Source organism: Rhinolophus sinicus, chromosome 14, assembly GCF_057876585.1.
Source record: "Rhinolophus sinicus isolate RSI-liver-muscle chromosome 14, RSI-T2T, whole genome shotgun sequence".
NCBI lineage: Eukaryota > Metazoa > Chordata > Mammalia > Chiroptera > Rhinolophidae > Rhinolophus > Rhinolophus sinicus.
Window position 1 is genome coordinate 34154768 of NC_142514.1, and position 103696 is coordinate 34258463.

Genomic DNA, 103696 nt, shown 5'->3' on the forward strand with positions numbered 1-103696 from the left:
AGGAATTTGAAGCCAATGGTTCTCTGAAATTAACTATAGTAACAATAAAACCCAAAGCTGGATCAGCACCTTAAGGTATTGATTCAAAACAGCTCATTAAAGGCTTTGCAGAAGAAGCTGGCCCATCTCTAGGCATAAATACTATTTACCTCAGTAACTACTATTCTACACACCACATCCCACTTTAACCAAAAATTGAGATACACAGAAAAATAACCCAATGTCAAGAGACAAAACAATAAACAAAGCAAGACTCAGAGAAGGCCCAGATATTGGAATTATCAGACAGGGAATTTAAATAACAGTGATTAATAAAAGGTATACAGCATACATGGATAGATGGGAAATTTCAGCAGAGATATGAAAACCCAGATTGAGAGACCTTCTGAAAAGAACTGTTCTGTATTCCTCAAATACATAAAGGTCAGTGATTGTTAGGCTATATTTAGGCCAGGAACAGGAATCTTCTTATCTAAACGCCATCTTGTCTTGCTTTATACCTTGTACCTGCTGGCTTGTATTTGCCTTAGGCCTGGAGAAGCTGCCTGGAATGTAAAAACCATCTTGTCCTGTCTGACTTTGTACTTTGTCTCTTAGGGGCTTGTGATCAGTGGGCCTAGGCAGGCCTGGGAAGTCCAGATGGAGGCCTGGGGGCCAGGGTGTGGAGCCGGAGGGCTTGGTCATGCCCTGAAACCCTTTGTTGCTAGAGACAGTGCAATGAAAACCCCCCAAAGCACTGACGGGGGAACAACCTCGTTTACCCCCTCCTATAAAAGTCCATACTCCTTTTTGCTCAGGGAGGTTATGGTCTTTTCTAGCCTACCCCTCGCAGCTCAAACACGCCAAATAAATTTTAATAGACCAATTCTGGTCTCCTGCGACTCACTCCTCCAGCCACGCCTAACAATAATAACAAAGAATGCTAAGATGATTGTCATGAGGGGTCTCTGGTCCAGCTCCCCGTATAAGAACGCAGGATATGGTGAGGCCAAAAAGGAACACCAACAGAGCCATGGGATGGGGGGTTCATACCACTATATTCTCACTGGTGGCTGGGTTGGAGACACAGGAAGCAGGAGCCACACAATCTGTTATCTGCTATCCGCTTCTCTACCAACCTGCCAACCAACCAAACAACCCCCTAGCGTAGCTAGCAGTTATATTAGTGGCTAATGGCTAACTGGTAACAGCTGATGGCCACCCAGCCACAGCAGATGGCCATCTTTTTATGGATACCAGGACCGGAAAGAACCCAAGCAACACTCAGAGAGTTAGGAAGGTCAACTTTATTACACCGGTGAGCTCAGTGGGATCTTTCCCAAATAGTGAGCACCTAGCAAGGTTTTGAGCAGGTTTTTATGGGTTGGGGACTTCCCTGAGTCAGGGAAGGGGTAGGTGTCATATGGTGATTGGTTCGGGGTGTGGCTTGGAGGGGGTTATGCGGAAGTGGGCTGGGGCTTAGGCTGGAGATTTCTCTCTTCGCTCGGGCCACCATTTTAGGTCAGTTTCTCCCATCACGTCCCCCCTGTTGACGATCGTAAGTGGTAACAACTTAGAGATCATCATATTGGCTAAGAGGATGATAACCCCACGGGGCAAGGATCCCGGCTGTAGCCCGACGGGTGACGGAGGTCTCTATGAAACATAAGTACGAGAAGGTTGGGTGGCCAGTGAATTTTCCCCGGCAGCCTGAGGGACAGGAAGGGGAGGTCGTGACTACTTTCTGGGGAAGAGATAGTATGAGAAAAAGCCAAATCATGGTTGCTGCTTAAGACAGGTTAGGGAGAGTAGGCAAGCAGCCCAGAACAGGAAGTAGAACTCTAACAGTCCCTTTTCCAGTGGTGACCAGCTTGGTGGGGAGGATGCAATGAGACCAGCAAAGGCTAGGAACAATAGGAGTCCAATAACAGTGAAAATGGAGGCCGGGCAGACGACAGTGAGGCTCATCCGGGCTGTTTCTCGATGGTCAGGCGGGGCAGTCCAGGCATTGGTCTCTGGTTGGGCTCCTTTAATCCAGGTGTGATGGATCCATGGGACAATGCCTGAAACATTAAGAGCAGTGGGAGTAACAAGTATTACAGTATGAGGGTCTGTCCACCGGAGCAGGAGGAGCTCCCGCTTCCAATCTTTGACCCAGACTTGATCTCCTGGGGTAAAGGGGTGTACCGGGGCCCCGAGAGAAATGGGGGCCCTTTCCAGAATGTAAGCACGTACATCTGTGGGCACCTTGCCTAGCGCGGCCATCTGGTTTTGGAGGCTGGATAACCCCAGCTGGCAAATGTCGCCAGGGAGGCTGGTTAGTAGGGGAGGGGGCCTCCCGAACATAATTTCGAAGGGAGAGAATCCAGATTTGCCAGGGGTGCCGCGCGCCCAAAGGACAGCTAATGGTAGGAGGTCCACCCACTCTAGGGAGGTCACCTGGTGGAGATTAGCTAATGTCTCCTTGAGGGTACGGTTCATGCGTTCAACTTTCCCTGAGCTTTGGGGTCATTATGTTGTATGGAGTCTCCAGTTGATGCCCATGGCTCTGGTTACTGTCTAGAGGAGTTCTGCTGTGAAAGCCGGCCCGTTGTCACTGTGAATAGAAAGTGGAATCCCGTAGCGGGGGATAACCTCCCTAAGGAGGGCCTTGGCTACTTCGCAGCTCTTCTCAGTCTGAGTGGGGAAAGCTTCAACTCACCCGGAGTAGGTGCAGACCAGGACCAGCAAGTACTTAGTACCGTGGCAGTTTGTCATGTCAGTGAAGTTGACTTCGAGGTCCTCAAAATGTGTGGTACCACTTCTCTGAATCCCAGGGATGGGGCTAGGGCCGGACTTTGGATTGTTCTTTGCACAAGTGAGGCAGCATTCTCCGATGGACTTGCAAAGAGCTGACAGCCGGCTAATGTGGAAGTTTTTGGTTAGGAGGCCCTTGAGAGCAATTTTTCCTAAGTGGGTTAACTTGTGATATTCAACGGTTACTTGAGGACCTAGCAGGGCTGGGATGAAGAATCTTCCATCGGGCAGTCGCCACCACCTTGTGGCAATCTGGTGGCCCCTTCTGACTTTGCCCATCTGAGTTCTTTTTTTGTGTACCGCGGGAGGAACGTGGTGGTAGTGTCAGTGACCAAGAGTAGCTCACTAGGGCTTCCCATCACCGCTGATTTGGCCATGGTGTTGGCGAGCCTGTTCCCGACTGCTGAGGGCTCGTTGACCCTCTGGTGGCCCCGACAATGGATAACTGCAACCTTCTAGGGAAGCCAAATGGCTTGTAGGAGCTTAAGGATTCCTCGTTTATTTTTAATAGTTTTACCCTCCGTGGTCAGAAGGCCTCTTTCTTGTGTATAGCCCCGTGGATATGGACTGTTGCAAAGGCATACCAAGAGTCGGTGTAGATGTTGACTTTCCGGCCCTCAGAGAGAGTAAGGGCTCTTATTAGTGCCCATAGTTCTGCCCGTTGGGCCGACCATCCCAATGAAAGTGCCCCTGCCTCGAGTACCTCATCTGTGGTAGTTACCACATACCTCGCATAACGTTTTCCATCCCTCAGGAAGCTGCTGCTGTCAGGATACAGAGTAAGGTCCGGGTTAGGATGTGGGCTGTCCCGGAGGTCTGGTCTGGTGGCATAGACCTCGTTGATAACTTCTGCACAGTCATGTTCTGGAACTCCTTCCTCGGTTGGCAGGAAAGTGGCTGGGTTCAGGGTGCGCACAGTTTCTAATGAGATCCGAGGGTTTTCCAGGGGTAGCCCCTGATACTGAGTCAGCCATGCATTTGACAGTCATCGGGTCCTTGACTATTCTTTAAGGTGGTGACCGAGTGGGGTACTTTAACTATGAGTCTCTGGCCTAAGGTGAGCTTGTCTGCCTCTTTGATGAGAATCACAGTGGCTGCTAGGGCCCACAGGCATGGTGGCCCACCCGCTGCTACCAGGTCTAGTTTCTTTGAGAGGTAGGCGATGGGACAGAGCCACGGTCCAACTGTTTGGGCCAGCAGTCCTAAGGCTACTTTGTCTCTTTCATGGACGAATAAGTGAAATGGCCTCTCAACATCAGGTAACCCGAGGGCTGGGGCCTGTCCAAGTGAGCTTTTGAGCATCTGGAAGGCGTGTTCTTGATCTTCTGTCCATAGCATGGGGTCCTTTTCTTGACCAATCAGAGCCTCATATAAGGGCCGGGCTATTGCCGAAAAGCCAGGAATCCAGATTTGGCAGAAGCCAGCGGCCCTGAGGAACTTACGGAGTGCTCTCCGGTTGGTGGGCCAAGGGAAGGAGGTGATGATTTTTTTCTGTTCGGTGCTGAGGGCCCGCTGTCCTTTGGAGATGACAAAGCCCAATATTATACTTGTTCTCTGCAGAGCTGGGCTTTCTTCCAGGAGACTCTATACCCCGTCTCGGCTAAGTGGGACAGGAGTGCCCATGTCGCGGTTTGGCACTCAGTCTCGGTGGCACAGGCTAAGAGCAGATCATCCACATATTGTAATAGAGTGCAGTGGTATTCTTCTCGAGGGAAGGTGGCTAAATCTGAGGTTAGCGCTTCCCCAAAGAGGGTTGGGGAGTTTTTGAAGCCCTGTGGGAGCCGAGTCCATGTCAGCTGGAGCTGCCGGCCGGTATCAGGATTGGTCCATTCGAAGTGATTGGCTCTGGGGCGCCAACCGAATGCAGAAGAATGCATCTTTCAGGTCCAGGCAGGTGAACCATCTGGCTTCTGGGGGCAGCTGACTGAGGAGAGTATACGGATTTGGGACTACGGGGTGTAGGGGTGTAGGGAGACTGTGGCTTGGTTTACCGCTCTTAAATCTTGTACTGGCTGGTATTCTCCATTAGACTTTCTTACCTGCAGGAGGGGCGTATTCCATGGCGACTGGCTCTCTACGAGTATCCCTGCTGCTCTGAGATGGGTGAGGTGTTTTTGAATCCCTGCCTGATCTTCCCTGGAGATGGGGTATTGGCGTAGCCATTGGGGTTGAGCTCCGGGCCTCAGTTCCACCAAAACTGGGGCCTTATGTTTTGCTAGCCCAGGCGGGTTATCTTCAGCCCAAACCTCCGGGAAATCGGCCCTGTAGGCTTCTGGGTTCTGTTCTACACTGCCGGTCCTGTAGAGCCTCCATTCTTCTTCCCTCATGTAGTGATAGACAGAATAAGTCCCTCTGACTGGGGCTGCAGTGACATGGTGGCTTGGCCTGATGGTTCGAAGGAGATTTGCGCCCCTAACTTGGTAAGAAGGTCGCATCCCAGGAGCAGGATTGGGCAGTCTGGTAAGTAGAGGAACTCGTGCGACATGGTATGTCCTCCTAATTTACAAGTCCGAGCCTGGCAGAATGGTTGGCTCTTAGCTTGATCCCCGGTGGCTCCCATTATGGTGCCTCTGCGGTCCCCAAGCAGTGCCACCGGCGTGGTAACTACCGAGTGTTCTGCTAGGGTATCTACCATAAAAGTCACTGTTTAGCCCCTTACATCTAAGTCAACTATGGGCTCGTGGGGCTGAGTTTGAACGAGCCTGGTCCTCTTCAGTCTGACTCAATTCCTGCTAATCCTATGAAGTCGGGCTCCGGGCTGGTTGGGTTGGAACCACGGGGAGGCTGAGGCTTTCCTTTCCGACGGTTGGGGCACTCATTCTTCCGATGGCCCAGTTCTTTACAGTACGCGCATTGGTCTTCTTTTAGCGGGGCACGAAGATGGGGGTCTGTCTGCCAGCAGGTAGGCCCTTTTCTTCTGGGCCCATCCCCTCCTTGTTGGAGAGCAGCCGTGAGGAAGGTTACTTTCTTTCTCATCCTTCTATCGGCCTCTCGTTTAGCCACAACCTCACGATTCCAATAGACCTTGTTAGCCACCTCCAAGAATTGGGTGATATTCATTCCTGTGAACCCCTCGAGTTTCTGGAGTTTTCGGTGGATATCAGGAGCTGCCTGAGCGATGAAGGCCACGTCTATCATCCTCTGATTCTCTGGGGCTTTTGGATCAAACGGGGTGTAGACTCGGAACGCCTCACAGAGACGTTCATAGAAGTCGACAGGAGTTTCCTCCCCATTTTGGGTTACATCAGCTGTTTTGAACATATTGGTTGGTTTTCGGGCTCCTGCCTGCAACCCTCTTAGGAGAGCATCTTGGTATCTGTGGATTGCGCCTCTCCCCACTTCAGTATTAAAGTCCCAATCAGGGCGTGCATCCGGAGCAGCCTCGGTCACCCAGGTGGCAGCATCCAGGACTCCTCTGGGGGCCACTTCTTCTAGCCACTGCCTTGCCCCCTGTATGATAAGCTGGGGTATGGTGTTTCCAATTCAATAGGTCAATGGTGGAGAAGGGCTGGTAGTAGATGATGGGGCATCCTGGCTGGAGGGTCACGTCATTTCCAACTTGGTCTGGCCCTCTGGTCTCTTGGAGGGGCAGCTGAAGCAGAGGCGGGTCCTTGACCAAAGTCGACTAGCAGGCCCCAGTGAGGCTTGGTGTGTAGGATCAGGGGCTCCCTGGGGAGGGCTTTGGAGGTTGGGTGTTGGCCTGGGGGGTCAGACGGAGGTGGAGTGTCTGGAAGCGGCGAGGCTGCGCCAGCCATTGGCCGTGGTGTGTTGGGAGGTGGTGGTGGCTCTTCGTTGGGGTCTCCCTGGTAAACGGTCTTTTTTTTTTTAAAGATTTTATTGGGGAAGGGGAACAGGACTTTATTGGGGAACAGTGTGTACTTCCAGGCCTTTTTTCCAAGTCAAGCTATTGTCCTTTCAATCTTAGTTCAGCTTCGAGTTGTTGTTCTTTCAGTCTTAGTTGTGGAGGGCGCAGCTCAGCTCCAGGTCCAGTTGCCGTTGCTAGTTGCAGGGGGCACAGCCCACCATCCGTTGTGGGAGTCGAACCGGCAACCTTGTGGTTAAGAGTCCACTGGCCCATGTGGGAATCAAACCAGCAGCCTTCGGAGTTAGGAGCATGGAGCTCTAACCACCTGAGTCACCAGGCAGGCCCTGGTAAACGGTCTTAGTCATCTCTTTCTGGGTGCGGCCTCATGGGTTCTGTGCAATGAGGACCCTGGACTGTCCCTTACTATTAGAGCAGAACCATACCCAAAAAGGAAGGTTTCGGGCTATTTCCAACCATGAGTCAATGTAGGGGAACTGGTCTGGATGTCCTGGGGTCCCGGTGACAACTATGTAGACTCAGCGAATCATGGGGAGGTCAAGAGTGCCTTCTGAGGGCCATCCCACATCAAAACTTGGCCACTCCAGTTCACATAAAGTGCAGAGACGTCCGGGGGTCATTTTGACCCCATAGTTGCCTCCGAAACCTTTCCTGAAATTCTTTAACGTGCAGTCTAGAACCGTGGGCTTCCCGTGACTCCCTCCCATGATGTTCTGTGTCACGCAGACAAGGGAAGTGTCTCAATCAGGCACCCGCCTGGCCATGTTCCTCGTGGGAACTTTGGGTACGTCTTGGCTAAGATGTGCCCGTATAAGCCACGGGCCTGGTCGCACTCCGAGAGTGTGAATCACCGTTATGCCATACGATGCTACCCCGGAACACAGGTTGGGGCTCACTCGAGCTCTGTAGCCGACAGGCCATGGATCCACACAGAATCCCTTTCGGGACCAAGCACACACACATTGATTCAGGGAGGAAAGACGCCCTCCCCTGGAACGGCCCTAACTGGAGTCCGAAGTGGGACTCAGCGGGAGGTGATCAGGCTCCCCTCCTGCCCTTAGGCAGGCCTAACGGGGTCCGGGCCCTGGGGTCTTACTGTGACCGATGTCCTGGTTGACTGTCTGTCCTTTCTCTCTACTGGGGTCCAGCAGGGAGTCACGGGATGGAGCCGGCAGGAGGTCGCTGGTCCCAGGCCTGCGAAAATCAGCAGGGTGTGCCTAGCCCCGTCTTGGCTCTCCTGCCACCCTCTGTCCCACTCTCGCCCAAACTGGTGGCTCAAGGGGCCAGTGCAGTTGGGTTTCCCGGTCAGGGAACCAAGAATGTTACAGATACCAGGACCAGAAAGAACCCAAGGGGCACTCAGAGAGCTAGGAAAGTCAGCTTTATTATGCCGGTGGGCTCAGTGGGATCTTTCCCAAATACTGAGCCCCTAACAAGGTTTTGAGCAGGTTTTTATGGGTTGGGGACTTCCCTGAGTCAGGGAAGTGGTAGGTGTCATCTGGTGATTGGCTCAGGGTGTGGATTGGAGGGGGTTATGCGGAAGTGGGCTGAGGCTTAGGCTGGGAATTTCTCTCTTCGCTCGGGCCATCATTTTAGGTCAGTTTCTCCCATCAATCTGATTACAGCTGATGGCCATCTAATAACCGAACCAGCACTTTTCCACGTGAGGCCGAGAGCCAGGAAACTGCTCTTTGGGACGCTGTCCCCACAATGATATATCATCGACATATCATATACATATACAGGCATACTTTCGAGATATTGTGGGTTTGGTTCTAGACCACTGAAATAAAGAGAATATCGCAATAAAGCAAGTCATGAATTTTTTTGTTTCCCAGTGCATACAAAAATTATGTTTATATTATACTATTGTCCATTAAATGTGCAGTAGAAGTATGTGTTAAAAAACAATATACATACCTTAATTAATACTTTATTGCTAAAAATGCTATCTGTCACCTGAACCTTCAGGGAGTCATAACCTTTTTGCTGGTGGAGGGTCTTGCCTTGATGCAATGGTTGCTGACTGATCAGCGTGGTGGTTGCTGAAGGTGTGTGGCTGTGGTGATTTCTTAAAATAAGACAACAATGAAGTTTGATGCATCAATTGTCTTCCATTCAAAACTGATTTCTCTGTAGCATGTGATGCTGTTTCATAGCATTTTACCCACAGTAGAACTTCTTTCAAAATTGGAGTCAGTCTTCTCAAACCCTGCCTCTGCTTTATCAACTAAACTTATGTAATATTCTAAATCCTCTGTTGTCACTTCAACAATCTTCACAGCATCTTTACCCAGAGTAGATTCCGTCTCAAGAAACTATTTTCTTTGCTCGTCTATTAGCAAAGAAAGCTACTCCTCATCTGCTAAAGTTTTCTCATGAGATTGCAGCAATTCAGTCAGACATGGTAAATGGCTGGTCAGTGGAGCAGTTAGAACACACACAACATTTATTGACTAAGTTCACCATCTTATATGGGCGGGGTTCATGGTACCCCCCCACCCCAAAATACGAAAGTAACATCAAGGATCACTGATCACAGATTATCATAACAAATATAATAATAATGAAAAAGCTTGAAATACTGTGAGAATTCCCAAAACGTGACAGAGACATGAAGTGAGCATATGTTGGAAAAAATGGTACTGATAGACTTGCTCGAAGGGTTGCAACAATTTTCAATTTGGAAAAACTTAATATTGGCAAAGCTCAAAAAGGTGAAGTGTAATAACATGAGGTATGTCTGTAGATGACACATATCATACATATGATACATAGCTGGCATATATAAAGCTGCTATGAGAGTTTCTGTACAACTCTTTTGGACAAAAGTACTAATATCTGTTAGATACCTATAAATGGATTACTGGCACATGTGATATACATATGCTTACTTTTAATATTGCCAGTTTTCCAAGTTTTAGCAATTTACACAATCTTACAAGCAAAATTCTGCAATTTGTGACAACATGGATAAACCTGAAGGATGTTGTGCTAAGTGAAATAAGCTGGACATAGAAAGACAAATACTGTACGATCTCACTTGTGTGTGGAATCTAAAAAAGTCAAAGTCATAAACGTAAAGAGTGGAATGGGTGTTGCCAGGGGCTGTCAGTATGGGGGAATATAGAGATGCTAGTCAAAGAGTACAAAGGTTTAGTTATGCAGGATTAGTACATTTTGGACTTCTGTATAGTATGGTGAGTATAGTTAATAATACTGTGTTCTATACTTGAAATTTGCAGAGTTGATCTTAAGTGTTCTGACTACACACACGCACACACACACACACAGAATGTAACTATGTGAGGTGATAGATATGTTAATTAGCTTGATTGTGGTAATCATTTCACAATGTGTGCATATAGCAAAACATCATTTGTACAACTTAAATGTAAACCATTTTTACTTGTCAAGTATACCTCAATAAAGCTGGAATCCATCAATCAAAATTGTGGAAATGGGATAGCCTTTCAATCCTAATGTCCTTCAATGGGAGAACGGATAGCTAGATGGTGGTACATCTATACAATGGAATACTACTCAGCACTAAAAAAAATGCACTACTGATACAACAATATGGATGACTCTCCAAAGATTTATATCAAGTGAAAGAAGTTAATCTCAAAAGGTTACATATTTCATGATTCCATTACATGACTTTCTCAAAAAGACAAAACTATCATGACAGAGAACTATTCAGTTGTTGCTTGGAGTTAGGGGTGTGTGTGTGTGTGTGTGTGTGTGTGTGTGTGTGTGTGTAGACAACTTATGGACATTTTGGGGGTTGATGGAACTCTTTGGTATTCTGATTGTGGTGGTGATTACACAATCTATACATGTGTTCAATTTAATATAACTGTATACCAAAATAGAAAAAAGGAAATTTCACTGGATAACAACAAAATCCCAGATAATCTGAAAAAGATAAAATTATTGGTTGCCAGGTTTTCTTTCTTCAGTACTTTAACAATTTTGCTCCTCTGTCTTCTCGCATCCTTTGTTTCTGAGAACAAATCACTAATCATTTGAGTTGTTTTTTCATTTGAAATGTGTTACTTCCCCTTTGGCTGTTTTCAATGTTCCCTTTGTACTTCAGCAGTTTGATTATCATGTTCCTAGACATGATTTTCTACATATTTATACTGCTTGATATTTATGAGATTCTGAAATTTGTAAATAATCTTAAACTTTGAGATTATTTTACAATTAAAAGTAATTCTACCCCATTGTCTCTCTTCTTCTTTCAAGACTCCAATTTCATGCATGTTAGACCATATTGTCATATAGATTCTTGACACTATGTTCATTTCTATTCAATTTTTGTTCCTGTGTTCTATGATTGGATAATTTCTTTAATTTCACTGCTGCTTCCCTCTCTTATGTTTGTCCTACCACTAATTAAAACCTACAGATAAGAAAGTACAGATAGCCAAATGCCCCTTCAAACCTTGCCCTGGAGTCCCCAGTTATTAACATTTTGTATTAGTGTGGTACATTAGTTACAATTAAAGAGTTAAAATTGATATCTGATAATTAACTAAGTCCATAGTTTAAATTAATTCCTTCTTTCTGTTATACATTCTGTAGACTTTGACAAATGTATAATAATATGTATTCACCATTACAATATCATACAGAATAGTTTCACTGCACTAAAAATTTTCTGTCCTCCATCTGTTTATCCCTCACCTTCTTCTCCTGAGCCACTTACAACAACAGCTATTTCTTCTGTCTCCATGATTTTGCTGTTTTGAGAATATTATATAATTGAAATCAAATTGTATGCAACTTTTTAATTTGGCTTCTTTCACTTAGCAACATGCATGAAATGTCTTCCATGACTTTCTGTGGTTTGGTACTGCATTTCTGTTTTTTTTAGATTTTCTTTTTCAATTATAGTTGATATACAATATTATATCAGTTTCAGGTGTACAGCATAGTAATTAGACATTTATATAACTTACAAAGTAATCATCCCAATAAATCTAGTACCCATCTGACGCAATACATAGTTATTATAATATTAACTATATTCCTTGTGGTGTAATTTACAGCCCCATGACTATTTTGTAACTACCAATTTGTACTTCTTAATCCCTTTACCTTTTTCACCCAGCCCCCCCAACACTCCTCCCATCTGGCAATCATCAAAATGTTCTCTGTGTCTATAAGCCTGTTTCTGTTTTGTTTGTTTATTCATTTTGTTCTTTAGATTCCACATGTAAGTGAAATCATGTGTCATGTGTCTTTCTCTGTATGACTTACTCCACTCAGCACAATACTTTGTAGGCCCATCCATGCTGCCACAGATGGCAAGATTTCATCTTTTTCATGGCTAAGTAATATTCCATCGTATATATGTACCACCTCTTCTTTATCCATTCATACATCTATGGACACCCAGCTTGCCTCCATATTCTAGTTATTGTAAATAATGCTGCAATGAACATATAGATGCACATGTCCCTTCAAAGTAGTGTTTTGGGTTTCTTCAGATAAATGCCCAAAAGTGGGATTACTGTGTCCTTTTTTGTTTTAAATCTAGTTTGTCTGGTATAAGTATGGTTACTCCAGCTTTTTTTTTTTCCATTTGCATGAAATATCTTTTTCCATCCCTTTACCTTCAGTCTGTGTGCGTCTTCCAATCTGTGAGTCTCTTCCAGGCAACATGTGTAACGGTTTTGTTTTCTCCATTCAGCCATCCTAGGTCTCATTTAACTTATTAGTTTTTTGTGGTATATTTAAGGTTTCCTGTGTGTAAGATCATGCAATCTTCCAGCAGGAATGGTTTTACTTCCTCTTTTCCAGTTTGTAATTCTTCTATAACTTTTGTTGCCTAATTGCTCTGGTGAGGACTTTTAGTACTCTGTTAAATGGAAGTGGCAAGAGTGGACATCCTTGCCTTTTTCCTGATCTTAAAGGAAAAGCTTTCAGTTTTTCACTAATGAGAAAGATGTTAGCTGTGGGTTTCTCATGTATGAAAAAAAAGTGAAGACATTACAACTGATGCCACATAAACAAAAAAGATCATAAGAGACTATTATAAACTTTTATACTCCAAAAATGTTGGAAAACTTAGAAGAAATGAATAAGTTTCTTGCAATATACAATATACCAACAATGAATTATGAAGAAATAGAATATCTACACAGACCTGTAATTAGGAAGGAGTTGGATCTGTAGTCAAAAACATCCAAAAGAAAGGGGCAAGTTCACATGGCTTCACTGGTGAAATCTATCGAACATTTTAAGAGGAATTAATGCCAATCTTTCTCAAATTCTTCTGGAAAATGAAGCATAACAAATATTTCCAAATTCATTTTATAAGAGTAGCATTACCCTAATGCCAAAACCAGACAGAGACATAAAAAAAAAACAAAAAAAAAAAACTACAGGACAATCCCTGATAAGCATAGATGCAAATATTAGCTAATAGAATTCAACAGCACATTAAAAGGATCAGACATTATACCTAAGTGAGATGTATGCCTGGGATGTACATCTCAGGGATGGCTTAACATATGAAAATCAATTAATGTGATACATAACATAAACCGAATAAAGGATAAAAAAATCACATGAATGTCTCAATAAATGCAGAAGAATATTTGACAAAATTCAACATGTTTTCATGATGAAAATTCTCAACAAACTAGCAGGTAGAAGACATCTGTGGATCACTTTGAGGCTCATGCTGGGTAGCGCACAGCCTGCTGCTGATGTTGCTAATCTTTTATGACATCAGAGGCATCATTCATTATGAATTTGTACCAACTGGGCAAACAGTTAACCAAGTTTACTGTTTGGAAGTGCTGAAAAGGCTTTGTGAAAAAGTTAGAAGACCTGAACTTTTTGCCAACAATTCATGGCTCTTGCATCACGACCTTGGCATTCGAATTATGATGTGTCTTGGTGTAGGCCCGTTTGGGTTCATCTTGTTTGGGATTCTCTGCACTTCCTGGGCTTGTATGTCCATTTCCTTCACCAGGTTAGGAAAGTTTTCAGTTGTTATTTCTTCAAATAGGTTTCCAATTCCTTGCTCTCTCTCTTCTCCTTCTGGCACCCCTATTATGTGGATGTGTTAAATTTTTCAGAATACGTGTCTTTCACCTCTTTGGTTAAGTTTATTCCTAGGTATTTTATGTTTTTGATGAAATTGTAAATGGAATTGTTTTCTTAATTTCTCCTTCTGATTGTTCATTATTGAGATACAGAAACACAACCAATTTCTGTATTTTGATTTTGTATCTTGCAACTTCACTGAATTCATTTATTAGTTCTAATAGGGTTTTGGTGGAATCCTTAGGGTTTTCTATATATATATAGTATTGTGTCATTTACACATACTGACAATTTTACTTCTTCCTTTCCAATTTGGATATTTTTCACTTCTTTTTCTTGTCTGAATGTTGTGGTTAGAACTTCAAGAACTATGAGATTAGGAGAGGTGATAATGGGCATCCTTATCTTGTTCCTGATCTTAGAGTAAGAGCCTTCAGCTATTCACCATTGTGTAATGATATTAACTGTGGGTTTGTCATATATAGCCTTCATTATGGTGAAATATATTCTCTCTATACCTACTTTGGTGAGAGTTTTTATCATAAAATAATGTTTAATTTTGTAAAATGCTTTTTCTGCATTTATTGAGATGATCATATGATTTGTATCCTTCATTTTTTTTGCTGAGATATACTACATTGATAATTATAGATGTTGAACCATCCTTGCATTCCTGGGATAAGTTCCACTGAGTCGTGGTGTATTATCCATTTGATGTATTGTTGAAAACACATTGCTAATATTTTGTTGAAAATTTTTGCACCCGTGTTCATCAAGGATATTGGCCTTTAATTTTCTGTTTTCGTAATGTTTTTATCTGGTTTTGGTATTAGGGTAATGCTGGCTTCATAGAATGAGCTTGGGAGCATTCCCTCCTCTTCAATTTTTTGGAATAGTTTGAGAAAGATAGGTATTAATTCTTCTTTAAGTATTTGGCAGAATTCACTGGTGAGTCTGTCTGGTCCTAGACTTTTGTTTGTTAGGAGTTTTTTGATTACTGCTTAAATTTCTTTGCTAGCAAAGAGTCTTTTTAAATTTTTTATTTCTTCCTAGTTCAGTCTTGGAAGGTTGTATGCTCCAGAAATTTATCTATTTCTTCTAGGTCCAACTTGTTGGCATGTAATTGTTCATAATATTCTTTAATGATCCTTTGTATTTCTGTGGTGTTAGTTATAACTTCTCCTCTTTCATTTTTGATTTTATTTATTTGGGCTCTCTTTTTTTTTTTTTTTTTTTTTTTTTTGATGAATTTGCTAAAGTTTTGTCATTTTTGTTTAATAGCATATTGGTTTAAATAGACATCCAAATATATGTACAGGTTGTGGTTGGTTGATATGCCTTTTACTTATGAAACTATAAGTTCAGCTTCTATAACATTTTATTTTCTTGCAACATTTATTTAAGAACTTGGATCATTTGTTACATAGTGCTTTCTGTCTCTACATTTTGCTGATTGTATCTCCGTAAACTTCTTTCATATGTGAGTATTCTTCTCTTACTTATATGTCCTACAAATTGGAGAAAAGATAGGTTTAATCAGATTCAGGGTTTCTTCCTTCATTTTTTCCTTCCTTCCCTCCTTCCTTCCTTCCAGAAACATGTCATAGATAGCATTTTCTTATTACTTCTAGAATAATCTCTGGCTGTCTCATTCTCTGTGATATTAGCAGCCACTGATGTTCAATGATTAGGTTTTTAATATTTTCCATATTACATTATTTAAATAGTCATTATATTGACAACCATTATAACACTATGCATTTATTTTTTAATTAACATTTCATTGATTAAAATTATTTTACTTATTTCTTATATATTCATTATTCATCTGATTTTTATACTAATTTCTATTTGAAATTTTTTTCTTAATTTTTATATAGTCTATGATAGTGGTGAATTCTGTAAGTCCTTGACTACTTTTGGTTCTTACTTGTAAGAAATTATTTGGAATAGTTAAAATTGTGGGCCCAAAACACACTTACCCCTTAGAATCCCATATATATATTTCTTGTTTCTCCTAACATCTAGCTATATACACAAGATATTCACTATGTATCTAATACTATGTTCATTTAAGAAAATTCTATCAAGAAAGCAATGGACTCATGATTTTGTAAATTGAAATCTACTTACAAGAAGTTTTTATAGGAAAATTATACGTCTAAGGACTTGTTGGTCCTCATTTATATCAGAAACAAAGTTTTGGCAAAAAGAAAAATCAGAAGAATTTCTAGCTTAATACCTATTACTTGGGATTCCTGGATGAAAAAAAGTGGAGCAATGGTGAAATTCATTAAAGGAGGCAGGGTGAAAAGAGTTAAATGACGTCCAAGTAGAATAAAGTCTTAGTAATTTTCAGTGAATAGAATAATATAAGAGCTAGATAAATTAATCTACGTGGACAACAATGTCACAACATGTACTTGGAAAGACCCACATTGCATTCTTCTTTATGGGTGCTAGAGATACAGATGTGTAAATAAAAATTGACCTACATGCCGCAGGAGGAGAACAACAAATCTGAAATGCATGGCTATGATTCTGTGTTACTACTAGCTGAAGGGCAGACCAGAAGAAGCCTGAAGGCCAGAGCAGAAGCAGAGTCACTATTTGATTGTGTACTTGAGATGCTATAACTTAACCTTAGTATATTAATATATAACTTCACAAAACCAAGTTTGGGATTTATTTTTCTTTCTCTCTGGAAACAGGATGGACCCTGGACTAATAACTAGGAAGAAAGTGGAGCCTTACAGGGAATGTAAGGGAATGAAAATAAATATGTGCTGGAAAAAATGATAGTTAGAATCATGAATAACCATGATCACTTACCTCTTAGTGTCAGGTATAAAACAACGATAAGTGCACAGAAAAATATCATCAGTACAACTACCAATACTGCTATATCGAATATCCAGTCGTTGTACAAGACAAAAAGAGGATCTGAAGTAGAGACTGAGAAAGATATAAAAATTAGGAAATTAGTTGAACTGAGAACTAGGGGGAGAGAATATTCAAGAAGCAACATTTAGTATAACTTTATTGTACTGATAACTTATTCTTTAGAAGTCGTTTTACTACTTAAAGTGGACTAATTCAGTTAACCCTCATAACACCTATATAAAATAGATTGTTTAATATTCTTTTATTTTCTTCTTTATTATCAATTTTGATGTTATAATAGGATGAAATTTAGATGAGTAAAATAGACTTTGTGTTTGGGAGGGCAATGAATCTTTGGGGATGAAACATTGTCATAGGCAGATAGAACCCCCAAAGATATCCATGTCCCAATTTCTGGAATCTATGAATGAGTTACAGCGCATGAAAAATGAGACTTTGCCAATATAATTAAGGTTATGGAGCTTAAACTAGGGAGATAATCCAGGATTATTTAGGTGGGCCAAGTCTAATCATATGAGCCCATAAAAATAGAGACTTTCTCTGGCTGCAGTCAGATATATATGGAAGAAGTCAGAGATTTCAAATGCCGAAAGGGACTTGACCAACCATTGCTGGCAAAGCATAATAGAAAGCATGAGAAGATACCCCAGCAGCCTCTACGAGACCCCCAGCTGATAATCACCTAAGTTTTACAACTACAAGGAACTAACATTTTCCAACAACTTAAATAAATTTGGAAGTAGATGAGTGAAGCTCTGAGTATAATCCATTCTGGGGTAAAATTCCTCTCCATTATGAAAAACTAGATAAAAATTATCTGCTCCTAAAATATAATGGTAAAATAGTTATAGGTATTCCCATTGAAATGTGGAAAAAAGGAGAATAAAAAAAGTAGCCAACACTCCCATGCAAATTCAAAATTCAGCTGGATAAACTCCATTAGATTTCAAGTCCTGAGAACAATCCTCTGTGACTCATGGCTCTGATCTCTGGGGCTCTGGTACCATTCCTGGAATCATTCTTTCATTTTTCATGAAGGCTAGTACACGGTAGTAGGCTGAATAATGGAACCCCAAAATATTCAAGATCTAATCTATGGAAGTAAACGTGGTACCTCATATGGTAAAAGTATTTGTGGATGTTATTAAGTTAAGGATCTTGAGATGGAGAAATTACCCTGGATTATCTCAGTGGGCCTAACGCAATCACAAGTACCTTTATTAGAGGGAGGCAGAAATTTATTTTATATGCAGGGAAAAAAAGTGGATTTGAAGACACATCATCAAATCATGAAGCCCTCTGCAAGACTGAATACTATGGTCATTGATCCTTTCAAGACTTCAGCAAAATTTGTCCAAACACACCCTTGGTTTTCTTTACAGAGCACTTTCCAGGCAGTGAATCTCCTAATTTTAGCACATTTTACAATCTGGATTGCTGAGAACTTCCCACATTATCAGGTCCTGGTCTCTTTTTGTTGTTCCATCAATCTTTTTCCTATCACATTTTACTAAAAGTGGCAAGAAGAAAACAGACCATATCTTCAAACCTTTGATTAGAAATCTCATCTAAATATACAATTTTATCACTTACAAGTTGTGATTTCCACACAACTGTAGGACACAATTCAGCTCACTATTTTGCTATTTTATAACAATGATCTTTTTTTCTTCTAATTTCCAATAATATGCTCCTCATTTCCTTCTGAGACTATACCATAGCACCTTTAATGTCCACATTTCTACCAACAGTATCTTTATAATGATTTAGATATTTTCTAAGGTGATATAGATTTTCTCTACTATGCTCTTCACTTCCTTCTGAGCCCTCACCAGCCGTGCCTTTAAACCCCATATTTCTACTAACTGTCTAGTTAAGGCGATCTAGGCTTTTAAAATTATGCTTCTTGAAATATTTCCAGCCTCTGTCATTACCCAATTCCAAAGCTATTTTCACATTTAAAAATATTTGTTACAAACACACAATGGGATTTATAGATGATGTAATACAGAATTGTACAACTGAAATCTATGTAATTTTGCTAACAATTGTCACCCCAATAAATTTAAAAAATAAATTAAAAAATATATTTGTTACAGTAGCACTCTACTTCCATGTACCGAAATTTGCATTATTTATTATACCTTTTGTTGCTCTAATAAATCACCACAAATTTGTTGGCTTAAAGTAGCATGCATTAATTTTATTAGTTATGAAGATCAGAAGTCCAGAGTCAGTTTCACTAAGCTAAAATTAAGGTTTTGGCAGTCCTGCATTCTTTCTGGAGGCTCTAAGGAATAGACCATTTTCTTGCTTTTTCCAGCTTTTAAAGGCTGCCTACATTCCTTGACTCATAGCCACCTTCTCCGTCTTCAAAGCTCATCACTCCCAACTCCACTTCTTTCCTTACATCTTCACTATCTGACTCTGATTCTCCCATCTCCCACTTATAAGGACATTATGATCGTAGTGACCAACCCACACAATCCAGTATAATCTCTTATTTCAAGATTCTTAACTTAATCTTGTCCATAAATTCCCCTTACCAAGTCCTGGGGACTACAAAGTCCTGGCTCCTCTTCAGGATCCATTATTCCACCTACCAGACATAATTATTGTAATACCCAGGACAAATACTAAGAAAAACTCCCAAAAAATATAAAACTAGTAAACGAAACATGATACAACAGGAAATATCTATTTAACAAAAAGAAGGCAATAATTAAGGAAGAGAAGACCAAAAAAAAAAAAAAAAAAAAAAAAAAAAGACATAGAAAACAAATAAAATCATGGCAGATATAAACACTATCCTATTAGTAATTATATTAAAGGTAAATAGAGTAAATGTTCCAAGGAAAAGGTAGAAGTTTTTCTACCTTCTGCAATATTTGCAGAATTGATAAAAAAAAAAAAAAAGAAAATTCAGTTCAAATATATGCTGTTTATAAGAGACATATTTTAAATTCAAAGACACAAATAGTTTGAAAGTAAAGGATTGGAAAAGATGACATGCCAATAGTACAAAAAGAAAGTTGGAATAGATGTACTAAAAATGAACAAAAGGAATTTTAATGGGAAAGTTACCCAGGCTAATCTTCTCTGTAGGGTTCTAATTTTAGTATATGTGCTGCCAGAGTGAGCACTGAATTAATATATTCTTTTCTAATCCCAACAAAGAAAAGCTCAGGTTCAGATAGCGTCACATGTAAATTCTACTAAAATTTGTAGAATTAATATTAATCTTTCACAAACGCTTCCAAAAAATAGAAAAGGCAGAATCACTTCCCAAATGATTCATTGAGACCACTTTACTGTTATATCAAAACAATACAAAAATATTATATGAAAAGAAAACTGCAAATCCATATACCTTATGAACACAAAATCTTGAACAAGAAAAAACTATTCCTCAATTAACAAAAGTACATTAGCAAGCCGAATCATGATTATATATAAGAGATTATTTACCATGACCACGTGAGATTTGCCCTGGGAAGGAAAGGATAGTTTAACATCTGAAAATCAATGTAATACAATGAATAAAGGACAAAACAACATGATCATATCAACAGATGCCAACAAAGCATCTGAGACAACAGAACACCTTTTCATGATAAAACAATCAGCAAGTCAGGAACTGAACAGAACTTTAAGCCATCTATAAAAATGCCTATAGGTAACATCAAACTATATGGTAAAAAAGTTAATGCTTCCCCCTTATGATCAGGAACAATACAAGGATGTCTGCTTTTACTACTAATATTCAGTGTTGCACTGGATTTCCTAGTCAGGATAATTAGGCAAGAATAAGAGATAATTCTATTCATAATTTTTTGAGGAACCTCCACACTGCCTTCCATAGCGGCTGCACCAATGTGCATTCCTACCAACAGTGTATGAGATAAAAAGCATGAAAATTGTAAAGGAAAAAGTGGGTCTACCTCAATTCAGATATGATATTGTACATAGAAAATCCTAAGGAATACACACACACACACACACACACACACTATTAGAATAAATAAACAGTGAATAAATAAATTTAGCAAGGTTTTAGGATGCAAGATCAATATATAAGATTCAGTTTTACTTCTATGTTTATCAATGATAAAGATGAATGTGAAATTCAGAAAGCAATTTCACTTGCAATAGCATTAAAAAGGGTAGAGTTCCTAGGAATAAAATGAATGACAAACTCCTCAGACTTGTGCACTGTAAATTATAAAACACTGTTGAAAGTAATTAAATAAGATATAAATAAATGGAATAACATTCGTGCTCTTTATACTCAAATATTCATAGTAAAATTATTAATAATAGCCAAAATTGGAAAAACCCAAGGTACAATAACTGAAGAATGAATGAACAAAATGTTCTATATTCATGATATAATATTATTAAACAATAAAAAGGAATGAAGAACTGACACATACTAAAACATGAATAGACCATCAAAATGATATTCTAAGTGAAAGAAGACAGTAAAAAAAAGTAAATATTGTATGATTCTATTTGTATTGAATCCTCAGGAAAAAGAAATGAAAGCCAAGATGAGACATCACTACACACACTAAGCTAAAATGAGAGAGACTAATGGAATCAATCATTGGAAAACATAAGGAATAAGTATTTTCTTATGCATTGCCGGTGATGTGCAAAATGGTACTGACACTTCAGCAGTTTCTTATAAAGGTAAACATACACCTAACATATGTTCCAGCTCAACTCCTGGTATTTATTTTTAAAAATTGCTGACCACAAATTTTCCCATCGAGATGGTGAATGGTGAAGTAGGTAATCTCTGGGCTTGCATCTCTCACAACCATATCAAAATCACAACTAAACTACAGAACAATCATCACTGAGAATCACCTGAAATCTAGCTAGATCCTCTAACTAAGGATATACAGAAGAGGCCATGACAGGACTGGTAGGAGGGGTGGAGATGCAGAACAGGCTGGTCTCTATACCCACATGTGGCAGTTAAAAATAGGATGGATATCTCAGCTGCAGAGCTTCCTCCTGAAAAGTGAGGGGTCCCAACCCTACACCAGAAACCCCAACCCAGGATTTCAGTGCCAGGAAGACATGTCCCCACAACTTCTGGCTGTGAAAATCAGTGAATTGTGGATGAATAAGATTAGGATGGCTGCAGTGCCAGGCATTCTTCTTAAAGAGCCTATGCATGAGCTTACTTGCTAATGAACTCACAGACTCTGACCTCCAGCACTGGGGCAGCAGCTTGAAAGGCACCAGGGACATACAGGGAGGAATTGAATTGTCTGGCTTTAGGGCAAGGGCTAAGGGGCACCTTTCTTCTAGACAAATGTGCAAGCAGAAGCCACTGTTTCTTTATTGAGCCCTCCCCACTCCCAGTGTGCAGAGGCAGGTGGCTACCAAATCTGAGTCTCCATAAACCTGCTAACAGCCTTTGCCCAGCATTGGTGATTCCCTGAGACCATGCCCCATCCAACTTGCCAGTCTACCTAAGCCACTTCCAGTATTTTTTCCATACAAACAGCGTGTCTTAGTTCATGCTTGGCTCATGCTAAAATCTCTCAAAGTTTCACAAACCCCAAACAAGCAGCATCTGACCTCAGTGTGCCCTGTATCTCTTCCTAAGCAGCCCCTAGCCCAACACTAGCAGCAGCCAGCCTTGACTTAGCCTCTTCCAGACACCTGCAAGTCTAGTGTGGTTGGAAGACATCTGTGGATTTCTTTGTGGCTCATGCTAGGTGGCCCTGGGTAGGGCACAGACTGCAGCTGAACTTGGCCTGTGGCAGGTCTCCTCCCAGGAGACCCTGGGGCCAGCAAGCCTATGACCATCTTCAGACCACATCAGAGCACCACCAGGCAACTTCCACAGACAACACACTCAAAGGGCAGACTGGTCAGGCACCAGAGCCCAGCTAAAGTGGATCCTGCTCTGTAGGGTCAGTCCCTGTACAATAGCTCCTCCATTGTAGTCACAGCCAATCCTCACAACCAATCAGCCTGAGGGTCAATCTTTCCTATAGATGTACAAAGAGCAACCAAGGCTCAACTACAACAGGAGGGCAAACACAACCCACACAAGGGACACACCTGGAGTACTGCCTCTGGTGACCAGGGAGACTACACCATTGAGTCCCACAAAACATCTGCTACATAAAACCACTCTACTAAGACCAGGAGAAATAGCAGTTCTACCTAATACATAGAAACTAACAAAGGGAGGCAGCCAACATGGGGATACAAAGAAACATGTCCCAAATGAAAGAACAAAACAAAGCTCCAGAAGATAAACTAAACCAAATGGAGACAAGCAATCTACCAGATGCAGAATTCCAAACACTGGTTATAACGATACTCAATGATCTCAGTGAAAACTTCAACAAAGAGATAGGAAACATAAAACTGGAGATACAAAACATAAAAAAGAACCAGTCAGAAATGAAGCATACAATAACTGAAATAAAGAATACATTAGAGGGAATCAACAGTAGATTAGATGAAGCAGAGGTTCGAATCAGCAATTTGGAAGATATGGTAGCAGAAAGGACCCAATCAGAACAGCAAAAAGAGAAAATAATCCGAAAACGTGAAGAGAGTTTAAGCAGCCTCTGAGACAACATCAAGTGTAACAACATTTGCATCATAGGGGTACCAGAAGGAGAAGAGAGAGAGAGCAAGAAATTGAAAACCTATTTGAAGAAATAATGACTGAAAACTGTCCTAACCTGATGAAGGAAATAGACATACAAGCCCACGAAGTGCAGAGAGTCCCAAACAAGATGAACCCAAAGAGGCCCACACCAAGACTCATCATAATCAAAATGCTAAGGTTTAAAGACAAGGAAAGAACATTAAAAGCAGCAAGGAAAAGGCAGTTAGTTACCTATAAGGAAGCTACCATAAAACTGTCAGATGATTTCTCAACAGAAATTTTTCAGGCCAGAAGGACTTGGCACAAAATATTCAAAGTGATGAAGATTACTCTACCCAGCAAAGCTATCATTGAAAATTGAAGGAGAGATAAAAAGCTTCCCAGACAAGAAAAAGCTAAAGGAGTTCATAACCAGCAAATCAGTATTACAAGAAATGTTAAAGGGACTTCTTTAAGAAGAGGAAAAATATATATATTAATAATAAAATGGCAATAACTACATATCTATCAGCAATTATCTTAAATGTACTTGTAATGGATTAAGTGCTCCAGTCAAAAGACCTAGGGTGGCTGAATGGAGGAGAAAACAAAACCCTTACATATGCTGTCCAGAAGAGATTCGCTTTAAATTGAAAGACACACAGAGACTGAAAGTAAAGGGATAGAAAAAGTCATTTCATGAAAATAGAAATGAAAAGAAAATCTGGAGTAGCAATGCTTATACCAGACAAAACAGACTTTAAAACAAAGGCTATAACAAGAGATAAAGAGCCCAGTAACCTCACTTCTGAGTATTTATCCACGGAAACCAAAACGGTATTTTGAAGGGACATGTGCATCTATATGTTCATTGTAGCATTGTTTACATTAGGCAGGATATGGAGGCAACCTGAGTGTCCATCAATAGATGAATGGATAAAGAAGAGGTGGGAGATATATATATGAATATACTCAGCCACAAAAAAAGAATGAAATCTTGCCATCTGAGTGGAGTCAGACAGAGAAATACAAATGCCACATGATTTAACTTACATGTGGAATCTAAATGAACAAACAAAACAGAAATAGACTCATAGATACAGAGAACATGTTGATGGTTGCCAGGTGGAAGGAGGGTTGAGGGGTTGGGTGAAAAGGTAAAGGGATTAAGAATTAAGAAATTGGTAGTTACAAAATAGTCATGGGGATATAAAGTATGGCATAAGGAATATAGTCAATAATATTATAATAACTATGTATAGTATCAAATGGGTACTTATTGGGATGATGATATTGTAAGTTATATAGATGTCTAATCACTATGTTGTACACCTGCAACTAATATAATATTGTATGTCAACTGTAATTAGAAAATTTTAAAAATGTTAAAATAATCAAAAAAATAATTGCTGACCAAAGCTATGTCATCATCAAACTTGAAAGACCCTTTATAATCAGGAAAAATTTATATTTCCATAAAACAGCTCTTGGAATGACTGAATTGAGCTATATCCTGGTCTCTTCGCTTCTCATATTTGCTACTACAGAATCTTCAGGAGTGAGTATTAAGAGCGCATTGAAACGAAGAAATCCAGGGGAAGTTTGGCTCACCTATACCACTTTCTCCCACATTGTATGCAGGTGCTTGATTTGTTTATACAACATTAATTTTCCTTTGGTACTGGAAATTATGGTCTTTTTTATCAATTGGTTTGATAATTTCTGAGGCAGGGTTTTGCAATTTTCCGTAAAGAGTTCAAAATAAAGGCTTATATATGCATGGTTCAAAGCCTATCTAGAATTAGAATGTGAACTGAAGATACAGGAAAAAGTCTGCTGGTAAATACTACACTTCTCTAAAATTCTCTTTTGTGGTTTGAAAACAATGCTTCAAATAAAAGAAAGCATTTTTTTGCCTTGATTAGATGGTAGTTATTCTGTATATACATGTCCCTTGGAAACCTGTAAATAATGAAGAATTGTCAAATGCCAAAATCATCTTTCTGAATATTATTATATTAATCCATCAATTTCCCCTCTAAATGATAGCCACATTTCAGACAATAGGTCCAAAAAAGGATTTCAGTGTTTCATGAGCCTCCTGAAATTACATGCAAACTTAAGCAGCATATGGAAATACTGCAATCAAATGGAAAACATTTATGTTTGACATTATATATTCAATGTAGACTCTATGCCCTTAAATAGCTAAGAAACGTTGACCTAGAGTTATAGATATACACTATCAGTAGACCCAGTAAAGTAAATTAGTGGCTAGACCCAATAATATTTTCTGAAGCCAGAATGTTTCTTTCTCTTGGAAGCAGAAGGAGCTATGTCCGTAAGTGCATCTGAAACCACTGGCAGCAGTCATAGCAGCTTCGCTCCGTGATACTCACAACAGTCTTAGTGTGGGATTTGGTCCTCTGAGATGTCACCCAAACCACTGATCTCCTGGTCCTAACAACTCCCAGAAGACAGATTTCCAGGAAAAAGAGAGCTGCCAAGGGAGAGTCGATAACTACTGACCCCGCTTACCTCTGATCCGGAATGGCATATAAATACAGATCGCAGACCAAAAAAATCCAAGAAACAGTATTTCAGGAATGTTTACGATCAACCGACAAAAGCGGTAACAATTGAACACTAGAACAGAGAAAGTCAGAATTAATAAATGAGAAATACAGGAATTAGGGACATCACTGGCCCAAGGACAATTATCAGAAAATGCACAGCCATTACCCTATGCCCACTCAACCTAGATAAGGCTCAGGATGTGCCTTTAGTTTGCAGGAGGTGGCAGGGTGTGGTATATATTGCCAAAAAAAGGTACACACATTTTAAGAAAGGAAAAAAACTGTATTAATTGTAATACTATATACCGATAACAAAAGATGAATACAAGTCACATTTGACTTCTGCAATTACAAGAGGTGCTCAAAGTGGTTACCATCAGTATCCAGTTATTTCTGATTATGGCAAACTACTGCTTGAGCATAGATAACATCCCTTAAAATACTTATATATTTTTTGGTACCCCGGTACATATATATAGTGCCCAAAAAATGTATACACATTTTAGGAAAGGAAAACACTATTAAAATTGTTATACTCAATATATACCAATAACAAAAGATGAATACAAGTCATGTGTATACATTTTTTGCACCATATATATATACATATATATATATGGTGCATATATATATGGGGTACATATATATGTTAGGGCTAAGAGGAGTTTCCTTTCCTAGTTCTCACCACCTAACCTAGCACAAGATTAATCTAACTGGGGAAACCGGAGAGAGGCCCTAAGAACCTTTATCAGATTTCTGGGGATTCTGAGGACTGGGAGACGGGATGGTTTAGCTGTAGTGACACTGAGTTGGCTGAAAGAAAAATAATTGTCTTGGATCCACAGACTCTGAGCATTCTTACACCTCTTAGTTTTAATCCCTTGTCAAGTGGGGTTATATCTACAATCCAACAGAGTTCATTAAAATGTTTTCCTATATTTTACTAAAATCTGAGGTCTGACAATTAAGTTCACGAACTTCCCACCATGACCTTACATCGGCAGCACTGTACAAACAGCTCGGTGAGGTTGCATAACCTTGGTATATCAGTGTCTCTCAGCTGTGTTCATGTTCCACATGTGGCGGTGTCTTGCTGAGTGGCGTTCATTATTGTTGTTGTATGTTTTTGTGTGCTGTCACAAGAATGTCTGAGTTTGAATTAGAGCAACAAACAAACATTAAATTTCTTGTTAAACTTGGCAAGAGTGGAAATGAAATCAGGGTCATGTTAGTTCAAGTTTATGGGGATAATGCCATGAAAAAAACAGCAGTGTACAAATGGAATAAATGTTTTTCTGACGGGAGAGAACACATCACTGATGAAGAGAGGTCAGAGAAGCCAGTAATGAGCAGAACTGATTAAAACATTGCAAAAATTCATGGACTTGTGTGTCAAAATTGTTGGCTGACTGAGAAGCACAGCAGACCAAGTAAACATCAACAGAGAAACAGGAAAATCTTAACTGAAAATCTTGGCATGAGAAAGGAATGTGCAAAAATGGTCCTGAAGGAGCTCATGAATGAACAAAAGCAAAGGAGAGTCGAAGTTTGCCAAGACCTTCCAGAGAGGCAAAATGGTATTTTTGGCACTGTTATCAATGGTGATGGAAAATGGGTGTACTAATATGACCCTGAAACAAAGCGTCAAAGTGCACAATGGAAATCAGCCATGTCTCCACGACCAAAAACGTCCCGTCAGTCCAAATCAAGAGTTAAAATGATGTTGCTAACTTTTTTGATATCAAAGGGATTATTCATTATGAATTTGCACCAACTGGACAGTTAACCAAGTTTACTATTTGGAAGTTCTGAAAGGCAGCATGAAAAATTTAGATGAAAATGACCTAAACTTTCACCAACAATTCATGGCTCTTACATCACGACAATGCACCATCTCACGTGGCACTGTTTGTAAGGGAGTTTTTAGCCAGTAAACAAATAACTGTATTGGAACACCCTCCCTACTCACCTGATCTGGCCCCCAATGACTTCTTTCTATACCTGAAAATAAAGCAAATATTGAAAGGAAGACATTTAAATGACGTTCAGGACATCAAGGGTAATATGACGACAGCTCTGATGGTCATTCCAGAAAAAGAGTTCCAAAATTGCTTTGAAGGGTGGACTAGGTGCTGGCATCGGTGCATAGATTCCCAAGGGGAGTACTTCGAAGGTGACCATAGTGATACTCAGCAATGAGGTATGTAGTACTTTTTCTAGGATAGGTTCGTGAACTTAATTGCCAGGCCTTATACATATCAATTTGCTCTTTGATTTATATCACCTTCCACCAGAGTAAAATAACCAGAAACAGTGAGACACTTTTTAATGAAACCCAGTTGGAATAAAAGTATGATCTCAAGTCTTTAAAAGACTTTCCTGCTAAGACAGAGAAAAGCTATTGATTTAGATATAATTATTAGATGTCAGGTGTTAATAGATTTAATTTTCCAAACTATGGAACAGGATGGCTCATGAGTTAATAACCTCCTCAACCATTAATATATACAAGCAGAAACCTGAAACTAAATACCAAAGAGAAGCGTAAGGTTAGAGCATGCGAGTTGGAGCTAAATGGACCTGCACTTTAAATTGGCTTTGCCACTTACAAGCTATGTGAGCCGTGACATCCTCATCTATTACATGGTGACAATAGTAGCACTGCCTTTTAGGGTTGACTCAGATAAGTTCTGTAAAATTATTATCACCAGGTCTAATATAAGGTAGGCACGTAAGTGTAGCACCAGGTTTTATGGATCAGGTAGGAAAATGGGCACCATGGGTTGCAACTTCTCCTGCCTCATCTCCATTAAATTGTCTACTCATCTCCAGATTTACATCCCCCACCTAGAAGTGTACTCAACTATAGATGATCTATTTTGTTTGCTCAGAAGTTGAGAAAAGAGTCATTCTTTAAAATGTTCCATGTCCTTGTACCTGATGGGTCACTGAATCATTCGGTGATACTTTTATTCAGAATTGTGATATAGTTTAGCCATAAAACCAGATGGAATAGTCTGATTGTAAAGGACTCCCTGGTTTACATACCTGTCTCTTTTCACATTAATTTTATTCAAGCCCTTGAATGGAGGTAATGTCTTGAAAATTTATGGCAATCTGTGTATTTCCTACTTCATTTTGCTTGAATAGGCTTGCTCAAGAGAGAAAGCACTCCTTTGGGGGTACAGAAGTAACTGTGGACCTGATCAGCTCAGGCGACATCTGCAGTGATCTCAGACCTCAAACCACATTGGGGAAGCTCATAATTGAGGGGTGTGAAGTTCAATACCTCTAAAGTAAGAAACAAACCCTAAATCTTCTTATGTAAGGCTTGGCATTGGTTGACAAATGTCAAACAGTTTTGTACAAACATCCCATGTGACTTACGCATCGCATTAACAGTGATACCATTAATGATTCCATCCTCGTTGCAGCGGTTACCTCTTTTTTTGAAATACAGCCAGAAAAGGAATAAAATCATCACCAATAGAAGTGAAACTGAAGCTATCGCCCAACCATTGTATGGGTTCAACATGGCATCTGAAAAAAAGCACAGTGCAATTTGAATATCAATAAACCCACAACATGGAGCACCATTGGATTAGGAATTGTACTGCAAGTAAAGCAGGATTCTCCTTCAGGTCCTGCACTTTCTTCACATTTTGTGTTTAGATCAGGGGCTAAAGATGAGTGGAGCTGTTTCAGTGGCTAGTACAGAGTTTGGGATTGAAGTCGTTTGGGGGATAGAACTTACATTGAGGCTACAGTGGATTGTAAGAAATTTCTCTTTTGTCTCTTATTAATATTCCAGTACAAATGCTTCCTGATTATGAAGGAAATAATCAAGCAGAACCCCAGACACCATAACTCATGCTGGTAGTTGAGCAGCTCAATGGCTGTAAGACAGCCTCAGAATGGTCTCTAGTGAGCTCTCAGGGTGTAAAGATAATGGAGACAGATCTTTATTTTCTTTCATGATATGCATTTTTTGATAAGGTCTCTCTAGTATAGTATATTCCTTTTAAAATGTTTGTTTTTTAATTTTTAGCATTTAACTTCCTACCCATATGATATTTATTTCTATATATAGTTCTAGGTATAAGTCTTTTTTTTCCAGACGTATAGTCAATTATCCCAATACCATATAGGAACTTTTTCGTCTTTTTCTTAATGCATTAAAATTCATACTTTACAACTTGATATACATTGCTTCCTTATGATTTAGCTCTCTTCTCTTTCTACCCTTTCTAATTTTTATTATTGATACAATGGCCTAGTCCTGCGACAAAATAATATTCTATGGTCAGGAATTACTAGAAATTATTTAACTCCTCTCATGTTCATAATCATTTTATTATTTAAACACACTCCAGAAAACAATTATTTGAAGGTTTAAAACAAGTTGGATAAAGTAATTTTGAAGTTAGTATGGAAGAATGAATATGTATAAATGGCAGAAAAAAAGTTAAAAAGAAAAATAAGGAGAAAGAATTCCTTTAACAAATAAAAAAACTAACTACAATAAAATGATTATATTGATTTTGGATTATTTTTATCTTCATGGAGGTAAATTCAAAATTTAGTACTCCTCCACAAATATTTATATCCTTGTGAGTTCTTTTAGACAGAGTGCATATTGTTTTTCAGATATGTTCTGTATCTGCCTGTGACTATGTATTTTGTGGCTAATGTTAAGCATACACAATTTTCCCCCAGATTGTCCTTTGGGATTTTACCTCTGATTATTATATCCCTATTCTAGTCCATAATTAAGAATATATCTTAATTATGGTTGCATAATTGACTCTACCATATATTTGGTACTTCTGAATGTTAGCAACATTTTTTTGGATAGGTTTTTTAAAAAAACAAACTTTACCATGCAATGGTTTTGCAGATTTGATGTTTACTTTATGTTATTTTTAAATCTGCATTAATATTTATGAATTGGATAAAACTCTGAGAGCTTTACTTATTACATAGGATGTGAAAAATTATAGCAATATTGCTCATATAGTCCATGAAAACCTTTTTTTCCAAAATGTATTATTACATAATCCAATTTTAAATACTATTCATTTAATTACATCTGATATGGCTCTTTTTCTCAAACATTGTGCTTATAGCCTATTCCAATTTGTATCCTACTTGAAATAATTGAATTTATCTATATAATCCTTATAAACTTGCATAAGAAACAACTATATTTACTGAAACTATAAGAAACATTAGAAAGATTAAAAAGAGTTTCTAATGTAAATTACCTTTTATCATTGATAAAAGAGTGAGATCAAAATAAACACTTCTAAATATTGTTTTTTGCCTGCTGTGTTTGTTTTCTTCCTACCTCTCTCCCTACTCCTTCTCAGATACTTTGCAGGTTTCTCTTAATCATCTAAAGGACATCTAAAAGGTGAATGCTAGAAAATTCAGTTCTAGGATTCTTTGTTGTTGGTTTTTTCCCCTGTTCTTATTCCTTTTGTGATTTTGTCCAGTTTCACAGTTGTAAATATTCTTCTTAGGTTGAAGACATTCACATTATGTCTCAAGCCTAGTCTCCTCCACAAAATTTTAAACTCTTATATCTAAGTCCTAGTCAAAATTTTCACTTGCAAGTCTTATATGTATGGTCCTATCTCTAAGATAGGCTCATCTCACAAACTTACCCATCATCTCAGTAGACGAAAACTTATCTTTCATGACTCAGGCTCTTAACCTTGGAATCATTCTTTATTCCTCCCTTTCTCTTTCATCACATATTCATCCATCAATAAATTCCATCAGCATTACATTTAAAATATACATAGAATCTTACCAATTCTTACCATCTTTTCTGCTATACCTATTTCCCAGATCATCGTTATAAACTCCTATCTAGTCAGGGTAACATTCTTTTTTCCTTTTTTCCTTCTCCAATCCATGTTTGAATACTCCAAGAAAACTGGAGAGAATTTTTACAAGAAAAAGTTATGCCCTCAATCAGGCTAGAAAGAGATTCCCTGAAGTGACATCTGAAGACACAACACTTCTCCTGTAATCAACCTTGATTTCTCTGCAGAGGTGTTAGCTAAATGTATCTTTGTCACACATAGGACATAGCCTTTTTCTGTCTGGCCTTTGATGTCCACCCACCGTGCTTCTGAGGAGTGACATATTGACCAATAATCAGGAAACCTGTGCTTTACTTCCATATTTTACTTACTCTTGGTTTGACTGGCTTTTCTCAATATCTGTCTACCTATAAATGGCCACAATAATCCCTCCATACTAAATTTTCAGGAAGTTTTAAAGACAGTGTTAGTAGTGAATACTACATGATTGTAGGCAAAGATTTTTGCTTCTACTGATACATTTGAGAGTCACAAAAACCCATGAAGCATGGTTATACTCATTTCTAAGATGAGAAAACTTAGTCAGGAAGGTAAATGACATCTTTTAAGTCACTGAGCTAAAAACTTGTTAAGCTTACACATGAATACTGTGAATGAAAAGGGGATCTGTAATAAATCAGTGACCAAAACTAACCTCAAAGGGTGAGCTGATCATAAAGTTCCAACTGGGCAGGTCATGGTGGGGAGTCATGCCTCAGGCCTATAACTAATTTAGTAAAATACTTGTCTTTACCTTAAGCAAGCCCTGCCCATTGCTCTTGTGCATCTAGATTAACACACCTGTGAAATGCCAGAGTAATTCTCTTTTTCAGGCCCCTATTCTGGGAAACCACCCTCAAGGGAGTACATCATTTTGTTAAGTATCCTGTAGTCTAATCACAGAGATTTCCCTGTCTTGTTTTCTCCCTCCTTCATGTAATCTTTCTTATGTTTCCTCCTTAATTTCAAACATATAAAAATAATGGCAAAACTGACATTCTTGGGAGCATTTGAGATATTGCTTCCTGGCATGTCCTCAGTTTGGCTCAAATAAGCTCTTATAAAAATTCTCTACAGGTTTGGACATTCTTGTGTTGACAATATTATGAGGGTCTAATGAGATAATGGCTTCTAAGTACCTTTAAAGCTATAATGTGTATTTCAGTTATGGGTTGTCACTATTCTTCTAAATTTTTATTCTAAAGCCCTCATCTCAGTACCTGACAACATCTGTAGTACCACAATTCATAACAATTATAAAGCTTTTTAATATTAATTATCTCATTAATTTTCTCTTTATGTTGCTTTATTGACAACCAAACCCTGCCAAACACTCACCAGCCATGATGATATTTGTCTGTTTCCCTTCACCTATTAGAGGGTTGAGAATGTAGCAAGTCACATTGCCCTGTGATTTGTTTCTGAGGAGAAGAGTCATCTTCATGTGGAATAATCCAGCTCCATCCTTTGAATAGGATTTGGATGAATGTGGAACTACTTCTCCCTTGTTGTCTCTCCACTCCATCTGGGGCTGTGGGAACCAGCCTCCTGAGTTACATTCCACCATGAATCCAATAGTGACAGAAGGGTAAACATAGATCTGCATCTCTACGCCCAATGCTGGATAAATGAGACAGAAAACAAGACTGTTATTGTATTGAGGTTGAATTGAAAGTTGAAAGGAAAAGAGTCTCATTAATCTTGTATTCTGCAGTATAAGAAGGGGTAATACTCAAGTCAACATCCAAGCAACAAGTTAGACTATCGCTGGTCACTCAGCACTATCTATTCACTGCATAGTATATTTTTCAGTAGATATATGTGGTTTTCTCACTATTTTTAATACTTGAAATACTCTATAAAATATAAAAAAGACAAGAAATAAAAAGAAAAAATGGATACATTTTCCACATATTTAAGCTCATGGAATCACGAGGCCATTGGCATGCAGTGTTCCACCATAAAACTTACCTGCCACACTCAGGTTCATGCCGGCCACATCACTGAAGTCACTATCCTTAAATGAACACTGGTATGGTCCATTATCAGAAACACTGATATTATGCAGTCTGAGAGTCACTTTGCCCTCCCCAATGGCCTCTGCCACAAACTCTGTGCGATCCACATATTCTGGGGCAGCTTCTCCATTCACTTCATGGCCACCTCTGTACAGGTGAACAAGCTTGGACTGGTTACCCTTGAACCAGCCCACCTCCATGTGTTTTGCACTTAGTGGTGGGGATAACTGGCAGCTAAGCTCAGCCTGTCCTCCTACTGTAGCCATGAAGTGTCCAGTGGACGTGGTCACTGTCCACTTTTCTGTAGAGAAAGACAGAAAAATAGGATAAATTTGAGGACAACAACATCTTTGTTGCTACACATTGAAGGACTCACTGTATTCTTCCCATCTGACCTAACCATTCTAAATACCTAGCTCTGACTATATCTATTTAAATCAATATTTTATTTTTTGAAAAGACCAATGTTACTACGTTATTCTCTATAACATATACTTACTTGGGTTCCGGGAACTTGGCAGAGCAGAAAGCGTAAGAATCTGACTCCCTACTTAGACAACAATTTCATTGGCAGAATCTGCCTGACGTAAGCATTTTGTAATTCTGGAATCTATTGAAGGCCTTTAACTTCTAGAGGAAAGCTTGGATGGTAAATTGTATTAATTTTGGTCAGTTTTAGCTCATATCACAGTAGCAGCTACCCATCCCCCACCCTCAGCCCCATGACAGGCAGCTGTGAAACTACACCTGGAGCTATTTTCACATAGCTTTTGGGAGCCAGGTTAGGCAAAAAGGACTCTGTCCTTCAAATATTGTGGCTCTCTGCTGTGACTGCTGTTTGCTGCTTCCAATCACAGAGACTGGAAGGCACAGAAGCAAGTAGACATTTTTCTTGTACCTTCTCCTATTTTCTTTCAAGCCCCTCCCTTCTACCTGAATCCAGGGAATTGAAAGGATCAGTATCCTTTCATTCAACCCTTTATTTTTCTTTTTGCCATTTATGGGAGCCAGACACTAAACATTAGAACATTCAAAAGAAAGTGCATATATGGGGTAAATGAGAAAGTGACCACACATGCCCAGGAAAATATTTGGAATAATGATGGCTGAAAACTTCCCAAATATGATGAAAGATGACTATAAACATCTATGGAGGTCGACAAACTCTAAGTTTGATGAACTCAAAGAGAACCACATCTAGACACTTTATAGCCAAACTTTCAAAAGACAAAGACAAAGAGTCAATCTTGCGAGCAGCAAGAAAGAACCAACTCATCACGTATGAGGGATTATAAACACATTTCTCATCAGAACTTTGGAAGCCAGATGGCAATGGGATGATATATTCAAAATGCTAAAATGAAAAGAAAAAAAAACACCAAACTATATTAACCAAGAACCATATATTAACCAAGAACCAGCAAAGTTATCTAGAAGTGAGGGAGAAATTAAGACATTCCCAGATAAAAAAAATCTGAGGGAGTTTGTAACTCCTGGATCTGCCCTACAAAAAATACTCAAGATTGTTACAGTAACTTGAAGTTGTATGAAGAAATAAAGTACCCAGTAAAAGTAAATACATGAACAATTAAAAAAGCTATTATTACTACAACAATAGTTTCTAACTTCACTTTTTGTCTTCTATGTGATTTAAGAGTCTAATACATTAAAAAAAACACAATTATTAGTCTAACAGCTAGCATTATTGTAACTTTGGTTTATAGGTCCACATTTTATATTGTATAATATAAGAAACTAATGTATTTAAAATAATTATTAGTTTATGTTTTAGGGCACACATGTATAAAAATGTAATTTTTTTTAAGGTTGAATAGTTAAATTATTATTTTTTTTTATTAGTTTCAGGTGCACAAGACAAAGCAAAACTTAGACGTTTATCATTTATATCCCTCACACTGCGTGAACCCCCCTCCCCCATCCACTATCCCTCTGTACGTTCCCCAAATTAATTTTCAAAACCGTGAAATAAGTCAGACAGAGAAAGACAAATACCATATGATCTCACTTATATGCGGAATCTGAAGAAAAGAATAAGTGAATGAACTAATCAGAGACAGTTTTGGAAACATGGAGAAAAACTGAGGGTTGCTAGAGGGGCGGGGGGGTGGGGATAAGGGGAAGGTGAGAGGTTTAGAAGATAGTCAGTAAAAATGTAATTTTGTAACATGAGCAAGTAAAAGGGACAGGTACAGAGAACCTACAGAAACAGAGTTTTTGTATGTTATTCAAGTTAAGTTGTTATATATTCAAATTAGAGCGTTATAATTTTAGGATGTTAAATGCAATCCCCCATGATAACCACAAAGAAAGTAGCTATAGAATATATTTTTTAAAAGGAAAAGAGAAAGGAATTTAAACATTTCAATATAGAAATCAACTAGAAACAACAAAAAAAGTAATGAAGAAAATGAGGAATAATAAAGTTATAAGGCATACAAAAAATAACAAAATGACAAAAGTAAGTCATTACTTTAAATGTAAATGGATAAAATTATCCACTCAACAGACAGAGTAGGCAGAATGGATAAAAACACATCATCCAACCATATGCTACCTCACTTTAGATCCAAACAGTCAAATAAATTGAAAGTGAAAGGATGGAAAAAGATAACCCAGGCAAGAGGAAAAAATGGTGATGATTGCACAACATTATGAATATATTCAATATTACTGAGCTGTATACTTTAAAGATAGTTAATGCTGTTATGTGTATTTTACCACAATAAAAATTTATACTTGATAGAAAATAAAACCACACATAGTAAAATGGATAAAAACAAAGAACAAGGGCAATAAACAGAAAACAGGAATATATATATTAGATATTAATCCAATTATATCAATAATCACTTTACATGTCAGTGGTCTAACTACACCAATTAAAAGACAGATTGTCAGAGTGTTTCCCAAAACAAAACCCAATGATATGTTGTCTACAAGAAACCCACTTTCAATATAAAGAGTTTCAGATTTACAAGAGGAAAAATGTGACATATACAAAACAAGGAATGTTATTCAGTCTTAAGAAGGAATGAAATCATGTCATATGCTACAACATGAATGAATCTGGAAGATAATAAATTAAATACATGAGTCACAGAAGGACAAATACTGCGTAATTCCACTTAAATGATGTATCTAAGGACATAGTCAACTTCTAGGAGCAGAGACTAGAATCATAGTTTCCTATGGTTGAAAGAAGAGAAAAATGGGGAATAGTTTTTCAATAGGTATTTTTAAAAATAGCACTATATTGCTTTATGGGTAATGCAAATACCTTAAAATAACCAAGAATTCCTAGTATCTCTCTCCAATTTCTTGCATCATCGTCATTTACTTCACTTATACATAAACTATAATCATTGATTACATTGTTGCTGTTATTATTTTGAACAAAATATTACCTTTAGATTAATTAAAAATAAAAAAACAAAAGTTTTAATGTTGCCTTCATGTCTTCCTTACCTATTGCTTTTGTTTTTAATGGAGATCTGATTTTCTGACCTCTATCATTTTCCTCCTCTATAAAGAACTTGTTTTAACATTTCTTGAAAGCTCTGTAAGTGAACTGTTTTTTGGGGGTTCTTTTGTCCGGCTTCTTTCAAGATTTTTCCTTTTCTTTAGTTTTCTGCAGTTTTAATATGATGTCTCAATTTAGTTTTTTAGTATTTATTCTGCTTTGTGTTCTCTAAGCTTCCTGGATCTATGGTTTGGTACCTGACACTAATTTACATTACTTCAGGAAAATTCTCAGTCATTATTATTTCACGTATTCTTTTCTATTTTTTTTCTCCTTCTCTTCTCCTCTCCTCTCCTCTCCTCTCCTCTCCTCTCCTCTCCTCTCCTCTCCTCTCCTCTCCTCTCCTCTCCTCTCCTCTCCTCTCCTCTCCTCTCCTCTCCTCTCCTCTCCTCTCCTCTCCTCTCTCTCTCTCTCTCTATATATATATATATATATTTTTTTTTTTTAATTTTTTTTTTAAGAAGGTCGCAGCTCATAGTGGCCCATGTGGGGATCAAACCGGCAATGATGGTGTTATCAGCACCACACTCTAACCAACTGAGCTAATCGGCCACCTGTTCTACTTCTAATATTACCATTATATCCATATCATACTTTTTGTAGTTGTCCCACAGCTCTTGGATTTTTCTTTTCTTTTCTTTTTAAACTTCTTTTCTATTTTCAGTTTTGGAAGTTTTTATTGGTATATCCTTACACTCGGATATTCTTTCCTTATTCATGTCTCATCTGCTAATGAGCCCATGAAAGGTATTCTTCATTGCTATCACAGTGTTTTTGATTTCTATAATTTTTTAATTCTTTCTTAGAATTTACATTCCTCTACTTACATTGCCCATCTGTTCTTGCATGTTGCCTACTTTTTCCATTAGGATATATATATATATATATATATATATATATATATATATTTTTTTTTTTTTTTTTTTTAATTAATGTTTATTGGGGTGACAATTGTTAGTAAAGTTACATAGGTTTCAGGTGTACAATTCTGAATACATCATCTAGTATATATCACATTGTGTGTTCACTACCCAGAGTCAGTACTCTTTCCATCACCATATATTTGATCCCTTTTACCCTCATCTACCATGCCCCTCCCTCCTTTACCTCTGGTATAACCACAAAACTATTGTCTGTGTCTGTGAGTTTTTGTTTCTTCATTTGTTTGTCTTGTTTCTTTGTTGTTTTCAGTTTTATATACCACATATCAGTGAAATCATATGGTTCTCTACTTTTTCTGACTTATTTCGCTTAGCATAATAATCTCAGGATCCATCCGTGTTGTTGCAAATGGCATTATTTCATCATTTTTTATGGCAGAATAGTATTCCATTGTATATATATATCACATCTTCTTTATCCAATCATCTACTGAAGGACATTTTACTTGTTTCCATGTCATGGCCACCATAAATAAAGTTACAATGAACATAGTAGCATATATATCTTTATGGATAAATGTTTTCAGATTTTTTGGGTAGATACCCAAGAGAGGGATTGCTGAGTCAATGGTAATTCTATTCTTAATTTTCTGAGGAATCTTCACAGGGCCTTCCATAGCAGCTGCACCAATCTACATTTCCACCAACAGTGTATGAGGGTTCCTTTTTCTCCACAGCCTCTCCAACACTTGTTATTATTTGTCTTGTTAAGATTGCCATTCTAACTAGTGTGAGCTAATATCTCATTGTGGTTTTTATTTGCATTTCCCTGACAGTTAGTTATGTTGAGCATTTTTTAATATGTCTATTGGCTATCTGTATGTCCTCTTTGGAGAAACGTCTGTTCATGTCCTTTGTCCATTTTTTAATTGTATTGTTTGTTTTTTTGATGTTGAGTTGTATGAGTTCCTTATATATTTTGAATATTAGCCCTTTATCAGAGGCATTGTTTGAAAAAATCTCCTATTCGGTTGGTTGCCTCTTTATTTTGTCAATGGTTTCGTTTGCAGTGCAGAAGCCTTTTAGTTTGATATAGTCCCATTCATTTATTTTAGCTTTTACTTCCCTTGCCTTTGAAGTCAAATTCATAAAATCCTCTTTGAACCCAAGGTCCTTAATTTTAATACCTATGTTTTCTTCTAGGTAGTTTATTGTTTCAGGTCTTATGTAGAGCCCTTATTATATTAATCATAGTTATTTTAAATTCCCAATTTGATCATTCCAAAACTCTTGCCATATCAAAGTCAGGTTTTGATGTTTGCTCTATCCATTTAAACTGTATTTTTCTGCCTTTTAGTATGCCTGACAATTTTTTTTGAAATCCAAACATGATGGATTGAATAGAAGGAACTCTTGTTGGAGGCTTTTTAGTGATGTGCTAGTAGATGTAGGGGGAGGGGAGGTATTCCGTAGTCCTGTGATTAGATATCAGTCTTTTAGTGAGCCTATATCCTTGACTGTGAAGTTCATAAGTGCATCTCAGTTTTTTTTCCCTCTTAGGTGGGCTGGAGTTAAATATTTCCCTATTCCTTCTTCAGTCAATCTGACAAAACATCAATAGGTTAGGTGCTGGTAAAATAGTCTCTCTTGATGGCAGACCTTGTTAAAACAGCATATTTCAAAATGGGTACTCTTCCCCATCTCCTGTCTAAAACATGAGTGGATTCTTTTCTCCAATATTCATATATGACAACCTAGGAAAGATCCTGGAGGCAAAACTGACAAAAGTAAGTTATCCCATGACTGCCCCTCTCGGAGTTTTAACTCTTAGGCTGGTCCACACTGAGCCTCCAGTAATTCAGTAATTACAGTTTCGATCTTCTACCCTGGTATTGGTTCTCATAGAGGTTTCTGGTCTGGGAGGTTGTGAGTCTCTAACTCTCCGCTTGACTAACTCTCCCATATGGAGGGACAGAAGTTTGTCCTATGACCTTACTTCTCTGTTGGAGTTGTTGATTTTCTTTTTTTTTCCAGCTCTTTTACTTGCTGTTAAGATGAACACTAGGAGTCTGTCCTCAGTTTGTTCCATACCTGTGACTCAGTAAGAAAAAGTAGTTGTTCTTACCTGACATGGATGTCATCACTTGTAGGAAAAGAAAGCTCACACAGTACCCAGAAAAAGAAGATGATTTAGGCTTCATCATGCCTGGAAAGAGGACAAGAAGAAAATCATAGACTATGAGGTATTGGGTAGGAATTGTCAAGATACACAAAATTAAATTAAGAACAGGAAAAGGGACAACCTTGAGACTCTCCTTTTAGAATATAAGTCTTCTCTGTGCTCAATAAAATGACCATATTCCCTTAAAGTGTTCTGATGAGAAGAGGCCTTCTCAGTCCCTCTCTCTCACTAATTCCCATTCTGCTATTTCTCTCTCTTTCACTTTGAGACCTAACTTACTAAATGAACATTTCCTCCAGCAGTTTTAACAAATGGAAGAGAAAAATATTCTCAGTGAATGAATTGGGGGAGGAAAGAAAAAATGACAAGCACAAAAGCATGAATGCCTAAATGTGCATGGTAAAGTAAGGAAAGTATATTTTGAATTCATGCCCTTGAAAAATTAAGATGAGAGAGAACAAATTGTGGTGGAACTAAAAAAGCTTGTTAACAATTTCGTATGTTATTTATAACAAAAGAGAAAAGCTGCTGAAATATTAATTGGACATCCTGTGTTTTATCTGGCAGCCATACTCAAACTCATCATAGTCACAAATGGGAGTTGAATCACAGAATCAGTAAGTAATAAATAAATAAAAAATAACAACAAAAAAGTGGTTGAAACACTATATGTCTTAAAGGGAAATGTAGGACTTTATTCAAATCATAGCCATGTACTAAAGCAATGAGTCAAAATCTGAAGGAAGAAATTCCTTTGGTCCTGGACACTAACAAAATCTATCCACTATTAAAGAGAGGGAGAGAGAAAGAGAGAGAGAGGCTTATTTGGCCTATATAAAGCCAATGTGAAAAAAATTTAAAGTAATGGTGCTTTACATTTTATTATTTTACACATCTGACAAATATGACAAACAATTATCAGCATCATTGGCCCATTAAACTATTCATATCCCAGTGTGTGGAGGAGGTAGGTTGGCATACCACCCAGAAAAGCAGATTACAAATTCCAAATAGATGTAGTAATATCGAAATGACTCATAGTGAGTCTGGTGTCTCCCTGCTGGACCGTTCCTATTCATTATCATTAACTTAAACCTTGACTCTATGAAAGAGAAATACTCATTTTTAAAAGCAAGCTATAAGAGAAATAAAAGCATATGTCCATATTAAGACTTACATGCAAGTGTTAATAGTGGCTTTATTTGTAGTAGTCAATAATTGGAAGTCACTCAAAATGTTATCTATGATGAATGGACAAGCAAGTTCTGGTATATCCGTAGATGTAACATACTCAGCAATAAAAAAGAATGATGATATACTCTGGTTTCTTTTCAAATCGTGTGAAAAGAATGAACCATTTTTACACACGTGTGAATCCTAAAAGGATTGTGCTGTGTTAAAGAAGTCAGACAAAAAAAATTGTTTATAGTATGTGATTTCATGAATATAAAATTCTACAAAATGCAAATCATCCCTATAAAAGTAGACCAGTGGTAGCCTGAAGACGGGAAAACGGAGAGAAGGGAACAATTACAAAAGTGCATGACTTTTCCATCACTTTTGGGAATGATGGATATCGTTTATTATAGTTAGTTATAGTTTCACAGGTGTATACATATGTAAAACGTAAATAATCACCTTAAACATATGCAGTTTGCTGTATGTCATTATACCTCAATAAATCTGTTGTTTTGTAAAGTCTACTTTTAAAATTACAATAAAAAATCTTAGTAATAACCTTTTAGGAGCTGTTTATATTTAAGAACTATACCATTTATATCAGGTCTAAAACATTGTATCATTGTAAGTTTTCTTTGCATTCTTTACAAAGAGACTGGGGAAGGGGCACCATTTCTGGGACCCAGGGCAGATAGAACCCGTTTTCAATTATTAGCAATCCAATACTAAAATCTGAAAGCATATCTTCTCCTTTGAAACACCGCACTGCCAGTTAACTTTCCAAATCTCAGATATCACTATTCTGTGATGACAAGATTGGCAAGGCATTACGGAATTAGAACTAAAAGACCCACTAACACCATGTTTTAGGAGGCTGGATATTGCATTGTGTCTAACCATAATTCACAAGTGATCACTTACTTGAGTTCCAGAATCCAGAGAAAATTTTTTTCCAGGTCCTTCAAAGTCACCACAATGTCTGAAGGTGATTCAGCCGTACTCCTCCACCAATTGTTGGTAATAGATACATTCAAAGCAGGTACTCTGTTTAACCTGAGCTTCCACCTATTGCCTGCCAGCAGAACTTTTTTTTGCTGGCAATCTGAAATCGATATCCCCTTACAGGAAAAACAGCGAGGTGTCGGTTTCACATTATAAAATCTCAAATCCGTTTGCAGCTACACCTTGCATTACCCAAGAGAACTCAGTGTTATAGCTGCAAGAGACAGGTCCCAACACGACGTGCCTTAGTCTGAGATGATATCTGAGCTAAGGAGTCTTTATGTATTTTACCCTGGAGTTTTCCTTGACATCATGAGAATGCTGGGATGAACATAAGGGGAATTCTTGCTCATCTTAATAGTTATATACCCTTTAAGTTATCTTTGTAAACACAATTTAGAGTTTCATCTTACTCATCCACACCTACTGAATACTTACTGTGTTTTCTCCTTCCCCTTTCAGTTCTGTTTTCTTCCTGAAAACTATATTATATTCAATTTAGAGAAAAGTATAGAATAAGCACTTGGAAAATAATTTTCAAAGCTTTATTATTATTATTATTAACCAGACACTGGGATTTTTAAATTAAGAGGAACCTGGATGAGGCTTCAGTGGTCTGTGCTGGAAATTATCTGGTCCATAGGGGACTTTCAATGATCGTGTTCTAAAAAGGGGTCTGGACATAGACTACTCATACCACAAAGTAGAAAGTGTATAAAATGAGGTTTAGGGAGTACAAAACTTATAAGCTTATAAGGAGAGGATCATAGGCAAAGTTCTGAATTCTACTTAGCTCATAGAAAGTTGGGCTTAGGCTACATATGGCTGGACTGCTGGTCTCAGGGTCGGTGCTCCCTAGAGAGGAACCCACTCCTGCTGTAATGCTCTACTTTTAAGGGAGAAAAAGTATGTGACTCTAATACAAGTGACTCAGGAGTTAAGGGGGCATGGTAGGAGAGGGTAAAGGGGGTCAAATATATGGTGATGGAAGCAGAACTGACTGGGTGGTGAACACATAATGCGATATACAGATGATGTATTACAGGATTGTACACCTGAAACCTATGTAGTTTTGCTGACTATTGTCACCCCAATAAATTAAAAAGGAAGTGACTAGTCTTAGACTGTTTGGTTGTGCCAACTCAGACCTGCTGGCCCATCTCTGCTGAGCTACTGACTGAAAGGAGAGGGTTGGAAATGAGCCTCCAGGGCCATCTAAATTTCCTCAGTACATCTATGACACTTGAAGGTTCAGTAAATATTTCTTTCCCTTTTAAGTCACTGTCTGGGGAATAGTGGAGGGCTGTTTGGGGGCATTCCTCTATATTTGTAAAAAGAAGAAAAATTCATCCCAAGTCTCAAGAGTACTCATGTATTTCATTCAGGGTAGGACTACTTAAAGTTAACTGAGTTCTATCACCTGTCCAGACCACCCCTCGATTTGGAATTTAGCAGGACCAATCTGTTTCTGAACCAGAGCAAAAAGTTTCACAGGGATCCGAAAGTTGCTATTCTTTCATTCATATAAACTTTAGAATTGTCTAACAATTTATTATTGTAAAAAGACCTGCTGGGATTTTGATTGAAAACAATTGACATATTAAGACTTCTGATCTATAACTATGGGTATCGATCAATTTAATTAGTTCATCTTTAATCTACCTGAATACTAGCAATTATAGTAACTTTTTTTGTTAGACATTAGGGTTTTTTTCTTACTGGAAATCACATAATAAAATGCTGTCTTAGAAGAGGCTTCTGGGAAGTTCCACGGACTCTAAAATATAAAATTGTACACAGGAAATTTATTGGAGTATACACTTGGGATTAACAGCAATGATCAAGTGAAAGAAGTAGGACTTAGCAGGAAGAGTTTTAGAATTGTAATGGAGTGACAACAAAGGTCAGTCCTGCAGGAAACTAGGATGGCTCTTTAGGGTTGCCCCACCATGACACAAAGGGGGTAAGGCCTTTATACCACCACAAAGACAGGCATTGGTACAGGCTGCCCTTGTACCTGAGGAGGATGCATGACCTTTGATGAAGGAGCTGGCCTTGGCTGAGGACAACTCACATAAGGGCACTCAGCGGAAATCCCAACAACTTGGGGAAGATCTGGGTGGCCCACCAAAGTGACAACTGCATACCGACGCATGTACTACTTGGTCCACACACATTATGTAGTGGGTTCATCTAGGAGTCTGGATGCTCTATTTTCCTGCTGACATCACCGCGGATCTTAAGGGTACAACTAATCCTTATCATCCTCTCCCCTTTCTCCTGCCCCTTCTCGATTCCTCTCACTTTCTGCTTTTACTCTCATACCTCACAGCATCTCTGTGAGCCTATGTAGCTCAGCTAGTGTGATGACTGAGATTCTTATCCCTGAAGTGTGTAAGACCTTTATCATCATGACCTTCTCAAGGTATGGCTGTTACATTTTCCCGTTTTCTGTTCATATTTGGCAAGGGGAAAGTCAAAGAGGCAAGAGGGAGCTTTTAGAAGTAACAAAAAAGTTCTATATCTTGAATGTGGCAGGGGTTACATGGTGTACATTTCTAAAATGCTTCAAGCTATGCTTAAAATGGGTGCATTTTACTCTATGTAAATGATATTTCCATAAAGTTAATTTTTTAAATTGAGCAATGAAGTAACACGTGAAGCCCCAATAGGTCATCTGGGTGCCAAACTATGTAAATTATACACTAATAACCTTAAGTGTGTGACTATTGAAATGACTCATAAGACTTAGTTTACACTCACAAAACAGCTTTAGGATATAGTACAGTAATAGCAGATATGGACTGAAAGGGGTTTGGAGTTCTCAGGAACAGGCTTCTTGGTCCACCCACACAGGATATACATTGCCTCCAGATCTTAAACCTCCACGGTGTTTTGTGAAACACCTCAGTGCTAGGAAGTCCCAAGTCTGCCCGGGGTGGGAATCTCATGTTGAACTGTTCACATAAATCTATTCTAGCTAAGTGACCAGACTTAATCTTGGAACCCTAACATCTCTCGATCCCAGTCTCCACCAAAAGTGGGTTCTAATCTTAAATCATTACTAAGCAATAAATACAGGCTGATACTTCTTGACTATAACAACTCAGATCCATGGTTTCATAAAATCGTATATCTTTAGCTAGTAGATTCTATATCATTTACCAAGGGTTAACAACACTGAATGTAAGCAATCAGTCAGTCTCAACCAGCTGAAATTAACCAATGCTATAAACAAACATGTTCTTTCCTACCTCCATTGTGTAATATTAGCTCTACCTCTTCTTGATGTAAGCATAAATTACCCCTACCAACATAATAGCAACTTTCCTCACCTGCTTTTCTCCTGGAATTAGAAACCCAAACACTGGATGAAACTACTGATTTCCAGCTATGATAAAGTAACAAAGACAGGGCCTACCTATCATCAATAAACAATGGTAATCAAGAAAAATATGTGAAATAACTTTTTTTTTTTTTAAGTTTAGAAAACAGACACAAGAAAATCAATGAGGCAAGTCCTACAATCAGCTTTCTGGAGGTAAATTATTTTGAGGTTAGAGGAACAGAGAACACAAATAAAACACAAAAAGGGCTGGCTGAATGGAAAAGACAAAATAGGTTTCAGGGAAGCTAAGGTGGCAGGAAGATGTAAGGCTGAGTTTCAGAAAGAAGAGAACTATAAATAAAAAGAGCTCCAGAAATCTTCAAATAAAGCCCCTTGAAAAAATTCTCACGATTCAATAGCACATATGTAAAGTGAAACTGAAAAACTGGGCAAAGAATGACCAACATTGCCTTAATACCAACACCAGACAAATATACTACAAGAAAAGAAAACTGTAGACCAATATCCACTATGAACATTCAAACAAAAACACTTCACAATATACTAGAAAATAAAATTCAGTAGTACATTAAAAGGATTATAAACCATGATCAAGTGGGAGTTGTTCTTGGATTGCAAGGATGGTTCAACATAAAAAAATAATTGATCAAAGAAACAAAATGAAAGGAAAAAAACAACATGATTGGGCCGGCTTGGTGGCTCAGGCAGTTGGAGCTCCGTGCTCCTAACTCCGAAGGCTGCCAGTTTGATTCCCACATGGGCCAGTGGGCTCTCAACCACAAGGTTGCCAGTTCAATTTCTCGAGTCACGCAAGGGATGGTGGGCTCCGCCCCCTGCAACTAAGATTGAACACGGCACCTTGAGCTGAGCTGCCACTGAGCTCCTGGATGGCTCAGTTGGTTGGAGCGTGACCTCTCAACCACAGGGTTGTTGGTTTGACTCCCGTAGGGGATGGTGGGCTGCACCCCTTGCAACTAACAATGGCAACTGGACCTGGAGCTGAGCTGCACCCTCTACAACTAAGACTGAAAGGACAACAACTTAACTTGGAAAAAAGTCCTGGAAGTACACACTGTTCCCCAATAAAGTCCTGTTTCCCTTCCCCAGTAAAAAACAAACAAACAAAAAACCCTTTCACAAGGAAGGAAACCTCAGCAGTTAGGAAAAACACAGCTCTCACCACCACCACCGTCTCTTCTCCCCCTCTTCCCAGTATTGTTAAGCACTTAAGTCATTTCTGGAGGTCTATTGTTATAACTAGGTTATAATGGATATTAAGAAAGGTCAACTTGTAAATAATAATAGAAATGGAGTCACTTAAAAATGGAGCCGAAGCTGCCATGCCAGAGGGACTGTTTTGGATGCCTTAGGTCTCAGAACTTTGAAATGTTAAAACAGGGCAAAATAACCTTTGGACAAGGCCTAAGCAACCTTGTGCCCAGAAGAGTGTTTGCAAAGATGATAAGAAAGCAGTTATGACTACTGGACCGATGACTATTGGACTGAAGATTTAAAACTTTGTTTAGGATTATCATCAGTGTTATCTGCACCAATAGAAATGCCTTCCTTCTGTTGATGAAGTTGTTCCCCTTTTCTTTCTCATAAATATCCCTCGCCTTGTCTCCTAATGGGAACACTATTTGGGCTTCTGCCTGAATCAATGATTCCCCATTAGCCATTCGTATTGATTTCAAATAAATGATCTTTTTTTTTTTTTCTTTTTTTTTTTTTTTGCCTCTCACTTTGAAAGCTTTTTATTTTTGGGTCAGCAAACTGTTATATCTATATTTATGATTACTTGGCTAGAAATAATTCCTAGAACTGTGAAATCACTGGGCTAGTAATTTAAGGCTTTTCATACATATTGTCCAATTGTCTTCCAGAAAGGATGCAGAGATTTACACTCCCACAACTGCTAATCATGGCAGTGTGAGAAAGAATAAACCTCTACTGTATTAGTGAGAGAAGAGTGGTGTTCAGTGCTTTACAAACCGTTATTTCATTGTAACTCACTGCAGCCCCATGAAATGGAAACTTTTGTTAACACCACTTCACAGAGGCAAAAACAGCCTTAAAATGTGAGTAGAAATGCCTTGGGTGAGCTGTAATAGATACACCATATTTTGCCATGTATAATGTGCACTTTTTTGCCCAAATTTGTGAGGGAAAAATAAGGATGTGCATTCTACATGGGTAGTACTAAATCCATATCTGTATAAATGTTTTTAATTCTTTTATTTATGCATATGAATTAAAAGTGCAACTTTAGAAAAAAATAATGATATCCGTATGCAAAATAATACCCTGGAATAAGATAATCAGTTTTGTTGAACTTACTACGAACTTGCAAGGAGAAAGAGATCTTGGCCTTCTATGATGCGTAAATATGGTAAATTTGTTACCACTATATAAAATTTCCTGTACCTTGTATCTGTTCTTGTGTTTTGTAATTATTTGTTACATAACAGTTCTTGTACCACGATATGTTAAAAACTAAATGCTAAAATTCCTTTATAATTAAAAAAAACAAGTACCTAAATGTAAACAAATAAAAATTTGAATTAAAAATTAAAATGAAATATTTTTTCCCCCGAGACTGTGGGCCAAAAACATGGGTGCGCATTATACAGGGGAGCACATTATACATGGCAAAATAGGACATAACATGAGTGAGAAATAAACTTTGGTTATTTAAAAAAAAAGCTTAAGATATTTGCTTGAAGTCATACAACTGGTTAAGTGTCAAGTACTCAGTTTTAGGGATGTCTGACTTCACTCATGCTTTAGATCACAACTGGTTTGAATAGAGATTTATAGAGATAATATCATGGCTTGAAATCACAAGAAATCTACTAATTAGAGGTAAGTTTGCATGAGAATGCTGCTGGTAAAGCCCCCAGTTCCCTTAGGGCTTTGAGCATATGTATGTTTATCTACTGATGATCCATTCATTAAGATAAAATTCCTGGAACCCACCTGGTTGGCCACCTGGGAAGAGCAGAGAGGGTTCCTAAGGACAGCCTGGAGAAATCCTCCCCCCAGATGCATCACAAAAACCTTCCTACTTCCCCCAACTACTGATTGGCCCTTTGTCAATGCCAATGCCTTCCCAATCATGATTTAAGGTTTCACCCCACCCTACCCTGAGAAATTAAAAGGGCAGGGCAATAAAAGATCAGATCAATATTACATACTTTAGAAGTAATGTCTGATAGCATGAAGATATTTTACTCTAAAAAGAAAACGTGGTCCTTCTTTCCATAATTAGGTTTCGGCTATGTGTTTGGCTGGCATTATGCTGGCAATAGTATGATGAGCAAAATCAAGCCAATCTCTGCTCTGTGGGGCTCATGGGAAGAACATAAATCTTTGACAGCACAAAGCAAGGGGTGGGTACAGCATGCAAAGGCCGTGCAGTGGGAAAGAACACAGTGCACTGGCAGGAAATGAAAGACCACAGCGAATGGAGAGTAGAGAGCAAAAAGGAGAGGTTTGACGCAAAGTGAAGCTGTAGGGCAGACTGCACGGAGATTAGTAATTTTTATTAACATTACTAGAAAAACATTGATAATTTTAAGCAGAGTGTAGGATTTGGTAGTGACATGCTCAGAGTTATGTCTGGAAAGGGCTCTCTGGCTTTAGGATGGAGAATGGATTGGAGGATGGAGGAAAGGCCAGATCAGTGAAGCTGCAAGCACTTAAGTCAATTAACAAATGGTCCCTCTGGCCTGCTCCATGCCATGCCCCGCACTGGACAGAGCAGAGGGGACGACCTCATCCCCATTCTCAGACAGCTCGCTGTCGTTTCCTCAGTCCACACTTTGCCCCTGTCCAGCGCTCCTTTGGGGAAATACCCTTCTCTCCTCTCTTCATACCCCTTAAGGCTGAAGCCCAATCGATAAATCCTGGCTTTCATAGTCCTCTCTTCAATTACTAGCCCAGTAATTTCACACTTCTAGGAATTGCTCCCAGTGAAATAACCAGAGATACAGATATAGCAAGATCTGCACTTAGGGGGAAAGAAAGTAACACAGAATACCACCCCCTTCTCCCCTCCTTTTACCTTTTAATTTTTTTAACTTAAAACTTCTAAACCAATTTTTAAAAGAAACATTGTTTTTTTTCCAGTAGAAAAGCCAGGGTATCACTAGGTTTATTCACAGACAGGGCTCCACTCTTCACACCATAAATCACTATAGTTTTTGTGGTCCCCATGGAAGTAGAGAGTACAAAAGTTATGCTATGAGATTCTAAAGATATTCTGATAAGAGGAACATAAGACCAGAGAGAACAGTTGTTCATTCACTACAGGACCCCATAACAAGTGCTAAAAGAATGACTAAAAGATGACATTACCAAATCAGATGTTCCTTCCCTTGTCAATTTGTTTTTCCAGAGGCTTAAATGCCAAACTTCTTCATTTTTGCAATTAAATATAATCTTGATAGTCGATTCAATTATAGCAGGTAATAAGTTCTCATCTTTTGATTCTTTGAATAACATTAGTTCTCTTTACCAAATGTGATAGTCCTTTAGCTAATGTCTTGTTTAGACCATGCAATACATTTGTTAAGAACATGGCCAAGAATTGAGCTAAAAGACTAAGTCACTAGAGACCTGCCTCCAGGTTGTTATAGTATTAGCATAAACTATTACAAGTCCACCAAACACACATTACTCTATTGTGTCCCACAGAAATTTTGGAAAACGTCGTTTTGAAACCCCAATATGAAAAAAACCGTCTGCAGTTCTCACCACATAATTGGAGCCAAAGAACAACTTAATTGTTTCTTCAATAAGTTCTCTAAGATCTATCAGTCAATTAATTCTAAAAATAGAGGCAAAGCTGCAAGTCTAACATGTCTTGGGCATCATGGCTCCCACCATTGCTCTTATCTCCCTCCCAGTATTCGCAGCTCATCTTTAAGAAGCTGTGAGTCTCCACTGATGTTTAAGTGTATATGGATGTATGTTGACACTTATGCATTTGTCCACCTTGGAAGGAGCTGCCCCCCTCTTTCCTGTCCCTCCTGTCACCCCTCCCTGGGCTCCAGCCCCGGTGGGGCCACTCTATTCTCTCTCCTCCACCAGCGTTTGAGATGATGTTCTTCCATGGACCAGCCCCGCACTATTTCCCCACAAGTCCCTATTCCCCTAGTCAGGAACCAATCCTCTCTTCTTGGACCCAGCCAAACCTGTTACAAAGGAGAGGATTGTTGCTCCCCAAATGTTGATTAATTGCAATGTTAATGTGCTGAACACGCCCACAGCATTTCTTGCCTCATTGGCTCCTGTTATCCTTCTACTTAGACTCTGTATTCTCTCCTTTTCAATAAAACCCTGCTTATTCTTTCTGCCAGCTCAATCCAACTTTCTTTAGAAGGCCTGGAATAATGTCCACACTCATGTGATGTATCCCTCCTTTAACTCCCTCATCAGCATGATATAAACATTTCAGAGTAAGAGACCCACTGTAGACATAAGAAACAGCCAAACCTGTAGAGAATTGTTATGAGTTTATTTGAGCCCAATTGACACCATATGATGAGGAGCAAGAACTCAGATGCTCCTGAGAGTAAGTTTTTCAGCTTCTTTTATACATTAAGAAGAGGACATGAGGAAAATTAGAGACAACAAAGCAGGGATTAAATTACAGGATAGTTAACAAGATTATGTGCTCCTTGAGGGTTAATACCCCTTTTGAGGGGTATTACTTCTGGAATTTCAAAGGTGTGCTAACCTAGATGCTCAAGAACAATGGACCGGGTTGGCTTAAACCTTTTGCTAAAGAAGGTATAGGCATGGGCATGACTACCTACTGTGACCTGCCTGGTTAGGAATTTCTGATCAGGTCACTCTGTGAGGGTACTTTCCACAGAACCCCTTTTTTTTTTCCATCCACACCACCCCGTTTAGAATCTAAATTCTCTACCACAAACAAACCATTTGGTCATTATGAGCTTGGTTTTCTCATCTGCAAAATCTCAAAGGGATGTTGTTGAGGATTAAATCATATTATAAGATGCTTTGCCTCAGGTTAAACACTCAAAAATAAAAGCATCTGTCAATGTGATTTATATTTCTTACTGCATTCTGGTCACTTGCATTTTAGCATTTATGAATTGATCTTTGCTTCCCTCTATACTCCCCACCCTTCTTCTACTGTGAGCTCTTTGGGAGACAGCCTGACTAATTCATCTATAAATGCCCAACCTCAAAAAGGGGCTGAGATGGAGAGTGCTCAGTTATTACTAGCACTAATTCATTACATAAACTAAAGTTGTGTAAAATTCTGTGCTATTCAATCCACAGGCTGCTACCCATACATAGCTGTTTATATTTAAATTAATTAAATTAAATTTAAAATTTTGTTCCTCAATCACACTAGCTACATTTCCATCATAGTGAAAAATTCTATTGGACCACACTGTGTAAGGCTAAATACAGAGACATACTGTCCAACAATAACTCAGATTTCCAGGTGTGGAAGCAATCTCTACTCAATTCTAAAAAGGCTGGAAGTGCCACCAAATGCTTTAACTCATCATTAAATGTGAACACTAGAGGATGATGCTGAAACCTGTTCTATTGCTCCATCTTCTGTCCAACTCTTGATATTGCACATTCAAAGTAAGTAATTCATAGCGATAAAAGCCTACAGTAAGAAAAAAGAAGAGCTCAAATAAATAATTGAACTTTATGCCTCAAGTAACTAGAAAAATGAACAAACTAAGATTGTCTCAATAGATGAAGAAAAGCATTTGACAAAATTCAACATCTTTCAATGATACGTGAAACCTCTCAACAAATTAAATATAGATGGAGTCTACCTCAACAAATTAGGCATAAATGGAATGTATCTCAACAAAATAAAATTCAAGGTATTTATAATACAAAAATCAGTTGCTATACACTAAAAATAAACTACTCAAAAAATTAATGAAACAATCCCATTTACAACTGTATTGAAAAAATAAAATATTTACAATAAATTTAACCAAGGATGACAACTATAAAGCATTGATGAAAGAAACTGAAAAAAACACAGGTAGAAAGATATACCATGTTCATGTTCATGGGTTGGAAAAGTTAATACTGTTAAAATGTCTATGCTACACAAAGCAATCCATAGATTCAATAAAATTGCTATCAAAATTTCAATGGCATTTTTCACAGAAATAGAAAAAAATTCCAAAATTCATATGGAACTACAAAATACCCCAAATAATTAAAGCTCTCTTGGAAAAGAAGAACAAAGCTGGAGGCATCCCACTTAACTGATTTCAAACTATAGTAATCACAGCTATAGTAATTACAAAGCTACAGTAATCAAAACAGTATGGCATTGTCATAAAAATAGACATATCAATGGAACTGAATAGAGAACTCAGAAAATAACTCACACATATACGTCAATTAATTTAGACAAAGGCACCAAGAATACAAAATGGGGGAAAGATAGTCTCTCAATAAATGGTGCTGGGAAAACAGTCACATGCAAAAGAATAAAAGAGAAGAACCACTAAAGACCCCAAATAGCCAAAGCAATCTTGGGAAAGAAGTACAAAGCCATAGAGATCACACTACCCAATATCAAACTATACTATAAGACTATAGTAATCAAAACAAATGGAACTGGCATAAAAACAGACACATAGTTCAATGGAGCAGGATAGAGAGCCCAGAAATAAAACCATGCCCATATAATTAATCTATGACATTTGAGGCAAAAATATACAATGGGATAAAGACAGTGTCTTCAAAAAATAACACAGAAAAAAACTGGACAGACACATGCAAATGAATGAAACTGGATCACTTTCTTATACCATATACAAAAAACTCAAAATTACTTAAAGACTTAAATGTAAGACACAAAACCACAAAACTCCCAGAAGAAAACACAGGCAGTAACCTCTTTGACATTGCTCTTAGTAATATTTTTATTTATATGTCACCTTGGGCAAGGGGAAAAAAGAAAAAAATAAACAAATGTGACTATATCAAACTAAATATGTTGCACAGCAAAGAAAACCTCAATAAAACTAAAACATGACCTACTGAATGGGAGAAGATACTTGCCAATGAGACATCCAATAAGCAGTTAATGTCCAAAATATATGAGAAACTCATACAACTTAACACCAAAACAAAACAAGAAAAAAACAATCTGATTAAAAAATGAGCAGAGGACCTAAATAGACGTTTCTCCAAAGAGGACATATAAAAAGATGCTCAACATAACTGATCATCAGGGAAATGCAAATCAAAACCAGAATGAGATATCATCTCATACCTGTCAGAATGATGACCATCAATAAATCATTAAACATGTGTTGGCGAGGATGTGGAGAAAGAGGAACCCTATTGCATTGTTGGTGGGGTTGTAAATTGGTACAATTGCTATGGAAAGCAGTATGGTGATTCCCCCCAAAATCAAAAGTAGAACTACCATATGACCCACAATTTTATTTTTGGGTCTTTATTTGAAAAAATCCTAAACACTAATTCAAAAAGACATATACATCCCTATGTTCACTGCAGCATTATTTACAATAGCCAAGATATGGAAGCAACCTAATTGTCCATCTATAGATGAACGGAAAAAGATGTGGTATATATACACAATGGAACATTACTCAACTATAAAAAAAAACACAATGAAATCTTGCCATTTGTGAAACATAGATGGACCTAGAGGGAATTATGCTAAGTGAAATAAGTCAGAGAAAGACAAATACCATATGATTTCACTTACATGTGGAATCTAAAAAACAAAATAAACAAGCAAAACAGAAACAGACTCACAGATTCAGAGAACATCTTGATGGTTGCCAGATGGGAAGGAGTTGGAGGGATGGGTGAAAAGGGGGAAGGGATTAAGATGTCAAAATTGCCTGTTATAAAAACAGTCATGGGGATGTAAAGTACAGCACAGGGAATATAGTCAATAATATTGTAACAACTATGTATGATGTCAGATGGGTACTAGATCTATTAGGGTGACCATTTCATAAGTCATGTAAATGTCTAATAACTATGTTGTACACTTGAAACTAATGTAATGTTGCATGTCAACTGTAATTGAAATTAAACTATTGTTAAAAAATTATTATAAAATAAAAAAGAAAACACTGTTCAACTTCAAAAAAAAAAAAAAAAAGAGTGAAATAGACCCTTTCTTACACCACACCCAAAAATCAACTCAAAATGGATGAAAGACTTAAAAGTACAATCTAAAACCATAAAACATACGAGAAAAGTTCCTTGACATTTGGCTTGGCAAAGATTTTTAAAAATCTGACACCAAAATCACAAGCAACAAAATAAAAATAAACAAGTGGAACCACATCAAACTGAAAAGTGTCTGCAGCACAGCAAATATAACATTCAACAATATAAAAAGGCAACGAACCTATGGAATGGAGAAAATATTTGTAAACCATAAGGAATAAGGGGTTAATATCCAAAATGTATAAGGAACTCTTACAATTGAATAGTAAAATAATAATAATATTAATAATAATAACCCAATTAAAAAGTGGACAAAAGAGGAGAGCCAAGATGACAAAGTAGATAAACACTGTTCTTCTTTCCTTCCATGAACACATTAAAATGACAACTAAATTATAGAACAATCAACCTGGAGAACCATCTGAAGTCTAGCTGAACAGAAGTTCTATAAGGATATAAAGAAGAAGCCACATCAATGCCGGTAGGAGAGGCAGAGACACAAAAAGGGCTGGCTCCACACCTGCCTGTGGTGGTTGAGAATCGGGAGGGATATCTCGGCCATGGAGGTTCCCCCCAGAGGAGTAAAGGACCCCGGTCACAAACAAGTTTCTCCAGCCCAGATTACTGGTGTCAGGAAGAGGAGCCCCCACAACATCTGGCTGTGTAAAAACAGTGAAGATTCCGACCATCTGGGTGGGATGGAAGGTGGCAGGAAACCCAAATGCCCACGCACAGACTCACTCACTCGCAGACACTCACCTTGAGCTCCAGCAGAGGGACGGTGACTCAGGAGGCATCAGAGGCATATGGGGGGCAGACTGAGGTGCATGGCTTTGTGGCAAGGGCTGGAGAACGTTCAGCATTTTTTTCTGTGAGGGAGCCTCCTCCAGTGCAGCTGGCAGGCAAGCACCATCTTTCCTATGTTGAGGCCACCCCCTATGTTTATGGCCAAATCTGAATCTGATTGGTCTTGTGAGCTCCACAGCTCTTCTCTGTTGAGTCACTGAGTTCCCATCCCACTCAACTTCCCCAACGCCAGAGGCATTTTCTCGAAAGCAGTCAGCCCTGCTGACATTGCACTTTTCTTGGAAAACTATCAGCCTGGGTGTCCCAGGCGGGCAACAACTGGCCTTGGTATGCTCTGAGACTTTTGCTGTGTTGCTCCAGGCTCAGCATTGGCACAAAACCAGAGTTTTCATTAAATTCCTGACCACAACTCTTCCCATTCTAGTAACTCCCTGAGACTATCCCTCACCCAACTCGAGTACCACACGAGGCTTTATCAGTGGTTGAAACTTAAGGGACCTGGCAGGTGGCAGCAGGCCTCAGGGTGTCCTGGCTTTTTGCAGAGCTACCCAAGGTCTGGTACTGGTGGCAGCCATGGTTTGCAGCATGGCCTTTCCCACCTGCCTCCAGGTTTAGCACAGGCAGCAAAGAATCATAGATCTTTTTTTAGCTCCTACCTGGTATAGTCCCCGGCTGGTCACAGGCTGTGGGTGACCTGGTCCTGTACTGGAGCCCCTCCCAAAAGGCCCCAGAACCAAAATACCTGGAGGATGGCTTCAGACCACAGCAGAGCACCACCCAATTAGCCTCACAAGTGGCACACACAAAGCGTGGTCTCAAAAGGCACCAGAGCCTGCTGGGGCAAATCCCACTCAGTAGGGTAAGCCTCCTGCACCGCAGCCCATAAGCTGTGGCCAAAGCCTACAGCCAGTCAGCCTGAGGGCCAATCCTGCCCATTGTTGTGCCAATAGCAATCAAGGCTCAAATATAACAGGAGAGCACACACACCGCACACAAAGGACACTCCTGGAGCACCCAGAGTAAGTGACCAGAGAGACTATGCCAGGACCCCAAGGGCACGTACTATGTAAGGCCACCCAGCCAAGACTGGGAGACATAGCAGATCTACCTAATACATAGAAACTAACACAGAGAGGCAGCCAAAATGAGGAAACAAAGAAATGTATCCCAAATGAAATACATCCCAAAATGAAAGAACAGGAGAAAACTCCAGAAACAGAACTAAATGAAATGGAGGCAAGCAACCTAACAGATACAGAGTTCAAAACAATGGTTATAAGGATGCTTAAGGAACTTAATGAGAACTTCAACAGAGAGATAGCAAGCATAAAGAAGGACATAGAAACCATAAAAAAGAACGATCAGAAGTTAAGAATACAGTAACTGAAATGAAGAGAGCACTAGAAGGAATCACCAGCAGACTAAATGGAGCAGAGGACTGAGTCAATGACTTGGAAGTCCAGGTAGGAGAAAACACCCAATCAGAAAAGCGAAAAGAGAAAGAATCCAAAATAATGAGGATAGTTTAAGAGACCTCTGGGATAACATCAAAAGTAACAACATTTACATCACAGGGGTACCAGAAGGAGAAGAGAGAGAGAGCAAGGGATTGAAAACCTATTTGAAGAAATAATGACTGAAAACTTTCCTAACCTGGTGAAGGAAATAAACATACAAGTCCAGGAAGTGCAGGGAGTCCCAAACAAGATGAACGAAACAGGACCACAGCAAGACACGTCATAATTAAAATGGCAAAGGTTAAAGACAAAGAGAGAATCCTAAAAGCAGCAAGAGAAAGACAACTAATAACTTATAAGGGAGCCCCCAAAAGATTGTCAGCTGATGTCTCAACAGAAACTTTGCAGGCAGAAGGGATTGGTATAAAATATTCAAAGTGATGAAAAGCAAGGATCTACAACCAAGACTACTCTACCCAGCAAGGCTATCATTTAAAATCGAAGGACAGATGAAGAGCTTCCCAGACAAGTAAAAGCTAAAGGAGTTCATCACCACCAAAACAGTATTACAAGGAATCTTAGAGGGACTGCTTTAAGATGGAAAAAAAAATCAAAATTACGAATAATAAAATGGCAATAGCTACATATCTGTCAAGAATTACTTTCAATGTAAATGGATTAAATGCTCCAATTAAAAGACATAGGAAGGCTAAATGGATAAGGAAACAAAACCCTTACATATGCCATGTACAAGAGACTCACTTCAGATTGAAAAACACACATAGACAGAAAGTAAAGAGATGGGAAAGGATATTTCATGATGGAAGCAGACAAACAAACAAAAAGCTGGAATAGCAAAACTTATACCAGACAAAACAGACCTTAAAACAAAGGCTATCACAATAGATAAAGAAGGACCCAGTAATCCCACTTCTTGGTATTTATCCTAAGAAACCCAAATGCTACTATGTTAATTGCAGCATTGTTTACAATGGCCAGGATGCAGAGGCAGCCTGGGTATTAGTCAATGGAAGAATGGATAAAGAGGAGTCAGTACATGCTTGTATATACAATGGAATATTGCTTAGTCATGGAAGGGAATGGGTTTTTTCCATCTGCAGTGGCATGGATGGACCTGGAGGGTATTGTGCTGAGTGGAATGTAAGTAAGTGAAAGACAGATGCAATGTGATTTCACTTATATGTGGAATCTAAAGAATAAAATAAGCAAACAAAACAGAAACAGGTTCATAGATACAGAAAACATTTTGATGGTTGCCAGATAAGAGGGGCGTTGGGGGTGTGGGTAAAAAAAGAAGGGATTAAGAAGTACAAATTGGCTGTTACAAAGTAGTCATGGGGATGTATGATATACATAAGGAATATAGTCAATAATATTCTAATTACTATGTATGGTGTCAGATGGATACTAGATTTGTTAGGGTGATAAATGGGAGGAGGTTGTGGGGTAGGGTGAAAAAGGTGAAGGGATTAAGAAGTACAAACTATTAGTTACAAAATAGTCATGGGGATGTAAGTAAAGCATAGGGAATATAGTCGATGATATGGTAATAACTATGTATACTGCCAGGTGGGTACTAGACTAGTCAGGGGGATCATTTCTTAAACTATATAAATCACTGTGTCTAATCACTGTGTTGCACACCTGAAATTAATATAAAATAATCTTGAATGTCAACTGTAATTGAAAAATTGTTTAAGGGGAAAAAGTTGAAGGGGACTAAGAAGTCCAAATTTCCAGGTATAAAACAATTAAGTCACGGGGATGTCATGTACAGCATGGGGAATATAGTCAACAATATTGTGATAGCATGGTACCGTGTCAGATGGCTGCTGGACTTATCATGGTGATCACTTCTTTAGGTGTATAAATGTTGAATAACTATAGTGTACACCTGAAACTAATGTAATACTGTATATTAGCTATATTTTTAATAAAAATCTTTTTAAAAATTGGGCAAAAAAACCTTAATACACATTTTTTCCAAAGAAGACAGGTACATAAAAAGATGTTCAGCATCACTAATCATCAGGGAAATGCAAATCAAAATCCCAATGAGCTATCATCTCACACCTATTAGAATGTCTATTATCAAAAAGAGAAGATAACAAGTGTGGGTGAGAATGTGGAGAAACGGAACACTTGTACACTCTTGCTGGGAAAGTAAGTTGATACAGCCATTATGGAAAACAGGATAGAGGCTCTCAAAAACTGAAAAACATGACGTACCAATTATATGTGGAACAAGAACAACAAAAAAGTCAAACTCCTACAACAGAGAGCAGAATGGTTTCTGCCAGGGGATGGGGGATGGAGAAAATGGAGGGAGGTCTGTCCCAGGGTACACACTGTGAATGATAAGAGAAATGAGTGTTGAGTGTATAATACACAGCATGGTGACTATAGTTAAAAATACTGTAGTGTATACTTGAAATTTACGAAGAGTAGATATCAAACATTCTCACCAAAAGAAGGGTCACTGTGAGGTGACAGATGTGTTAATTACTTGACTGTGGGAATCACTTCACAATGTATATGTATATGAAATGATTATGTTGTGCAATGTAAATATGTTACAATTTTATTTGTCAATTATACCACAATTAAGCTGGGTGGGGCTTAAGACTAATTCTTGAGGGTCCATAGTCCCACAGAATCTGCAGAGGAGGCACTACTGTGGGCTCATACAACACAATTTCTTAAGTGTAATGGACTCTCTAAATTACTTTTACTCCATACCAAGGGCTCGTGAAACACACACAGTAAATCCCATCATCCTCTGAGCTCCTACATCACTTAAAGTTATGATAATCCCGGGCATTCACCAGGCTTTTTACACTTGCCTCTTATAGTTGTGCACATGAACTGTTTCCTCTAATCCTCACAGATCTGTCGTCTGCACTATTATTTTCACTAGGTTAGAAATGAGAGACATGGAGGGGGAGAAGAATTTGCCCAATGTCACCCGAATAGTAAGGTGAAGAACAGGAAATCACACCTGGGTTTCACTGACTCCAAATGGCGGGCTCTCTTCTCTCGCTGAACTTCCCTTGTGGGAAGGGATCTGATCGCTACGTGTTTCTGAAGAAAGGAAGGTGTAGCTCAGTGCTAGGAGGTGAGTAAAATCTGGAAGCTAGTGAATGGGGAGGGAGGGTGTCTCATAAACAGCACCTGTCTCTGCCCAACACCCGTTGGTGAAATGATAATGAGCTGTGATAGATGGACTGTGAGTCTCTGAGATTCAGGAAGAATGTGTGGTTTTTCAAAAAGTAGATGAATTCAGAAAAAGCCATCCACATAGAGATTTAGAATTTCAGAGATTTATAGAAAGTCATTTCAAGGAGTTTCAGAATATTTCAGAGAGTCGCAGTGTTCCAGAGACAGGTTTTGAAAGTTTCAGAGAGATACAGAAAACTATAGATACTTGCTTATATTTAGATTTTTCTGACACACTGACTCCTACATACCAGGAAAGTCTGAGAGAACTTTTAACATTTTGCTTCAAAATGAAAAGCCCATTTATCTACAGTTATTGTATGTGGACGTTTGGCTTCAAATACAACATGAAATGGGGTGGGAGAGAGTGAAGAAAGGACAGCCACCTAGTGGGCTTTCCCAGAGGGACCGTGGGATGAAAGATGCTAAAATTTGTCCTTTTCCTCCCCCTGCGGCCATCCGTGCCTTGTACTGCACATTCTGAAAAGTGCAGCCTTTCCATGGCCTCAGACCCAGGGGTCTGAACTACCTGCAATCCAAGCCAAGGCCTTATAAGATAATTCACATATGAATGTCTCCCTTCTTTGAATTACTATCTCACTTTTAATAGTTACAGATGTGGGCATTCATCCAGCATTTGCCTGTTATTACCAAGAGAGCACGTCTCCTGGACCCAGTAGTGGGCAACGGGTTTTATAGTCTCTCCTTTAATATTCACAACCATCAAGCCAGATGTCCTGACACACGGAGCCTAAAAGAGGTGAGGTGTCCTGCCTAAGGTCACACAGTTAGCAGGCCAAAGTTTTGTTCAGAGCTATGTCTGTCTTACTTCGAATCCCTCAGTCTTTTCTCTGTTCTTAACACTGAGATCTCCAGCTAAATTTCCTTAAAGGAAGGGATCTAGTCATTTTTTTTGCAAATCACATTTGCCTCATCAGAATGCAGGGGAGTCAGGAGCCCTACAAAAGTGAGTGAACTTCCGGAGATAATTCCTAATGCCTCAATCTAACTGGAGTTTCAGAGTCTTAGCTTCATGCAATGGAGCCTAATAGAGCAAGCATTACAAATCTCACAAGGGCCCATCTCTCGCTCAGCGAGATCGCCTCTTTCCAGGTGATAGGACATGTTTCCAACAGCTCCTCACAGGCAATAGACTTCTAGCTACCGAATAAAACCCAGGTGGTGGGCCAGGTCTGGCCTGGCAGACCGTGAGCATGAGCCAGGGGTCAGAGCAGAGAGGCTCTGGAGAGCTACCCACGCAAAGCAAGGTGAGTGGGAGACCTGCCCTGACGCTGGGAAGCCTGTGCTCCAGCCTTGCTCTGCTACTTGCTGGCCTGCTGATCTTGGCAAGTGACTAAACTCAGCCTCAGTTTTCTCACATGAAAAACGGAGACCGTGACTTGCCTTCCTTGAGAAGAGAACTAATGCTTTCTGATCTCAAAGCCCATATAATCTTAGCCGTGCTACTACACATCAAATATAAACATTACTGTTCTTTGTCTAAGGTTTGAACTCAGCCCTAATTCTCCAACCCCATCTCCCATTCCAGATGGAATACTGGAGTTTGGAAGGAATCTAAAAACTATATTCTAAGTCTGTGTAAGGACCAGCCCCCTCCCCAATCAGACCAGGAGGTCCTTGAGAGGGGCTGGGTCTGGTTTCTCCCCGAGCCCCCAGCACCTCCTGCAAACACAGGTGTCCGTTGGGTGCTTCTTGAGGGAATTGTGAGGAAGGAGCCGACCTCCACCATTTCCACGAAGCCCTGGTACAGGATGATGACGATGAAAGAGCACTAACCTTGGAGCCGGCAGCCTCGGGTGGCCATCTCAGTCCTGCCACAAACTCATTCTGTGGTCTTGGCAAATTTGCTGACATCTCAGAGCCTCAGTTCCTTGAACTGTGAAGTGGAGATAATTCCCCTTATTCCTAAGCACCTTTCAATAAGTTGGCATGGAGATCTGGTAAAATCTGAAAGTAACATTTCAGAATAAAGGAATTTAACTAGGAAGAACTGCTTAGGCTTTGCTCTGAGTGTCTCCTTCTGATGTGGATTGTTTCTGGACCAGTATATCTAAGCCCTGGGTCTTATCAGTTCACATGAAATAATGTGATCATTAGTTCTTTGTATAATATGCATAAACTAGAAAATGAAAAATGTGAATACAACTGGATGAAATTAAAAATAAAAAGCCAATCATTTTGAATGTATAGCTTTTTAGCTTGAGGTATAAATTTTAAATCAGGGCTCATGGGTGACAATAAGAGAATGATCTGGCATTTGGACTCTAAAGTGTGGTATGTCTGGCATCCCCCCTGCATCCATTCTTTTCTGTTAATGAATAAAAAAAGAAATTCAGATTCATAACAGGGTACAAGCCACCCAAAATAACGACAATATTTCCCATCTCTCCTTGCAGGTAGAAGTGACCGTGTGAGTAAGTGCTGGGTAACAAGACATTAGTGGAAGTGCTGTGTGCAATTTCTGGGAAATGTACACTGGAATATAGAGGCAATGGCTGGAGTTTGAGCAGCAATTTTAAACTATGAGATGGAAGATAGCAGAGCAGCGAGAGAAAAGGAGTTGAAGTGTCTTTAAAAAATTGTGGGGGTGGTTGCTTAGCTCGGTGGGTTGGAGCGTGGTGCTGATAACACCAAGGTTGGTAACAAACTGTGAACTACCTCGCTAGTCCTGTTCTATTGGTCTTCAGACTTTTACGTGAAAAAAGATCGTTCTTGTTTCAGCTACTTTTAACTTGGGTATGTATTACAAACGATCTCAGCTGGGATATGGGTTTTTGCTAATGAAACTTTGCATGGATTTGGTATTTTATAGTTCACAAAGAGCTCTCGGAGGAAACGAATGTAATACGCAAAATTCACTTATTTGATGAAAATGTAGTGAGGATCTACTGGGTGCCAGGCCCTGTGCCAGGTACTGGGGACAGAAATGAACCCAGCAAAGCAATGAAACGAACAAGCAATTCTAAGACAAGGGATAGGAGTCATAACGGGGAGCACAGGAAAGCGTGGGGTGCCATAGACCCCAGAGCCCAGGAAAGGACATGACATAGGGTAGGACAGCATGGTGGATAGGACCACGAATCCAGGTTCCAGGCTCTGCCTCCAGTTGCTAATCCCAGGCTCTTCTGAATCTCTTCACCCGATTTCGTGTGAAAGGCAGCAGAGAAATTGTGGCCTGTTTATTTTCTTCCCAATGAGGGTCAGATGCTCATTGAACAGCTTTCTAGAGCCTGATTGGGGAAGCCACCAGCTCTGCTTTCTGAAGAGGATGTGACAAGTGAGGTGGTATTAACTCAGGTGTGAAGCCAATACCCACCACCCATGGCCAAGCCCTCTCAGGGCCTGTCTGATCCTGAAATTTGTCAGAACCAAGGACGTCTCCAAGCGGCTTGACTGTTTAGGACCAGCCCCCTCTCAATCAGTGTGGAGCTACACAATGCCTTCTGTCCCCCAGAGATGATAACAGCACAAGAACCCCTCATGACAGAGCATTAGCATGCCAGGCCAAGTGCTCCGTGCTTTACACACACTCACCTTATGCCTCAAGATGACCCTTTGTTATCCCAGTTTCACATACAAGGAAACTGAGGCAGAGAGAGGGAACGTATGCAGGCCAACCTCACATGACGGATGAGTGCCAGGGCGGGCGTGGATCCCAGGGGCGCTGTAAAGCCTGTGGATTTGAGCCCTCACTCTTCTTCCACTTTTCCATCACAGCTCCTGCTTCCTCCCCGACCCTTAGAACCCAAAGGCTGGAGGGGACCTGGGGCATAATTTAGTTAACACCATGTTAGATCTCCAAGGTCATTAGAAACAATCCCAGACAGCTCGCTTCACAGATGAGGAAACGGGCCCACAGTGACACGGGGACACATGGATCCACTTTCAAGGATCACCAATGTGCTAGTGGCAGGAGCACAGCTCTTCTTGGCCAGACCTACCTCCTTTGTGACTTGCTGCCATGGGGCTCAGCTGTTCACTCTTGGATTGAGCTCTGGTTCCTCATAAAAGTGACTTCTGCAGAGAAGCCATTGGATGTCAGGCACTATGAAACGCTGGCGAGCCGAGGAGACTAAATGAGCCTGAGCTCATCTGACTCGGAGCTCTGTGTAGTCGTCACTGCTCCACAGCACTTCCTAGAAAAGCTGCTACCGTGCTTCCCTGAAAATAAGACCTAGCAGGACCATCAGCTCTAATGCGTCTTTTGGAGCAAAAATTAATATAAGACTGGGTATAATATACAATACAATACAATACAATACAATACAATACAATACAATACAATACAATACAATACAATACAATACAATACAATATAAAATACCGGGTCTTATATTAATTTTTGCTCCAAAAGACGCATTAGAGCTGATGGTCCTGCTAGGTCTTATTTTCAGGGAAACACGGTAGTCACATGTGTCCACGTGTGTGTGTGCACATGTGCCAGTCACCCTGTGCATGAGCTGTGGCCCAACACCAAACCCTTCCTCTAAGCTCCAAACAATGGCTAAGTTTCTAGTGTCAGCCCCGCCCTTCCTCCTGTCTTGACAAACCTGTTTGCCCAGGTATGCGGGGGCAAGGGCTGCCACTGCAGCCACCACAGCTAACTCTGAGTAGTGGTCTTCCATCTGAGCCCTCCAGGGGTCCTGGAGAACCTGAGCCCAGAACAAGTTCTCTTTTCTCCAGAAGCATCGGTAGCAGGGACAGGCACTGTCCCTCAGAACCCAAGGCTGAGTGGGCTGGTGGGGGAGTTCAGGGCTGGGGGAGGAGCCAGGGCGCATCCATGCCTTGACTTGAGCTGTCAGAAGCCGGCCACACCGGACTGGGGAGCTGCTGCCCAGAGTCTGAGGCTGAGACTCTGGGACCAGGAGGTTTTTGTCCAGGCCGGGCTGCACAGGTAGGGGTCAGCTGGGTCTGGCAGGGATACGCTTTTAGTGATGAGAGCGTATAATGCTCTTCCTTTTCTTTCTTCTCTTTTCTCCATCCCTGAGTTTCTGTCTTAATCGTTCTCAACTTTATTCTCCTATATAATAATCCTTTCCTCTTGGAATTAAGCATCCAACCTGCCCTCATGGGGTCCCCATCCTTGCTCACTGTGTGATGTGGACCTGGGAGCACTCCGAATGCCTTGGCCCTTCGGTGGCTGGCAGAGAAGAAGTGATCACCTGTCCTGGCCTCCAGGGACAGTGTGGCTTTCTCCTCTGGCAGACCTCCTCCTCCAGGACTGGGTCTTGTTACCGCTCTCTCTCCTCAATGCAGAGAGCTGAGCCACTGCTTTCCACAATGCCAGGGGCACCGCTGACACTGTATTCTTGAGGGACTGGCGCCCCCTAGGATTGTGCAATGGGACAGCCTTGGCAAAAGGCCTGGCAGAGTGTGCTCAGTGAGTGACTGGGATCAATGAAATGAGAAATACATTTGGATTTGAATTGGGAGAACAGACAGGTGAAAAACAATGGCGTCATCTGAGAGCTAGAGCCGTGGAGAGGACAGGGAGGAGGTGGCCAGGGAAGGAGGTGTGGCTGAGGGCTGAGGTGGCAGGAAAAAGGTCTGGCAAGGTCTGTCACCGGAACCCAGACCCCAGTGGGGCTTCCATCCCCAGCCCAGCCATCTTTGTGCCCTGTTCAGAGCAAAGGGCAAAACAGAGCCTACCACCAGAAGGATACACCTTCCATACTGTCTCCCCGTAAACATAGGACTAAGGAAAGGGACAGGTGGTGTGGCACAACGTTTAGAGTGAGTCAGGCCTGAATTCCAAACCCCAAAAAGCCATAGTTATGGGACATCACCAATGAGCCTCAGCTTCCTCACCTACAAAATGGGAACAATGAAGCCAACTCATATAATCAATAGGAGAATTGCGATTGTATTTGGGCTGTGACCTACCCAATACTCCCAGCACATACTGGTAAATATTAGTCCTTACCCTCCATTGTTCTGCAAGCTGAGGTTCTCAGCAGGAGGTTGGTGAGAGTGGTTTTTCAGGAAGAACTTGCAAGTAGCTAGGGTGAGGCAAGCCAGAGATACAGCTGATCCTGAGAAGGATTCTTCCTGGGCCCAGAATGAGAGGGGGTTTCCTTCCACATGGAAATCTCCCATCCAAGGTGAGGATTCGTGGGCTGCAGGCACTGAGGCCCGCTCTGTATCATCAGCATTTCACGCCTCCTGTGCAAGGTCTCACCATTTGTGCTTCCTTCCCTTAACCAAAGGCTGCCCACCCTACCTATCCTGGTTACAGTGTTGGTCCCTTTGGGATTGGAACAAACCCAGGCTGCTTCTCACTCATGGCTCCATGATGAGAATGAGCACCTGCAGACACTGGGAGCTGAGGGGAAGGACCACCAAGGGGTGAGGGGGTCCCCAACATGGAGGATCCTGGTCTTTGGCACCCTGGCACCCTGGGACCCTGTGAGAGAGGAAGCTGCAAAGGTCTGCATGCTGCCATTCCAGTAAGAACAGCCAGGACCCTCTCCTCTCCATCCTTTCAGCTAGGTGCCCATCTGCACCTGAACTCCTGTGCCAGCTTCCTCTGTCGCATCCGGCCCCCATGCTGGCCTCCAGACGGAGTCTCCGCTATGCCAGTCTTCCCATCCCCTTCTCATGCCTCCTACCCCAAAAACACTCTCCCTCTAAACTCTAATCTCCAGGCCCACCACCACAAGCCATTTGCTGAACACATCTCGCCTGCACACACACCTCTGCCATGTTCCTACTGTCCCCTCTGCCTGGTCCGCTGCCCACCCTTCTCACCCCAACAGTCTATTAGAAGTAGTCTCTATTGTTTAAGCACTGATTTTGCTCCAGTCTCTGGGGGACATGAAAACGAATGAGATACCCAGGCCCTTGCTCTTGAGGGGCTCAGGTCTAAGGCAGACACACCCCAAATCAACAGGTACCTCCAGGGAGATAAAGGGGGGCTGGTTGGTGTTGTGGGCATTCCCCAGGCCTGGGAGTCAGAGGAGGCTTCTGAGGAAGGATGGGGGGAAGGACACAGCACAGACCAAGACGTGGAGGCGAGGGGGAGCGTGCCATTCCAGAGCCACGTGCAGTCCAGTCAGCAGCATGAAGTACAGGACGATTCTGACCCACAGTCTGGGGCACGGGAGAAGGAAGAGCCCTCACAAGAGCAGGTTCCGGAGTAAGAAGGGCCCGTGGGACAACCTGGTCACTGTGACTGTCGTGGACAGCATGTCAGTGATGAGCCTGAGGACAGAGAGGGGCTTGTTCACCAAGGGCCCTGTGCACAGCTGGGGGTGAGTGGAGCAGCGGGAGGCTGGGGAGCAGCCAGCAAAGAGCATCCAGAGGAGAGGGGGATGGGACAGGGGAGCTGTCCACAGGACATGTTGGGTGGCGATGTCGGAAGACAAGGCCGTGAGGCTGATGCGAGTAGCTGGCCCTAGGATTCCAAGCAGAACTCTGGTTTCCAGAATCTTCAGTGAGGGCACAGCCTAGAGCCTAAGGGAGACAGGCTGCAGATGCCAGATGTAAGGCGACTGGTCTTCCGTTTCCTGTGAACTGCACATGGAATAAAGAGGATGCAGACAGTGAGATCCTAAAAGCAACTCTCAACTGACTTCAGTGACTTGCTCCATGGAGTGTAGTCCTTCCTGTTCTCCTGGACTAAAGCTCAGGCAGCTCTGAGTTTCCTGCTTACAGTTAAGTCGTAGCAATCCCTGCAGTCGCCTGAACTCTGAAGACACAGTGTCAATTCAGATATTATTCTGAAATTGTATCTCCCAGTGCCATATATTATACAACACTTCTATCTTCATTTAAAGTTAAGACTTTTCCTGCTGTTCCTGACCTCAGACGTCAGGGGACCTCACCCCTTACCCCCAATCTCTGGCAGCCTCCCTCCTGCTGCTGCTCAATTGCTGTTTCTAGTTTTTCCTGAGCCTGAGAACAAGCACGGATGCTCAGGGTAAAGTGAGAATAGACAGGCCCTGAGTGGGGGGCTCAGGGCTCACTGATATGCAAAGGCTTGGGCTTTACTGTATCTATTCCAGGGGTTTCAAAGCTTTTTGTTTTTTTGCTCCTTTCCTGGCACACCCAGGGCTCTGGATGCTAAATTGCCTGGTTAGCTAATAGGTGGGAGCGGCTGATGTGAGTCCAAACCTGCTGGTTTGGGGTGAGATAAACTGCAGGGGTTGAGGCTCAGCCTCAGCCATCTGTGAGGATGGGGTTGGGGGACAGGGGACAGGGGCAGTAGAATCCTGAGGGCCAGGGTGGGCCCTTCCGGTGGTGGGGGTAGGAGGAAGTGCGCTCACTGGCACTGAGAAGCAGGCAGGGCGCAGGCCATTCTGACCAAGGGCATCCAGCTCAGAGTCACTGAGCCCTCTGCCCGTGATCTCCCTGCCCTTCAGGGAGCCCTGCAGCTGGGACTAGAAGGCAGGCGCCCGGGTCTCCGGGCAGACGATGCAACCTGGACCCAGGATGCTGTGCATCCTTTTCAGGAGTGCTGACTCGTCACAGCACCGGCAGGAGTGTGGACCCAGAAGATGGGAATTCTGGTCCTGCTCTGTGGCTTGGAATAAACATGTCTTTTCCTGGGCTTCAGTTTCCTCCACTGTCACAAAAGGGAAGATGACACCTGGATGGGTGAGGTAGGAGCATGTGAGGGGTGGATGCACTGCAAGGGTAAGAGCAAGCTCCCTTTTCCCTGGCCTCCCACTGAGCAGAAGGAAAACTGCATAGAACTGACTACCAAGAAGCCTGCGTCTGGGCCCAGTTCTGCCTTTACTTCCCTGTGTGACCTTTCCCTGTCTGGGCCTCAGTTTCCCCTCTCCACAAGCAAGAGCTTGAACACCTTGACTTCTGAAGTCCCTCTCAGCTCCAGGATTCTAAGACTCTGCTTCTTTCCTCTTTCTCCTCCTCCACTTCCTCCTCTAGGGCTGAGTATGTGTGTGTGTGCCTGTGCACGTGTGTGCGCACGTGTGTGTGCGTGCATACATGCGTGCGTGTATGTGTGTGTGTGTAGTGGGGGCAGGGAAAGAGAGAGTCCTGCAGAGGATGAGGGTGGCAGGTAGGGGAAAGGAGGGCCGGGACTTTATGTGCCAGTGGCTCAGAACTTTTTCAGCAGCGAATGGCACTTGGGGCTGTTTAATCATTAAAGGAAAGGAATGAAGCCAGGAGCGCCTCAAAGTTCAGCCTGGTAGTGGTGACTGACTGACAGATGAGCATGGAGCTGGCCGTGACAGGGCCTGGAGCTTCCGGAAATGGGGCCAGGACTGCGGCAGCTCCAGACTCAGCGCTGGGCCCTGGGGTCTCCCTGCATGCCTACGACATCGGGGTCCTGGTCGTCTACTTTGCTTTCGTCATCGGCGTGGGGGTTTGGGTGAGTTGGCCCAGAGGTTGGGGCTGGCAGGGGAGGCACAGCTATGCTGTCATCTCCGGCTGGTTGTGAGCTGGGGTCAGGCAGGGGTGGGCAGAGGGAAGGCAGGCCAGGGAAGCACAGGGGCTGGGGTGGAAGGGCCTTCAGGAATCACCCTCACAAACCTGGCAGATTGAGACCCAGAAAGGGGTGTGACTTGCCTAAGGTCACACAGTAAACCAGAGGCCGGCCAGGCCCAAGCCCTGTCTGCTGGCTCCCTATCTCTACGTATCTGCTGCCTTGGGCCCCACCCATCCCTGGCCACCCTGAGCCCCATTTCTTCCCTCTTCACCAGGCTGAGACCCCAACTCAGTGAATGCTGTACTTTGGCCTACCCCACCCTCCCCGGTTAGTGTCTTGGCAAGGAGCAGAGTTAGTGTCTAAAGGAGCTGGAGGTCCTGTGCTCATGGGAAGCAAGCCAGGCCAAGCCCGAGGTCCTTCTGTTCTCCATTGTTCACTGAAGCCTCGGTGCCCGGAGGAGGCCAGGTTGTGAGGTCAGCGAGCCCTGAGTTCAGATCCCAACTCCAACAGTTAGGACCACATGGCCCTGGGAACATGTGATGCTTCTCTGAGCCCCTGTTTTCTCATTTGGATGGTGAGAATAAGGAGTACACTGGACAGCAGTCAGGACTGTTCAGCGCCGTGACGCCTTTAAGCATCTGGCACAGTGCCCAGCACATAGCTGGGAGCAATAAATGGCTATTATTGTCACCAGAGCATTGGAGAGAAACACTAGCACCTTTAGACTCTGCTATGAGGCAGATGGTGACTAGAGTTGCCCAGCTGGTCACTCACTAGGCTGTGGCAAGGTCAGGAACCCTCTCTGGGCCTCAGTTTCCTCATCTGTAAAGTGGGGTGAACAGTCTGTGCATCCCAGGGCTGGTGTGAGGACGAAATGGACAAACAGATGATCACTGGGTCCTGGGAGGCAACTGGATGTGAGAAGCACCAAGTGCTCAGTGACTTTGGATAAGATGCTTCCCAGCTTTGGGCCTCAATTTCTTCATCTATGAAATTAATTCTTTCTGCTCATCCGGCCTCCCTGAGGACCAGACGTGACACTGCAAAGTTCAAGCAAAGCCTTAACAAGCACCAGGCCCCACATACAATGATCACTCCCCAGTGACTAATTAATTACTTTTCCTGGGAAGAGAAGCTTCTTTAAATTTCCCTTTTCCTTTCCTCGCCTTCAGGCATTTCTCCTGTCTCCAAGCCCCGTCAGAGACCTGTTGGCTTCAGCATCTTTAAGAAGAGCTTTGAGTTTATCCTCCTCTCTCCACTGCCCAGCCCTCACCCTGTGTCCCCAGAGAAAGTTCTGTCACTCCCCGCTCTCCTTTCATTCTTCAGAGCAATTCCCCACACAGGCTATTAGCTGACCGTTTATTTACTGGAGCAGGACTGGAGTTTGTTCCAGGATCCTGGCCGGGCCTATGTGGTGTGGTCTGCCTTCAGGCCAGGGCAGGAGAAGCTCCAGACGGAGCCCTACCTCTGCCCAGGGCCCAAAGTATCACCATCAGAACTGCAGCCCCCAGTGAGGAGTCCTGTAGGAGGAGGGGACAGGCGTCTCCCGCAGCCACCGCATGCTTGAGAAGGAGAAGCCAGCTCACTTCCGGAAACAAAGCTCGGATGGAGGGAAAGATGGGGGGATGGAAGTGCATAACGACAGCAGTCTCCTACGCTGCACAGCGCGATGCCCTCATGCTTTGCACCTCCCTTCACTCCCTTGTTCTTCACACCAGCCCTGGGGAATGCGCAGTGAGGGCAGAGAGAGGAGGTGACCCTCCCAAAGACACATAGAACAAAGACAGTGTAACGCCTGTCTCAGTTCTCACCCTCTGGGTCCCAGTAACGCCTGCGCTGAAAGGCAGGGAATCTGGGTGAGGGAAGAGGTTGGCGGAGGCTCGGGAAACCTTACCTCTCACCACTTCCTTTCCAGTCTTCCATTCGGGCTAGCAGAGGAACCATTGGCGGCTACTTCCTGGCGGGGAGGTCCATGAGCTGGTGGCCGGTGAGTCGACCTTCTTCCCTCCTCTCCTCCCATAGCCAAGTCCTCGCCTCATCTTCTCCTACTGGGACCAAGGCAACAGCCAGACCCCGAATGTGTTTCCTGGCTCCCGGCTCCTCTCTCCTCCAGTCCAAATGCCCCTGCAACCCGAGCAATCTTGCTAACACATGCTTTGGGCAAACACCCACTGGGCGCCGCCAAATCGGCTGCAGGCAAGACACTGGGCCTACAGAGCTAGTCTAGCATGTTCCTGTCCTCCAGAAGCTGAGTTGAGCTGGGCAGACAGACTCATGAACAAGAGGAGCACAGGGGCTTGTGAGCGCTTGCAGGAAGCCTCTGACCTCCAGACAGTGGAAGTAGGATTAGCAAAGATTTTCTTGGGAAGGTGACACATCAGTTTAATACTGAGGAGCAGTTAAATGAGGGAAATCATAGAGGGAAAATCCCCAACAACCTCAAGGAATTGATCCTGAGACCTTTGTGACCCAGGCTCTCCCATTGGGCCGTCTCTCTCGTTTCCCCCCGTCCCCCTGCTTCAACTTCCTCCTTTCTGGAGGGCCTTAGATTGATGGCCTGGATCAGGGTTTTATCCTCCCTAATGGGCCCTGCGCCCCGTGGCTTCCCTTCTTTCCCACTGAGCCACTCATTCATGGGTGGCTGGGAGCCAATGGCTTCATTTTGCCCAATATTAAATCCTTCCTTTGTACACTGGAAAAACTAATTCCCATCCGTCCAAATCTCTGTGGTGATTAAATGTATTAGTGCTCGCAAAATGCCTAGCACAGTGCCAGACATACAGTAGGCACCCAGTAAGTGTCAGTTCCGTCCCTCTTCCTCTGTTCCCCTCTTCTTCCTCTTCCTCCGATTTCCTGAGCCCAGGTCCTGCTCTCCCTGCCTCTTTCCCAGCTCCTGAAGCACATGGACCTGACTCCAGCTTGATTCAGATTAAAACTGACCCCTGACCATTGACCCCACTTGTGCCTTGCAGATCGGAGCATCTCTGATGTCCAGCAATGTGGGCAGCGGCTTGTTCATCGGCCTGGCTGGGACAGGAGCTGCTGGAGGCCTTGCTGTGGGTGGCTTTGAGTGGAATGTAAGGAAGCGGGCATGGAGGCTTCTCAGGGATACGGGGGTCTGAACGCACCCCACCCCATCCCTGGCCTTAGTGCTGCAGGAACCTCATATGTGCTTGGGGAGGCTGCATGGTGAATGGAGCACCCATTTCACTGATGAGCACACCAAGGCCTAGAGGAGGCAGAGGGACCATCAAAGGTCACACAGGACTGAGATTAGGTCCCAGGTCCCTCACCTCCCTGCTCAGGTCTCTCCTCTGCATGGCACCCCCTCTGTGTAGGGGACCCCTCCATTTGCATCCAGCACATGGATACCCTTTCCTTCCTACTTCCCCAGGCAACCTGGCTGCTTCTGGCCCTCGGCTGGATCTTCGTCCCCGTGTACATCGCAGCCGGGGTGGTCACCATGCCACAGTACCTGAAGAAGCGATTCGGGGGCCAGAGGATCCAGGTGTACATGTCTGTCCTCTCTCTCATCCTCTACATCTTCACCAAGATTTCAGTGAGTACCAGCTCCAGGGTGGCTGTCTTCTCTCTGCAAATACTGAGTATAGGGCACAGCTTGCTGCTGGCTGGCTGGGTGGAAGGGAGAATAGGAGAAACGAAGAATGAATCCATAGAGCGTCATTGCATGCTCCCGTTAGCAGTGGGTAATCAGACATGAACAGTAAATGTGTGTTGAGTGAATGACAGTCCCTCTATTCAAAGACCTCATAAGCTAGAGTTCATTCATTCTTCTTCCCATCAAATGATCCTTCATTCAGTACTGTGCATTAATGGCTGAGACTGTTATAGTTAGAAAGGTCCTTAGTCTTCCTTTACTGACCTAACCTCAGAAAACAAGCCTGCGTCAAATGACTTGTCCCAGTACACAGGAGGGCCAGCTCTGGGACTGGAAGTAAAGTTTGGGTCCCAGGAGCAGTCCAGGCTTCCTGCCACTCTATCATTTGCAGCCCCGGTAAGGGGTTCATAAAACAGCCATGGGTCGGCAAGCATGCACTGAAGGGAACCAAATCGTTCAGTTGCCAGCTCCAGGGTTGGAAAAAACTGTACGGCCCCTTGTTCTGCCAATGCTTATAAACCATCTAAGTCAGCTTAGGCAAAGAATGTGCACCAAGTCCCCTAATAAACCCAAATGTGGGTTAGAGCCGGTGGCTACCTGTATGGGGGCTCCTGCCTCATCAGGTCAGCCCTGGGCCCCTCCGGCAGCTGAGTGGGCCTCTGTGCGGTCAGGGAGCAGCTGGGGATCCTCTGGGATCCGAGTCTCCTCCCAAGTGGCCTCTTCTTCTCTGACCCCAGCTCCTTGCTTCACTTTCTCAGTCTTTTCTTTCACTCCTTCACCATTCCCTTCGTGGCCAACAGACAATCGTATCCGTGCTACCAGACCATATCATTCTCAGTCTCCGAGTTTTATGCAGTACCCCTGTCCTTCCAAATCTCCATGGCTTTCAGCACGGCACTGAAAGCTTGTCCTCATGGTGCAATGAGGGCTGACGGCGGCTAGCACTGCTGAGCAGGAAGGTGACATACCCTGGTGGTCACACTGAGTGACCCTCTTCCGGCTCTCTGCAGACTGACATCTTCTCTGGAGCCCTCTTCATCCAGATGGCCTTGGGCTGGAACCTTTACCTCTCCACGGTGATCTTGCTGGTGGTGACAGCTGTCTATACCATCGCAGGTAGGGCCGAGGGAAGGGCATGCTGGGGTGCAGGCGCCGGGAGCAGAGACAGAGGACAGGGAGAGGTGGAGTGGGAAACTCCTGACTACAGACACACAGAGGAAAAGACTAGAGGAGAGAGATGTCCAGAGGGAGGTGTGAAGAGAAAACTGACCCTGAGAGAGAATGAGAAACAGGATGGGACAAAAAGTGGCAGAGAGAGATGCAGGATCAGAGGAAAAGAAAGACACAGTGTAACAGAGACTAGGGGAGATGGAAAGGGCAGAAACAAGAGGAGACAGAGCCAGCCAGAGAGAGGCAGGGAAGGAGAGACACTGAGAGATACTGAGAAAGACCTATTACAACAGGGAGCAGGGTAGTGATTAGGGGACTGTCGTCTGGACCCGAGTGACTATGGGCTGCTCCAGACAAAGTCACAGACCCGCCTTCCTCTGTCTCGTCCAGAGCCCCTCAGCCAGGCAGCCTGGGTCACTGGCTCAGGACAGACTCACTCCTGGCTAAGTCGGCCTGGAAAGATGTGGAATTTAAATGGTCATCGGAGTCGGAGGGAGGGAGTACTCCTAGTGTTGCCGACAGCACACAAAGGAACAGACTTGGGATATTAAACAACAAGCTGTGGCAGGGCAGCCAGAGGCAGAGGCTGGCAGACGGAAAGAGCTGGACTGTGCCTGTGACCAGTCTCCACCTGCTGGGTGGGACAGAGAGGAGCTCGCAGTGCCAAGAAAGGCAGGCGGCTGGAGTCCACCTGCTAAGAGGGCTACGTGTCTTCTCTGGTCTCCCCAGGGTGGCCATACAGGGCGGGCACCCAGAGAGGAACCCCTGTTGGTGCTGACTGATGAGCCCTCTCCTTGGGTCCCCAGGGGGCCTTACGGCCGTGATCTATACAGATGCTCTACAGACGGTGATCATGGTGGGGGGAGCCCTGGTCCTCATGTTTCTGGGTAAGGAAAATATCGGAATACACCCCACCCTCACCCCTAAATTCCTCTCTCATCTGTTTTTGGCTATTTGATTGGAACTTTCCAGAGCAGAGCCATGTCCCCCCTCCAGACAGGGACTCCCAAACAGCATGATTCTCGCTACCCCAAACTAGGGGTCTGAGCCCCCATGTCTCCCCCATTCCTAAGTCCCACAGCAGCTTCAAGCCTTGGAGGCCCCACAGAACGGGGAGTTGAGAGGGGCATGTGACAGGCCCAGTGGGGGTCTCAGGGCTATTTCACTCACTGTGGTCTCTCCCCGCAGGCTTTCAGGAGGTGGGCTGGTACTCAGGCCTGGAGCAGCAGTACAGGCAGGCCATCCCAAATGTCACTGTCCCCAACACCACCTGCCACCTCCCCCGGCCCGACGCCTTCCACATGCTCCGGGACCCTGTGAGCGGGGACATCCCGTGGCCAGGCCTCATTTTTGGGCTCACAGTGCTGGCCACCTGGTGCTGGTGCACGGACCAGGTGACTCCCCAGCCAGACTTTACCCCACCCACCACAGACGGGGGTGGCTCCCTGCGGGAAAGCCAGGTGTCTGGGTGCACAGAGGGTTGGGACCCATTCTGGGACTTGTGGAGGGACCCAGGCAGTGACACGTCAGGGCTCACCTGTGGCTGAGCTGACCTGACCCAGCCCGAGCAGCACACCTGCTCTGCTGCGTTTTCAGGTCATCGTGCAGAGGTCTCTCTCCGCCAAGTCTCTGTCCCATGCCAAGGGAGGCTCCGTGCTGGGGGGCTACCTGAAGCTCCTGCCCATGTTCTTCATCGTCATGCCTGGCATGATCAGCCGGGCCCTGTACCCAGGTGAGAGCTGGCCCCGTCCTGGGCCATGTCAGACTAGAGTGGGGGGCGCACACTGTTTTGATTAAAAACACACAGTAGTAACAATCTCAGTAGACAAAATTTGTAACTGAATGTCATTTTAAAATCATGTATTTCCTTTATAAGAGAAAGATGAGTTAAACCATTTTTGGTGTCTTCCAAAAATATTTACTTTTTATCAGGATATAAGGCCTAAACCCAAAGGAGTCCAGCAGGCTTTGCAGGGTACTGTGTGGTCTTCGCAGGGTACTGTGTGGTTCTCTGTGAGAACTTTTCCAGACGGAGCTAAATCACAGCACCAGACACGCACCTGCCCCTTGCCCCCCTGAGTGCTGGCTCCGGCCAGACTCACCAGTGAACACTTCCCTGTGGGGTCGGAAAGCAAATGCTAGGGCAACCTGAAAAGGCACAGATGATTCAGCTCTAATTGCCACCTCTCCTTCTGCAGATGAGGTGGGCTGCGTGGACCCTGACATTTGCCAAAGAATCTGCGGGGCCAGAGTGGGATGTTCCAACATCGCCTACCCCAAGCTGGTCATAACTCTCATGCCTGTTGGTGAGTCCCTGTCCCCCACGCCACCTGTCACTGCTACCTCCCCGCATCTCCAATCCCCAGTACCCAGGAGAGACTGCATTAAGGATGGACATGGATGGGAAGAGGAATAAAAACATTCCCCTCTGCACACCCTCACACACACACACACACACACACACACACACACACACACACACACGTGTTTCTCACAGGTGTCTATAAGGCACTGCTCTGTGCCCTGGTCCTGGAGACGCGGGGATAAACGGTCGACCCCTACTCTTGGGGTCCATTCAGTCTCTGGGGTGCCTGGGCTTTCAGAGGGTACCCTACAATGTGACCAGTGTGAGGACACAGTGGAGCTGGGGGAGTCCTAGCGAGTCACCTGAAGGAAGTCACTTTGAAGGAATGTTGGGGGCGGTTTCTCAGGGGAGCGGAGGTGGAGCTGAGTCCTGAGGAACATCGTACACAAAGGCAGAGGCGTGTGGGAAAGGTCACCCAGGGAGGACAGGCTGCGCGTGCCGAGGCCCAGCACTGGGACAGAGCAGGAAGTGTGAACTTAAAGAAGCTCCATGTGGGCTCATATGCAGGCTGAAGACAACCGTTGTGAGAAAAGGTGGTGGCCACACCTTGTTCCGGAGCGTAGCCTTTACTCTGAGAGTGAAGGAGGGTCGCTGGGGGGTTTAGGCCAGGGTGCAAGATCAGCTTCACGCTTCTGAAGGACCACTCTGCCTGCAGGGTCCAGCGAAGGGGCGGCATGAGGATGATTAATGAGAGGTTTGCAGTGGTCCCGGTGAGTGGTGATGGTGGCTTGGACCAAGTCAGTGCCTTCAGAGATGTAGAAAGCAGGTTCAGAAGATGTTTGTGAAGTAGAATTGACAGGACTTCATGACCGACTGTATTTGACAGATGAGAGAGAGAGAGAGAGATATCTAAAGATGGCTCCTAGGTCTTGGGTTTGCGATGCTATTGAGATTGGGGACTTAGGAAGAAAGGCAGCTTTATGAAGGAAAGTTGATGAGCTGGGTTATCCCTCCTCCAGCAGAATAAGAAATGAATCAAAGAAATAGTTGAGCTGATCTGGGGGCATAGCTATGACAGAGCAGCCACGGAGGGAGGTGGTCAGGAAGGGAGCAGAGGAGGGGTCTAGGATATCTCTGAGATGTCTGATATGGAGGCTAGAAAGATGTTAACCAAAGGAAGGAACAGAAGGCCCCAGAGGAAGATGCTGCTGTGGGACACTTTGAGTCTTCCAGGAAAACATGCACGAGGCGGTTGAAGATCTGGACTGAGCTGGGGCCAGGCAGGTGGTCATCTCCCCAGGGCCAAGCAGTCATGTTTCTAGATGCTTGGTCATCAGAGTCAGAGAGATGTCAAGAATCAGTGGGGTCATCCTCTTTTGGTACAGGAAGAAATATAGGCCCCAAAAGGAAGGACTTATTTCAAAGATCACACAGCTAATTACTTATAGAAACAGGAAACAAACTTAGGGTTTCTGCCTCCCAGGCCAGAGCTTTGCCTGGCACCAAGGTCAACGGAAAAGATACAAAACGCTGAACACACATAATTATTAACAATCACCCACCGCCCCACCAGTTACCCACTAACCAAGAGTCTGCAAGCTCCCAAACCCAGACTGAGAGGTCAAAGCTGCAGAGAACCATGAAGATCAGCTAATCCCACAACCCTTAATGGTGTAGCTGAGGAAACTGGGGCTTGGGGAGGGCAGATGACTCACCCAGGGATACAGGGCAAGGCAGAAGCAGAGTGTAGCCAGAACTGAGCCTCTGGTTCTCCTGAGACAGCGCCCATGACTCCTGGCAGGGCCAGCCTCATGGCCCGCGGTCCATGGAGACCTCGTTTTTCCCCAGGTCTGCGGGGTCTGATGATCGCTGTGATCATGGCCGCCCTCATGAGCTCACTCACCTCCATCTTCAACAGCAGCAGCACGCTGTTTGCCATTGACGTGTGGCAACGCTTCCGCAGGAAGGCAACAGAGCAGGAGCTGATGGTGGTGGGCAGGTGCGAGGGCCCGTCCCTGCAGAGCGCCCCCTGCTGGAGGCAGACCCCCACCCCTCTCCTCCCTGCCCTGGGTCGCCTTGGGGAGATGTGGTTGGGTCTGGGCCCTGGACTGGCAGTCAGAGCTCCTGGTTCTAGTGCCAACTTCCGACGTGACCTCAGGTAAGTTCCCACACACACACCAGCTCTGGATCACTCCTCCCCCTTCAGAACAAGGAGGGGGAAAAAAAATCTCTTCTCTGCCTGCTCAACTTTTTCTTGGAATTGATCAACAGGGTAAATAAGAGAAGCTGACAGAGAAATGACGGTGAACTGTATACGTGGGAGGAAGTTAGCAAGCAGCTCACCCCCAAGGTCTTCCAGACCAGCTCTGGCTGTTTTCCCAGGATAACAGAAAGGCTCTTAATTTACTCCCTTAGTCTCACCCTGAGTATCCACCTTGCATCACACTTCTGTGCTGGGGACACAGGGATGACTTCTATGGCCCTGCCCTTAGGGCATGCACAGTTTAATGAGAAAGGCAGAACCCCGGGTAATGCACGAGGGACCTGCGTTGATGGAGACGGTCATGGGAAGTTTGTCTCCAAAGGACGCTGAGCCTTGAACACCAAGCTAAAGAATTTGAACTTTACCGTGTAGGTGTCAGTGTTATGCTTTTCAAAGTATAACTAGGGGTCTAATTTTTGTCTTTCTCCCTAGCCTGGGGATTTGTAGTTTCCATAGGCGTAAGGGGCCTTTTATGAAATCTGCTTCATAATTTAAGGCTATATAACTTAAGGCTACATAACTAAGATTTCTGGACTCATGTGTTCATTTTCCCTTTTGCACAGATGGCACTTGAGTTTAGATAACTTGCTCTTTTCCATCTCCTTGCCTCTGCAGGCACTGTTCCTCCCACTATGATGCCTTTGGCCCGTGGCTGCCTAACAGGTTCCTGCGGCTTGCTCATCGTGCACCCCAGCCCTAGGCAGGGACTATTAAAGGATCTGAGTGCAGGACAGATTGTGCAGAGGCTGGGATGAGCAGCAGGGAGGTCACTTGGGTAGCTGCTGCTCTAGTGGGGCCCAAGAGAGAGAAATGGGAGGGAAAGAAGAAATGAGGACAGGTGTGCAGAGACATTTTTAAAGGAGTGTCCTTTGATATCTGCACACTAACTGCCAGGTTTTACAGATACTTGTTTCATCCATCAGCGGGGTGTTGGTGCCATCTGCTGGCCATAAGCATTATTGCACCCAACACATCCCAGAAAAGTTTTTCAACTTGGTCATATACCTGCAAAATCACACATATAGAGCGCTTTGGGGACTTGGCCCTGAGCCATGATGAGTTGAGCCGGAGTGAGGAGATGAAGGTGGAGTCTCTTCTTTGAGCTAAATGCCAACGTAAGCTGGAGGAGCCTAGAGAAGGGAGAAGTCCCTGGAGGCGGGAACCATCCTGGAGAAGGAGGCTATCCAGCACAGGGTTTCGGTGTGAAAGAGAAGGAAAGGCATCCCAAGCAAAGACCAGAGGCCATTTACTGCAGTGGGTGGTGGGGTGAAAGGTATGGATTCCTCCCTAACGAGCAGGTGAGCTACATGTCCTGAAAGCTACCCGATTCAAAAATTCTAGGTCTTGTGGACTTCAGAATTCTGATATTCTAGTGTTTTGTGGTCTAAATTTCTGGAATGTTACCATTTGGGGTCCGGTCTCCTAACATTCTCTCATTCAGTGGCCATGTATTCCCCTCCCCATCCCTTCCCGGTTCCTGTGCATCAGCTATGCCCCACCCCTGACCTCTCCTCACACACCCTCTTATCTCCCGCCAGGGTGTTCGTGGTACTTCTGGTCATCATCAGCATCCTCTGGATCCCCATCATCCAGAGCTCTAACAGTGGGCAGCTGTTTGACTACATCCAGTCTGTCACCAGCTACCTGGCCCCTCCCGTCACCGCCCTCTTCCTGCTGGCCATCTTCTGCAAGAGGGTCACAGAGCCTGTGAGTCCAGCAGCCCACCGTCTCTTCCAGGTCATCACAGGGTTGGGAGAGCTGGTCGGGCCATGACCTTGGGAAAGCTGACTGCCCCGCCAGGCTTCCCTCTCCCCATTCATAGCATCGAGTCTAGAGTCCCTCAGCCACTCAACAAACATTTATCAGTCCTATTATGAAGGCTCTGGGATGCCGTAGTTTACAAGGTTCACATAGGTTTGCCATCACTGGGCCAGCCAGGAGGACAGACGATTCAATAAGCAATAATAAGAAAGTATAATGGCTGCTAGGAGAGGAAAGAGCAGGGGCAGCACCTAACCGATGGGACACCTGGAAGGGGATCAGGAAAGCTTTCCTGGACAAAAATGACATCTGAGCTGAGACCCAAAGGATTAGTAGGAGAGGGAAGAGTGTTCCAGACATGAGGAACAGTGTGTGTGACAGCCCAAGACTCACTGGATGATTGCTAGGGTCTGTTTCATCTCCGACACTACCAGGTGACATACGTAGACAAAATAATCGCACTAATGATGATGATGATGAATCAAAGCGTGAAGTTACAGAGGCACCTGCACGAGCGTCATTCATGAAACTGGTCATATACCTGCATCTAACAGACACCTGGGAGGAGCTACAGGCACCAGGATATAAACTTGGTGACTCCCCCAGGATAGCCTAGAAAACACCCAAATCTGCTTGCTATGCCTTCTGGAGGTAAAGGACATCCACAGGACTCCACAGGAGCCATGTGAGAGCTCATGGCAAAGGAGAACAGAGAAACCCCTCTCCCAATGGAGAGCAAAGCAAGGTGTGCACTGGTGCCTACAGTTTGCAGAGAGGTCTGACCTCCCCGCTGATAGCCCTGGTGCACAGCAGGGCTCAGCTGAATTCTGGATGTCTCTGCTCATCCCAGAATTTTTGAAATCAGGATTAGCATCTCATTTATGAAAACACAAGTCATTTGACTGTTACATGCAGGAAACAGGGATAGGTTAGGGATAAACAGTGCTATAAAGAAGATATGGGAGATGCCAGAAACTTTATTTTGTTAAAAGGAAAAAAAAAAGGCAAAAGACGGGGAAAAATAGAAGCAACAAAAGGGAGATAGATGTCTACACCGAGTTCCAATTTATCGTAAGAAAAAGTTGGGGCAGGGAATCCTGGTGTTCCCTGCTTATGACGAAAGCATATTCCATTCTAGTTGAATATTAAGCATTTACACTGAGAACTTATTAATTTGTCCTATCATTGCACATGTGAAAACTGAGTCAAGGAGTTTGAGTCACCACTTCAGTGATTCCAGAATGGAGCCGGGACCTAAGTCCTGGTCTGACTCTGGAGCCTCTGCTTCTTCCAAAAGCCCACTCTGCCTTAAGTTAAGACGAAGCCATGGCATTAATGGAGAGCTCACTCAGACGGACTTGCAAACACTGTAAAGGACCAGTGGGAGAGAGATTCGGGGCAGAGTGGCTTTTAGCTTCCTCGGACCTCCCGCCTGGATCTCACCCCTGCCCGGTCTGCCCTCTCTCCACAGGGAGCCTTCTGGGGCCTCATGTTCGGCCTGGCAGTGGGGCTTCTGCGCATGATCCTGGAGTTCTCGTACCGGGCCCCAGCCTGCGGGGAGGTGGACCAGAGGCCGGCCGTGCTAAAGGACTTCCACTACCTCTACTTTGCACTCATCCTCTGTGGGCTCACTGCCATCGTCATCGTCACTGTCAGCCTCTGCACAACCCCCATCCCCGAGGAAAAGGCAAGTGGATGCTGAGCCCCCAGCTCCCAGCACCTGCAATTCCACCACTGAATTTTGCTTTGTCGAGTTATGGTCTTGCGGGTGGCCACACAGATGTCCTGAGGAGGGAGAGATCATTGGCTTATTGATTCCCAACTGGAAAGTAATTCATTCAATTGTAAAATTATTCAGTGAGCACCTACTATGTGCCAGGCCCTGTGCTGAGGTTACAAAGATGAATAGTCCTTGCCAGAGACTGTCCATGAGGGGAAACATACCCACGCAAACAGCTACTCTACCAAGAGAAAGTGCCGAAGGACCAAGCTCAAAGGGCAGGCTGAGCACAGAAGGAGAGACAGTCACCTGTGGGGGCCAGGGAGGGTTCTCTGACAAGGTCACTTTGAGCTGGACCTAGAAGAATAGATAAGGATTTGTTGACCAGTAAAGAAACAGCATAAGCAAAAAGAAACAGAACCTAGCAGAGTAAGAACTCAACTGGGAGTCCTCACCTCTCATGCTGACAGAGTTACCAGTTCTCAGACATGATGCCCAGTCTTTCGAAACCATTTTTCTTTAGAACCTGTCTTAGTTTGCTAGGGCTACCATAGCCAGGTACCACAGACTGGGTGACTTAAACAACAGAAATAAGTTTTCTTACAATTCGGCAGCTGGAAGTCTGAGATCAAGGTGTCGGCAGGGTTGTTTCCTCTGAGGCCTCGTTCCTTGGCTTGTGGGTGGCCGTCCTCTCCTCTGTGTCTTCACGTGGTCTTCCCTCTGTGCGTGTCTGTGTCCCAATCTCCTCGTCTTATAGTAAGGACACTCTAATGACCTCATTTAACCTTAATTTCCTCTTTAAAGACCCTATCTCCAAATACAGTCACATTCTGAAATAGTAGGGGTTAGGACTTCAATACGTGAATTTGGGGTGAGGGGACACAATTTAGCCCATAGCAGAGCCCATGCCAAAGCTGGTCCTGAAACCTAGGGTGGAAATCATTATTAACACCCCTTAACTATATGGTACATCAGAGTTTCCAACACGACTTCACACCCTTGGTGTCAGTAATTCCTACCAACCAGCAGGCTTTCGCAGGTGAGCCAAGAGCGGCCAACTCCTCCAGCGGCTCGCTCCATAAATGCTCTCCCTCCACTGCTTTAATCTTCCACTTTCTCCATTGTCTGCTGTCTCACTCCCACGTGGAAGTGTTTCCTAATTAAATACCCTTCTCCAGATCCTGTTCTCCTCTAATTAATGCTTTCTCCCTCTTCACCCCTCAAAAACAAAGTTTTGCAAAGAACGGTCCAGCCTCCACGTCCCACCTCTCATCTACTTTTCAACCCACCGCAGTCTGGCAGAAATCCCACCTTCCTACTGAAATTGCTTTCACCAAGATCCCCAATAACCTTCTTGGTGCTACAAATCAATGACCCCGTCCCCATCTTAAGTGAATTCTGAAGAGAACCAGACACCAGTGACCACTTCATGCATCCCAAAGACCTCTCTTCTGTTCACTCCCATGACATATTTCCCTCCAGGATTTTTTCCTACCCTTTTTATCGTTCTTCTGCCTTCTTGCCCCATAAATATCCTTGCTCTACCTATGGCCTGCAGCCTTCTCACCCCACACTGTCCCTGCGCTATCTTATCCATGCCCGAGAAGTCAGCAACCTCCTACATAACGGTGAAACTCAATTCTCCATTTCAAGCTAAAAGTCCTCTCCCGAGATTCAAACCCCAAGTCCAGCTGCCTGCTGGTGACTTAAAAAGACAGTGTCCGTGTGCTGCTAATGACACAGAGTGTCAGTATAAAGGGACGGTTACTGACAGATACTTACAGGCACAGAAGCAGCCGAGACCCTCCTGATCAGACAGAGAGGCTCAGTGGACGAGGCACAGCTGGACACCCATGGAAAGTGTCTCAGAGAGGGGCCCCGACCCTGCGCTGCTGTACATATTGGTAGGAAGTTGGGGGCAGGGCGAAGGTACCCGGTTCAATACGTTACACAGAGCTTCCTGCCAGGAAAAGAGCTTGCTGGAAAGGAGACAGTTCAGAGCTCAGGTAGTCATGGCTGGGCCCGGCTGACATCAACCAGAGAACTTGCTGTGTTCTCTGCTGAGCCACCAACAAGGGAGAAGAGGGACAGCCACCAGGGCTGTTCAAGGGACAGGTTTGCTTCTCCTCCCCGGACGTCTCCGCTTGGAGGTACTACAGCCTCTTCAAGGTCATCACCATACTGTGTGTGTGTGAGCCCCCCCCCCCCCTTCTCTCTCTCACCATCACCCAAACCCATTCCTTCCTTGCCCACTCGCTCAGTGAGGGGCACCACTACCCACCTGATGGGCCAAGGCGGGAACCTGAGAGCCATGTCACCACTTCCCTCTCCCTCACACAGCTCCTTCAATCAGTCACCATGGCCTGTAAATCTTATTCCGTAATATTCCATAGGACCTGCTCCCTCCTATTATTTCTGGTGCTCTTTATTTCTTGCTTCACTTGCAACAGCCTCCAGGCTGGATCTCTTCAATTCACTCTGAGGGATCTTTCTATATCCCATGTCTTAGAGTCTCTTCCCTGTGCCTCAAGTCTGCAGTGAGTCTCCATTGCATTGTTTTTTTGGGGTATCAACTCCTCGGCCTGACCTTGGAAGTCGTTTGTCATGGGGCTCCTGCCTCCCTCTCCGGTTTCTTTCAACCAGGCTGTGAGCTCTGTGAGGTCAGGCGCTGTGCCTGACTCGGTATGTTTTCCAGGACCTGGCGTGCGCTCAGGGAGTACAGGTTTTCAAAGGAAGTGGTGGCCGGGGTAACAGCCAGGCCTTCTGTCTTCCAGCCCTGTGCTTGGTCCTGGCACTCAACCCACGCTGCTCTGACTGCCTCCGTGACAGGCCCCTCTTTTCCTGCAGCAGGACTTCCCTCCGAAGGTAACTGAGTCAAGACAGCATTTTCTTTCTCCCCAGCTCGCTCGCCTGACGTGGTGGACACGGCACCACCCCCACTCTGAGCTGGACAAGGAGGCCCATGAGGGCCCATCAGGGGTGTCAGAGATGCCATCTGTGGCACACCCTGCAGGAGATGGAGAGGCAGCGAACTCCAGCCCGGGCCGGGAGCAGTGTGGAGGTAAGCTGAGGGTATGCTGGGGGCGCACAGCACAGAGAAGCGATGGGGACTCAGTCATGGGTTTCCAAAGACCACATTTGGGGATCACTGGGGGTGGAGGCTCTGAGGGAGACCAAAATGTCACCCTTTCTTCCTTCCCACATGGCTATTAAACTGTTTGGGGAATAAGACAAACAAGTAAGGCAGATCGGAGCCAAAACGTTGCCCTCATTACTGGTAAAGTGTAGGTAGAAAGATTTGATTTACATCCGTGGGGAGCTGCTCTTCCTAATACTGAATGCCAGCATTAGACAGAGGGTCTCCTCAGTCACTACTCTGTGAGAACTGCACTGCCAGTTCTCCCACCCAGGAGGAGGTGGGAGGGATTAGGCCGAGAATGCCCTTTATTCTTCCCAAATCTGCTAACAGGGAAGTCCCCTCACCTCCCTTGGGTTAAATGAATCTAAGAGCAGAAACTCAAAGGGTGTTACACTGAGTTCCCTCTACATGGAAGGAAACATCAGATATGGCAAATAAATGCCCCCCTGCTCCACCACCACCTTTTATTGTTTATTGGTTTCCCACTCCACTGGGTTTAACAATTCTGCCTACCGTCACACAGAAGCACGGTCATCCCTCCTGAGACAAGAGCAGCCACATGTCCATAGAGAGCTGCCTAAATGTCCGTGAGGTTCCTTCAGAGCAACTGGTTTTCCTCTGGGAGTCCTCCTGGAGCTGCTGATGGGCCATTTTGCCTTCTGGAGATTCTTAAATGTGTTAGAATAGAAATATGAATTAAATGTACTCCAAGGCCACACAGTGTCTAAAGCTGAAAATCCATATAAGACATAATGCAGCTGCTTTAGACCTAATGCAGCTGTAAACTTCCTGTAGTGTACCTAAATAACAATGTTAATATATTCAGATATAATGAAAAATCATAGAGATTTCCCAAAGTATAAAATTCCAAGGAAAACTTAAAGTCAAAAAAGTTAAATCAGCTTACAAATTAAAGCCCTAAATCAATGTTTCTTGCCCTTGGACATTTAGGTCCCAAATTTGCTTCTTGCCTCAGGCACAGAGGAAGCCCCAGTGCCAGGGTGGAGTTGGGGTGTCTTCTGTCACTGTCCTTTCCCATTGGATTGGGCAGAGCTCCGTCAGGGCCTCAAAAAGTATCTTAGCTCCATTCCCAGCCTCTGCTGTGCCAAACTTTTAATAATTGCAGCCACTTTAGAGCATCGGCGAGGCTGTCTCAGCACCAGTGGCTGGACGGCTGCCATGCGGCCCCCATGCCTCTGCCAGGTTCTAGTGCTTCCCCTGAGGTCTGAGAAGCCTCCCACCTTTCTTGAGGCCCCTCACCTTTGCTTAGGACCCAGATTCTAGAGTAACAGCCACCTGCCTAGAAGTAATGACATCACAGGCTCTAGAATATGAGCTCCATCAGTATCTAAGATTCAAAGCTTTTTGACCAAGCTGCACAGGTAAAGGCTGCGGTCCATTATAAAAAACTATCCATCATGAGGAATGTAATCCTTTACAAACTTCCAAGGTCAAAATTCAGATAGGCTCACTTTAGAAAGCACCAGCAAGGCTCAAAGTCACCAGCCCTGGACTAATCAGTTGCCTTAATATGCTTTGCAAAATGTAACTCATTACCTCTTTTTTGAGCTTTGTGGTCCATGCACCAGATGTTGGGGTCTCAAAACTGCTTCTCCTCCCATCATTTCAAGGACCAGGCCTTGGCCCCAATTGACCTTACTGTATGGTAGCAATCTGAGAGCACAAGCTCTTTGCAAGTAAGGCAGCTACCGAGAGAGAGGAAAGAGGAAGGGAAGAAACTACGCAGGCAGCTCTCAAGGGCAGGAGGGAGGGCACAGCTTGTATGCTCCACGGCTGAGTCCCAGGGCAAGACAGACTCACAGGGTCATGGCAGCCCTCCCTGGGTGGTGGCTCCCACATTAAGGGCAGAGCCTGTCCCTACAGAAGCAGAGAAATGCCTGCTCCCTGTGGGTTGCTTGCTGCCAAAAGGAACCAAGAAGGCACTGAGTCAGCCAAAAAGCTCCATGAGAGAAATCCCTCCCAACCCCCTGGAGGAGTGAAAAAGCAGGGAGACGCAAGTGCTGCAATATGCGAGGGCTCCTTCCTACCAGGGGAAGCACAGGGAATGGGGAATAAGCACCCACCTCTCAAGGTTGCAGGCAGATGAACCCCCGTCTGTGTTGCATTCAGGTTAAAAAGCTAAGTGGCGGTGTAATTTTGAATCCTAAAAGAGGAAAGTGAAAAAAAAAAAAAAAAATGTAAGGACAGCAGAGTAGATCCGAAAGAAGTATACACATCCCAGGTTGTAGACAGGTTTAGATTTATTGAGTCATTGCTCACCAATAACCACCTACGTGACTCAAAAGAGAGTCACTCGCCTGTAAAATGACAAAGCTTTATGCAAAGTGCTCCATTCATATTATTGCTCTTGGTGCAGCTCTGCGGCTATGTGACCTTAAGCAAGTCCCTTACTTTCTCTGAGCCTTTTTCCTCCTCTGTACAGTGAGGGGGCCAGAGTAGATGGCATCCGGGGTCTTCGCATTGCTGAGACTCTAATCGCATGGAACTCACCCAGTACCAAGTTCCACATCATTAAGATAACAAAGCATCTCCAGTGGGTTGTTTGTAGTCAACCTCCATGAAAAGTTGTTTTTTTAATATGAATTTTAATTTAATATACTACCTGCAAATCCAAAAAAAAAAAAAACTTCAAAAATATCTGTTTCTTTATTACTTCTTTTAAACTTAGTGCTGAATGAACTGTGCTCCCTCTGGACCTCAGCAGGTCTCCTCCCCGCGCCGGGGTGACCGTGTGGCGTGGGCACAGTCTCACGCACGTTCTCTACACTGCACTCACCAGAACCTCTCCCCACTGCTCCAGCATTGTAACTTGTTCAAGTGCTGTCAAATCTCCGTTCTCACTCGATGAGCAAAACCACCTGCAGAACAGGGCAGACTCCACTGACTTACTTGGAAGGGAAAGACCGTGCAGCTCAGAAAGGTTGAGTGAGTGATTTGCATATACCCTCAGTCAGGGGACGGCAGAGCTGGCCCTGGAATGGGGCTTCCAGCCCAGTGCCTGCCCTATGGCATCGCAGCAGACTGTCCGGTTACCTGCTGCCTCCTTCCTGGGGGAGGTAATTCCCACCGCCCACCCCCAGCCAGCGTCCTCATGCGGGGCTGTGCTCTGAATTGGGACAAACTGTATCATCCTCACCCCTGAACAGCCCCCCTCCCCCGCAACGCTGAGGTGGTTCTGCTCGATGCCTGGATGCTGTGGCCAGGGTCAGCCCTCAGGGTGGAGTCCCAGCTCAGCATCCCATCTGCGGTCTGCAGCTTGCAGAGAGGGCTAATGTGATTGTTCCTCATCTGCCTTCTCTCTCACTCCCCTTTCCGGTCTCGTCTTGCCTTTCTCCTTCTGCTTTCCTTCCCCTTCTGGCCTTTGTCCCTCAGCCTCACACAGGTCCTGGGGAAAGATGCTCTTAGGCTGGTTCTGTGGGCTCTCTGGGGCACCGGAAAAAGCCCTGAGCCCAGCAGAGAAGGCTGCACTAGAGCAGAAGCTGACCAGCATTGAGGAGGAGCCGCTCTGGAGAAGCGTCTGCAACATCAATGCCATCCTCCTGCTGACCATCAACGTCTTCCTCTGGGGCTATTTCGCGTGAGTCTGCAGACCTGGCTTCAGCTGAGACGCATGAAACACAGCCCAAGCCTGGCCAGCCACGGACACGGCTTTCCTCCCACCTTGCAGTCCAGACTGGAGACCACAGAGGCTGAGCCTGCAAGAGCGCGTAAAGAGCCCCTAATCCAGCCTGTACACTTGACCTGGGGAGAAATGGAGGCCCAGAGAGATCACTAGGTCTGCTCAGGGCCACACAGCTGGAGTCTCACTGCCCTCCTGACTCCAGCTCTCTTCCCATTACATTGCCTTAAGTCCTACCTCAAAAGCACTGTTTCCACTTTCTTGGTGAGTCTACTCGGAAGCATGTAGAGTCTGGAGGGTAAAAGCTGGAGACTACAAGAAAAGGGATGGCAAGAAAGGCGCCGAAATCCATGTGCATCTTTGCTCACTCATATCCCTTCCTTTTCCCCCTTCCTCTCTAGCTCCCAATCCTCAGTCACCTATTTCCAGCAGCCATGTACCCAGAAGGACCTCATATTCCCACTGGCCGCTGCACATGGTGGCGGTCAGACCCAAAGGAAGGAGGGACCAGGGTGGAATGTAAGAATGGTGATGGGTCGTGTCCAGGGCAGGGAGCACTGGGTAAGGTATTCTCTTTAGTTTTATTCAAATTCTGCCTCTTCCTAGTCTCACATCCAAACATGTACAGTCTCCACGGCCGTGAGGAACAGAGTACAGTTATAGAGACTACTTGTTGAAAACAAGAGGAATTGAGACAGGCTGCTCTGTGCCTAAGAGGAAGCCCCGCAGAGGGCCAGCACTGACAGCCAGGAGCACTACAGTGGCGTCTGTGCCCCTCTGCCCTTGTCTGCCACGCGTCACCTTCCCTGGAAAACACCATGACCCTGCTTAGCTGTCCCTCCTCCAGGAAGCTGCCTGGTGCCCCAAACTGGGTCAAGGTCCCACTCCTGCTCCCACACCCCCGAGACCCGCTTCTGTGGCAGCACTGATCACCGCACTGTGATGCTTCTCTCCCAACTAGATGAGTCTTCCAAGGGCCAGGGACCAAGGACCAAGTGACTTTAAACCCAGAAAGTAACAGGTGTGCGATAAACGTGAAATTAGTGATTCTCTAAGGTGCTGGTAAGCTGTGCGCTGTGGCTGGTGGGGTCATGACATGGGGAGTGAGCCAGCTGGTGGGGAGGAATCTCCTTTCGCTGGAGTTTACACCCTGATTCTCGGGTGTTTATAGACACAAACCACAGCCCTGTCCCATCGCCAGACACAGATGAGACTGTCCCTTCCCTCATCTCTCCCCGTCTAGGCTGCCCTAGTCTCATCGATCTTCTGTAACGTTGTCTTTCATAATCACTTTATACTAATCACTCATCATAACTGAGTACAAACCAAATTCTAGTTTTCCGAGGTTTAAATACAGCTGATTCTATGAATACGCATGGTCGCTGCAGCCTCCAAATTTCAGTGTCCACTGACCATTGGACCTCAGCTGTGTCACCTCACATGACTGTGCTCTCCTCACTGCTCCCCACTGACCATTCCTGTGAACTCAGCTTTCTCCTTTGATTTCCCTCCAAACCACCAAAGGCATGTGTGTGCAACCAACTACACTGCAGGTTTGGGGAAGGGAAGAATTTTAAACCACAGAAGCACAATTTAAAATTAAGTATTGAACATCCCTATTTTCAAAAGCTCCTCCCCAGCCCGCTATGGGAATTCCCACAGGTCCTCTGTTTCTACCCTCCCACTGCCTGCCGTGGTCCTCAGTGCCCCCCACCCTGGAGATTTTGCATCTCCCAGTCCTCCGTCTTGGGCTCTCCCCTCCGTTCCCCACGCCCTCTATTATGCTGAGTCCCATCTGGGTTCCAGACCTGTCTCCTCTGTAAAAACTCTGTGAGCACACGGTTAAGCACAGGACTGCAGCAAGGTGGCTGCTCTCCCTCCCTACGCTCTGTGCCTGCTCAATTCCTACTGGTCAGTTCTTCACATCTCAGCATCGAAGTCAGGTACATCCTAAGGGAAGCCATACTGTCTCAGTGACAAACTTACCAGGGCCACCTGCATCCCAGAGCAGATAAATCCCAGAACATAACATATAATCTCATGTCCCCTGAATTTACTTTCAGAGTGTCATTATTTCACTGCATTATTATTTCATTAATACTCATCTCTTCTCCTAGATTGTAAGCTCCCCCACTGAGTCCCCATTACCTAGAAAACCTGGCACATGGTGGGTACTAAAAAAAAAAGTGTTACATGGATAAATGACAGAATGAATTAACAAATGAGCAAAAGAGCGTTCTTAGCAGAGGAAACCAAATATGCAAAACACAGAGGTGGTGACAAGCATGACACAGTCACGAAACCAAAGGTAGTTTAAAGTGTCCGGATGGGAGGTTCACGTGGGTAGGGCCATCGCTAGCCCATCTATCTTCTCTGTGCAAGGGAGCAAAAGATGCCCTTCTTTCTTGGTACATACAACTCCTCGCCAGGAGCTCGTAGGTGGCAGCCAGACCTCAGGCTGCATGTCCTGCCCACATGCCCTCCTGGCCGGGTGGATTTGTGCAGGGCACCACCTGTGCATCCATGAGTGGTCGTCCTGCCACACTGGGCAGTGGCTGGTGCAGTGGCTGGGAGGTCAGCAGGGCTTAGCTCAGGGAGGAGGGCCACGCTAACCATGCGACTTCGTCTTCTCTTACCTGGGTTATTGCACCAGTCTCGTGACTGTTATCTCTGGTCTCAACATCTCCTCTTCCAATTCACCCTGTGCCCTATAGCAAGAGTGATCTTTGTAAAATGCAACTCTCATGTCATCTACCTGTTTAAGGTTCTCTACAGACAATGTTTCCTAGCCTGGCATGAGGCCCTGCTAGAAATACCCCCAGGGTTCAGTCCTTGGGCCTCGTTCTTGACCCCAGCCAAGAAAAGAGGCTGTTCTATGCAGTGGTTAAGAGCAGGGACTTGGAGTCCAAAAGTTCCTGAACTTTTGGAAATAATCTTAGCTCTGCCACTTGCTGACGATGATTTGGGAAAGTAGCTTAACCTCTGTTTCCATTCTACACAATGGAGACGGTCACTGTAGCTACTTCCTAGGTTGTGGAGAGCGTTAAATGGGTTAATGCACATAAAGTATTTAAAAAAGTACCTGGCACATAATTAAAGCCCTCAATAAACATTAGCTATTATTACTACTATTAGTAGCAGGTGAGATGGGGACGCAGGAGGCATGACACTCCAGAGTCACGATATTTTAGAGCTAGTACAACATGCTGTTGGAGCAAAGGGGTGGGAGAGCCATTAATTTTTACTGAGGAATCAGGAAAGGACATAATCAGCAAGTTCATATTGGAGCTGGACTTTGGAGGATGAATATGAGTTTTTCTAGAAGTCACACAAGGTAGAGAGACAGCATGTGCAAAGGTGGTTAATGTACACAAGTGCATTTGCGAACACCAACCCTATACATTTACTTTCCCCTTAGAAACCATATTTTGTTAGCCTCTCGCCTCCAAGGTAGTGAGGTTTACTGACCAGGGACATGAGAGAGAATGAGGACTTGATCAGGGTACCAGAGGCTGTCACCGCCCACCCAGGTCCCCTAGGCAATCACCTGTCCTATCTGTTGGCAATTTCCTGAAGAAAAATGGTGGGCCCCCTCCACAGAACAGGCTGGAAGTGCTGGGGTGTTCAGGGCCTGGGAGAGCCTTCAACCAGCGGTAAACAAGATGTTGGACGAGCACCATCAGTTCCTTGCCCTTCAAGTGGGATGAGTCAGGCTTGTTCTAAACCATCTCCAGAGGTTCTAGGGGACTGAGCCCCAGCTGCCCAGAGTTCACCTGCTCATTACATCCTGAATAGCTGCCTTCCCGTCCCCGTCTCAATCCCCCACTCTCCTGCTGGTATTTTCTGGGATCGCCTCCCAAATAAACTACTGTACTCGTATCTGGTTTCATGTACTGTTTCTGGGGAAACCAAACTCAGAGAGTCTTATAAGACTTGAAGATCTCCTGTCCGAGTGAAATTTTGCTACAACTTGCTTTGTGACCGCCCCCCCCATACCCGTTTCGTCATCCTTAATAAGGGGGTACAAAGGTTTGAATTAGTTTAGATGAAGTCCACGGAGCCTTCCAATGCTGACATTGGGTGCTTCTGACTCATTTCCGTATCTGTCTCCTTGGGCCGGGGGTGGGTGGCAGTGGGATAAGCCATATGCCACGGGCCAGCACACTTGAGTGCAAACAGCACAAATAGAAAACCACTGAAAAGTAGTTTTCAGAGAATTGAAATGGGTTTGCCATGAGCAGGAAGAACATTAAGAAGTAGCTTTGGACTGTGAAAGGACGATGTTTAAAAACAAATAGTGCTCTTAAAAATACCATGAAGAAATGTTTTTAAGAGTGATTTGCAATTGAGCTGGGACCACAAAAGCACTCAATTTAATATGTGAGACCTGTAACTATGTCCCTGGGTGTGAAAGTTCCCATCAGTTAGGAGGCAGTGGAAACAGCTTAGAAGCCCGGGCGAAACGGTGTCAGTTTTCCATTAACCTAGAACTGGTGTCTCTCTAGACTTCCAGGCCTAAGTAAGATTACTGTAATTTCTTCTTTTCTCCAGGGTGAAAAGTTGGGAGCACTTTAAAGGTTATATATAAATATAAATCCTAGAGACTTAAATTGAGCTAGTTACAGCTTACTTTCATATTTCAAAATCAAATCTCAGCTTAGCCTGGACTCACAAAGTAGAAATGTCAGATTTTTTTTTACTGTGATCTTACAGAAAATCTACAACTTTCACTTAAAGAAGAAAAATAAAATACCATTATACTGTATCCCCGGAATAGAATACAAAAGCCTTGGTCCGTCTCTCAGTATGGTTTGTATGTACATTTTAGAATTATATACATTCAGAATGGGAAGAAACCTTAGGAGCCAGCTAGTTCTCCTTCTTTTCCTCCTTAGTCCAGGTAAGAATTTCTCTGAACAGCTTTTGTGACAGGTAAGGTTAGCCAGCCTCTGCTTGTATACCTCCAATGACAGGGAATTTACTACCTGTTGAGACAGAGCACCTACCATTGGACTACATTGATGATTAGAGAGTTCTTTCTTTTATTGTCTAAACTCTGCATCCATACATTTCCAAACGTACAAACAAACCAAACAATGTGAAAATAACTCAAATGAATCATCTACGCCAAAATTACATCCCCATTCTTTGTGATTTATTCTTAAAGGATAATTCACAAAACTGGGAACTCCCTGTAGAAATAATTTATAACTGGGATGAGAAGCACAGGAGGACTAGTAAAACTGATGCTTTTAAAACTGCTCACACTTATTTTACGAAGAGTGTTTCCACGTCAATTATCTCATTTAGTTCTCAATACCACTCTAGGATGTTGAACGCTTTACAAACGAAGGAACAAACTCAGGTGAAATGATGTGTCACTCAGTAGTGGAGATGGTCTTTGCACCCAGAATTCTGACTCCACCTTCAGGCCTCTCACCTGCACATATGAATATGCAGCATTTTTGGGGGAATGCTACTAGTTTCCAGGCACATGGAGTAAACGTGCAAAAAACGTACAGTCCAAGCAAAGGCGAATCTAATCAAGAAAGGCAGGCAAGTAAGCAAGTTATCGCAGTACATTGCTATCAGGACAGGAATTAGAAGTAGGAAGAAAATACTTTGGGAACACAGAAAGGAGCAACACATTACCTGGTAGAGTTGGGGAGGGCTTCACAGAAACGACGTTTAACTTGAATTTTGAAGGGTGGGTATAGATTTCTGGGTGGAAAAATGGAATGAATTGTTTTCCAGACAGAAGAAACAGCACAAAGCCAGACAAGTAGAAGGACATGGGTTGTCTGGGGTAGAGTGAGATATTTGGTGTGGCTGAAACAGGCGTGTAGGAGTATGAAGCAGATCAGCTTGGAAGAGAAGGTAGATATAACCCTAAGGAGAAGCAGTGCTACGAGGAAGTGGGCGCCATGGAGGAGCCAAGCGCGGGATAGCGTTGGGGACAGTGAGTAAGGGGAGTGAATATATCCAGGTAGCATCTTACTGTTGGTCTTAGAAAGGTCATTATGGCAACATAAAGAGAATAAAGGGTCAAGGCTGCTAAAGGATGGCAATGTACGAGGTTGTTGCAGTATCACCAGAAAGAAACAAGGAAGAATCTATCAACAGATGAATGGATTAACAAAATGTACACACACACACACACTGGAATACTGTTCAGCAGTAAAAAGGTATGAAATATCGATGTATGCTACAACATGGATGGACCTGAAAATATTATGCTTAGTAAAATAAGCCAGACATAGAAGGGCAAATATTTATGATTCCACTTATATGAGGTACCTAGAATAGGCAAATTCACAGAGACACAAAATAGAATAGAGGTTGCAGGGTGGGAGCGGTGGGAAAGGGGACATATTGTTTAATGGATACAGAGTTTATGTTGGGGATGATGAAGTTTTGGGTGTGGATAGTAGTGATGGGTACACAGCATTGTGAGTGTATTTAATGCCACTGAATTGTATACTTCCAAATGGTTAAAATTATATTGTTCTATATATTTTATCACAATAAAAAAATAGGAATGGTGGATGGATGGATACATGTTAAAGCAAATATAGTAAAATGATGGGTTCAGAGTTGAGCACACTGATGCTGAGGTACCTGTGAGATATCCCACTGGAATTGCCCAACAGTCATGTGTATCTGTGGGTCTGGAGCTTGGTGAAGTGATCAGCACTGTAAAACCTCCTCACAAGTCCTGCTTGTGACAAACACAACCTACCTCACAGAATTAGTATTAGATCTATGTTTTTGTGTTGGGCCATGTTGCCCTGGTGGTATAAGTAATTTTGGGATAGTGAGTTACTTGAGACTTTATTTTGTGGGGGAAGCAAGGAAAGAGAGCGGGTGAAGCCTCTCTTTGCCCAGGCAGCCTTCTGCAAGCTGGTTTGCATGACATATGCTGTAACACACCTTGGAGGGGGTGGTGGTGAGGGCAGGAAGGACGTGACGAGCTGGCACTTAAACTGTCAGCCCCCTCAGGGACTGCCTCTGCTGCAGTCACCTCGCCTGAGCTCCCACCGCTCCAAGGGCAGCCCATATCTAATGACTAGTAAATATAAAGGCATGGCCCTCCCAGCCTAATGTGAGACAACTCTGATGGGCCATTTTAGCTCCAGAGGCCTCTGTGGGTTTGCCTAAGGCCGTGGTCATGCCTGCATCACAGCTCAACTTCTCTCTCCATCCAATCCCATGTCCTTCCTTCCACAGGACCCAGGCACTCCTTAATAAACATCCTGCACACTCCACTCCGGTCTAGTCAGAATCCAACCTGTGACAGGGGTCTAAATGGCTAACCCAGGTCCTGTGACTTCAGTATCATCCCAAACCGTGCTGATTAGATCTCTGAACACAGGCCCTAACTGAATCACAAACCTCTACATTCGCACGTGTACTGGTGAGTAGCTAATGGCTATTTTCTGTTTTACAAAATAGTGTTAACAGGCTTCCATTAATTCAGTTGGACAAGTAACAAAAAGACTATCATGTGTTCAGCAAATAATTCCATCCTAGCTGCCCCAAAGACCCCGATAGCAAAAGCCATTAAGCCTTGTGTGTTTTATTTTCTCTCTGCTGCAACCCTGAAGTGTTTGCTGACACCTGAAGTCTGGTAATAATCATTGTCTCCCAGCCATGTTTCCGAATCTGCAGGCAAATTCATGGCGGTGCCATTTTCTGAGTGAGGTGTTGTAATCAGCTAATCCGTTCAAAACAGCCTTGCTTCCGGATAGAAAGGGAAGAGAAAATAAACCTCTTTAAACTTCAGGGTCACAAAAATTATACTAGAAAAATTTCCCAAAGGAAACACTGGATGGTCACAGAAGACAGGCTGCACTAGTAAAAATAAGTATATCTGAGCTTTCTATCCATTGGTGTGAATCAAATGAACCAAGATTGGGGACAAAAAATTGCTCATTCAAAAACTTTCATAGGGGTATGTTGGTTGTTTTGTTTTGCTTTGGTTTATTTATGTTTGTCTTTGTATACTTCCTTCACAAAACTTAAAAGCCCAGTAAATTAAGCAAAACACATCTTGCATTGTTCTCAAATTAATCTCAACACACAGATTGCTTAACAAGGACAGAGAGGCATAAACCTTGATAAAAAATAAGAAGAATTTCAAGTGGATTCATTGTTTAAAATTGTAGTTGCCTGATGAACAATAGCTAGTGTTTACTGAGCACTATGTGCCCTGACTATGCTGAGTTTACATGTATCATCTGGTTTCCATGCTCCCAACCCACCTGAGGTAGGAAAGACCTCCATACACAATGTGAATGATGCCTCCCGCAGCTGTGCTACTCCGCACTTTCAGAGACAGGTGCTATTTTACTTTTTCAGATGAGGAAAGGGAAGCACAGAATGACTCAGCACCTTGCCACTGGCTCACACAGTTGGTGCACAATACTGACAGGACTCGAACCAGGCTGATTTGACTCAGCTGGGGCTCTTTCTACACTGCAGTGTGCCTTCTCTGCTATAAATTACAAGACTTAATTATGGCAGGACAGATAATCTCATTACCAAGACTTCCTCTCTCTTGGTTCTAGCTGTTCCCTTTGTCTGCACTATCCTGTACATCTCTGGATACTGAAACCCCACGCATCGTGTAAGGCCCAGCTCAAACGTTTGTAAACATTTCCTGGACCTACCTTCCCTCTAGCACCATCAATCATGTTCTCCTTTTGTCCCCACAGTAGTTGTACCTGGGTATTTTCTGTTTTTCCAAGATAGAATAGTAACACCATTCAAAAGTGTTTAATGAATGCAACTCCAGGACTATCATTAAGTGGCAGACATGTTTCTCTTGTTCCTTGAGACAGGGAAGGAGAATTTTCTCCTGCCTCTTTACCTGCCAAGCCCCACTGTTTTTTTTTTCCTATTTCAGGTTGAACTTAAACATCACATCGCTATTTTAAAAATTCATTCATTTCTGACAATACCTAACTTTAAGTTCAACACACGTTATCTCAAAAATCACTTATGTCAGAGGGTAAGGGGGTAGGGGTGGTAGATGAGGGTAAAGGGGATCAAATATATGGTGATGGAAGGAGATTGACTCTGGGTGGTGAATAGACAGTGTGATTTATAGATGATGTAATACAGAATTGTACACCTGAAATCTATGTAACTTCACTAACAATTGTCACCCCAATAAACTTTAATTGAAAAAAAAAATCACTTACGTGGTGTGGACAATCAATCCTGCAGAAAGATTTCCAAATGGGAGCATGATGGTGTGTTGCTGAAAATAAAAAAGATACTCTGATTTTTACACTTCCTTTCCCTCCCCCATATTCACATTTGGTTTAAAAATCAATAGTAAAGAATTGCAAGTTATATAATGCGTGCTATTGCCAAGTACCACCAACAGTACCTTCATGGTGATTAGTTACATCTGGCAAGACGTCAGGTCTCACTGGACACATTTTCTCTTCATCTCTTATAAACATTAGGAATTTAAGAAAGGCTACATCCTTTATAATCACAAATAACCTAATAAGCTAGAATATTATCCCATATTTCCAGTTTGCCATTTTACTGGCTGACAAATTCTATAAAGGAGAAGGGAACAAACGAACTTGCATTACATACAAGATGCTGCCTACGCAAATGCCAGAGAGGGAAGCAAAATGAACAGCCGGAACATATGGCTGCTGAGCTGACAGCATAAAGAAACTAGTTCTGCATGAACAACAAGGAACATCTTGAAATGTACAAGACATATGTGTTTTAGGAAGAAGACTGAAGTGTTTCATAATAAAAACAGGACAAAGTCAACCATGAGTGCTGAATAAAGTTTTAATTAAAAATGAGTTTTTAGCCTTCAATGCGAATATACAAGATGCTTCACAGATGGATCTTATATTTAAACCTTATCCAAACCAAAAAGTGAGAGAGACAAATAAAGCTTCTGAAAATGGCATAGAGGCTAAAATGTATGTAAACAATAGACAGACTGGTGCAAACAAACAAGGAAGAAAGAACAACCCTTCTGGCATCTCATTTTCTGCTTGCACATTGCATAAACAGATTTCATAACCCACCTTTGGTGTAAACACCTTTCTCCTCAGTTTAAATATATAACAGATACACACATTTAGGAAACAACTTAAACGTCCAACCACAGAGAAATGGTTAAATTACTTCATAGTATATCGATGCAACATTGGATAACCATTAAAAAATCCATTTATGCATTTTAGAAAAATGAAATGTGTACATATTAACATTACAGTAAGATAAAAAATTTAAAAAACTAACAACTTTGTTGAAATGCATAGAATATAACATAAAATATACAAAAATATTACCAAGTTATCTCAAGTTTTTACTTTCATATGAGTACTTCCATAAATCTTCCAATTTTTATGCACTGTTTATTAACATTTGAAAAGTCCAGTTAGAGCTGAAATATTTACCAAGAAAATTTGACATAAAATAAAAATGATTTTATCAGAACATGTTTTTATATTAATCTTTGATGTCTGAGTCATGGTGGTCCTTATCTATATGGTTTCATTCTTGGCCTAAGGCAGGAAGGAATTATCTCTCAAGTTCACAGACGACAGACAAACGTGAATGAAACACAGGCATCTGGAAGATGAAGATGTGGCCATTACGCTCTTTGTGTACACAGGACCAATGGCTATACTTTTCTATTTTTTTACTTGGGGAAAAAAAAGTCTAACCAAATATAAAAGACGATCTAAATCTCTTTCTAATGCATTTAAACAGCATGAGTTTAATCTGGAAAATCTCCGGCAATGACTTTAGTGTTTGAAAGTTATCTTAAGGCCAGGAAATACTCTCTTCTGTTACAAAATACTTATTTTTTAAAGTTCAGCTGAGATTTGAGTTTTATGTGAGGTCTTTAAGATGGATAAAAAATACATTCAGAAACAGGTTTTCTGAAGGTTTCATTTTATTTAGAAGCCATATTTATTGTCAATATTCACTGATATTCTCCCTGCATGAAACTAGCCCCAAGCAAGTGCTGCTGCCTTCACACACACAATAGCGTTTATTCCCATACCTTTATGCCACTGCCCAATTTTTTCCCTCTTAAATTACTTTACTCCTTTCTTATCTATTCCAGTCCAACCCATTCTTCAGATTGAAGTCATGTGCTATATTCATGAAGCCTTTAGTTCTCTAAATGGCTTTAGTTCTCTCCATCTTTTGAACTCTTATTACGCATTGATCTTCAGCAATTATGAATTCCTCTGTGGTCTTTTCAAGTATTTGTGTTATGTGCTTAACTAGACTGAAAATTCAGTGAGAACATTTAAGAATTATTTTTTATGTCATCTATAGTGTTCAATTTGCAAGCATTCGATAAGTATGCTGAAAGATGAGAAATGGCTGGAGAAACAGACTACAAGACCCTTACCCTTGGTCTTAATATGACCTTTGGGATGTCAGATATATCTGTTTAATCATACCATGAGAATGAAATGGCATTATTTGAGTACCTATAGATTTTTTTGGTATGAGGAAACAATTCAAATTCTAGAGCAAGACATATGAAGAAGGGCTTTCTGTTGAAATGCGATCTCAATACACATTTCACCCTCATCTTGAGCCCTAATTTCACCATATACACTTGTACTCTAACCATTACAAACTTCTTGCAGTTCCTTCAATATGCTGTGCTTCCTTCATGCCTGTGCAAGCTCTGATGCTGTCTCTCTTCTTCTGACGAAATCATCCCTGAAGATCAAGATGAAAGGCTGATTCCTTTGCGATGTCTTCCTTTACTCATTAAGTGATTGCTTCCTCTTTCATACTCCTGAAGTCCAATCCAAACCACTCCTTCATACATTTACTTATATTGTAAATATCCACAATACACTTAACGTTTTATAATGTGCTGGTGAAAGGTCAGGATACATCTTCTTATTTTACATTTGCCCAATGCCACTCACAATATCTAGTCCATAGTAGGAACTTAGTGTTTGCTTAATGAATACATACATGAATGACCTTGCTGTTAAGATGAAGGGGGAAAAAAGCCGGGCATTTAAATGTTAGCTATGGATAACCCAAAGGGTATATAATTCACATGGAAATCAAGAGTTATCCATTATCCTTCTTGAAGCTCAAGGTATTTGTGTGTGTGTGTGTGTGTATACCTAAAGAAAAACACACACTCACAAAATATCCAGATGATGAAGTGGTTAACAAAATACAAATGTTTTAAAAGAAGGAGAAATTTAAATCAGCAAAAAAAGGTCCTACATGCTCCTATTACAGAAGAAGCCATGAATCGGTGTTAGATGTCGGGATCTCCAACCAGGACAACCATCACGATCACCTAGACACACTTTTAAAAACAAAGTTAAATTTGCTGCATCATGATCTTCAGAGGTTGAGATGAAACTATCTTTAACAGGCTTCCTGAGTGATTCCGATCCGTGGGATTTGAAACCACTGAACTGGAAAATGCTACCGTGTTCCCCCGAAAATAAGACCTAGCCGGACCATCAGCTCTAATGAGTCTTTTGGAGCAAAAATTAATATAAGACCGGGTCTTATATATTGTAATATAAGACCCGGTCTTAAATAATGTAAGACCGGGTCTTATATTAATTTTTGCTCCAAAAGACGCATTAGAGCTGATGGTCCGGCTACATCTTATTTTCAGGCAAACACAGTATGTTGTCATGCACATGCCACTAATGAGATGGGTATTAGGTATGACTCTGATATTCTACTTCTGAATTCTAAACCTAAGGAAAAATTACTTCTAAATTATGACAACTCCCAATAATTTGTGGTAACTAGATCACTGAATTCTTTAAATCTCACAGAAGTCTTCAATGCTAAACCTTTCTGTAGAGCTGCTAACAAGTTACAAGTTGGTTAGTTTAATTTCCTTTGCTGCTTAATGGAGTGGAGGTGTGTTAAAGAGTAGGTGAACTGGCCAGCAGGTAGGACAGAGAAAGGAACAGAAAAAGCAAATGTTTGGAGCTATTCACAAACACACAAAAAATTTGAATGGAAAACAAGCCTCCTTCAAATATAGAAGCAAATCAATCATTCAGAATCAAGTATCATCTCTTAAAATCCAATACCTAAGGAAAACCAAATAATAGAAAGAAAAAGTTCCATAGGATATTTATGAGAAAACACTAACACCTGGGTTTAAGTCCTATTTCAGCCATTTACACTTCCACTACGTGACTTGCAAGAGACACTTAACCCAAACTTGAATTTTCTCATTTGTAAAAATGCAGATTATAATCCTTCCCTACCTAATTCACAAATGTGTTGAGAGATACAATAAAATAATTTATGTAAAAATGCTTGAAAATGGTTAACGGGCTACATAAAATACAAGCTACTATTTATCATAAATGTTTAGTGGAAATAGTTTTCTAAGGCTTTAAATGTTTACTAGACAAAAAAATTACTGTAGTCAAATGTTCTTTTTCTTCCATTTTCCCAACATAAACACTTGAAAATACTTCCTAATTCAAAAGCTGGCATTTTTTCTCTCATTTGGCAAAAACAATTCCACTCCCCCTTCAGTTTCCAGTGGAACTGAAATGAGTTTGAGTGTTTTTGCTTAAGATTATCAACAAAAACCTCTCTAAATTATGCAGTTTCTATGCCAAAACACATTCTTTATGCAGCACAGTTGTAGAAATATTATCATATGTGAACAATTGCTAGGCCACAAAGGAGAATCAGGATAGCATATTTTTTTATATCCTTTATGAAAATGCAAAATATTTTTAACATGTTCTTGTTGAGTAGAGTAGTAGATTCCTTTCCAATATAACTTTTTTTTAAACAATAGAATATTTAAAAATGGGGGCGGGGAGCTATACTAAGCAACTGTTTCAGAAAACATCCATGTTTCAGATGAGTCCAACAGATAATCAGTCTACACCACCACCACCACCACCACCACCATCATCATCATCGTTGTAAATAAAATCATTAATAGAGCCCTCACCATGTGCTTGGCATTGTCTTAAGAACTTTATATTTGTTAACTAATTTAATCTTCATAATGACCCTATGGGATTGGTAATATTACTTTCATTTTACAGATGTAAAAATTGAGACACAAAGAAATCAGGTAATTTGTCTAAGGTCACACGGTTATTAAGTGGGTAA

At 42.6% G+C, this 103696-nt stretch overlaps 2 protein-coding genes across 2 annotated transcripts; one reads left to right on the top strand and one right to left on the bottom strand.

The window, feature by feature from the left end:
- Positions 1-14941: 14941 nt before the first annotated feature.
- LOC109434146 (selection and upkeep of intraepithelial T-cells protein 8-like) lies at positions 14942-41737 on the bottom strand. Its single transcript, XM_088791126.1, has 8 exons — positions 41438-41737; positions 40204-40284; positions 33610-33957; positions 32977-33258; positions 29177-29308; positions 25731-25838; positions 16496-16618; positions 14942-15171 (listed from the first exon to the last, which is right to left on the bottom strand). The coding sequence occupies exons 2-8, from the start codon at positions 40280-40282 to the stop codon at positions 15083-15085; spliced, it is 1161 nt and encodes a 386-aa protein (XP_088647252.1). The 5' UTR covers positions 40283-40284; positions 41438-41737; the 3' UTR covers positions 14942-15082.
- A 27943-nt stretch (positions 41738-69680) lies between these two features.
- SLC5A9 (solute carrier family 5 member 9) lies at positions 69681-93428 on the top strand. The gene is made up of 14 exons (XM_019710867.3): positions 69681-69877; positions 71850-71921; positions 72907-73011; positions 73329-73493; positions 74564-74669; positions 75530-75610; positions 75912-76117; positions 76320-76455; positions 76922-77029; positions 78877-79027; positions 80830-80998; positions 82524-82739; positions 85674-85833; positions 89305-93428. The coding sequence occupies exons 1-14, from the start codon at positions 69716-69718 to the stop codon at positions 89511-89513; spliced, it is 2046 nt and encodes a 681-aa protein (XP_019566426.3). The 5' UTR covers positions 69681-69715; the 3' UTR covers positions 89514-93428.
- The last annotated feature ends 10268 nt before the right edge of the window (positions 93429-103696 follow it).

Coding starts and splice junctions, on each gene's coding strand:
- LOC109434146 (XM_088791126.1), bottom strand. CDS start 40,282: ATGATGAAGCCTAAATCATCTTCTTTTTCTGGGTACTGTGTGAGCTTT. Junction 25,839..29,176: donor CGAGGATGGAATCATTAATG/GTATCACTGTTA, acceptor TCTCTGTTCTAG/TGTTCAATTGTTACCGCTTT. Junction 16,619..25,730: donor TATGCCATTCCGGATCAGAG/GTAAGCGGGGTC, acceptor TATCTTTCTCAG/TCTCTACTTCAGATCCTCTT.
- SLC5A9 (XM_019710867.3), top strand. CDS start 69,716: ATGAGCATGGAGCTGGCCGTGACAGGGCCTGGAGCTTCCGGAAATGGG. Junction 77,030..78,876: donor CATAACTCTCATGCCTGTTG/GTGAGTCCCTGT, acceptor GTTTTTCCCCAG/GTCTGCGGGGTCTGATGATC. Junction 82,740..85,673: donor CCCCCATCCCCGAGGAAAAG/GCAAGTGGATGC, acceptor CTTTCTCCCCAG/CTCGCTCGCCTGACGTGGTG.